The sequence below is a fragment of the Lissotriton vulgaris genome, chromosome 4_1, assembly GCF_964263255.1.
Source record: "Lissotriton vulgaris chromosome 4_1, aLisVul1.2, whole genome shotgun sequence".
Taxonomy (NCBI): domain Eukaryota; kingdom Metazoa; phylum Chordata; class Amphibia; order Caudata; family Salamandridae; genus Lissotriton; species Lissotriton vulgaris.
In genome coordinates, this window is record NC_141691.1 from 748,143,335 (window position 1) to 748,287,513 (window position 144,179).

General features: G+C 44.0%; 1 protein-coding gene across 2 annotated transcripts; it reads left to right on the top strand.

Moving 5' to 3' along the window:
• Positions 1-22,316: 22,316 nt before the first annotated feature.
• On the top strand, positions 22,317-118,661 carry IRF4 (interferon regulatory factor 4). Of its 2 annotated transcripts, XM_086965051.1 has the most exons (9): positions 22,317-22,369; positions 36,815-37,049; positions 57,554-57,740; positions 63,602-63,693; positions 81,278-81,419; positions 81,976-82,083; positions 85,386-85,739; positions 94,298-94,410; positions 116,312-118,661. In XM_086965051.1, exons 2-9 carry the CDS (start codon positions 36,837-36,839, stop codon positions 116,453-116,455), a joined length of 1,353 nt encoding a protein of 450 aa, XP_086821177.1. In that variant the 5' UTR covers positions 22,317-22,369; positions 36,815-36,836; the 3' UTR covers positions 116,456-118,661. The 2 variants fall into 2 exon arrangements, with proteins under 2 accessions (XP_086821177.1, XP_086821178.1); XM_086965052.1 differs by lacking the exon at positions 81,976-82,083 and having other exon boundaries at positions 22,327-22,369; positions 116,312-116,549.
• The last annotated feature ends 25,518 nt before the right edge of the window (positions 118,662-144,179 follow it).

Here is a 144,179-nt window from a genome sequence, read left to right on the forward strand (position 1 = left end):
CGTTGCATATCGGGCCAACTTCTCACAGTCCACAGCACTCTCCGTAACCTCACCGAGCTCTAAATTGAGCCATTTAAATGCAGAGGTCGAGGGCTGGGATCACGTTCAGCACAAAGGAGTCACATTCTGGGCGGCGCCGCGGCGCCCCTGGCTTCTCATCACGGCGCACCGGGGTGCCGCAGCACACACTTTGGGAACCCCAGCCTAACTCCCTGCTATTCCCCTCCCGCCTCCGAGTAATCTCGAAAGACGGCGCCCGATTCTTCGATGCTCCATCGGATGTCTGGGACTGGTTAGAAGAGACAGGTCAATCGATGGGGGCGCGGCCCACGAGCCCAGAAGACGGCGGATGACAGGAGCAGCGTTCGAGGGGATGTCGGAGGAGAGGAGGACGCCGCGGCCCGGGCCCTGCTGCGCCCAGCCCGGAGAAGCGGAGAATGGAAAGACAAGACGCACTTGATGCGGTTGCGACCTTGGGAGTGGTGAATGATGCCGGCCGCATGGACTCCTAGCTGCGCAGAGATCTAGACACCAGCGGCTCCTCATCCCCGTCCACGGTGATGTTCGAAGACATGAACATGCCGGTGGTGACGCCCCAAACAGCTGACCAACTCATGTGACTGGCTAGTAGTCCACAAAGGCCCAGTAGGGGCCCCTGCCCCTGAGTACACTGTCAATGTATCCTTTATACACTGGTGATGTACTTGATGTTGTATCAGACGGGGAGGAGGGGGCTTCCTGGCGCATATGCGCATGCTGTTACAAGCTGACACTTGGCCAGGTACATGTAAGAGTGGCTGCTGGCCAGTAACAGAAAGCGCTAGGCACTTGTGCAGTTCCTGGTCTCTTCCTCCGCTGGCCCTCACAGGCCCTATGCACTTACCCGCACTAGATCCCCGTTTGCGCTTTTTGATAACTCAGGGGTCTGAGACTGGGGCGGGATTTGGTTGGGTTGTTGGCAACACACTCACCCAGACAGCCACTGCGCTGACCTCCCACCTCACTTGAGGGTGGATCTTGCTGAAGTTTGGACGTACGCCCCACTGGGGCATCGCCCTTTTAGTTTCAATGTTCTTTCTAGTTGTTTCCTGTTTAATATGTGGCACATTGACTTCCCCTCCCTCAGATGCTGTACACTGCCCCCCTGTGAGGTGCTCCCCTGGCAACGAGAGGCCCGACTTAAGCAGACACATGACGCACACTAATATACCGACATGGAATATCCACGGTATGCACACACCGTCACGGCGCTATTCAGTCTTCTCCTACCTGCAGTGACATGGGGTGGGGATTGCTCTTCTCCAGGAGACACACATGATGCAGGTCGAACTTGATAAACTCCGCAGGCGCTGGCGGGGACAAATTCATGGCACCACCTTCTCTGCGCACGCGCTCGGCACGTTGATATGGGTGAGGGCAGGTGTCCCATTCATTTGCAAGGACGCGAAATTGGACCCAGAGGGAAGGTATTTCCTACTGCGAGGAAAGTTAAACGGTCAGGAAATCCTGTTAGGATCACTCTATGCCCCAAACTCGGACCAGCCCTCCTTCCTAGCGGCACTGAATCAAGTCCTACACCCATATGCTGGCCTCCCCTGGTTGTTAGGCGGGGACTTTAACATGGTACTGGATGTCGGACTGGACCGCTCTTTCCCCCCGCGACGGTGGCGTCCAATGCGCAAGCGTTTAGAGACTAGCTTGCACACTGGGAGATACAAGATTTATGGTGTGTGCAACACCCCATGGACAAGGTGTACTCATACTACTCCTCAGTGCATGACCTACATGTCCGGTTAGACCGGATAATTGGCACCCAGTCGCTGTTCCCCTTGCTTGCCGACTCAGACTACTTGGGGAGAACACATTCTGATCATAACCCACTACGGCTTAGACTTAGCTGGGAGGCGGACCGCTCACCAGTGCCTACGTGGAGGTTGCAGCCTGCTGCACTTGAGGATCCCGAGTTCCTATCCTCGCTGGGCACTACTGTCCTTGACTACTTTGAGATTAATGAGGGGTCTACAAGTAACGCTGCGATGGAATGGGACACGCACACTGCATTGGAGCCTCGTGGAACATAAGCAAAACACTGTCCACTTCACTCACGCATTTGGAAAATGAGCTCCTACAGTACGAGAGAGAGGGCGAAGGGACCGGGGAACACGCACACATGCTGAGCGACCTGCGCGCTAAACATGCAACACTTATGGAACAGCTGCGGTGTCATAACTATGCGGCACACACAGCTCGAACACACGCCAGGGCGGACAGGGCTGAGATACATCGTGCCTTGGTTAGACACTACACACAATTGTACAGGGCTCGCGGAACCGGTCCCAGACATGAGCTAGAAAACTTTCTAGATTCGGTCACCTTGCCTGTGGTCTCAGAGGAGCACAGGGCGCCCTTAATACACCCCTCAGACTGGAGGAGGTGGGAGATGCGATTCAGGCTCTGGCGACCGGGAAGACACCGGGTCCCGGTGGTCTACCTGCCGAGTACTATAAGGCCTACAGAGAAACCCTGGCGCCCTTACTCCTTTACATGTCTAATGAAGCAATTGATGAGGGCTCGCTCCCCCCCCGTCCATGCAGGAGGCTTTCCTAGTCTCAATGCCTAAGCCGGATAGAGACGGCACTGGGCTCATACAGGCCATTGGCAATGCTCAATGTCGACTACAAAATCCTAGCAAAGCTGCTCGCTGAAAGGCTAGCGCTGGTGGTTCCGCACCTTATACATACTGATCAAAATGGGTTCGTGCCGGCACGGTCCACATCTTTGAATCTTAGGTGGTTCTTTTGAATAGCGGCTGAGGCAACAAAGAAATGGCCCAGAGCAGGATGCCTGGTGCTCGACCTGGAAAAGGCTTTTGACAGCCTGTTATGGGGGTATTTAGCCGAGGTGTTGATGCGCTTTAAGTTTGACGTGGACTTCCTACAAATGGTCGACCTCCTCTACAAAAATCCTGTAGTACGCGTGCGGCTGGGCCCCTACATCTCCGATGCGGTGGCGGTGGGCAGGGGCAATAGGCAAGGTTGTCCCCTGTCGCCCCTACTGCTTGTGCTAGCGATAGAGCCTCTGGCAGCGGCGCTGCGGCAGACCTTGGATGCGGGAATCCCCCTGGGTGACGCAATACATCGGGTTTCGCTTTACGCTGACGACCTGCTGGTATTTGTGCGAGACATGAACTGCATACCGTAACAGCTGGCCCAACTGCTGAGTCAGTTCGCAGAAATCTCGGTACTTTTGGTAAATGTGGCTAAGTCCTGTTTATACGCGTTCGATGGCGGGGTGGAGGACCCGGAGTACTGCCTGGGGGGCACGAGAGTCCAATGGAAGGCTGATACTTTTAAGTATCTGGGGATCCAGATCTATCGTCAACCAGCTGACCTGTTTGATGGAAATCTGGGGCGGGCGGTGGCAGCGCTCAGATCTCAGATAAGCTTTTGGTCCACGCTACCGTTGACAATCACGGGCAGAGTAGCCCTTGCCAAAATGGTCATGCTTCCCAGGCTCCTCTACTACTTTGTCAATTCCCCACTATTTATCCCGTCCCCCTTCTCCTCAAAGCTCAACGCGGTCCTGCGGGACTTCATCTGGCTAGCGCTGACGAAACTGTTTCTGCCAATGGACAAGGGAGGACTAGCTGCCCCTTGTTTTGAGCACTACTACCTGGCTGCGCAGCTACAATGGATTGCCCGCTGGTTGGCAGATAGGGGAAGACACTGCTACGATTGAGTCGCCGTACTCTTTGTGCCGTGTCACCAAGCTCTTTCACCCGCTGACGGCGCCTGAGAAGCCCGCCCCGCTGCTGCTGGCGGTGGCATACAAATGTTTCCGTAAAGCCCTGTTTTACACTCGAAAGGTGCTCCCGTACGTGCCTGCTATACCTTTGGAGGGCTTTCTAGGGGGTGGAGGGGTTATCACGCACTCCATGCTGGAGCAGTGGAGGGAGGCTGATATCCAGACACTGGGCGATCTTTTCAGGGATGTAGCACTAGTGGCCTATGAGACACTGGTATCCGAGGATGGGCTACCTCCTGGGGGGTTCCTGATGCATCGCTCGCTCATAGCACAGATGGCGGCTAGATGGGGCGACATGGCGACAGACCCCGAACAACATTTAACCATACAATACCTGCACGTTATTTGGAGGGGTTTGCCGCGTAGCTAAGAGCTCACACAGAGATCAGTTTGGCTCCGCTCAGAGGCAAGTGGGAACGAGACTTGGATCGGGCACTGACTGATAAGGAATGGGAGATAGTTCTTAAAAGTCCGGTGCGCATCCCCCGAAACATGCGCTTCCGCCAGATACAACTCTTCATCGTCCATAGAGCCTACCTTACACCTGAGCTAATCAATAGGTACTTCCACCACTCGGACGCGTCGTGCCCCAGATGCGAGGAGTTAGACGCTGGACTTGTCCACCCCTCATGGAACTGCCCTAGACTGGGTGATTACTGGAATACGATACGTGGAATGCTTGGGGTGTGCACAGGTCGCACCATTCCCTTTAGCTGGCCTGAGTACGTCTTGCACCACTTCAAGAGGTCGCCCAAAGATAAAGCATCTTCCCGCTTCTTAGATCTGGGGTTGGTGGTGGCGAAGCGCCTCCTTACGAGGCGGTGGAAGGCGCGGGAACCACCTGCTGCGCAGGCATGGGTCTCTTCCCTTCAGGCGTGGGCCCGGGCAGAATGGATAGCCATACGGAGGGAGGAAACGACAGGGCTCCGAAAAGAACCCATGGCTAAACAATGGGAACGCATGCTCAATGCCTTGCAACTGCCGGGGGGAGCTAGTGATTCGTTTGCTGAAGCTACCTAGGTAAATGGCCTGAGGGGTGGGAGCACACTGCGGGTTGCTTTACTGTCCGGATAACCTGTCATACAGTCTTCCAGCCTTTAGACACGAAAGCCTGCGACACAATCTTGCCCACAGATGATACTTGCCCACAGATGTAGTTGCACATGGGGGTGGGTGCCTGGGGGAGGAAGATCGGCACGCACGGATGTATGTGTTCTTCCGCTATTGTTTACGTTTTTTGTATAACTGTTAGATTAATGTAATTTCTAGGCGCAAGTCCTTAGTTAAAGGATCCACCCCATAGATATGCTACTGTGCAAGACTGAACAAAAAGATAGTCATGAACAAATATTTAGGGCGCCGAACCGGGCCCTACCTGTAATAGTCAGATCTGAGTACATATTCTTCATTTACGAGACATTGTCAGCGCGGCTCCATGATTTCACTTTGTATCGATCTGTGATGCTTGAATGCTGAACCGGCATGGCCGGAATGTCATGATATACTGATCGTTCTTTTGTATTGTACCTTGATACCTATAAAATGCTAATAAACAGATTTGACAAAAAAAAATTATGTATTCAAATCATTCCAAAGAACCTTCAAAATTGTTACAATAATTTATATCGCTGTATATCACTTTTCCAGTAATTTTCCAAGTTTTTCATAAATGTCAGGAGATCAGATCTCGTACATTGAACATGCGCTTTTCTCAAAGGATATTCCGCAAAGACTTTGCACTCAGAATCACTTATACTTATTTATTTTTCCTTTTCCGATATCTTTTGGTTTTGTGTCTTTCTATCCACCTTACGTTCATCCACCAACTCCTCAAGCTTCTCATATGCATCACATGTACATCTTGCTGCATCCTTTCTCAATTCTTCTCCAGTAGTTGATAATATTCTTTCTACACCAATAATACCATTAATAATTTCTCCAAATTCAACTTTTAGTCAATGAAAATCAATTAATTTTGTTATTATCTCTCTCAGTACTGGTGTACTAGCAGACATTCTAGATGGCACAGTAGGTCTGGCTTCACTCTCATGGGAACTGGGCTCTCCAGCTCTTGAAGTCTTGTTTCACCTTTATACTGAGGTAGTCTTGAATTCAACAAATCATCTTAAAACCCATTTTCCTCATCAGAATTCTAGAATGTGATCCATCTTCCTCTTTTTCAACTTTCTCTTTGTCATTTCATCTTTGTCAATACTGTATTTTTGTGTCTGTTTTTGTCAATCGCAGGAAATACATGTATACCTTCTACCATGTCTTCTCTCCACGCCTTATTTTGCATACACTATCTTGATTCTGACAAATGACTCACTGAGTTTCTAACCTGAACTTTCATCTTTTTTTTGCGCTCAGTTTTGTTTGACACATAATCTCATTCTTTCAATGCTGTACACAAACCAATGGCAGTGTTGAATCTCAAAGACTGCAATGGTCAATATTCCACATTTTTACTTCTTTGTGCACACTCCCACACTTTTTTTTAAGACATGTTTTATTGCAGTTTCAAAGTACCTCGACTGAATGTATCTAACACATATCAGTTGTGCACAGAAAAATTTACCATTACATAATTTGTGACATCTACCAGGTACATTTGGCAAACAAAACATTCGTAGCAACCGTAACATCATGCAGACTGTCCCCATCCCCCATATAGGCTTACATAATTGATAACCTGTACTCAATAAATAGGAAAGTCGGACAAACTTTCTAAGGATATGACTGTTAACCCCGGGTAATACAGGCTCTTAAGGGGATTGCGAGGGGAGTAGGGGAAATCTATACTCTGGTATGTAGCCCAAATTGACCAAATTTTTCTGTGTTTTTGTGGGCAACCCCATGCCTGAAAGACTGCCATTTCCGCCACCATGCATGTATCGAGCGCCCACGCCACTTTCCCATCGTCGGCGGAGAGGTCCCCCTCCAAAGCTGAGCTATATCGCGCTTGGCAATCGTGAGTGTTAGGAAAAATAAATGTTGCTTATACCTCTTCCCCCCTATGGACTCCCACACTTTGACTGCCAACAAAACGTAATCGACTTTTAAATAACTAACAATAGGAACGGGCAAAAATCGTTTCATAATTTCCACAAACATCCATGGACCAAGATCTGTAAGCACTTGGGGAAAGCAATCTATTGGCTTCTATCATCTGTAGGTTCTGTACACCTGTAAATACCATGCTATTGTAGTAACAGTATTCCACCTTACTTTTATGGGAGTCAGTTCACTCAGTTTGTAAATGATATCCAATAGACACATGTGCACATTTGGTCTGAATATATAAATGAAGAAATGCTTCTCTCTTTTTCCACAGTAAAATATAAATATATTGAGATGGAAAATAATACATACTTGACTGGAATTATAAAACAAATTACTTTTTATGAGTAAAAAACTTTTGTTCCCTTTTTGAAAAAAAATATACCACATTAATATAGTCACCATGGGGGATAATGATATATAATAATAGAGTTGACTGTATATAATTTTAGAGATGTAATCACTTTAGTTAAGTTATTTGGGTCAGTATGGTCACCTTATTGTAGTCATTGAAATAATGTGTGTTTGAATTGATGTGTTGGGAAAATTTGGATTCATAAAATTTATAATATCGAATGTATATACTTTAATACAAAACTAAAAAAAGTTTATACAAATTAGGACAATTTTTTTTAAATGTCTTTATTATATGTTGATTTTTGTATATATAATTCTTAGGTCCTGATGAAGTCCCTTTACTGGGACTAAACACGTTGGCTGGGTCTGTACAAATTGAAAAAAAAGGTTTGAAAATAAAGCCATTTGAAAATTCCAGACATTTGGGGAGCAAATTGACTTTGGTCATGACCATCTGATCACAAGTGATTACAGCTCTTGCTCCATGGATGTTTGCGAAAGGTAGGAAACGGTTGTTGTCCTCCCCTACAGTGAGTTTTTCAATCTTTCAATACCTCGAACGGTGAAAAACTAACCTGGGGCCTCACTTCATATATAGCATCCCTCAAATACTTGATCGTTCTTACATTATAGGTATTGTTCAAAGGAAACTGCATGTTTTCGTCACCAACAGTAATCTTATTCCAATCTCTGGGCCGTAAACCTGTATGAAGTCCAAAATTAAGTCAATACACACAAAAGATGGTGACCAGGTAGACAGAAGGGAAAGCTAACACACCTCAGTTAGGGGAGCTAATAGGACGCAAAAAGTGTTTGCATCCGAATTTACTAGACCCGCAACTAAAAAGTTGCTCAAATACTAACAAACAAAAGGGTATGGAGGGTCAAGGGGAATATTTACCGACCTGTCTGCTCACTCCCCAATAATCAGACTATACACACAAAGGAGCAGAACAGGTCTAGGAGTGGTGTGTGATCACAACAGTAACTAAGGGGCAGGGGGCAGCATATGTGAACCCATGTTGCTGTAGGTTATGGGAAACATTAAGCTAGTACAAAACCCATCAGACCACCCATGTGGTGGAGTTCACGTCACGTGGGAATTGCAGATCAATCCATATCCAAAAGCGGCCATATAGTGCCGGTATGGAAATGGATGTCGGAAAACTAGCAACATGTTTGCCATGTGGTGGACTAGAAAATGTGCAGTGCTCAAAAAAGAGGTGAAAAATAAAATTGACTACCCAGACCCTGAATGAACATTTTAGACAGAAGTCGGTGTGTCAAGGGGTTAAAACTACGCCTGGTGAGACAACTACCATATGGCGCTGCGAGCAGTACGGTCAACATGTTTCTGCCTTAAAGGGGAATTTCTGCCCCAGGCATTCTTCAGGACCTAATATAAATCAGCTACTGCAGACATAACTGTAAAGGTTGTGTACAAAGATGGGATTACTGGTAGAAGGATACATATCTATCAGGACCCTCAGACAAAGATGGGAATACTGGTAGAAGGATACATATCTATCAGGACCCTCAGCATTTGGATGTCCACTTGTGGGAAAGAAGGATATCTTCTTCCTATCAATAAACAAAGAGTTATTGTATAGCAACATAATGTTAAACACACACACACCCCAGCCTCCAGAGAGACTGTATAGACAACACACACATACAAGAATACTTTTATTCTGTATATTAAGGAAGCATAATAGCTTGATCACTGCGAGGCATTTCCTCAAAGTGATACTCACCCAGCATTGTGTGGGTGACGACCTCACCTCACCCGGCGACCGCTCGGGAGAATGAGGCCCCGCTCTGTGGTGTAGAGAAAGGGACACAGTGAACACACAGTACTACAGTGCCCCAGCCAATTGCACTACACACAAACCCAACAGAGGTGTGATAAGTACCCAACCGGCAAACCTAGTCCACACATATAACCCCTACCCAGAAGAGATGGCGTGGTAAAAACCTCTATAGATGGTTAGGAGAGTCTTATAATAGTGTATGAACCCCTCATATAATGAAGTATTAAGAGGACTCCATGAGAACCAGTCAAGAACAAAAGGTACTGGTGACAGGGACAGACCAGGAACCAGCCGGAAACTGGTATCCTGAAGTCAGACCCTTCTCAGTATCTAACAATGTCATAATGTGGCTATTGTCAAAATGAGGCCCTTACAGTCCCATGTAGTTACCCCTAAAGACATCCTAATCACATAATAGGACAGCGCAAATGGACAAGCTCGAACTACCCAATTAAACAAGCTTGGACTGCTCTATACGGATTCATAGAGGGAAAATCTGAAAGAGCAATCACCTGTCCGTCGGTGCCACCGGAAATAAGCCAAGCGGACGTGGAGGCGCTCAGTGGGTCGTTCCCCACCCTTTAAATACTCTCCAATCGTGTGAAAGCTGGCGTGGTGGACGGTGCGCCCTACTGACCAAAACTCGCAAAACAAAACAGAACGCGGCGCGAAATGTAACTATAACGCGCATGCGCATTAGGTGAAATAAGCGCAAATGAGGTTTACTATAACGAACCAGTTAAATTGGCCACAAAAGCATGCTACGGTCCGTTGCTGGTATTACCGGCATCGTACATGTTGCTGGCATTGTTTAACCGCCGGGAAGAGGATCAATGCGAACCACAAACAGACGCGTGAAACGAGACACTGCTCTCTCGCGCATGCGCTATCCCATATCGAAGCGGGGGGCATGTATGCTATGGAACATAAGGAAGACCGCGTCAGTGCTGGTCCTCTCCTGTTGTACAATGTTATACTCTGGAAAAAAATGTACTAGGGTCCGTTCAGTGTCCAGTGTTATGAGCACAGCGGAACAACTCTGTGGATTAGCTACACTGATGTACTAGTGACACTAACCTCAGCTATGCTTCATAGAAACATACCGTGTTGTGTATAGATGACTCAAATGTGTTAATGACCCAAGAACAGTGTCACTAAAGGTTTAAATCACTATGAAAGCGTTATCATAAGATGTATTCTCATCAGAATGTCGTGGGAACAGGGGTTAAGATGGTGACCAGGTAGACAGAAGGGAAAGCTAACACACCTCAGTTAGGGGAGCTAATAGGACGCAAAAAGTGTTTGCATCCGAATTTACTAGACCCGCAACTAAAAAGTTGCTCAAATACTAACAAACAAAAGGGTATGGAGGGTCAAGGGGAATATTTACCGACCTGTCTGCTCACTCCCCAATAATCAGACTATACACACAAAGGAGCAGAACAGGTCTAGGAGTGGTGTGTGATCACAACAGTAACTAAGGGGCAGGGGGCAGCATATGTGAACCCATGTTGCTGTAGGTTATGGTTAGTACATCAGTGTAGCTAATCCACAGAGTTGTTCCGCTGTGCTCATAACACTGGACACTGAACGGACCCTAGTACATTTTTTTCCAGAGTATAACATTGTACAACAGGAGAGGACCAGCACTGACGCGGTCTTCCTTATGTTCCATAGCATACATGCCCCCCGCTTCGATATGGGATAGCGCATGCGCGAGAGAGCAGTGTCTCGTTTCACGCGTCTGTTTGTGGTTCGCATTGATCCTCTTCCCGGCGGTTAAACAATGCCAGCAACATGTACGATGCCGGTAATACCAGCAACGGACCGTAGCATGCTTTTGTGGCCAATTTAACTGGTTCGTTATAGTAAACCTCATTTGCGCTTATTTCACCTAATGCGCATGCGCGTTATAGTTACATTTCGCGCCGCGTTCTGTTTTGTTTTGCGAGTTTTGGTCAGTAGGGCGCACCGTCCACCACGCCAGCTTTCACACGATTGGAGAGTATTTAAAGGGTGGGGAACGACCCACTGAGCGCCTCCACGTCCGCTTGGCTTATTTCCGGTGGCACCGACGGACAGGTGATTGCTCTTTCAGATTTTCCCTCTATGAATCCGTATAGAGCAGTCCAAGCTTGTTTAATTGGGTAGTTCGAGCTTGTCCATTTGCGCTGTCCTATTATGTGATTAGGATGTCTTTAGGGGTAACTACATGGGACTGTAAGGGCCTCATTTTGACAATAGCCACATTATGACATTGTTAGATACTGAGAAAGGTCTGACTTCAGGATACCAGTTTCCGGCTGGTTCCTGGTCTGTCCCTGTCACCAGTACCTTTTGTTCTTGACTGGTTCTCATGGAGTCCTCTTAATACTTCATTATATGAGGGGTTCATACACTATTATAAGACTCTCCTAACCATCTATAGAGGTTTTTACCACGCCATCTCTTCTGGGTAGGGGTTATATGTGTGGACTAGGTTTGCCGGTTGGGTACTTATCACACCTCTGTTGGGTTTGTGTGTAGTGCAATTGGCTGGGGCACTGTAGTACTGTGTGTTCACTGTGTCCCTTTCTCTACACCACAGAGCGGGGCCTCATTCTCCCGAGCGGTCGCCGGGTGAGGTGAGGTCGTCACCCACACAATGCTGGGTGAGTATCACTTTGAGGAAATGCCTCGCAGTGATCAAGCTATTATGCTTCCTTAATATACAGAATAAAAGTATTCTTGTATGTGTGTGTTGTCTATACAGTCTCTCTGGAGGCTGGGGTGTGTGTGTGTTTAACATTATGTTGCTATACAATAACTCTTTGTTTATTGATAGGAAGAAGATATCCTTCTTTCCCACAAGTGGACATCCAAATGCTGAGGGTCCTGATAGATATGTATCCTTCTACCAGTATTCCCATCTTTGTCTGAGGGTCCTGATAGATATGTATCCTTCTACCAGTAATCCCATCTTTGTACACAACCTTTACAGTTATGTCTGCAGTAGCTGATTTATATTAGGTCCTGAAGAATGCCTGGGGCAGAAATTCCCCTTTAAGGCAGAAACATGTTGACCGTACTGCTCGCAGCGCCATATGGTAGTTGTCTCACCAGGCGTAGTTTTAACCCCTTGACACACCGACTTCTGTCTAAAATGTTCATTCAGGGTCTGGGTAGTCAATTTTATTTTTCACCTCTTTTTTGAGCACTGCACATTTTCTAGTCCACCACATGGCAAACATGTTGCTAGTTTTCCGACATCCATTTCCATACCGGCACTATATGGCCGCTTTTGGATATGGATTGATCTGCAATTCCCACGTGACGTGAACTCCACCACATGGGTGGTCTGATGGGTTTTGTACTAGCTTAATGTTTCCCATAACCTACAGCAACATGGGTTCACATATGCTGCCCCCTGCCCCTTAGTTACTGTTGTGATCACACACCACTCCTAGACCTGTTCTGCTCCTTTGTGTGTATAGTCTGATTATTGGGGAGTGAGCAGACAGGTCGGTAAATATTCCCCTTGACCCTCCATACCCTTTTGTTTGTTTGTCCAAAATTAAGTAACATTTCGCGACAGGTCAAGCTTGGGGTGGAATCTTACCTTTTTCACAAACAGGGATTTTAGACTTTTTTAAAGCATAACCTATATTCACTCAAACGTTAGGGTGAACATATACGTATTTTACATTGTATTACGTATATTAGTCTCACTCTAAAAGCCTTCCCAAACTTAGGATGTAGCCTAAGGTCTAGAGCGATGGACCTCGAAGTTGGGGAACCGGGTCCGAGCCTCAGTAGGGACGCTAAACGTTCTGTGATTCTGGGCAAATCATGAAATCTTCCTGTGCCTTTCGAAATGAAGGTGTCCTCTGCAATGTTATGCAACTGGTGCTCATGTAATAGCCCTCTGATACCTTCGGGTCGAGTTTGCGCTATATATAACTTCCAAAAATATAAAATAATGTAACAATCTAACCTACATGCAAGTGGAAATGACATGGCAGTGCCAATCGATAGATGCTTGAAAATATGAGTAGGACACAGTTGCCAACCTTGAATGTTGAAACATCCTGCCTGTATTCTTCCAGCAGCAGGCAGTGAGCTTGTAAGGTGTTACAACAAAAATAAACATCGCCACCAAAAAGGGCACATTTCAACTATTTCATTATATAAATAGAAATCATTGAGGGCATAAACGTGGTGCACAGTACAACTTTTAAAAGGCCGCGTTTTCAATGCAACCAGGCTAGGCCCTATAAATTAGTTTTTCAGCCTACTTATGCCAATTTACGCAACATTATTATGTTAAATACAATTTGGATTTGCACTATTTGCACCCCATTCATGTTAATTAAACTCATAAGTGTACTAATTCTAAATTAGTTTCATCACTATAATTTATATACTCGCAAAGTACGTGTTATTGGTGTCCATTTGCCATTTTAGTAGGTTTTGATGACTTTCCATCGGCCTAGTGCTGACTGAAAAGTTTGCAGAGACAGTTGTGCACGACCCTTAGCTGCAGCCGTGGGTTGTGCAGCGCTATCTTAACAAATAAACCAAAAGCTTCAGATTTTCAAATAGCGACATTTTTCTCTTAAAACCTATCTGCGACTCCGTTTTTAGAGAAAGATTGGCCTAGATGTATCATCGTTCCTATTTGCGATTTCTTAATAGCGATTTTTATCGAATCGCTATTAAGAAATCGCAAAATGGGATGTATGTTTAAAATCGCTATTTTTTTGCGATTCCTTATTATTCCTAATTTGCGAATTCACAAGTTGCGAATTCGCAAATAAGGAATAATTTCCCATTCATTCCTATGGGCCAGGAGGCCCATAGGAATGATTGCGAAATAATTCTCAAATTGCGAATTCGCAATGTGCTAATCGCAATTTGAGAATTATTGCAAGGGTGCAGGGGTGTCTCATGGACACCCTGCTGCACCCCTGAAACTTACATGTGTGTGCATATGGCTCACATACATGCCCTATGGGCATGTATGTGTGTCACATGCCACCTTCAAAATTGCTTAATTGTGAATTTTGAAAGGAATTCGCAAATTAACACCAACCTCAAATTGGTGTTAATTTGCGATTTCTTAACCAACTCCAACTCCAACTCCAAAAATTCTTTATTTCGGCCGCTTGGGCCATAAAAGATGCAGTAAAAATACATACAGATAAAACACAATATATACAGTAAAAACCAGCTGGGCATGCAATGTTGAAAGATACAGGATAGTAGGTATTAGCCAGACATTTTCTTCCTTATTACCCATGCTGCCATCAGAAATTTAGACACCGCAAAGACGATGTGGCCCAGGGTGTTAGTTTTCATAATCCTGTAGGCCTGTAAATAGTTACTGAAGCCCAGGTTCCGGCACAGGGGAGCTATCCAGCGCCTCCTCGGGCTCCGATAGGCAGGGCAACAGAACATTATATGCAGGTCGTCCTCGTCCTTGACTTTGCAGCATGAGCAAAGCTTGTCACCCCCTTTCGACCATTTATAAGTAAAAACTTTAGTAGGGAGCGTACCAAACCTCCATTGCAGGAACAGTTTCCTCGCCAGGAGAGGATAGATAAAATCCATAAAAGGTTCAAAAACGTAGGAATTTTTGGATACTAAAAAACGTTCCGTCAAGGTACCACTGTTGCAAGCATTGTCCATATCAGCAAGGCTTTTGTTCCTGTAAAGCTGTGCGAGTGTTTTACGCGAAATCCTTCTACAGCCCAGGGCTGGATCATCCCATAGATCTGGTAATTTCAGGCTAGACAATTCGGACTTGATAAATGCCAGCCAGGGGATCTTGCCATTTACATCCAGCCTCATTACATTTAGGAGATCCTGCCTGTAGTGATGCAATTCCTCTGTGGACCATAGACGATGCCAGAATTTCACAGGTTTTGACCGCAGGTCCTCAGCAATTGATGGAAGACCCAGATCTAACCTTAGGGGGAGGAGTGGAGTGCCTTGCGGGAGAGCAAGTAAACGTCTAAGGAAACAGTTTTCCACCCCTGCCAAGACCTTCCCGGCTTTGTGGCCCCACAGCTCACTGCCGTAAGAGGCAGCTGCCTTCACCTGGGTCCTATACGTTTCCAGGGCCGGACTAACAGGCTTGAAGGTAGACTTGTTGGACACCCTCAAGAGTGCGCCCGATAGCTGGGAAAGTTTCAACCTGGATTTTGCCACCTGAGAGTCCCATGTCAGATTTTCTTGCAGTGATACCCCCAGATACACAAAGGTTGAAACCCTTTCAAGGCTAGTTTCCCCCAGTTTTGGGTTGGGTCTGGTTTTGGCGGGAGGGTTGAAGATCATGAACTTGGTTTTTTGCGTGTTCACCTCCAACCCATGTTGTTGGCAAAAGTGGCCAAAACCATCCACTATCCTCTGAATCCCCATGGGGGACTTGGACAGGAGGAGGGTATCATCGGCAAACATAATTGCCGGAACCCTCCTTCCTGCCAAAACCGGGGCATCATTGTCCCCAACAGCGTCAAGATGTTGGATGACGCTGTTGATGTACAGACAGAACAATGTCGGGGCCAACACACAGCCCTGTCTAACACCTCGGGAGACCGGGAATTTGCCCGAGGGCTTGCCATCCCTCCCACACCTCACTTGCGCAAAGTTGTTCTCGTGCAGCCTTATGATGATTCTAAGGAGGTGGGGGGGGCTCCTAGCTTCCGCAGAACCTCCCAAAGCTTCCCCCTCGGGACTAGGTCGAAGGCTGACCTCAGGTCCACGAAGACCATGTACAATCGACCTCCCTCTAGCGTGACCGTCTTCCAATAAAGGAGAAGGAGTCGAAAAATTTGGTCCATGGTCGACGTGTTCTTCCTGAAGCCAGCCTGGAGGGGGCTCATGATGTCATTATCCTCGACCCAGTCTAGGAGATGGTCCAAAATGAGGCGTGCAAAGAGCTTTTGGGGCACATCTATGAGGCTTATAGGCCTATAATTGGAAGGGAGCAGAGTAGAACCCTTCTTATGGATGGGTACAATCTCTGCCCCCAACCACGACCCAGGGATCGCCATACCTCCAAGAATGGCATTGAAAAAGATGAGAAAGTATGGACCCCAGATATCCGGGTGGTGCCTAAATAGATCCCCGGGTAACCTGTCCAGACCTGGTGCCTTCCCCACTGCTAGGCGCTCTAGGGCATGCTCCACTTCCCCCAAGGATAATTCCATACCATACTCCTCAGTCCCCAGGGGCAGTTGCAGCTCTGCGGCCGGGTAGGAACTGGTGTCTTGATAAAGAGCCCCAAAGTGGGCCTCCCAGACTGCAGGGGCTATATTGGGCTCAAGCGCTTTACTAAGTTCCCCTGTCCCATTGTTTACTAGGGCCCAGAATTTCCGGGAGTCCCTGACTTTCAGGGCATCATAGAGATCCTGCCAATGATTCCAGTCCCACTCGGTCCTTGCGGTCACCAGCACTGATTTATAGTGCTTCCTAAGGCCACGTACATTGGCCTTGTCTGCCCCCTCCTTTATTGCTGCAATGAGCTCAGATTTAGCTGCCCTGCAGTCTGAGGTGTACCAGGATGGAACAGGGGTCCTTTTCTTTCGGGTTGGAACCTCCGGGTGGAATATCTCGGCCAAATCCCTCACTAAGTCCTGATGAATTTTACCCAGTCTCTCATAGTACTCTGGGGTTCTTTGTTCGTTCAGGAGAGCATCCACCTCCAGGAAGCTTGGCAAAGCCAGCTCATATAGTTTCTTGATGGACTCTTCCGAACTCACCAACTTTCCCCACTTGACCCGGCGCCTGTTTGTGGTAAGGATCAGATCCCCCAGAGCATCCCCTTGGCCAGCTGCGGGTGGGTCCGTCATAGGCAGGGGGCACAAGATGTTTAGGCAGAGGGCATTATGATCGCTGTCTGACCTCTTAATTACCCTGAAGTCAAGCACTTTGGGCCAGAGAGTGATGTCCACCATAATATAGTCTAGCCTCGACTCATGGCCCCTCCTATTGAAAGTACACACCGAGGGAGTGTCGGAAGGGGTACGACCATTACACGCCCTCAGTGCGCAGTTCAAGGTAAGGGACATGAGCTGTAAAGCTAGAGGGGACCATGCTTTAGGGTGGGGAGAAGATGACGGTGGAACCCCCCAATAGTCATCCTCAGCCGTAAGGGCACCATCCAATAGGCCTTCCAGGGGTTCAAAGTGACAGTTGAAGTCTCCTCCAAGCACCACCTTGAGGTCAGCCGGTAGCTGGCCCAGGAAGGTAGCCAGATCATTTAGGGTTGGTGATTCGTTTGGCGGGGCGACTGGACGCGAGTAGACGTTAACAATGGCCCACGGAGTTTTACCAGGCCACGTGAGCCGCACGCACTGGATGTCCTGCGAGCACGTGTAAACCTGCTCCGCCTGGCACCCAGTGTGGCTCGCAATCCAGATAGCCAGGCCACCTGATGGCCTCCCCCTCCCTGCCCATTTGGCAGGGACTTCAAACACTTCAAACCCTTTCCTGGGCTGAGTGGCCCTCGCCCAGGTTTCCTGAAGGAGGAGTATGTCACAACCACCTACCAGGCAATCCCAGTCTGGAGAGCCTTCCTTGTTCGCGATTCCTGCCACATTCCAGGAGAGAATTCTCAGACCTGGGTCAAGTGGCAAGGTGCCCTGGGCTCCAGCCAGAGGTTGTGGAGAGACCATGGGTGGGACAGCGTCTCGGGAACTATTTCCGCTGCCCGCAGTAATGGCAAGCCCGGCCCGCTCCACAGCCCCTGTTTGCAGAGAAAGGGCAGACCCGATGTTGGGTAGAGAACCCAATTGACACAAATTGCCATCTGCAGCAGCCCCTCGCTCGCTAGCGGTGTTCACCCGGGTTGGTTCCAACATGGGGGCCATGCCTAGTCCCACACATCTTTGCACGTCCTCCACCATCTTCCCAGGACCAGGCGAGATTGGCCTGGTTTGTGGTCAATCGACCTGGTCCAAACAGGAGAACCTGTTATGATGTATAAAGTTTGCCTGGACAGTTGGTAGGGGGTGCCTAGGTCTATAGCGAGAGCCATCTATAGCAAAACCCACCCTAGTCCACCCCTTCTCAGACCCTCCCGCCGTGTTGCTACCACTGGGATAGAAGTGTGAAAGGGGTACAAGTTCAATTTTAGACTGATCAGGCCTTACAAGCCAGTTGCAGATGTAATTTGCAACATGAGGGCTCCTAAAACTTAGGATGATACAATCCCCTGGCCTGTTCTTTATAGTAGAGCCTATCCAAGGAATCCTCCTTGCCATCAGGACCTCACCCTTCAAGTTTGGAGGCAGCGGTCTATTAATACTGAGCCAGCTAATAGCCTTATTGCGTAGGGAGTCTTGGGACTCCCTAGCACCGCCCGGTAGCTCAGGAACTCCCACCATAATTGCCGTATATGGAACAGCTTCTGGGGGCAGGTTAACCACCCTGCGCCTATCAGTGGGGGGTACAGGACCATCGCCCGGGGCGTTAGTAAGACCCACTGTCGCCCTAGATTGCAGCACAGAATGTGGCACAGGGGGTAACTTAGATCTCCTGGGGGCCGGAACAGGGGGCCTAGGTGCTGGATTTAACAAGGTGCGCGACTGGGAAGTAGACGCACCATTTGCATTCAGCGATACCCTACTGGAGACCTGGGGCAGTGTAGAAGGGAGTGAACTAATCCCAAGTAGTTCCCCAGAACCTACAGGAGCATTTGAGGCTATACCGGGGCTTTTCCTAGTTTGGGTATTTTCCCGGGCCTGAAGTAGATTTTCTATAACCTCTAGTCTAGCTAGGATGGGGGATAACAGATTCTTAATAATATCTGTGATTGAATTAATTGCTAGGTCCGAACTGTTGGAAGAGGATACCCCACCGAAGATAAATGGACCCGCCGCCACTGGAGATAGCACAGGAGCTGGCGAGGCCATAGAGTCCAACCCAGACCCTGTTGTAATAAGCTCTGGGGAAGCCGATATGTCTGTACTTTCTTCGAGAGATTGATCAGTAACATCAATTTTGTCCTTTTTACCCTCTTTATTTCACTAGGCCTTTTTCTTTTTAGAGGCTGTACCACCCCACCATCTACAGGGTCTGATGACAGGACCGCTTGCCCCGCTTCCAGCGTGTTTGGACCCGTATTATCCAAGATGGCAGAATGGTCGGAAGTCCCCAATGGCCGTGGGGAATCTTGGACCCTCTGCGTTACAGGAGATCTTATCTGCCGAAGAACCGAATCGATGGTCTGATCGATACTGTCCAGTAATGACATATGGGTAGCGTCCATAGTGAAGGGTATGCTAGCGTCATTTGAGGCAGATTCCCCAGGGTCCAGAAACACACTTTCAGGGCCCAACTCAGAGTGAGAGTCCATGGATGAATGGCACTTACTGATTTGGGAACTTGCCTTGGGGAAAAATTTGTCCAAAGTACTTGCGCCATGTTGGACAGACTTGCTCCTTAGGGCTCTGGACGTCATACTAGGGTGGATAATGGGGCAGTTTGGCGGAGTCGTTAGAGAGGGGGCCCGGTCCGGTCTCTCCCGGCCTCTAACGGCCTAGAACGGCCCGCTCTTTGCCCGGTCTTCGCCCCGGTGACCGCCCCGCGCGCGTCCCGCTGCGCGCGTGAGTAGGTACTCCTAAGTATGACAATGGGGCGTGGCACTGGGAGGGGGCGCGAGGCGCGGCGGGAAGAGGAACCAGCTGGCGCTGCCAGATGGACTGCTGGTCCTCGCAGTCCCGCTCGCCTCCGCCTCTCACCTCCGCTGCGGCCGGTCCAGGAGTCAGCAATCCCCCAACTGGTAGTAGCGCCCAGCCACTCCTGTGGCAAAGAAAGCAGGCAACAATCCAACTCCTCTCACGAGCGGCACCCGCGGAGCGGGGGCCGCGAGGAGTAAAGAGCACTCGCAGGCAGGGGGGCGTGGCACTGGGAGGGGGCGCGAGGCGCGGCGGGAAGAGGAACCAGCTGGCGCTGCCAGATGGACTGCTGGTCCTCGCAGTCCCGCTCGCCTCCGCCTCTCACCTCCGCTGCGGCCGGTCCAGGAGTCAGCAATCCCCCAACTGGTAGTAGCGCCCAGCCACTCCTGTGGCAAAGAAAGCAGGCAACAATCCAACTCCTCTCACGAGCGGCACCCGCGGAGCGGGGGCCGCGAGGAGTAAAGAGCACTCGCAGGCAGGGGGGCGTGGCACTGGGAGGGGGCGCGAGGCGCGGCGGGAAGAGGAACCAGCTGGCGCTGCCAGATGGACTGCTGGTCCTCGCAGTCCCGCTCGCCTCCGCCTCTCACCTCCGCTGCGGCCGGTCCAGGAGTCAGCAATCCCCCAACTGGTAGTAGCGCCCAGCCACTCCTGTGGCAAAGAAAGCAGGCAACAATCCAACTCCTCTCACGAGCGGCACCCGCGGAGCGGGGGCCGCGAGGAGTAAAGAGCACTCGCAGGCAGGGGGGCGTGGCACTGGGAGGGGGCGCGAGGCGCGGCGGGAAGAGGAACCAGCTGGCGCTGCCAGATGGACTGCTGGTCCTCGCAGTCCCGCTCGCCTCCGCCTCTCACCTCCGCTGCGGCCGGTCCAGGAGTCAGCAATCCCCCAACTGGTAGTAGCGCCCAGCCACTCCTGGACACCCTGCTGCACCCCTGAAACTTACATGTGTGTGCATATGGCTCACATACATGCCCTATGGGCATGTATGTGTGTCACATGCCACCTTCAAAATTGCTTAATTGTGAATTTTGAAAGGAATTCGCAAATTAACACCAACCTCAAATTGGTGTTAATTTGCGATTTCTTAACCTGAATTCGCAAATTGAAATTGCTTCATACATGGCATTTAAGGAATCGCAAAATTGCGATTCCTTAAATGCTGAAGCAAAATAAGGAATCGCAATTTTTTGCGATTCCTTATTTTGCTAATTTGTCATACATCCCAAAAAATGCAAAATGTCCGTTTGCGATTCGTTATGGCCGAAATTCTGCGAATTTCGGCCTTAACGAATCGCAAAAGGCTTGATACATCTAGGCCATTATGCGTTGTGTCCCGACTTCCTGTTCCTTTGCTCCACTGCGCACTTAAAAAATATACAGAACCATCGTGCGTTCTTCAAATCCAGTTTTCATAGTCGGCCAGACTTGTTTCTTTAAACTCTAGCGCCCCCTCCTGACGGAAGTACGTATTTCATTCGTACTTTTGTACAGCACCTGCACTTTCCTCGCTCTCTGTAACCAAGGAGGTAGGTATGGTATGCGCGTGGCAGCGCTGACTAGAGATCATCGAAAGTAAATCGAACTTTCTTTTACTTGTACTTGTTTTCTCAGTTTGAGCAGAATCCGTTCAGCGATTTCATTATGGCTGAAAAATAAATAAATAAAAGAACGTATAGATCTAGTTAAACCTCGAACAATTAAAATAATGTTTTAAACGTTTACAATGAAGCTTCCCCTGCTGTTTCATTGACTGTATCTTTGTTGGGGTTCCATTGTGGCGTTGGCCGGGGAGCGGCGTGGGGTCACTTTCAAGAAGTCATGCTTCTAGCCGAAAGAAGGGAAGCAGGTCGAATATAAAAAGTAACGCGTAGAACCCCTAAATGGCGGGCGGTGTTTTAAAGTGAGAACAGCATGATGAGAATGCCTTATATTAATGGACTTTCCAATTTAAGTGGAACTCGGGATATCCGAAGTTTTGTAATATATTATAAACCGCTGGTGATTATACCATGCCCATGAATTATACATTTCAATCATGCGCAGTTACCATTTTATTTTAATATTTATCAATATATATATATATATATATATATATATATATATATATATATATATATATATATATATATATATATATATATATATATATATATAAATAAAATTTGGCATAGTAATATGGCAATTCCAGGGACATTACACTATCACACGACTCATTTTCAAACGCTGAAACGGGAGATTTCGCATAATAAAGATTCTTCTGGGGTCGAATGAGTGATAATTTAGAGAGAGAAATTAAAATATCAAAGAAATATATATATATATATATATATATATATATATATATATATATATATATATATATATATATATATATACCAAAAACTTATGGCGTTAACCACCTTTCGCCCTGAGCACCGGGGTGCTGCTTGTTACGGTAAAGTGAGTGCGGGCTCTTGTCGCTGCTGGAGTCGGGGTTCCCCTTCGTGCAGCGGCGTGTGAAAGAGCGGGGGCGGCAGAGAGCTCCTATGGCTTGGCCCCGCCTTGATCCACAGCCCCCCTCCCCCTGCTTGTGCCCAGCCCCCGCCGCCCTTATAAACACAAAGTGCGCGGTCGCCCGCTGCTCAGCGCACGCTTTGGTTCACCTCCTGCAAGTTTGAGGACAGCGGGGCGCAGACAAGGTAAGAAGGATGTATGCGCGTCTGGTGTGGTTCTTCTGTGGCTGCCGTGTGTCTAGACTTGGTCACTGCTAGAGAAAGGCTAATCACGCAGCAGGTGGCACACGTCATCCTAGGGAGAGTACGTGATAATGTGCTACGAAGGGCTAAAGCAGCGCTGGGTATCATGTTGAAGACGATGCCAAAATCACAAATCTGCCTATGTGTTGTTGCTAGGAACCTACCTGATGCTGTATATGCCATTTTAACTTGGCAGCGTCAGAGAAGCATTTGACTCGGAAGTGGTCTCTCCTGTGCCAGTCTGCTGCATACTGCATGCACCCCAGCAGTCCTGGTGCCGGCACGCACGCTTTCCCCCTTTTGGCCGTTTACATACATGCCAACATTTTAGAGCTGGCAAGTGGGAGATGTTTAAAAAATAGTCGGAAGAATGTGTTTTCCCCATTGTTTTAGACTGAAGTAGAGGCAATCTGCCTGAATCTGGTCCAGTGGCATGTATAATGACAGACAATCAGTATTTCATTTTTGGCAGTTTAATAGCAGTGCCAACAAAATCAGATTCTATGTAAAACTGCCACAAATTAAATGTTGAGGCCCGTCAGATCCACTAATCTACCCCCATCCAAAAATTAAGGGCAAAGCGATCTGGCTCAGGATATATATTTCCGAGCTCAAGCTGCCTTCATTCCAGCACATCGTGATTTTGCAATCCGAATCGGGTTTATGCATGTGGGAATCGGGAGGCGGAAGACTAGCCATGTAATCTGTAGTCTCCCGCCTGAATCAGGAGGATTGACATGTATGCGTTTTCCCCCTATGCTAGATCGTTTACACGCTGCGTACGCCCAGGGCCGGACTGGCCATAACCGGCACCGGGCATTTCCCCGGTAGGCCGCTAGGGTGGGGGCCGGTTTTGGGCCCCTGGGGGGCCTTTTTTTGTTACCGGGGTCGGCAATATCACCAGGGCCGGACTGGGAACCAAAACCGGCCCTGGCAAAGTGCTCGGCTGTCCCCCCCCTCCCCACTAGGCACTTGGGGGGGGGGGGGGGGGGGGGTTGGAGGTGCCTCCGAGCGCTTTGCTAGGGTCGTTTTTCCGCCGATTTTGTTGCACGGCCGATTTTGCATCTATGCTGCAAAAAACGGCCCTGTAACAAAATCGGCCCCCAGGGGCTCAAAACCGGCCCCCACCCTTGCGGCGCACCGGGGGATTGCCCGGTGCCCGCTACGGCCAGTCCGGCCCTGAATATCGCTCCCCTGTAACAAAATCGTCCGAAACTGGCCCTCGCAAACTGCTCAGCTGCACTCCTCCTCACCCCAGGGGGGTCCGGCTGAGCAGTTTACTAGGGCCGGTTTCTGTTCCCACTCCGGCCATGCTTACACCCCATCTCTTACCCGTGAATGGTTGTCACAGATTCTGCTTGCACACTACCTCTCCCGTCTGCCAGACTGTCACAAACTCCCCTTATGCCTATCTCACACCCTGTGCCAGGCGGTCACACATTGTACATGCACACCGTCGTTCCCCCGTACGAGATTGTTGCAAAGTGTGAGCAAGCTAGTTCTTTTTTGCAAAAGGTTGTCAGGTGCTCTCTTACCCACCAGCTCTTCCCTGCGGCCAGCCTGTTATGCACAGTGCCCACCTCGCGCTGCATGCCAAGGAGTGTAGCGTAAAAGGATGGGGCCGGGATATGACCCTCAAACTCCAAATGAATGCATTCTTGACTCAGTAGTTGGGTCTGCTATGTCTGTGCTAATTTTTGTCATTGTTCTCCATTCACTATGATATTTTAACTTGTTTATTTTCAGTTCTGGCGTTAGCCAAGACCTGTTGAATTGACTAAAATATTTATAATGTACACACAAATGGGAGCTTTGAGCCATCTCTCTTCATCCATTGGCCTGTTGTTGTGTCATTCACATTTTACTTCTGCCCACTGCAGCAGGCTGCATGGGCAATGGGTCAGCATAATTAAGCCACCGGTTAACTTTACTTTGAGTGAGTGCATTTTGCTCTTTCACAAGGAGCACATCCGCTAGTTCCTTTCAGTGCCAGTATTTTTTTTTAATAATTACTTTAGTGTAACCTTTGTTTGCGGAGCCTATGATAGCAGGAAGCTTCTGATGCAAATTCCATCTCTATCAGATTTCCTGCTAATGCTGTTGTAAATTCCTTTTGGAGTATTTTGCTTTTCAGACTGCTGCTATTTCACATCATTCCATTCATTCATTCATGCATTCAATCCATCCCTCCTTTCCTTTCTATCTCCCTTCCTCCCTCCCTTCCTTCTTTCCTTTCTTCAGTGCCAGGTAGTACTAGGGTAATGTATGGTTTTCGACTGTAGAAAATTATTAGTGTTATTCTTATTTTTAGATTGATGAGTGCTGGTATAATCCCAAACAGTAACGTTTTACAAAAACCATGACAAAACAAGAATTGCCAGAAAGCTGATGGCCAGTGCCAAACCTACTGGTTTTGCCAGAGCTTGTTTGGATTGGGAACCAAAATATAAATAGTGACCAATGTTCCAAAAAATAAATAAATTTGTACCCCTGGAGATACTCCTTGAATCAGTGCAAATTTACTACTTTTTAGAATTACAAACCTTGGCAGTAGTAGGTTTGGACAGCTGCGCCAATCCAAGGTTTCCAGGCATTCTACTGTCAATAAAACATCCAAAAGCCGAAGGGAAAATGCTTTTACATGCTCCAAACATGCCAACATTTTAGAACAGAAAAGGGGGAGATTTTGAAAAAAAAGGGGGAATGGATATATCCATTTAACTTCCATTAAAGCAGAGGCAATTTTAGGCGGGAGACAGCTAAAATAAATCAATTTCTTGCTTCAAAAATTGGGACTCTCCCACCTGCATTGGTTCTGTAGGTATGTATGATAGTCTAACCACTGGCAATCATTCTGAGTAGCATTCCAAGCCATGGTTTTTGCCCACTGTGCCACTCTAGACATAGGCCGACCTAAAGCAATTTAGCACTGACTTTTTTTGTCATGGAAACAGTCCATCCCGAACCTTGGTCATCGCACCCCTCCAACCTGAGGCCCACTGCTTTTTAAGTTGGAAAGTTTGACATAACTATGCCCCTGTGCCAGCCTGTCACTTACTCTGTGGGAACACCACGAGCGCACACCTTCTCTTCCTGTGCCAGGCCAGCTCTGAGTCTCCTTCACACACATCTCCAAGGCTCACTGGCTGTCCTCACTCAGTCTTTGATGGCTGTGTTAGTCCTATTTTAACATGCCCGTTAATGTGATTAGAGATTATCTCACTGCAGTTATTTAACAGCGCAGTAGGAGGCATCAGCCTATAGTGAAATTTTCTTGAGACAAGGCCGGGTGCGTCACATTTAACCCCTTCGCTGCGGCGGCAATTCCGCCGCAGCGATGGGGGGGGTGCGAGCGGCGGCCGCATGCTCGTGACGGAGCCGCTCCGTCACGAGCCGCGGTTGAGCTGTGCTCGTGACGGAGCGGTTCCGTCATGGCCCCACCCGCTAAATAGAACGCGCCGCGCAGGCGCGGCGGCAGGGCCATGACGGAACCGCTCCGTCATGAGCATGGGAGGGGTTAAGCGCCAAACCATCAGCCTCAATCCACACTGAATGTTTGGAGAAAAAACTATTTGTACCATCTATTATGATTATGCAAAAGCACTATGTCCTTGCTGTCATGGTTGAAAGCAATGTAATATGTATGTATGTATTTGGTATTTGTTAGGCGCATGTATCACCCGTAGGTCTCACAGCGCCAGCGAGTGTAGAAGGGTTACAGTGGGAGACTCACTCGTGGCGGAAAAGCCACGTTTTCAGGTGTTTGCGAAAGCTTTTGTGATTACTCTCATCACGTAGCCAGATAGGGAGAAAGTTTCACGTTTCTGGGCCGAGTTTGGAGAATGCTCTGTTCCTAGTTCTGATAGTTCGCACTTTGGGTACAGCTTGAAGTTGCTTGCTAGATGAGCGGAGGGCAATGTAATATGACCCACACTCGCCGCCATAAAGACAGTGTCAGGCGGACAACCCCATAGGACTCAAAGTGCTTCAGCCCCCCCCCATCGTGCGTGTCAGACCGGTCTGAGACAGCTTCCCAGACACACACATACAGACAGTTCTTGAGCTGCTGTGTGTTTGCTGATCTGGCGTCTTATCGCAACTGCACCTGAGCATTATACAGGTCTTTAAAAGACCATTTACTTGATAACAAGGCTTTGTTGTTTTTGATCCTAGAGCCCCTGCATCTCCACTCCGCCTATTCCTTAAAGTTGCAAATTACTTTTGCTGCCACCGTGTGAGAATGCATTTCCTGAAAAGTAACCATAGGCTTTGTTTTTTTGCAGTTTTATACAGCTCGACCTCCACCCCAAGGTATTGAGGCACTTTGCATGAGCACCAGTTACATTATACAAGGACACATCGCTGATAGTATTAGCACCCCTCCTCCCCAAATGTAGCTAGCTCTACATTGCTGGAAGTATTAGCCTCCCCCCTTAATTTGACTCTACATTGCTGGAAGTATTAGCCACCCCCCGAAATTTGACTCTACATTGCTGGAAGTATTAGCCACCCCCTGAAATTTGACTCTACATTGCTGGAAGTATTAGCCACCCCCTGAAATTTGACTCTACATTGCTGGAAGTATTAGACCCCCCCAGAAATTTGGCTCTAGTTGCGCCCCTGCACAGTGTTAACATGTAACGTTTAAGTGTCCTAGGAATGGGTGTCACGCCACCCCTTTTTCAGCTGATGAGTAATTAGTTGTTTTTATGAGTTACTCTTGATAAAGCGTACGCCTTATCCAATGCAGCCCTCCTCTTTCCACCACACTTCACCTCAAGAACATAAACATTTATAGGATCTGTGATGACAATAAAATATGGTTGTTCAATAAAACTGTTGTGTTGCATACAACACAGATAATAGGTAGTCCCATTAATGTACAAATTGCCAATGACACTTCTCAGTGACTCTTTCGACTGATTATATAAATAACACATTTCATACCGTTTCTATTTTTATACAATTGCTTGCAACATGAAAACAAACATTGTATCATCAAATGTGCTTTAGATTTTATGTAAATGATAAATAATAGCATGAAAAAATGCAGATGCTCTCAAGGGTGTTGGTATATATAACAGTTTGACCAGACAAATGAAGGTATGAGGCGAAACCGCAGAGAAAGTTCATTTTACATCAGCAAGCCCAGCGAGGAATGCATGGGATCAAAAAAAGACAATATAACAAATATAATCACATTGGCTGTGGCACAGAATTCCATAAAATACAATATAACTAAGACATTCAAATGGCATGACCATGCGTTAATGGATTGGCATATCTACCTAGACAATATTCAGTTTATTTCACCCCAGCAAAAGAGGTTTGCATTGTTCCCTTTGTGACATATTACATTACATTTCCCTGCTGAGTTGGCCTAACAGCTAGGACGGTCAACCTCGAATCTGGGGAACTGGTTTCGAGTCTCGGCAATGACGCTGAATATCCTGTGATTCTGGGCAAATCACTTAGGGCCATATGCATCATAGTTCCGTTTTGCAATTCCTAAACAGCGATTTTTAAGGAATCGCTATTTAGGAATCGCAAAATGGTATGTATGAAGAAATTCGCTTTTTTTTAGCGATTCCTTAATCTTCCTTAATTGCGAATTCGCATTTTGCGAATTCGCAATTAAGGAATAATTTACAATGCATTCCTATGGGCCTGGAGGCCCATAGGAATGATTGCGAAATAATTCTCAAATTGCGAATTCGCAATTTGCTAATCGCAATTTGAGAATTATTGCAAGAGTGCAGGGGTGTCTCAAGGACACCCTGCTGCACCCCTGTAAATTACATGTGTGTGCATATGGCGCACATACATGCCCAACGGGCATGTATGTGCGTCATATGCCACCCTCACACATGCACAATTGTGCATATTTACAAGAAATCGCAAATTACCACCAACTACAAGTTGGTGGTGATTTGCGATTTCTAAACCTGAAATCGCAAGTCTAAAAAGCTTCATACATAGCATTTAAGGAATCGCAAAATTGTGATTCCTTAAATGCTTAAGCAAAATAAGGAATCGCAATTTTTTTGCGATTCCTTATTTTGCTAATTGTTCATACATTCCAAAATCGGTAAAAAGGCCGTTTGCGATTCGCTAAGGCCGAAATTCTGCGAATTTCGGCCTTAACGATTCGCAAAAGGCTTGATACATATGGCCCCATATCTCCCCGTGCCTAACAAAAATGAATGTGTCATCATGTAATGCAACTGGTGCTATGTAAAGCGCTCTGATACCCGATTCGGGGCAAGTTTGTGCTAAATAAAACTCAGTAAAAAAAACAAAATAAGAATTTTGGGAAGAGTCTAATTTTACATGGCTGTGGAAAGCCTGTTATGCATTCCATCATTCAAAGGTTCATAATAAATGGAGCACTCCCCCTGCATGAATTTAAGAACACATCATGGTTAATGTGTTCTCTAACTATAAAAATGCAATGTCTATAAGTATTTTTAACACTCTGATATGTATATTTTTATTAGACTGGGGTACGGTTGGGTGGGCTACATTTTGGTCCATTTGCAACTGGGTTAATGATCGATTACTGGCTACGCCATGGCGCAGTCTCACGAAATAGCGAGCTCTTCTGGCGTACGGTCAGAACCCCATATCTCATAGAAAGAGATACTCCAAAAATAGAAGTCGCGATCGACGAGAACACCTGGGTCTCTCATTTCGAGGAAATCTTTAGGAATACTCTTCCAACAGAATCCCCTCTTCCCAAGGTAAAATACCCCATTATGGTTCCGTTTGATATCCCAGATCTTATAGTCGCTCTGCAGAACAGCAAAACAGGCAAGGCACCAGGACCCGACGGGGTCCCGGTGGACCTTTTTAAAAGCAATCAAGACCTCTGGGCCCCCATTTTAACCAGAGTATGTATAGCAGCAGCAACAGAGGGAATCCTAACATCTTGGACAAAATCAATAATGGTCCCCATTTTCAAAAAGGGGGACCGACAAGATGTAAAGTGCTACCGGCCCATTTCACTGCTGGACTCGCTCGGGAAAGTAGTGGGGAGAGTGATTCTAGAGCGTCTCCAGCAGTGGACTGAGGATCGGGGCATAATCTCGGATATCCAATTTGGATTCCGAGAAGGATTTGGTACCCTAGAGCAGGTCCTTAATCTTACATTAATAATAGGGAAGTACACACAGGCCATTCCTACTAAGATATACTTGGCCTTTGTAGACCTTTCCGCAGCTTTCGACTGCGTGTCGCACAAGAAGCTGTGGAGGGTCCTAGCCCAATTGGGAATAGACCCACCCCTTTTAGATTTCCTTAAAGAACTCTACTCCGGGGCCACAGCTAGAGTTCGATTTGGCCTCAATGGTGAGTTGACGTCTCCGTTTAGCGTAGGGCGTGGGGTCAGGCAGGGATGTGTCCTGGCCCCCTTCCTCTTCTCACTCTACACCAATGGTTTGGAGGGGGAGATGTTGGGGGGGGCCCAGGACCTCCCACGCATAAATCGCCGCCTGATCCCAGCCCTGCTCTACGCGGATGACGCCGTCATCCTAGCACGAACACCCAAAGAGCTTCAAAAAGCAGTGAATAGATATACGTCCTTTATGGGCAATTTAGATCTCAAGGTGAACGTAAAAAAAACGTTCATTATGACAGTTGGCAGACACCGGAAAAAAACCTACCCCATAGTCCTTAACAACCAAAAGCTTGAATCCACGCCACAATATCCCTATCTGGGAGTAGTGATAGACGATCAACTCTCATGGAAGCAAGCAGTGAACACAAGGGCACTTTTATTTAGGAGATCCATTGCAGCACTAAAAACTTTTTCTCAGAAATTAGGCAAGAGACCGCCAATAGAGTTACTTAAGATTTATAAAGCCAAATGCCAGGCTATAGCGATATATGGTGCAGGAGTCTGGGGGTATGTTGATGTCAGCCCTATTCAAAGAGTGGAAAACACTTTTTTAAGATTCTTGCTATCAACCCCCAAGGGCACCTCAATCTACGCAATGCACCAAGAATTAGCCATACCCCACTTAGAGGATTTAATTAAAATTGAACCTCTGATGTTGTGGAGACGCATCTGGAAATCAACTAAAAATGTTCTGACTCAAACCATTATTACAGATGCAATGCATATGGACAACGCAGCAAAAATAAAGTGGCTCCTATATGTTAGGAACTTTCTTACCGACTTAGGCCTCGAAAGCTACTATTTAGACCCAACAACTATAACGGACATCTCAAAAAATCACTTGAAACGCCACGCAATATCACATCTGGAATCGTTAAGACTTACTTCCAACTCTACAAAAGCGGCAGTGATCCATTCAAATATGATCCAAATAACCACCGTCATTCACCCGTATCTGGAACTTCAAATTCCAATTTACGAGAGAATGCTTATTACAAGATTCAGGCTAAATATGTTTTTTAGAATGGTCACTTTCCCGTCACAAAATTGCTGGGATGCTATACTCCCGCCTTGTCCTTGTGACGGCACTTCAACGCAGTCGAATCTGCACGTGATCCTCCTTTGTAAATATCATCAAGCCCATAGAAAGATCTGGCTTTTACCGATACTGAAATCCTGGGGATTGAGACAGTGCAGACCTGCTCTTTTAAGACTGCAAATGTTGGAAACACCGAATGTCTGTTATTTTGTCAGCAACTTTTTAAAGTGCATTATGAAGCATAGAAAGAATCTTTGAAAAACCTTGCCAGTCTGAGAATAAGCGTACTTTGCACATTTTTTCTGATTAACTTATCTATTTTAACCGTGAAATGAATTTTATCTGAATCATATGTAACATGTTTACTTTTACTGTGCTTTGATATTTTGTGTACTTTTATGGTTTTTTCACTGTGAATAAGCCGAATAAAGATTTATATATATATACTGGCTACGCCGGGTGCATTCCTTGATCTTTCACCACAAGTCTCTTCCTCCCTTTACCCTGTCAACTTCTTCTCAGTTTACCTCACTTGCTCATTGCATTCCTCCAGTTCTCTACAACAGGGCAGATGTTGAAATGTTTTTTCTGAAGCACACATGACTGTTTTGATGGGAATTTCTCAAAGTTTAGTGACAGCACTAGTCAAGGTAGCACTTTGCTTGAGGGACATTGAACTGCATGGCAGGTCAGCCTATAATTGCCCAGCATTTGTCCATGAGGGCCAGATTTTAAAGGCCTCCAGTTTCCAGGAGCATCATGTATCTGTAGCAGCAAACAGTGAGGTAAGTTGGCATAAGATGGCAATAAATGGTGGTGATTACTTTGAAAAGTTAGGATGAACCAGGCCTTCTTGGTTCACCATTGTACACAACTGCTTTAGAGGAACAAAACCATTTTTTTTTACTGAAACGTTAGCTGGGGAATTTGGGGGCCAGGTGACTGATCTGCTGACATTTTTTAGATTTGCCTCAACTGACGGCATGCGATGAGTAAGTAGACCATCGAGACGGCCCTAGTGTAGGCGTACTTCTGCCAGCAGAAACCCACCGAAGAGCACACAGCCTCTATCCGGGACACCAGCACTTCTACTCATGAATCATAAACGACTCACTCACTTCTTGGGGCCGATGTACTCATGCTTGCTTCAATAGAGCACATTTCCTCTGAACTGGCTGCGTTAACGGGAAATGGACTGTGGCGTGTTTCTATCAGTCTTACTCAGTCTTACTCTCCCTTTTTTAATTTCTCGGTCGCTTCAACCCTTGCCTTAAGTCAGAGTAACAGAAACTTTCTTAAGCATCTGTGCCTGTCCCTAATCTGCAATTTGACTCTGCCCCCTTTAGCAGCAGGCAGACTGTATGTACCCTGACCAGTGATCCTTACTAAATTATTGGCCAATCAGACTCTTCTTTTTCCATACCAGTCATAACATGCAAGAAGAGTATTGATCTGGGTGGCCATATTTAGATGCCTTTTGCCAGAACTCAGCAGTATGGCTGATTTGGCCATTTGGACCACAATGTCTAGAAGGAAGACGGTGGTGCTTTAAGAGCTGGCTGCTCAAGAGATCCTCATCCCATTCAGTCCTCAAAGGAGTCCTGGGGGTTGGGTTGCACACAGTTTTATATAGCCAGATATCTGATTTGCTGCTGCAGAGGCATATTGTTCTTGGGAACTGGGCAGACACATAATTATTGGGCTAAATCAGTGGTTTCTCTTCAGAAGTGCCTGGAAAGCATTATGTTTAGAACATTGTATCGTTAAATACAATATTTAGAAAACTCTTGTGGGCTGAAAGCCTCCCCAAATCTCCTTGGAGAGAGTTAGACTTGGTGCAGGCTGGCGGTGAAACACTTTCAAGGTTTGTCCTTACCTCCCAATCCAGACTTTATCATAAAATATGAGTAAAGAACAGATTGATATGGGTGAATTTGGATAACATTACAGAGAAAGGATCCGCAAGTCACAGCAACTAAAAACGAAGTCAAGTGTACGCAAGACAATTCTCTGGAGTTGAACGTCAAGCAAAGATTTCTAGCAAGCTTTATTCAATTTTCCTGGAATTAAATACCGCTCTCTCTAATGTACACTTAAGACATGGTTTGAGTCCCTCTCTGGCCTACAGTGGAATTACCTTTGCTTCAATCATGTCCTCAGAGCGGTTATAACCCAAATGTCTGTGGTATCCCCAAATGGCGACCCATATTCTAAACTACCCACAAGGCTCTCTGTCTTAGGATCTCGGTTACTGAAAAAGTTTCAGTATATTATTTGCTACTGGCTTGGAGTAAGAGTCAACTGTAGTTGTTACAATGCATCTGAAATGCTTTGGTCTCAGACTGTGGGGCTCATTCATCAACATTTCGCGCAGCGCAGTGCTGCAATCCACCTTCCAGCACTGCCTGAAAAGAAAAGGGCAGGAAAGCTCCATATTTAACATCAGATGGCACATTCCTGTCCTCTCCTGTGCTGCCTAGCGCCAACGCGTGCACCTGTGGACGAGTGCCTGCGTTGCAGACAGGTTGTTTTTGTGCAGGTAGGGACACCTTCCTGCACATTCCTCTGAGTCGTTTTCCTCTTTCTAGAAAGAGGGAAAAACAAGGAGAAATAAAGATATTTCTCCTTTTTACGCTGAACCTTGGGAGGCTTAGCATTTCAACGCATTCCCAGGTCGACTGGGAATGCGCCAAAATCCATGGATGGATGAGTGGAAACACCCATGCTCCACCCATAGTACACCTCCGTGGGGCAGAGTATCGCAAGGCAGCGATTTGCACCGCTTAGCATTACTCTAAATTGATCACGCCATGCAGGGCCACGCAAGGTGGCTTTGAGTGGCTGGATAAATGTGACTTAGTAGTTGCGTCACTCTTGCGCGGCGCAACTCATTGATAAATCTGCCTCTGTGTGTACCTGGTAAAATCTTAGGCACCATCAAGGTTTCCCCATGTGACATTCTGAGAAAGCTGCTAGACGTCACACTCACTGCGCTTCTCTGGTCCCCATGTGCAGCGCAATGTGTCGCATTCTTCTTCCTCATTCAGTGCTTTGCTGTGACCGAAGTCCAAAGTGATGCATCGCACGCACATACAACTCCTGTAATTTAAACACATTTATTCTAAGTTTTTGTAAAAATGCAAATAATGTTAACGATACAGATTAGGGTCTGTGGAGCAGCTCATGGTGAAAGTGCTTGCACTTAAGCGGTAAAGTTGTGCTTAGTTGACTGCATGATAAGCTTTGTACGAAGTGCAATGCTGCTGAAGGATAAAATTGAAAGGTCTCTGGCGCATAAAGCTCTCTACCGGACAGGTCCGGTCGGAGTACTTTCGAAAGTTGTTTACCTGCCACACCACCAGGGCGTACACTCAGATCAGGTTCAGCTAAATTAGCTGCCATCCCCAGAATAAATGGGGCAAGATGGGGCGGCAGGAGCTTTTCGCTCTGTGCCTCTAAACTTTGGAACTCGATGCCCTGGATATTGAGATCCCAATCCAATTTGCTTCCCTCTAGGAAAAGACTAAAAACCTGGCTCTTTTCTCAGATCGCCAATTAAAACCATCTGCTGTTTGCAATTGTGTTGGGAATACTAGCTAGCGCCAAGACGCCCTTGGACATTTGAGGGGTATATGAACCGGTTACTTACTTACTTACTTATGTCTAGAATGCACCGGTGAGGGCTGCGTTAGGTAGATCATTGCATAGTATGAATTAATTGTAAAATAGAAAAAAGAAAAGCCTGACTATTCAGCATCCTTCATGTTTCCCCACTTTCAATTTGGTTGAAAGTCTGGCCTGCATCCTGGTGGACAGTCTCACATAAAAAAAAAAAACACAATCATTTGAGGAGCAGGGCTGGATCCAGACCTCAATAGCTTTAAGGCTGAATGCATTCGCTGCACCGTCTGGGTGTATGGGATCGATAGAGATTACGATTTGCCCTCCCCCCTAGTTCAGAGTTGTTTTAAGCCGTGGGCAAAGTAGGCTCTGACCTTGTGCCCCAGCCTTTCTTGGGGGCCCCTGATAGATCCTAGATCCAGCTCTGTTCTCCACACAGTCCTGCCCTGATGATCCTGAATGATTCTTAAACATAGATTGTTTTAAATACTGTTTGCCTTTAAGTTATTTTTAATATGAGTGATGTGTAGGAGTCTATTGCAATCGTGTTGCAGAGAAATTTTATCTGGTTTTCAGCACCATGCAACATCCATAAAACAAGCTCCTTTTAAATCAAAACAGGACCTTTCATATGAGAAATGCCAGTCGTTCGCAGGGATTATTTGCAATAATATGAGTGAGCTGCTGCTGTATTACAATATTGAAAACACACATCATAATCCCTAACTAATAGAAACACATTTAGAATTTGGACCAGTGAGCCGGTGCAGCATTGGTCACCTGGCCAAAGAGCGTATGAAAACGCTGAAATTGGATCATAAAATCAAAGCTGTTCTGAACAGGAACCCCAAAATACGTTGGGCCAAGGACCCCTAAAATCATTAAGAGGTCCCTGCTCCAGTTACTGACAAACTTCACCAGCCCAGCTCCAGGTCTCTTCTTGGATACACTAGCCCTCATTCTGTCACATCCAATCTGAGGCATTATCAATTATTGTATCTTAGAAAGAATGACCTCAATCAAAATGGTTTGGATTGAGGAGAGGCGGGCCCCCTAGGCAGGGATACCTAAAGACAACATACGTATGAACAGGGCAACTGTAATTATGCTGCAGGGGAGGACCACATGTTGCAGAAGGATTGACTAAATTATATTTTAGTGGCTGTATTACTTCACTAATCTGTCATTTTTATTAAACACTAGCTTACCCGTCGCGCGTTGCTGCGATCTCAGAAGAAAGGAAATTTAAGGAAACTTGTTATGATAACATTCAATTTACATTGTGTCATTGTTATTGAAACTTATTCATTTCAATATGGAAAACATTTTAACGTGTTGTTTTAATTCTGTTTATTTATTTGAGTGCTTGTGGGCACATGTTTTTTTTTTCCTTCTGGTGCGTACACGAATAAATCAGAAGGTTTCCCGACGCGTGAGCTGGCCACATACAGTTGTCCATGTGAGAAGCACGGAATCTCCAAATCTAGTCCACACACTTGCAGCGATTGTCCTTGTGCTTTGTTGATGGTCATTGCAAAAGCGAGTCACACCTTAAACTGTAAACGTTCAGTATTGGAAAGATTATGAGGGCCCTGGGGGGCCGGGGGCCGATATTTAACCACATTTTTTTTTTTTGCCAGAAAGCTTCGCGGGAGTGTACTCAACAACTTCCCAAAGTTTCATGGCGATCGGATGAATGGTGTAGTAATGCATAAAGGACAAACAGACATATTTTCGTTTTTATATATATAGATTTTAACGCTATCTTCACAATATAGACATCAGCAACTGAAAGGTGACCAGTACCTTTAGATAGGACCTGCAACTGTAAGGCAAGGTGTGCGGTAGTGGTTTTAGTAACTTTTGGTCCGTTTTAGCTTGAAACAAAGTGTTTTTGTGAAAATCTGCAGATTATTCAGCAGACGATGGATGGTAGGTCAAGTGCAGCACATCAATAATTATTTGGAAAACCCTGTGGCTGCAGAATCGCATAATTTAACTGGACCTGCATCAATATATGGCACAAACATGGGAGCCCCCAAGGCAGTGGTAGAAAAGATACCTGCTGTAGCTATAGGGAAATCTTCCCTTTAGCCAGCTGTTGCAAACCAAATATATCAAGTCAACTCCTTTTTAATAGAAAATAAATAATAGAATGAATAGTCTGAATCTAAGTTCTTCAAAGTAGCTTTTAAAATTTGAGCACTCTCTTTGTGTAGAGAATACATGATACCGTTGCATGTTTTGCGTACCCGGAAAGCCAGGAAGGCATATCCAGGCTTGCACTCTAGTGAGTGGCAATTGATGACTTGTGCTTCTTTCCCCTCTCCAGGCTTCAGCTGTGTCACACTGAGATGCACCAGGAGGTGTCAGGATGTGGGATGCCTTCACCGGTGAGCAGCTGCGGTGGCAATGGTAAGCTGCGCCAGTGGCTCATTGATCAGATCGACTGCGGGAAGTACCCGGGCTTGGTGTGGGAGAACGATGAGAAGAGCATCTTCCGGATACCCTGGAAGCACGCGGGCAAGCAGGACTACAACAGAGACGAAGATGCAGCACTCTTCAAGGTACCAGAGAAAGTGTGGAGGTGGAGCTGAAGGCATACATCTCTCACGCTCCATGCCATTTTATTACGCATCCTTGAAAGTCATCAACTTGGTGTTGTATGGTGGGGTTAAACTAAAGAGTTGGCTTGAATGCAGAGTTCCACAGGAATTTTCTTCCCAATGGCAGGGACAGTGGGCCAGGAGCACTCTTCCTCTTCCGGATGACTAGTACCTAGGTGTGTGTGTGTGTGTGTGTGTGTGTGAGTGTGCATATATGTGTGTGTATATGTAAAAGAAGCACATGCCAATCTATCTAGGTGGTCAGCGCCACAGGAAATCTCTTTTCTGCACACTTAATCATTTCAACCCACTTGGACTGCTTTGCACTCCACGTAGGGGAACAGCCTTATGTGCAATGCTTCAGTCCTTGTATTGAATCTAAAGATACCCCAGAGTCTATCAGAAGAGCGTCTGCACAACCTTATGTTTTTAGGGACACTTTAGATGCAGTACCCAGTCACTTCCTGGAAAACCTGTTGCTAAAGGAGAGGGATTAGTGTAGTCTATGATGGGGGCATTGCCAGAATGTCTTAGGTGAATAACCAACTGAGAGGGGAATCAATGTGCCGGCCTTGAGGATAATGCTGCTTTACCTTGAGTTCAACTGGGAATGCCTTATCAGAAGCATTAGAAGGTCACCTAGATGGCAGGAGCGAGATTGTTCACAATATGAATTTTGAGTAGCTTCAGCACGTTAGTTTAGGCTTGAAGGTAAACTCTGGAGGTTCATAGGTCCTTCTTTTATTATTGGAGGAGCTATTAGTATGAATGTAAAAAGCAATCCCTGACTGTTCCAACTAGGGGGCCAATTAGGATTGCGGTGAATCGGCATCCTCCGGGTCGGCGGAAGCCACCGCCGGCCCGGAAGATGCGGATTCACCGCTGAGGTGTCAGAAAAGACCCCCCGCCAGATTAGGATGGCAGGGGGGTCGGGAAGACCGTCCGCAGCTTTTCCGCCGCGGTCTCGCGGCGGAAAAGCTCTAATATGGTGACGGTGTCTGTCAGACACCTCCAGCCATATTAGGATTAGCCTTGGGACATGCCTTTCAGCGGCGGCAATGCCGCCACGAAAAGGCATACGGTCTTTTCTTTGGGGGCCTGTTGCGGGCCCCCAGGATGAAGGGGGGGTGGGGGTGCACCTATGGTACCCCTACATTTGCTTGCACATAGCGTCAGGCACCGCGCAGTGTTGCGTGCTTATCTAGGTTCCTGATCGATACTGTGACCTTATGCCCCTATTCGGCTATAAATCCATTTATTCCCTATATTGGCATAACCGTTCAAGTGCGATTTTCTGAAAAGTCATCTCTGGCCTCACACGAACAGAGCCACATTCCAGCATGACTCTCTGCTACTTCCTTTGCGACCAATTAGTGCAATGACAGAGCAGCAGTCACTATCTGATATTCCTAGATAACACTCCGAGTTCTTCAACAAGATAAAAACTTAGCAAACCTGGAAATCCCCGCTTGCTATGTTTTGATTAGTAATGGAACTCTAATGAGCAACTGATAACTGTCACTTCCTAGTGACATCTTTAATTGACGTCTTATGTCCAGCAAACTTGCGTCAAACCCGGCACCTGTCAGGTATAAATATTACCAACGTTGCCTTAAGCGAGTTCGTTGCCTGTTGCTGATGCCAGCGGCCTGCATGACCCTGTGTTGGTAAATCTAGCACTCTGTCGCTGCAGCCTGCTATCCTGTGGTGGTAAAGCTGCTGATTACCATTATCGCCGCTACAACGCGAACTATGGTGCAGTACGCTTAAGGAGCTGAACAGCCGTCCTCTGCGAAGACATCCAGCAGATTCCAGCTGCCCGCGGACGCTGTCACCCCTCCTTCCTCGACGAGCTGAAGAGAGCCGCTGCCTTTCTCGTGCAGAGAAATCCAGTCCCGGCGCTTCCGGTTTACCCTCGCGGGTGACTGGGATATCGAGAGAGACCCCTGAAGGAGATACCAATCCTCCATCATTCTATTCAGAGGTATGGTGTTGACTAAACCCTTAGACGAGAATTCTTGAAACAAACCTTGGCAAAACCAACTTAACTTAAAGCTACTTACTTACTCCCCTTCCAGGTGTTAGGCTTAGGTCAGGCACACTGGGGTAGGCTTAGTTAGAAGCACCAGTTGAGTATGTTAGCCTAATGTATATATGACTGTATATATGTTTTATTACTTTTAAACCATTGTATGGCTAAGAAACCATATCAATGCTTTTACAGTTCTATTTCGCAATACTTATCTTACTGTACGTACTTTTTATAATAACAATTATTGCAATTGTGGCAATACATTTCTCTTGTACGAGAAGAAAGACTGTTCAATAAATGTTAACCCTTTATTGACAAACGCCCGTCTCTCTATTCTCTACATCTCGTGAAAGTAAACTGCACTAGACTGACTGAGTGAAATACATGTCTATTGTTTCACACGACCCTAGAGATTGACTCTTGATCTGAGGAGCAAAGTTGTCATGTTGCACGGTTGTTGGAAAACTGAATCCCTTCTTGTCTGTGCCAAGGAAGCTGATCACTTCCTATGCAGAGAAGAAAGTTTCCAGTGACCTCTGAGCTAGTTGGTAACACAACCCAATTAAGTTTAGCATAGTCAGTGGAGGCCTGGAATATCTGCAGTTCCACGTCGATACTACTGTTTATGTTATTCCAATGCGCAGGGCCTAGTGGGAAACTAGGAACTACACTACATGGCGCCCAAACGTTTGGTAAGGCGATAAACTAACGCAAGACAGTTAGAGTAACTCAGTCGTGCATATTTCACACCCCTTTCTCCCGTAAATACTCCAATAGACGTCTGGAGTGGGTGAAAGGTTAAAATCCGCCCGACCTTAGTAGGAAGAGATTCCTATGTAAAGCTCTGGTTTATTCAACGTTGAAGGATACAGTGTTCCAAAATATTGTGCACCTAATCTTTGTCTCCTTGGAGACCTACTCTGCAAAACCTGCATTTATACAATGTCAGTAGAAAATAACGGAACCTCTGGGGCCGCAGCAGATGCGACTCAGCAAGGTTCCGAATACACAGACCCGGATGCAATAATCATCCCGGCACATTTAAGAAAATCTATAACTTCAAAACTTATAAGAAACGGACTGACACCTCAGGGTGGTACAGTAATTTTCGTGATAGAGTCTCACGAGTATCGGCAGACAGAGGTATTCTATTCATGGATAAACTTTCCAGCGGTAAACGCTATAACAAAAGAGTTTCACTATTACAAGATAGAGGAACCTCCGGAAGAGTACGCTCCTTTCGAGGAGATTGAAATTCCACTTAAATTTCAAGAGCACCTGCTCTGGTTTAATGGCGCCCTAAAACATAATGATCACATAACTAGGCTCGGTCCACTAGGTAGACCAGGAGCCACGTGGCCGGTTCTAGCCAGCTACACACCACATCCTGACATTGCAAAAATGTCTAGAGAAGAGCTGTTAGTACAGCTAAACACATTAATAAAAATACATAGGCAATTAGTCCAATATGTAATGCGGACTGCAACAGTCCAGCCAGCTGTTAATACACCACAGCTGACCCCTCATCAGGGGAACACAAATAAAATTACACCACAGAACATACAGTCATGTCTTGGTAAAACACCCGTAAAACGGGAACAAATTCCTTTCTGGTTAGCACAGAAGATCACTCAAATAGAGGCAGTATTTCCTGATACTACCCCTATTGAGAAACACAGAATCTTGACCATCTGCCTTCCTATGGGAATCGCACCACACGTGGAGGACTGTGACACTTGGGGTACAGTCTTTGCTTCCATTTACACAAAAACACATGGTGTTCCGTCTATGGCGGTAATACCAGAAGTGCTAAAACAGATTCAAAATGAATTCGGTCCAGAGCCCGCTTTAAATCTAGGTATGAAATTACTGAAAGACTTCAAGCAGGTCACGGCTATATTATTAGCCAACATTAGAGGAGAAGCAGCATCTGTGGCGATTCGCCAGAAGTTGAAGGAAACAGATATAAAAGATCCTGTTGAGCTTGCAAAAATCATAGAAAAATGCTATGAAGAATTAGGTAGAGACAGCTTGGGTGGAAAACCAGTTAAGCCCCAACTGCTCGAAAATCCTGAAAAATTATTTATTAAAAATAATTCAAACACTCCTAAAAAGAGCTGGGATGGAAATAAACAATCCACTCCCAAGGAAAAAGTTTTCCAGTCCAGAGGAAGGTCTCCTCGACGGAGGGAAAGAACTCCGACTCGAGAACGCCAGTCTCCCCAAAGGGAGCCCTCTGAGAAAAGATATAACCTTAGGAATAGGGATAATCTGAAAAAACCTGATAGATATCAAAGTATTGATACACGTCCCTCTCGATCTCTTCCACAGAATTCGGAAAGAAGAGGACGGTCAGACCCAGGAGAGCACACCAAGTCCAAAGACAAGGAACCTGCTCAAAATAAGAAATCTCAATTTCAGAAAAAGAAGGTAGCCAGTATTAGAGTAATCAACCATGCCGAGAATACTGAGGACACAGTTGAAAAACGGGGAGTGGGCATTGACAATGTTGGACAGTGCAGCAGAAATCAGTATAGCGCGCAAGATCTTGATGAGTCATCTGGAGACAGTGGACACGAATGAATACATTCAAGTTGAAACTGCCGACGCCAGGCTTAGCGAGCCCCATAAAATATACGAAATAACATTGCGTATAGAGGGTGATAAGACTAGGAAAATTAAGGGTCTGTTTTGGGATAAGCTCTCAAAAGGCTATGATATTCTGTTAGCTGAAAAAGATTGGCCCCCAGAGTTTGTCAGGGAGTGCCCTCGTGGCGAAGAAGTGATTATGCCTGCCTTCTCGAATCACATTCCGATTCACAAAAAATATACATATGCAAGGAAATGGGCAGTAGCCCAGGCACCTGCATTATATAAAAATCATGTAGGATGGGATGAGGATTCACCGCCTCACAAAATCCAATTAAAAAGTGAACCAACTGCCCAACGGCAGTATCCCATAAAGCAAGAAGCTAAAAAACAGGTCAGGGAGATCTTAGATCAACTTGAGTACCAGGGGGTGATTGAAACATGCACCTCTCAAATGAACAATCCTTTGTTTCCTGTCTCCAAGCCAGACAATTCATATCGTCTAGTTTTGGACTACAGACATCTTAATACATGTTGCAAAACTTTTGCAGTACAAAACTCGCATAGTGCAGCCCTAATGAATAACATAGTTAGGAAAAAATATAAAACGACATTAGACATTTCTAATGGCTTCTTTTGTCAAAACATTGCACCAGAAAGCAGATATTTGACTGCTTTCTCCGCATTTGGGTCACAGAAAAAATTCTGTCGACTCCCACAGGGGTTCAAGAACAGCCCAGGACTATTCTCAGCTAGGGTAACAGAGTTACTACAAATCTATGATGATGAAGCATTGTCTTACGTAGATGATATTTATCTCACAGACGACGACTTGGATACTCACTTGAAAAGAGTGAACACCATTATACTTGGGTTCGCAGCAGAGGGTTACAAATTCAACTTTAAAAAGTCCAGAATTGCCCATCTGACAGTACTGTTTTTAGGGTACGAATTATCAAGTGAAGGAAAAAGCCTAGCGGACAACTTCTTAGAGAAGTGCGCTGTACTCCAAGCTCCAAAAACGCTGAAGAATTTACAATCAATACTAGGTTTTCTGAATTTCGGGAGAACTTACATTCTAAATTACGCAGAGAGGGTTAAACCTCTCTACGAACTAATTAAACCTGATTTAAAACAAATCAATTGGACTCAAAAACACACAGAAATTTTGAGATCACTGCAAACAGACATGTTAGCAAAAACTAAATTAGATACACGTGACAACACGATCGACCTTGTAATCCGAGTCATCCCAGGAAGATGCGGATTCACGTACCTAACCTCTAATGAGGGAGGAAAGGTACCCATTTCAATTAAATCTCACTTGTACACACAAGCAGAAAAAGCATTCAGTCACACAGAAAGAACTGTGAACGCAGTGCAAATCGCATTAGCAAATGAACGAGAACTAGCACACGGCAAACGGATTAATATCCTTACAGCGGAATCCGCCTTCGAGGCGCTATTCAGCCCAGTAAACTTGCCTACAGTGTCACTGGATCCGAAATGGATACAGTGCATAGATTCTCTAGGAGCAGAAGACGTGAAATACTATTTCGCCCCGCAATTTGAAGAACTGAATGATTTAGAGTATGAAGAAGAATATCCTCTGCCAATCGAAATTCTGCCTCTCCCACAATACACCTGTATAATCTATACAGATAGCTTTGTACAGCATTTCAACGTAGAGAGAAAATCCTACAATGCAGCGTGTGCGATCATTAAAGGTTGTTGGCTGTGCATTAAATTCAGACCGAAAGTAACAAAAACTGAATCTGTAAGAAACTGTTCGGTTCAGAGAACTGAAATCAGATCTTTAAAGATGGCGCTCGAAAATGCAGAACGCGAATTCCCGACACTTATAGTGTGCGATTCTCATTTTTGCGTCAACTCTTACAACAATAAACTGCAGAGTTGGATCGAAAACGACTACAAAGATGACACAGGTGCCACAATAAAGCATAAATTGCTCTGGAACGAGGTAGCTCTTTTAAGCAAAGAACTACAAAAGACTCACGTGATTCACGCAGAGTCTTCAACGTGATGGCGTTCACGTTGCAGGGAATTCATTGGCTAATACAGCCACCGCGGAAGCAACTAAACCGGCTTCCGTAGCCACAGAAAAGCGTACAGATAAATACATAGACGGGGAAACCATGCTAGCAGTAAAAACGACCGTAAAAGGCGACTGTGCAGCACTACCCGTAAACTATCCACTCAATTATGCATACATACTCGATGCAAACTCCGTTCCTTTTGCTCGAATCCCTGGAGTGGGGGACAGAGTAATTCCAAACATGAACAGGAGAATATTTTTAATAGCAGACGCACACATGGGTTTGGGTCTAAGGCACGGAGAGATCAAGGAATCACTGACTGAATTACAATCAGTATTCTGGTGGCCGGGAATGAGTGTAGAACACCAAATATATGCAAACAACTGTGAAAACTGCAATAGGGATCGCAGTAGCGAACCTTGCTACCGGCTACCAGTCAGAAAGAGCGTAACGCTGCCTACACCCCATCCTGCGTCCTATTAACAGTTAAGACGAAAAGCACTTAAAAAAATGAGGCCTCCAGCGCTCGGCTGACGCTAGAACGGTTATAAAAGATTTGCGAGTCAATATCGGCATATACGCAATTACCACGTTCCATTCTGATCAGGGTCCTGCTTTCAGCTCTCGAGCTTATAAGGAGGCCATGGCCAGCATGGGAATTGGGTTGCGGTATTCTTGTCCGTCGCACCCCGAAGGGAATAGTGTGGTAGAAAGAAAAAACCGTGACATAAAGCAATCTATAACAGCGAAGGTATTAGGTTCAGGCGCTGGGTGGGTCAAACATTTAATAAGTGTCCAAACTAGTCTTAACAACATGCCAAGAAATTCTCTAAAAGGTTTCAGCCCATACGAACTATTGTTCGGAATTAGAATGCACGTTCAGGACCTCGATAGTCAGATGTCAGTGGTACAAGAAGAAACAACGCACAAAATTGTTTGGAACTCCTTAGCACACGTTTGGGGAATGTAACCCCCGACTTTCTCAAGGCTATTCTGTTGCAACATATACGGAGCAGACGGGACTTATTATCTCCCGCTCAAGAACACGGCAACAAGCTCATCCGAGATTGAACCAACATCTTGGTCAACGCTGGAAAGAAAATTCTTTTGTATTTTCCTCATCTTTACAAGAACCCCACTGAGGGTTGGAACTATCACCTCAAATTATATCTACGGAAAGAGTGGAGAATAGCCTTGAGAAAGTCGGGGGTTACATTCCCCAAACCGACGAAACACGTGTTGGCTGTGACGTCTCCTGAAAATAAAGCTACAAACCTGAACAAAAGGATTGAGAATTCAATTTTATGTGAACTGTATGGTGAAAACACATGTATAAGATTGAATATAATTTACTTAACGTGTGCTAAGGAGTTCCAAACAATTTTGTGGCTTTGCCTAAACCAGAAGAGGGTAGTGGTTCTCTTCTCCTTGTAGCACCGTATAACCATTACAATTGAGTATCAAAATCTTGGACAGGTGCACATCCCCTATTGGCGCCAATACCTAGTAAACTACCACTATTCCAGGAATTAAAGAAACAACGCACTTTGATGTAAAAGACCGTTTGGCTGTTTTACAGGAACTGAATGAAACAAGAAAATCATTAAGCAACATAAAGTTAAAGCAACAGACAAATGTACCACTGACGAGGCACCACCCGCAACAGCCCCAGCAAGGCCTGTCTGGATTCCAAAGATTGGGGATCTAGTCAGAGAAAAGATCGCGGTTAAGAAGGAATTTGGGCCTTCTTACAGAAAAGCAGTACCTGTCTTGGCAGTCACCGGAACAAGATCAGTTGTGCTACCGCCCCTTGCTGGTAAAAAGGAGAACAGAGTCGTGTCTATCGATCTGGTAAAACCACAAGCATGTGGCCTATAATCAACAGTAGGCCCAGTGGACTCCCAAGAAACAACAGAATACCCAAACTTGCAACAATCCAAGAGGTTCAAACTGAAAGACTAATCACATTCGATCCGCCTGCAGTGCACAATGAAGGACTATGCAATAATGCCATGGAACTCGTGCCTCTTGAAACACAGATTGAAACAGTTCGTCAAGAAACAACACCAGTCTACACTAATGTGGCATCAGAAAGTGCTACCGAAAGACAGATTGAAAGAACAATCCCTTCAATTGACAGAACTGCCTCTGGTTATTTCATCAACTTCGACAACTTCTCTGAAGATTTAAATGACCCCGAAGTGATGCCAGAAACTAAAAAGTATTCTAAAGAAAAAAGAACAGGACTCCTTCAACAAATCAAAGAACTATATCTGGATTCACCGTTGATTGAGCATTGGATTATCTCAGGGGTATTCATACTCCTACTATGCCTAATTTTAGTTTTAATTTTAGGGAAGTTCATTACAATTGAATGGACACAGCAAGTCAGAACATCAACCTAGTCCTGAAACCACACAGATCATCCCACGTGAAGAAAAGAGAACTGTCAACAGTAAATGTCACAGCAATTCCAATACCTGGTGGGGTAGTATGGGAGAAAACAGACTATGAGATATATGGTCCGGTCGAAATCCTGAAGTATCCACATCAACTAAAGGTTTCCTTAAGTGACTTTGTGACACCAAGTACATTCTCTGATGATTGGGACTTTAACAGTATTAATGACATGATGTCTGATTTAGTAATGTCAGCTAGATTCACAGATCATGATTATTTACAAGGTTCATCTAGTTATGAGCAGTTATTCTGTTACACCCACTATGGGGATCATTACTTGCATAAATCTGCACAGCCTAGAAATGTTTTTATGTATAATCAATGGGAACATTGTGCTACACCACCTAAAAGCAGTTCTAAAGCATTTTTTGAGAAATTCAAATACTTCTCAGGGTTTAACACCAGTGATGCAGAAACGTTTTATTACAAACTGTTAGATAAAACAGGAATGAAAACAATGCTGACAAATTCTAAATTGATATATTCAGAAGCATTTTATGACAAAATGATGACATTTGGTTTTGATTATTGGAAAAATAATATTGAAACGAAAACAATTTGGGGTACAAAAGATTGGCAGGTGCAAGGCATAGAAGCACTATTTAGAACCTGCATGATACCAGAACAAATGTTATTTTTAAATGACACAATACACCAAACATCTTGTCTTGGCTTAGCTAAAATCAAAGACCTTAAAACACTGTCTATACCAAAGCCAATACCTGAAAATGCAACCACAGATATTGAGTTAGACGTGTCACAAATTTTACATTTCAACAGAACACATCCTGATTGGAAAAAGTGGTTAATCTGGCCTAGAGACACAAATAGCTGTCAAGATAGATTCCTGAATAAAACGCAGGGGTTAAAAATGACCAGATTAGACCCTAGATATTCCCAGAGACAACATCCAGGGATTATAACAACATACAGTGTAGGGAAACTCTGCCTTGAATGGCTAACCTCGTCCACACTGGCTGAAATTAAGCAACACTTGTCTTTACTAAAAGATGGTGCTGATTTGCGCGATTTCATTCTTGGACCACGCAAACAGCGTCAAAAGCGTTTCATAGCGACCAGTATCTATGCTGCTTACAACGAGGCTTGGAAAGTAAAGCAAATTGAAACTGCTGAAAAAATACGAGAAATTGATCGTATTAATTTGGAGAAATCACTTTCTGTGGTAGACAATGGGTTAACGACTCTGTCTTCCGGAATACATTCTTTGGACAATATTGTATCCTCTGCCTTTGATGTGATAGACAGAGATTTGCTAATGTTACAACATGGCCAGTCTCAATTACGCTCTATTATAGAATTAGGCTGGACGCTGCAAAATCTTCGTTCAGGCTATGTGCCTTGGCGTTTAATCAACACGACGTCATTATTTTCCAGTTTTAACCTTACTGATAAACAGATCAGTTTGGCACAGAAAGGAGCAGACTATACAATTCTGAGCATCGAAAAACTCGAGAGATTACCATTGACAATGTCAGAGAGTCCTGTCATTGAATGGATAATACACGGAATTATCACAATTCCGATAACAACTTTCCGATTTAAAAAGTGCCTTGAGTACATACCTGCTGGCCAATATGAACAATTGGGTAAAGGATATGTAAAATCCGAATGGAAATTACCATACACTCATTCTTGCTATAGTGACAGTGACAAAAATGTATTTCTTAGTGGTGACAACTGTAAACACTCACTAAGCGGTATACTTTTGTGTCAGGGTATTAATTTACACGGAGCATGTGATGGAAATTCAAACAACCTTTCATGCCACCAGCTAGTCACACCTGCAACTCAGATAGAGCCCTTCTTTATGCAACTCGCAAACGGGAGTTACATTCTTAGAACGGATCACAGATGTTGTGGCCTGACGCCAGGGAAAAGTTATCTAATACAAGTTACGTCCATGGTCAAATGTTGTATGCAAGCATTGTTCCCGAGCGGGCCTCCAGACATAGTGACTCCCCTCTGGCCTCGTCTGAATCTCTATTCTATACGAATTGATACATTAAGCAAAATGAAATCTGTACTTTTACAGACAACAGTGCCTATAACGTCATCTAAAGAGACGTATGATCTTCTAGTCGCAAGGACGGCTACTGAGGTTCATGACCTTTTATCAACAAATTGCCCTGTGCATTTCGTAGAAATGTTCAGCCAACTCCTTAACATGTCTAGTGCAACAAGCATCCCAGGCATATTTAAGACAGTCTTTACGGGACTGCTAACACCCTTCCAGGCAATTTTGGGAATCTTTCCTAATTTTGTGCACTCCATTTTTGGCGGCATACCACTATTTTTGGGACTCGTTGCAGGGATTCTATTTTTGACCCTCCTGCTACGTTATGGCAAGCCTCGGCTCAGACATAGCTCCCATGGGAATGGAAGAGACAATCCTAGCAATGCGCTACCGGGACAGGATAACTAACGTCCTCGGATTGGCCAGGCTGAGAGATCTAAACATGACCTGGTTCCTTTCATTCAGACCGATATGGCAAAATTGCATTTTACCTGTGCTACGGTGTATGCTTTGCGGCGATGAATGCGTGTTGGACATCTGTCTTTCACTTCCATCAGCAGTACCAATGGACGTCGATACTTTGCTCAGTCCAATAACGGCTCACGCATTGTGTTGTCCCCAGCGGCTACCAATCCTGATGATGGCATTTGTGGAGACTCCTGTACTACAGCCAAGTGGTAACAGTGGAGCGAGTGACAAAAGCAACATCATCCAGGTACAACGTTCTGTGAGCATTGCTGGTCCTGCCTTCGATGACAGCAATCATTCTCACACCTGCCAAGTTACAGCGCTATCTAATTTGGTTGAACTATCACCTGAATTTGTAGACCAATTCTTTGAGAGCCTGTCTGATACGATGTTCTCACCCACAGAGAAACAATAACTTTTTGAGAAGCTTTCCGACACACAGCGTTCCCATGAACTCTGAATTCGGCCTTCAGTTTTGATCAACAAAAACTGCCAGGAGCTTTGGAAAATCTATTTTCTTTGAATTGAACAATTTTTCTAATATTGACCTTTTTTGGCACGAACAATTCTTTGCTTAACGTAAAAACTATTCTTAGAGAACAGAAGCTTCACACTTCTATTTCTAAACATATCTAGAGACATAACAACATTACACCAGCCTCTAGCACACATGTTATTACAATGCATTTTTATGTGATGATTTATCTCGCCTTTCTTCTGTCAGAGATACTTCATGTGTAATTCTTTTTGCATAATCGTTCATTGATCTCATATGCAATACTTTTTGAATGATTACTATGCTTTTAAAAAACATACAGTACCTAAATTCCATGTATTACAAGTACGCCTATTTCGAATGCATTTATGTATTTTGGGGTGGGCAATGTTACACATGCATCTTATTGCTTAGTTTTAGTAATTTTGATGGACATGAAAACGTGGAGTGGGTGTTGCGTGCTTATCTAGGTTCCTGATCGATACTGTGACCTTATGCCCCTATTCGGCTATAAATCCATTTATTCCCTATATTGGCATAACCGTTCAAGTGCGATTTTCTGAAAAGTCATCTCTGGCCTCACACGAACAGACCCACATTCCAGCATGACTCTCTGCTACTTCCTTTGCGACCAATTAGTGCAATGACAGAGCAGCAGTCACTATCTGATATTCCTAGATAACACTCCGAGTTCTTCAACAAGATAAAAACTTAGCAAACCTGGAAATCCCCGCTTGCTATGTTTTGATTAGTAATGGAACTCTAATGAGCAACTGATAACTGTCACTTCCTAGTGACATCTTTAATTGACGTCTTATGTCCAGCAAATTTGCGTCAAACCCGGCACCTGTCAGGTATAAATATTACCAACGTTGCCTTAAGCGAGTTTGTTGCCTGTTGCTGATGCCAGCTGCCTGCATGACCCTGTGTTGGTAAATCTAGCACTCTGTCGCTGCAGCCTGCTATCCTGTGGTGGTGAAGCTGCTGATTACCATTATCGCCGCTACAGCGCGAACTATGGTGCAGTACGCTTAAGGAGCTGAACAGCCGTCCTCTGCGAAGACATCCAGCAGATTCCAGCTGCCCGCGGACGCTGTCACCCCTCCTTCCTCGACGCGCTGAAGAGAGCCGCTGCCTTTCTCGTGCAGAGAAATCCAGTCCCAGCGCTTCCGGTTTACCCTCGCGGGTGACTGGGATATCGAGAGAGACCCCTGAAGGAGATACCAATCCTCCATCATTCTATTCAGAGGTATGGTGTTGACTAAACCCTTAGACGAGAATTCTTGAAACAAACCTTGGCAAAACCAACTTAACTTAAAGCTACTTACTTACTCCCCTTCCACGTGTTAGGCTTAGGTCAGGCACACTGGGGTAGGCTTAGTTAGAAGCACCAGTTGAGTATGTTAGCCTAATGTATATATGACTGTATATATGTTTTATTACTTTTAAACCATTGTATGGCTAAGAAACCATATCAATGCTTTTACAGTTCTATTTCGCAATACTTATCTTACTGTACGTACTTTTTATAATAACAATTATTGCAATTGTGGCAATACATTTCTCTTGTACGAGAAGAAAGACTGTTCAATAAATGTTAACCCTTTATTGACAAACGCCCGTCTCTCTATTCTCTACATCTCGTGAAAGTAAACTGCACTAGACTGACTGAGTGAAATACATGTCTATTGTTTCACACGACCCTAGAGATTGACTCTTGATCTGAGGAGCAAAGTTGTCATGTTGCACGGTTGTTGGAAAACTGAATCCCTTCTTGTCTGTGCCAAGGAAGCTGATCACTTCCTATGCAGAGAAGAAAGTTTCCAGTGACCTCTGAGCTAGTTGGTAACACAACCCAATTAAGTTTAGCATAGTCAGTGGAGGCCTGGAATATCTGCAGTTCCACGTCAATACTACTGTTTATGTTATTCCAATGCGCAGGGCCTAGTGGGAAACTAGGAACTACACTACAGCAGTGCCTGCCGCTTTGTGCATGCAAATGCACTGCATGCAGTTTTAACATTGCGGTGGGTGTGCGGCGGGTGCTGCTTTAAGCAGCACCCGCAGCAATGTTAAAAATACAGGATGTGACCGTCAGGGTGGCGGTAACATCCTAATTCGCACGGAGGGACCGCCGCTGCCCCTGCGGATGGGCCCTCCACCTCTGAGGTGGCGGACGGACGCAGGTCCGTCCGCCATCATAATGACCCCTTTGGTTAGGAGGTACATTTCAGGAGATAACACAATTCCAGTTTGGCAGAGGGGGCGAGGAGTAATACATTTGCCTTGTAACCAGCCATGTTCATAGTTCCTTGCTCATTCTGGGTAAATTCCAGTGATTTCAGGTACACTTGAAATTGTTGGCCCATACGGGCTAAAGTCAGTGATGAGACCAATTTGACTGGATGGCTAAAGACCACGTCAGTGAATTGTCTGATAAACTATCCATCATGGTTGAGGAGGGGGCTGGATATACAATTATTACTGTAAGCATAACCTTACGGGAGGTAAGACATTCGGACCAGAAAGTACTGGTCGGAAATAAAATTAGAGAATCAGTAGGGCAGATGTAGTTTTTCTATGATCACTAGTACAATTTTCCATGCCACACATTGAGAGCCCTTTCCAGGCGAAGAGGTTTGGTTTGTAGCCAGTGGTCTTGCTTCAATTATGTCAGGACCAGAATGATCTCTTAGTTTGCATGTGTCCAGAAAGTCCAAATGCATGTGTAGGTACTGTGCATGCAGTAGATAGCATGCCTTTTAATTTGAGCAGGGTTGGGTGATGGTGCATGGAAATCTGCTTTGGGTGATGGACCATGAGGCATAACAAGTTGTAAATTAACTTTAAGAAGGTCTATTTCCTCTCTGGATAAAGTTGAGTATGACGGCTGAGATACAAGTGTGGATTTTAAATCATAAGAGATAGTGAAGAGAGCAGGTGAACGTTCCTATAAATACTGTCCAGCCACCGGTGCTTGGGCTAGAACTGAGCCCAGACAAGGACAGACGAGCTTGCAAGGTACTTCTATAAACCTCTGTGTGTTACAATATAGGACGAGGAAAAGACTGGGAGTCTGCCCTTGCTATATTGATGAAGGAGAGCTTTCCATTCATAGCTACTACATGGAGTTCCAGTGGGTAAGAAAGTGTACCCATGGCCAAATAGGGTTGATCAAAAGAGTAACTCGGCTAAAGCACACACGACAACTCCCCACTGTGTTCACCACTGCACCTTACTCCATCCCTGAAAGGAGCATTTAAGTTTTCCCATGACGAAAATGTCAATTTTTGGGAATGGTTTAAGAGCATACTTTCAAAACAGGGTAGCCATCGCGCTATATAAATTGTCTTTTCATTTCATTTCATACATTTCAATATGGTGTTGCCACCTGTTTAGGATTGCAGTGGGCAATGCTTTGTGAAACCACGGTGAGCAAAGCACAAACGTCTGGGTTCTGTGTTAGAATACAATTTCCTTAAAGAAACCCCTCTGCACTGTGCACATCTGGTTGAGTGAAGCTGCACCCATGCCAGGCACTGACCGGGCTCTACGATGAAACAATAGTTCCACAAAGGTTCAGTTAGCTAGGTTCAAACATTGCTAGACTAAATGTATTTATAGTTAATGTGAGAACAGATACAAGCAGCATAACTAATCAATCAATCAAACATATTTTTGTAAGAAAAAGTAATAATACAGAAATAAAGTGCTGGGTGCTCGTGGTGACCTCACAAAAGTACAACATGTCATAGCTGTGTGTATAGAAAAAGTTCACTTGACCAAGAGACAACACATTACCAGTTATTATCACAGTACATCCAAAGATGCATAATATGTCCTTGGTCTAAATACACAAGCCTATGTTCCAATTTAGTATTAATTTGTAGAGAGTTAATCCGGATGCAACGATTAACAATCCAAGGGCACCAGCTCTGAAAAATGCTCTGACGTTATAGTATGGAATGAATACTGGGGAATGGCTCAGAAAGCTGTTTCGTTTGAGAGTTGATGGGCTGCAATACCTGGCTGAACAGCGGGGAAAGGTGATTATTTCGTTTTTGCCCAAGGTTTTCCAAATTCCCTTGTTCATCTATAATTTCTTAAACTAGGTACACATCTAGGGCCAGATGTAGGTAAATCTCATTTACCGATTCATAAATACCGAATTTTACCGATTCGGTATTTATGAATCGGTAAATGAGATGTAGGTTAAAATTCGGTATTTTTTACCGAATCGGTAAGATTCGGTATTCACCGATTCGGTAAATACCGAATCGGTATTTGCTATTGAATCCTATGGGCCTTGAAGCCCATAGGATTCAATAGCAAATACTGATTCGGTATTTACCGAATTGGTAAAAATACCGAATTGCTAAGGGGGACAGGGTGTCACTTTGACACCCTGTTGCACCCCTGTAACTGGCTTTGCACCATGTGGCACACATACATGCCCTTAGGGCATGTCTGTGTGCCACATGGCACAGGTGTACATGCACAGATGTGCATGTACACAAGAATTCGTAATTTACCATGCAATTGTATTGCATGGTAAATACCGAATTCTAAAGGCCCTGTAGCACTGTTAGAAGTGCTACCTACATCACAAAATACATTTTCGGTATTTTTACCGAATGGTACATTTACCGAATCGGTAAAATGTACAGAATCGGTAAATTTACCGATTCTGTAATTTTACCGATTCGGTAAAATTACCGACTCGGTAAAATTACCGAAAAAGTACAGTTATTTTTGCCCCTACATCTCCATAGCCCTTTACTGGTCGGAAACGGCCGAAAATCAGTATTTTCGGCCGTTTCCGACCTGTAAAGGGCTACCTACATCTGGCCCCTAATATCTTGTCTCATTAGTGGTAGAAGATAGATAGGCACAGTGGTAAATGCGCTTTTTCCAGATGTCTGGGACACCTTTAGTCCAGTGCTGACTCAGGCAGTACTGGTGCAGATGGGATGATAGAACCATCTACTTTCGAGGGATTGTCCTTTTTTAGGTTTTATTGTAACAATATGTGTATGCATTTAGTAAAATATAATGTAATTGTGTCTGTTTCAATTTCTGTTTGGAAATGTTTCTTTTCTGAAACTATGATTGCCTAGTTCCTGATTTTGGTGGTCTATATACATATAATATATTATTTGATGTTTTTGTATTCTCAAGTTGCCCTCACACTTCTTTACCTTTGACACTGCAAGGCATAGCATAAGAGCGGCACCCGCAGCCTGGGCATTATAGGCTTTACTGAACCAGCGTAGGCATATTTGGTAGTTATAGCAACACCGCAATGCATTGGAAGGGCATTGCCAGAGTGTGAAAGAATTCAGTGCTATAGAGGGAACAGCTGCACTACAGACTCCATATTACATCAGGATTCCTTTAGCAGACTCCAGACAAGAGTTAGGAATGGAAACAATCCCAAAAGATATCTGATCAGCTTGCTTATTTATGCTTTCTGTGTAGCAGTGGTTACCACATCAGTACCCGCATGTGCCGGGTCCTTCTTGTCCATGCGACCGGGACGCGTGGCTAGAGGGTGACTCAAGCCTTATACCTCCTTCTGAAGCTCTCTCAGTCTCCTACGCCTTGGAGTTGAATGTTTTCTTTGAAGCCAAGGACTTGTAATTCTTTGCTAATAACAGGATCAGCAAACTACAAGTACAATAATGCAAAACCATGAAACCACTTTCCTTGCTTTTCTGTCCCGGGTGGTGATAAACAAAGTGGCACACGTGTTCTGGAGGACCCCTTTGCGGCCAGGTGACACTGTGATTGACGCCTGCTAGCATTGTGTGATGTGTAGAGCTACTTTGTACGCACTTGTGTTTAGTGAATTAATTTGTGGGGCTAAAAACACTCTGCACTCTTTGACTATCCACTATATGCATAGGGACTATAAGAAACGGCACTGAGGTGAATTATATTCCTCTTTCTGCCTCAAATACGTATCTCTTAAATTTGTCCACAAAAGGGGTAATTTCAGCACTTTGCTTAGTCACATAAGACTAAGGAATGACTACCCTGGGGTAGATCCAAGTCTCGTCCAACCTTTCTTATACTTTCTGGCTGGCATCAGACAAGCCAATAGACCCTCTGATGAGAAAACTAAAAACCCCAGAACATGAATATTACCTGGCATCAGATGGTTGTTGCGTAGGTTTTTCATCTTGTCTGCTCCTTGTTTAATCCCTTTCTTCAATGACTCATTATCAAAAGGGACTGTACCAACACCGCTGAAAAAAACCCAGTTAAAACCCTTTTGAACGACCCCACTGTCTACCCTGCACATCCAAGTAACCAGAAGCCATTGCTGACCTTCCAGATGCCTGCAAACTCTTGGAGAATGAAATGGACGATCAGCTGTGAAAACATTTTGCGATTAAAAAAATATCCTTAATCACAAACCTGCAAATCTAGAGTAAGACCTAGTACGGGAGGTGTAATGCTGAATGCACTTGACAACCTGACACAGGGAGTGTACAATCAGTAATTCAGAGGGAACCCTCTGCAACATTTGATACTGTGGACCACACTTTACTAAGCCACACAGTTAAAGATTCTAGCAGGAGCTTCAGGGTGCTTTTGTTCTTTTCCTTTGAACAGGCATCAGCATGGACAAACATAGGGCCAGTTCTTCTTCCATCCACAGAGATTGCAAAGCTCTCTGCCATCTTTAGTTTCCAGCCAAGACTCTGGATGGATCTTATTAGGAAACACCACTCATTTTTTCAGTCATATGCAGGTCATACTGAGGTGATGATCTAAGTGGAAGAATCAAACAGTGTACTGAGAGCTACTTATGTTCAAGGAAACGCATTGAGAGCTACTAATATTATTAGTGTTGTATAATCCCCATTCATTTAACCCCTTCCATGCTGGTGACGAACCCCAGCCGTCATGCACTACAGTGCTCGTGTGCTGATGACGGCTGGGGTTCGTCATGGCCCGCCCGTGTTCGGCCGGCGGCCGCACACGGGAAAAATCGCGGCCGCACGGAAGGGGTTAATATGAATATTAATTCAACCAAGCAAAAGCTTTCTAATTTAATTGGCTCGGGTGCACACAGGTGAGGTACTCAGAATTAGCTGGAGAGCTACAGTAGCTCACTGGCTACTGGTTGGAGACCCTATTGAAAATGAAGGCTGTGTTTAGGAGAACTCAAAAGAAACACAAATGAAGGACGGAATGCAGAATAAATCAAAACATTCACTCCCCAGTCAAGAGATCTGGGTTAAATCCATAGTTCTTTTACACACCATACCACTCCAGTTAAGACACAGCCATATGCAAATCAATCTTGACCCTGTGCCTCATGGGAACAGTCAAAACCGAACTGCCACACCAAATCCTCCCTTGACCTGAATCAAGCAACCTAAGACTGTTTTCAGGATTTCACCCCTCATCAGCCAGGCTAGCTTGAATACAGTGGCACAGTGAGCCCGGATCCCACATCTGGGTATACCCTGCTCACTTAGGGGGAGAAAGCAAAAGACACACATATGATGGATGGAATGCAGAACAAATCAAAACATTCACCCCCCTCCAGTCAAGAGATCTGAGTTAAATCCATCTTTATTTTGCTCACCATGCCACCCCACTTTATATCCAGCCATATGCAAATCAGACTTGACCCTGTGACTCATGGGAACAGTCCAAACCGAACTGCCAAGCCAGGTCCTCCCTGGACCAGAAACAAGCATCCTGGGACCAGTTTTGGGGCATCACCCGTCATCAGCCAGGCTAGCTTGAATCCAGTGGTGCAGTGAGCCTATGACCCACGTTTGGGCCTACCTGGCACACTTAGGGTGAGAAAGCAAAAGACACACAGCTGATGGATGGAATGCAGAACAAATCAAAACATTTACCCCCCAGTCAAGAGATCTGTGTTAAACCCATCGCTCTTTTACTCACCATGCCAATCCAGTTTAGACTCAGCCATATGCAAATCAGTCTTGACCCTGTTCCTCATGGGAACTGTTCTGCCCGAACTGCCAAGCCAGGTCCTTCCTGGACCGTACACAAGCAACCTAGGAACAGTTTCAGGGTATCACCCTTCATCAGCCAGGCCAGCTTCAATCCAGTGGCACAGTGAGCCAAGGACCCACGTCTGGGCATACCAGGCGCAGTTAGGGTGAGAACAGGGTTCATCTTAACAGCAGTGAAAGGGAAATCATCTTGAGTGGAAGCACTGATATTGTTCTGAAGGTTTTGATTGAAAATCCAATCAGCAGAGATTATTGTATGCAAAATCAAAATATGTTAGTTTGCATTTATGCAAAATAATGCTGAGTTTTATTTATCAATTCCTTTCAGGCTTGGGCTCTCTTCAAAGGAAAATTCAGAGAAGGCATTGATAAACCAGACCCCCCAACGTGGAAAACCAGGTTGCGCTGTGCTTTGAACAAGAGCAACGACTTTGAAGAACTGGTCGAGAGGAGCCAGCTCGATATCTCTGATCCATACAAGGTGTACAGAATAATACCAGAGGGCTCAAAAAAAGGTAGGTAACTGAGTGATAATCCCCACAGCGGACCTCTTTTTTTTCTATTTGATGTCAGTGTGAAAATGTTAGTTTGCAGAAGTTCAAATCTAGAATAGATTCATATTCCACAAAGCTTCATTTCAGAAAAGAATTTGGTGCTCGGTGATATTCTGGTAAAGCATCTCACACTTTAGATGCCGAAGAGTTGCCCCCAACATACAGAGTGAACTCATCAACAACTTGAAACACACATGTAAGCCAAATGTTACAGAAAGACAGGGGATTTACAGCCTGATTCATCATTGTTAAATCCGGTCGCAAAGGGCCAGATTCTGAGAATCTGGCCCTTTGCGAGCGGTATTTTTGCATTTGGGATTCATCATCCCAAATGCAAAAATCGATATTTAAGAATTCGCATATTTGCGTGGAACAGCATTTAAGGAATCTCTATTAGAGATTCCTTAAATGCTATTCTTGAATCATTTTTAAATTGCGAATTCGCTAAAATTTCCCGCTATTTACCGGGAGGTCAAACCTCGTGGTAAATAGCGGAAACTTAGAAAAATGCATTTAAATGCATTTTTCTAAGTTTCATTTTATACACACACATGTCCTTGGGACATGTGTGTGCGCAACACCAATGTAGCATACATTTCAGGGGTGCTACAGGGTGTCCTTTGGACACCCCTGCACCCTTGAAATCGCAATTTCAATATGCGAATCGCTAATTGTGATTCGCACATTGAAATGTCTTCCTATTCATTCCTATGGGCCTTTGGGCCCATAGGAATGAATGGGGAGATATTCCTTAATTGCGATTAGCAATTTGCTAATCGCAATTAAGGAATAATTAGAAATCGCAATTTATTTAGCGATTTCTTGGTGAATAGCATTTTGCTATTCCTTAATAGCGATTCCTTAATAATCGCTATTAAGGAATAGCAAATACTCACCTTGATGAATCAGGCTGTTAGTTCGACATCCTGTTTCAGTGCAAAGACAAACCCTGAAATGGGCAACTTTTTTCTGTGGAGTTTAATATAGCACGAACTAGACCCGAAGGTGTCAGAGTTCTTTACATGAATACAAATGACGTTACAGATGGACACATACATTTTTGTTAGGCACGGGGAGATTACGTGATTTACCCAGAATCACCGAATGTTGAGTGTCCCTGCTGAGACTCGAACCCGGTTCCTCAGCTCCGAGGTCGACCGCCCTAGCCGTTTGACCACATTCTTTCCCCATACTTGCATCCATCAAGAATGGCCACAGATGACAGGTACATGTGGCTCAAAGGATTTTGTTTGAAAGACTTGCTCATCAGCCCATGGTAATGTGTTGTACTGGAAAGGTTACCACAGCTAATTCATTTTTTCTAACATTGTGGGTTTGAAAATACAGCAGAAGATTGAGTTAGACCTTCTGATAGCAGAGGAGCACAAAGAGCTGCAGCCCCGCAAAGTGATTTGAAACAGAAAAGCCCATGGAGGATGAGGTCCTTGAGCACTGCAGTGAGGAGTGTGGACTAAAGAGGGTGGGCAGGCAAAGAAGACTGCTCCTGCCATGTCCTTGCTGATGTTGCTTCCAATGAACGTGACCAGAAGCAGTTTTAGGAAGCGATTATTCACTGCCCACATTTAGACTTAGAGCTGTCTGCAATAAACCTAGGCTTTTCCCATCATGCTAGCTCCTGCACCAAATGCCAAGGGTGCTTCATAAACAGCCTCCTCAAGTTCAATGCCAGGTTAACCAAAAAGAACACTGTTTGCTTCTGATTTTCCCTTCTCTGCAAATTAAGGCTGTAAGCTTGGTAAATAACTACCCGGCCACCTTCCAAACCCTCGACATGTCTCCTTTTACAAGTCTCCATGATGTTCCTCAAAGAAATGCCACAGGAAGCCAAACATCTTGTAAAAGATAGCATCTTTATTACCCCATAATTCTCTCTTGACTGGGTTTCCTTTCCAGCTTGCATCCTCTTCTATTGCTCCTGCATTATCCACATGGCATTGATGACAAACTACTACCGTATTATACCTATAAGCTCACTATCCCCTCGCTTGGAAACTAGATTGTTCCCCCAAGTCTTTTCTGTCAGTTCCTAAGATTCTGGAATGGTACCGAACTCCTAAAAGACTTGCGTTTATCCCTTCGGCAACACTATAAGGAACTTAAGATGCACCTTTTTTGGCACCATCTAGGCCATTGCCAGGCAATAGTGTAGTTGAGGTTTTTTTTTTAATAAAGGGTACTTTTCTAAACCTTTGGCCGCAAAGACTTTGTCTTAACAGTGAAGAAGGTCTGCAGTGTGAGCCTCTGGAATGAGCACCACAAGGTTGGAGTCCTGTGACTCCAAGATGTGCTATGTACAACCCATGACTGAGAATGGCTTAATAACAAGATTTGCAAGCGCTGGGGATGAAGTGTCGGTGTCAAACAAGACTGCGGGGTATCAAATGGGTAGGGGACGTGTTGACAAAAGGTAAGGTAGAGTGCCAAAGAGGTGGAGGATGCAAGGACAGAGTATGTGGTTCCAGCATACACATTGAAAATCTCTGGCTACACCACTGAGACCAAACAGGCTGATACCCATCTGAACTGAAGAGTTTTCAAGCTCCTAAGCCCACCCTTGGAAGGAGTGCTATCCCCCTCCTCATAAACAATAAGCCTCACCTTACCCCGCCTGTCTTCTTTGTAATGCACATTTTCTGTTAGCACTTTCTGAATGCACTGCTCTGCCGCTTGTATATATCCCAAACAAAATAAGAGACCAAATAAATAATATTGTCTGGATGAGAGTAATAAGGTTCTTTCCAGGCCTCACTTGGACCACCTTATTATCAATTCTAGGAACCTTTCTTCGTTGTCCTGGCCATTTCCGATATCCCTTGCCCACACATCGATATGATGATGCTTCAAGCTTCCAAGAGTCCTTATGAAATAAATTCTTTCTTTCACATCACCATAATGTTGCCTGTCTGGCCACTACTTTTCACTATTTTGTTCCAGTCTCAACTATTTATCACAGTCTGCTGATTCTCAATTTCTTCTTTTCCATGTAATGGGTTGCAGAGGCTTCCAGAGAGATTACAACATTTTGGCCAATGTGTGTCCTGTTTTGCTAAATGTGCAAATCTGCCTGTCACCCACTTAAACCCTTCCTGGTCTGTATGTTTCGCGTGAAATCTGATGCCATTTGTTGTCTGGAGGTGCATGTTGCAGCATCTCTATGTGATTGTCACCATATGTGTGCCTGTGTTCGACTGACTTTATCTTATTGGTGAAAACTGTGCTGATTATCTGACATCAGGATGACAATTATTGGAAATCGGTCGGGGGGGGGGCAACCTTTATTTTTTTTTCATTTATCTGCATTTTTCTTTCAGATGACTAATGTTGTGTAAATCACAACAGTAAACTCTGGTTTCTTAATTCCAAGTTTGCATCCAATTACTGATACATTATGACATTTGTGATATGCAGCATTTTAGTTTATTCATAAGTCCAATTCAGAGCACCTTCACTTTCTCGGAAATATTGAGCAATTTTACCAGCATAAAAAACTTCCAAAACATCAGTGTTTGCCTTTCGGTTATCTGAAAGAAAGGTTGCTATTTTCATCAGCCACCCAGGGCCGGACTGGCTACCGGGCAGTTTGGAATGCTGGTGAGCTGGGGGCTGATTTCGTTCATGGAGACCTGTGTGTGCTAAACGAAATTCGTTTTCCTTTAATTATTTCGAAGCACAAGTGGTTCTCCATGAACGAAATCAGCCCCCACCGCAGTGAAATCAGCCCACAGCTTGGCAGCATTCCAAACTGCCCGGTAGTCCGTCCGGCCCTGCAGCCACCTGTGCTTCAGGAGTGATCTCTGAACCTGTTGGTCGTCAGTTGAAGGGCTGGTCGTAGGCACCATCTTTGTTCAATTTATGAATGAATGAATTCTTTATTAGTGTGGTTACTTAAAACCATTACAAAAAAATACAATTTATATAAAGACGGTATAAAATCTAAAAATAATTAAAAAGCAAGTGTATGTACAATACAATGTTAAGATTCTCTTTGCTTTGTTGGGTAAAAACAGCCAAGTGTTGATCAGTCTTTTGTATTAAATCAGTCTATTTTGAGAAGGGGGCCGAACTGCAGTCCCGGCAGGGCCTGCCTAGCGGCCTAGGGCGAGGTGTCCATCAGTTTTAAGCGAGTGAGGTGGACAAATCTACCAAAGTTGGCCATGTGCTTCACTGTGTCCAACGTGTAAAGGCAAAGGACTGCCCCCTGTGCCGTGCGAGTGCCCAGTTGGAGGAGAATTGGATTTAAGGTAAAGTCTGCGGGCTAGACACAGGGCCTGGCAGCAGAGTAAAATGTGGCCCAAAGACTCGCATTTGTAGTTGCAAAGGCGGCACTCCGTAATGGCTGACCTTACTTTCCCGGTTGGATACAGATCTTTAAGAGGGAGGGGATGTAATCTCACAGCTAGAATTATGTTTAAGGCTTGTCTCCCCACCGCCTGTTCAATTCATGCACGAGCACAACTAGCCGTACATTTGAGACAGGATCTTGGGTGTCCTGGCTCAAATGTAGGTTTACAAGGTAAAAAGCTTAGAATATGGACGCTGGACAAGGTGGTTTAGGTGAGACCAAAGTGTTCTGGCTGGTAATGTAGGTTTTTGGTAGGATATAGTGAGTCCATGTCTGCCAGATAAAAAGGAGATATTCTGCAGTCCACTTTGATTTACTACTGTCGGTAGTTTGTGAAGAACCCACTTTTTTTAAAATTTATTTTTTATTAACAACATGAGTGAGTGCAGTCTCAACTGGATGAAGGGCATGCAAGGAGACATCTTCGTTTGAGGCAAGCGTTCAGCAGCCCATCTTCTTCTGGGAGACATTCTCAGTAACCAGAGATGCCAAAAACCTTGCACTGATGTTGGCACACACTAGTGTGAAAGTCTTGAGCCCGCTTGTTTCTAGCAGTCCTTAATAGTTTCTGATGGCCTACTTGTGTGCGTCTCCTAGGACTGTCTTTCCTGTTTCTGCTTTATCTGACTTTCTCTCAACTTTGCCTCTAGTTAACTGCGGTGCCACCGTCTCTCAGCTCGTAGTTTCCTGCCATCTGGCCTCTTAGCACTCAATTCATCTTTTGAGTTACTTTTACTATTTAATTGAAGTGTGTTATACATCCTGCTGTCATTGTGGTCTGCTGGTATGTGGCAGGGCGTTGTTTGTGCAGAACTACTTTCTTCAGGCTTTGTGGTTATCAAAAAAAGAGAAATCTAGCAAAAAATAGTGTTATCTGGCAGTCACTGCAGTCAGTGTTACTCATGTTCAAGAAGCAACAGTAACACTGACAACATGAACTCCTGAAAGCTCCCTGCTTCCTTGTCTGTGACAGGAAACATGTCTCAAATTGTTTACAAAATTGTATCGGGCAAACCTCCTTACTGGTTTAATGAGCCCCTTTCAGAAACACATATATCTGTAACCACTCGTCACATTTTGAATCTGACGGCAGAACCTTAAGAGCCTTCCATCCTTCTGAGGTTGATACAGTAGGTACCACTGGTCATTTACACAACACCTTCCACAAGACAGGAATATGCTTATGGTGCTGGCATATGAAGTATTAGCTCATTTCTTAGTTATCCACATTTTATCCACAACAGAAAGATGAAATGCAGAGGCAGCCTTGCTAGGATTTAAACCAAATGACCTATAATATACCCAGGTCTCTGCAGCAGCCACTTATTCAACTTAGCTATCCTACCTTTTAGTTAAGTAGCGCAACAGTTGATTTTGCGGCACTTCTGAATTAATTGCGTTATAAAAAGAAGTTATTTTGCTGTTATCTCCTTATTTCGTACTGCTTTTTTATTTACAGGAGGAAAACAACCCAGCACGGACGAGCCGCATCTAATTATGAACCACCCGTACACGGTGCCGTCATCTCCTTACACTTCTCTGCAGCCTCCGGTGAGTTCCCGCGCTTTTCTGCACTCTGCTTCGCTTGAATGAGACCCTGCGCGTGCACGGCTGCTTCCTGTTCTGTGGCTAGAGCTGCTACGAGGTGATGCACCTTAAAGAGGAAGGTGTTTAGTCTCTTTCAAGTGAATACCACAGCAGTGTCATCTCCCCCACTTCTCCAGTCAAACGCAGCCCTCTTGTAATCATTCTGGAAGGATCTAGCGTGAAAACACGGCCGGTTCTTATAGCGTACATACAGTGGCATTACAGACCCCCCAGGATATAGCGGCATGGATTAGCAAATTTAGCGGCACAAAAATGGAAATTTAGCGGCACAAATATTGAAATTTAGCGGCATTTTTGCGGCACTTTATTTTACAAATAATCATTCATTTTCAGCCTTAAATCAATGGAAACTGTTTTAGCAGAGTATTCCACTTTGAAATAGGCCTGTTTAAAGTGTCTGCAGCTCTACGGAAGCACAGCTCCAGTCCTAACCTTGTGGGAGGGAGCTGTATTTCTCTCTGGGATGTTCTAGTGCCCACGTGTGCACCCGCAGGGGTAACAAGCGCCAGTGGCGGCTGGTGACATTTGAAAGTGGTGGGGCGGAAAGTGATAATCATACTGCACCGTAGCGAGCGAGCGTAGCGAGCGAGCCCGAACCCCTTAAGGAGGGTTCGGGGGGATTTCCCCCCGAGAAAATTTTGAAAAAATAGTGGAAAAATGGAGCATTTTCAAGCAAATTTGAGAAAGCAGGAAGGTTAATAAAGCAATTGTGAAAGTGCAGGTATTTATTAAAGAGCTGTCATATAACATAGGTAGCTGCTTATTCAGTATAACCACAGAGCTTCATAACAGACTCCTGCAGCGCTTAGGAGAAAAACATCCCGGGGCGCTGGTCTGTGACCGAATCAGGGAGGGTGCGGGCCCGGGGCTTGAGACACACTCGTGAGAAGGGGGGTGCGCACTCGCAGTCCTTCAGGAAGAAGGACCATCAGGCAAGAAGAGGGTGCGAATGCATGGGTGAAATATGTGAGAGCATGTCTCCTGCCCCGGGACTATATATATGAGACAGCATGAACCCATACAGTATATGAGACAGCATGAACCCGCCCTACACCCCAAGACCAGGGCTGTTCTGAAGGGATCAGGGCAATGCAACTAAGGGCCAATAGATGTTGAGAACTATTCCTAGTTCGTGGCAGAATGTTAATTTGCACCAACTGCCTGAACAGTTAGTGGGAAACTGAGAATACAATGCAGGTCTCTTAATGAGGCTGATTGCTTTTCTACAGGTTTAACGGTAACCTTCCTTCCTGTCGATGCCCTGCAGTTAAAAGGCTGTGCAGTAAAAAGTAACAAAATATTTTAACTATTAATTATTCATCCAAGGTTCAGGAGAATCCCCAGTTGGCAGCACTGGCATAGGCACAAATAAATATCTAGCCAACACTCAATGCACTGCAGACTTGTAGCCTAGCGAAAAGCAACAGACATGCAGGTTGTTACATAGTAGGGCTCCCGGTTTTATGGTATTTATTTTTTTGCCATTTCCGTCTGTATTTATCCATATTTATTTTTCGGCGATTTTTTCTGTATTTATCCACATTTATTTTTGCCACAAGCAAAAGATGACGCTACAGCTAGTATTTTTCCACATTTATTTAAATTGACAATGCAACGCGAGGAGCTTGTAAATAAACCCCAATCTGTGATCTCTGTCGAAGGCCTGGAGGCAGGCACAACACAGGTCATGTTGGGTCATTAGATTCCTGCTTGGGGAGAAAGGAAGATTGCTTTTGGGTAGAACTTAACCCCCACTCTTTGTTTCTGTTTAAAAGATTTAAGCCTATTGGCTTGAATTCCCATGATACAAACGTGCAGAGCTGAGTTCAGTGAATAACCACAGCGTCCGTTGAGATTGATGCAGACCCAGCGCGCGTTCATTAGCCCTGGGTCTGTGTGTCACTGGACGGCCGTGCTGCGCCTGGGACTACTCACTGGACTGACGCAAGCCTAGAGGGATCCTATCACTGATACGCCTTGACAAACCCCCGAATTATGGTAGCCTACGGTGGCTCGCAGCTGAATTCATGAGCTTGCAGCCACTGCCTTGCAGAGAGATGCTGCTTTAGTAATTAATGGAGCCGTCCTCGCCACACTACAAGTTGGGACTCTGCTTCCGGCCCCGGCCCAAGTAAGTACCAGCTTCTGTAAGCTTCCCTTCCTCCCATTCACTCACTCCCCTCCCTCACTCCCCTTCTCTCCCTCCCCTCCCCTCACTCCCCTTCCCTCACTCCCTCCGTCACTCCCCTTCTCTCACTCCCTCCCTCACCTTGCCTCACTCCTTCCCTCACTCCCCTTCCCTCACTCCCCTCCCCTCACTCCCTTTCCCTCTGTCTCCCTCCCTCTACCTCCCTCTGTTATCTCACCCTGCCTGTGTGTCAGCCCAGGCTGCTTCCCAGCATGCACACACAGCCGCCCGAGCACTTCACAGGTCTTTAAAAGACCATTTGCATGTTAATGGGGCTTTTGTATTACACCTCTTCTTTGGCCCCCACAGAGCAGCAGAGTCTCCCAGAGTCGCGCTCCGCTCTGGTTGCAGACAGTCTTTAAAAAAAAATGTTCAGCTCCATCCTGACATTGTTAGAATCCATTAATAACCTTTGACAGGGCAAAATGTTCTGTGTGACACCCGATCTTATTTGTAAGGTGTAAGGTAGACATAAAGTTGCCTTATGCACAAGATGATGGTGAATTATTTTAGCTGACAGTGTATGGTTGACTAAACGTTGCAATTCATAAACTGTTTTCACAGTTAGACAGTTCTTGTGGGCTCGTTATGAAACTGCGATGTCGATGTTGATCAATGGCTATGGGGACAGGTTAGAGGTCTCTGCAAAGCAATGTGGAAAATGTATTTGAAAACTTCTGTTCGAGAAATCAACGCATGGCTGTATATAGAACAATCCCTTTTAACCAATCCCAAATGCAGTTAACTCCATATTCATATGTCAGTCTTTAATTTATTTTTTTTAAACACTGGTGCGATGACTGGAAGGTCCCCGGGCCGCCAGGGAAGGCTTGCCAGGCCGTACTATGAGTACCCGTGTTCTAGAGGAACCGGGCCGTCCCGCCGACCTTAACAGTACGGTAAGGTTACAAGGGAAGTGCCCTTCAATTTCTGGTGCTCTGCTGCAATTTTAAAATCTTCTTTTTCTAGTTGCTTAAATGGATGTAAATTCTGATACTTATATCCTGTCTCCCTATTATGCGTTGCTTTATTTTGCTTGTGAAAGTATCAGTCATGGTAGTTGAAATGTCACTCTTATTTACATAGCAATCTGAAACCTTGGCAGCTATGAAGTCCGTCCTAATCTGACTCTGGCAGGGGCTCTAAAAGGGGTGAAATAACCAAGCAGCCTCATTAACAAATAAATGGTCTTTCAAAGACCTGTGAAGTACTTGGGTGCGGCTGGCAGCTCTGTGTGCACACGGGAAGCTGGGGAAGCTGTCACCTCTTAAGCCTCTAAGGAAGGTGAGACACCAGACGGCAGCACAGCAAAATATACTAGTATTTTCCCGTTTTTTTACATATAAATACAGATAAAGGAAAACTTGTTTTCCGTCTGTATTTATATGTAAAAATCCGTAAAAACGGAAAACCGGGAGCCCTATTACATAGGTAGTGTTTTCAAGTAGGCACACTACTCAGAAAATTCCCAACCTAAAGCGCAGGAACGAAACTGTTTGCAAGATTTCCTGTCCCGTCTAGTATAGATGGACAAGATACAGAGATTAAAGGCGAGCTCTTGTAAACCGTTCAAAAAACATTTCTAAAGACTCGGATAAGCAAAGAAACAAATCTTAATACCAACTCTGCATATTAACACGTTAACAGTCCCTTCCAGACTTAAATCTAGCCAGGATGGGCAAGGGGAAAAGGAGGAGCTGGGCAGATAAATCTGCAACCTTCTAAGTGTAAAAATCAGTCTTCCTGAAGTGAAACCAGTTTTAGTGCAGACCTCAACATTGCCCAGTGCTACCTACAAGTGCTACAAGTTGCCTTTTTAAGATTGGAAAAATCCTTTGAACTCAATGATAACCAGCACCCTCACCCCCACAAACAACCAGAGAAATCTAGTCTCCCTAACCCTATTTCAAAACCAAGACAAACACATCCACTTCCACTTCCACGTTCGCATGTTGAGTTGAAGATGAAAGAGCTGTAGATACTGGAAGCCGCACGTATCACCAGTGAGTGAAATGTCCTTTGAGAAAGCGAAGAAACAGGCATGTGAGAGTCTTCGTGAACGAAGAGACCCTCAAAAAGACCAATAAGGAGAGCACCACCATCTCACCACAGAATTCATCACGGCAAACTTTAATAGAGCCCTTGTATGGTAGGTAGACTGTACAATGGGGGTAGGGGTGTATATAATTTTCTTTCTGTTTTAATTCAACTGCAATGCCCTTTATTTTCTCCTGTGTATTTAGGAAAACTGTCAACGTCACAATGATGTATGTTTGTTGATGCTGCGGGTCACCGAGCTCCGCCCTTTACGTGTGTTTAAAAATAACTTTAATAGAGCCGGGTTGCACATAAATGGAGGCCATTATCAAACAGAGCTTCATAGGAACCTGCCGTACATTATAACCTGTTCTCATCCATGTACGTGGGACTGGTGGAATACGAAAGGAGAACATTCGGGCCACTACCTGCAGGCGAGGTCTTCCAAAACACCGTGTGGGAGAGATGCTCCCAGAATCTGCAATGCATGTCTGTGATGTTCTCAAATATGCCCTGCCCCTGCCCTGATCTGAGAGGATCTGAACTCTGACCTCCAGTCCATCCATGGTAACCACAGCCTCAAATCCATTCTCGGACTGCCGACCGACCTGCCAGACACACCCAGGACCTAATCTATCCATTCTAGTGCTCCCCGACCCCGTGCCACCCTCGGACTCACTTCTGTCCCCAGACCTCAGTCTCAGACCGCATAGGAAACCAAAGTAGGGAGTCATGCCTGACATATATGCTTGACTCGGACTCGGGCCAGCCCCAAAACGCCTATAGCCCAGTCGATGTACGTGACGCACGATGCATTTGGAAATAGATCAGCCCACCTCTGTCCCTAAGTGCGTAGACTGTAGACACGGCGGCCCCCTCGGCCATGCCATTCCTTACTGCCTTCAAGAGCTCATTACGATTTTTAGAACCATTTAATGCAGAACAGTTAACCAACCGGTCCCAGGCCCAACGCTAAACCTAAATATCCACCTCTGTACGCACTCACAGTCAGGAAGTTCACTTACAAATTCCAAAGCCGCTTTTAGGTGAAGCTGCTTGGAACCAGAAGCAAGCAACTTAAGTGCGAAAAACTTACGTGGACGCAAAAGCAGCACACAAGGAGGGGGCATGTCTGAGGACCCTACTCCGTCAAGACAGCGGAGAGGACAGCAACAAATATGTATGTGGTGTCTAAAAAATAGAGACGAGCTGCATGACGCCATCAGTAATGCTGCCAATGGTCCTGGTGCAAGCAAGGGAAACTACCCATTTGGCTGCAAGTGGGCAGTAAAAGTGAAGAACTATCAGGGCATAGGCCGCTCAAGCCCATGGGCACCCCTGTCACTACACCAAAGGCAGCTATGCCCATGGTCCCCCTAAAAAGCCTGTGATGCAATGTATAATAAGGGCCACTGGAATTATGCGGCAGGGAAGGACCACATTTTGCGGCAAGAAAACGCAAATGATGTGGTTTAATGTGGCACATTTTACGATCGTATTACTGCATGTTTTTGTCATCTTTGCACTTGTTAACACTTCCTGGGCATTGCTTGACCCTCATTAGCCCCGGTTTAACACAAAACTATAGCAATAAGCAACAGAATGGTGACCAATCAAGCTTTACAGAGGGCCTTCCACTGAGGGGCAGCACGTGTTGCTGGGTCTTTAGTAACTTTTGAACCCTTTGAGATAGAAATGAACCTTTTTTTTATTACAATCAGAAGATTATGCAGAAGACGATGGATTATGTGGCAGATGCGGCAAATGCATACTTAAGCGAAAAAAAACACGCGGCCGCATAATTACATGATAGCAGTGGCCCTGTATAATGCTGCTCTTGACGATTCAGTTGCTGTTTGCCGGGTTCTTACTCTGTGTATACCGATGAATCTTTGTAGACTTTCAGGCCCAAGGAGCATTTTATATTGCAATGATGCCCGCCCGGTCCGATCAAAAGGTTTTGTATTATTAGCCCCTGCTCCAAAATGCAGCATGCTGTTCTCTGAGGCCAGAGTTCGCTGATGTGTGGAATGATTAAAATAAAGATTCACACCCACGGAGGAATGAAATCCACTAAATGCAGAAAGAATGCGAGTCCTATAACCGGTCGCCAGGAGTACCCCACTTACCTCGCTTTTGTTACCATAGTGGCCTTCCTTCAGGTTCAGCTGCAAACCATCTTTCCTTGTGTGAGTGCGCAGCGCTGCTCCTAGCTGATATGAAACTCGATTTGTATTCCCCTGTTGAATAACTCAGCCGATTTTTATACAGATTACACTGTGACCAGAACCACTCTGAGTTAGCTAACAGTTTTGGTGGATATGCAGTGGAGTAACACAAAATGATGCGGGAGTCCTTGCAGAATGTGACGATCCCCCCTCCCACGGAGTCTCCCGATATCTCACAGATATGGGCTTATGTTGATGGGGTCCGCCGCAGGGACTGTAGGGGACTAGGTTACCCACAGTAGATTTGTGAATTAAAACCACGAGATGTTCAAAGCCATTTACTCAGGATCACACATTTAGGCAAATAAGGAAATGGAGGCGGGATATCCCCTTCCTGCCACCAGAGTCTATAACTTAGAGGCTAGTTCATTATAGGGGCAGCAGAAGCTCTTCTGTACAAATGTTTCCAAGTAGATCATTATTTTAAAGCGCTCGCCCTACAAACCGAAGATTCATGAAGGTGAATTTTTCTATATTCCTGACGAACACTGGAAGTCCTCATTGTAAATACAGTTCCTGTACTAGAACTGCTCCACCAGAGATAGACTGGCAAGGAAGGGCACATTGATGATTCCGAATTACATTTCACTAAAAGGGCAATTCCTGAAGGTGTTACTTTAAAGTGTCCCATTTGTTTTTTGCAGTTTTATATAGCAAAAAGCTCGACTCAAAGGCATTGAAGCGCTTTCAATAAGCACTAGTAACGTTACATTGGTATAAAGTAATTTTTTGGTAGGCACGGGAAGATTGTCATTTGCCCAGAATCACAGAATGTTGAGCCCACGCCCAAAACTCCATCCAACCTGGTTCCCCAGTACCAAAGTCGGCAAGTAATAACAGCCGCAGACATAAAGCTCTGATCGCGTTACAGATGAGGCACACAATGTGAGACGGAGGCAACACATTATGTGTGCCCACACAGCCCACCTCTGGCGCTGACCAAGCCAACACATTCAGAAAACACAGCGCTCTGCGCACAAAGCCATTTCCGGAGCCGGCGGTTGTGATGTGCTGTGTTATTTACAATTAGCATTGCATTCTTGCCACCAATAATAAATACACTTCTAAAAAAACGCGCATCATGGAGTAAACAAATGTCACCCCGAAAGAGTGCTGGCTTTTAAAACAATAACGCTTTCCATGCTTCGACTTTAGGTCATTCTTTTCGCAGAAAATGTCAAGTTCCAGAATGCAAAGTGCTGTGGGTTAAAAAAAACAAAGACTGACTGAACTGGCATACATGAGGTAGACAACTGTGAATTATTTAAACAAAATATGACATATAACTTGTTTGAACTTAAATCTAATGAATCTCTAAGGAGAAGACACATTTTTAGTTTCTACAAATGAATCCTGCAATTTAGCTTGCTCATTGGATCTGCCGGTAGCTCAGTGATGTCATCATTGCTAACTGTTCCAAGGATGCAGGTTAGCTTAGCCACGTGTTGTCAGGATAACTTGCCACCTCCAAAGACTGTACAGAAAAGTTAAGTTACTTACAGGTAGACTGAATCCGGGAGGCACCGAGTGAGGAGTACATCTGCTAGGATGAGTTGCGTGAATCACTGACTCCGGAATCTTGGTTTAAGACACACACAAGGACGAACTGGCCACACGTCTACTCTTCGTGACTCTCCCTTTCTCTGACTACTAATTCCACTTTCACTTTACTTGTTGTGCCCAGTGCCAGCAGTGCGCCATGCGTGGTGACGTCCCGACAGCCTAGGAAATGGCCAATCACCGCAACATGGCTGGATATAGCCATATGGTGATTGGCCATCCCTCAGCAGCCAGCCAACACCCACGCACAGCACCATCCTGCTGCAGCAGCCAATCCTGGCGCAGCGTTAACAGCAACACTGCGCCAGGATTGGCTCCAGGCCGGATACTATTCTGCCCATTATGAGGCCGGGGCCCCGGGTCTCTGCCTGTTCTCTGAGTGCTATGGAGGGAGGGGGGGGATGTCTACCCCACTGTGCGCATGCGCGGGCCCGTCAAATTGTTGACTACTCCTGGATTCCACCTGCGCATTGTGCAGTACTCCGCTATTCTGCTCTGCCTGCTGCCACTCTTTGCCGAAGCCCCGCCCCCCATGACCCACTTCCTATGTGATGCCCGGTACCGTCGGGCTTCTCCCGGAGCCGGTAGCGCGCAGTGCGCTCCGATTTTTAATCATCAGATTTGTTTTTTTTTTAATGCATGTGACAGTGTTGGCAGGCAATGCGGTCGTCCATGGCGAGTGGGGCAACGCCCCAACGCCCCCAATGGACGCACCGCCACTGACAAGCGCTATATAATTGCAAACCTTTTTTCCTCTTCTATCCCTCCGCTATGCTTCTGAATCCAAATAACTGTCTAACCTATCCACCACTCAATTTATTTTCATATTTCACTATACTAATTCAACACTAATCCTTCTTGGGTTCCAGAGTAGCGTGCTACGCGCCAAAAAAGTGCTTTGACGCCTCGTTCGGGGTAGTAAGTGGTATATAAATGCAATTACAATACTATGAACTCCCTTGCATAAGGTTTTGGGAGACAGGTCACCCTGGCAACCCATTACGGGGAACACTATGCAACTTTTTCTGTAGGATAGGGCAGTTTTTTGCCGCTCTGACACAAAAACTGACCATTGTGCTCCGGGTGTGGGTAGAAAGCCATTGTCTGCATTCCTGAATGTATGTTAATGAGCTGAAGTGGATCCAGAGCGCAGGGAGTCAGCATTCCCCCAAGCCCCATAGGTCATCAAACCATTATTAATTAGCCCTATCACCTTATGGAAAGTGTCATTTCTGTCTGGGTGGCGTCGCATCTGGGGGATTGGCAAGGGATTTAAAAACCTATGCTGTCTCCCAGGTAATCCTCTTTTGTCCTCTTCAACTCTGGATCAGAAAAAAAACAAAAAGGTAGAGGATACGCAGGTCTCCACTTATGGTTACTGGTTCTGTAACTATACAAACTCTGCATTCAACTGCAGGTTTATGTGCTTTTCTGAGTATATATAATGGAAATGTTTCCTGGTGGTGGGAATCTAACTCGTGTGGGAGGAGGGGTGCAAATATTGTACATTGGTGAAATGCTGTCATCATTATGTGCATCGTCACGATATGTAACGTGTTTCAGTATACGTATTTGCATACAATCTGCATCATTCATAAACCTGCGACTTTATAAATTTGGAAGTCAATCTGAGCTACGGTCTACTGTTGAATACGCAAACTTGTCAAGTGTACTTCTTTCTTAATTGGTAGTGTGAAGGTTGGAGCACATATGTGCACACTGAAGACCGTAATGGTTTTACGTGGTTTGAATTATAGTGTGTTTGCACATGTGCCTGTCCTGCATCTGAATGTTTTCATGTGTGTGCATAAATGTGGGTTTGTGTTCCTACGTGTGTACCTTTATGTGTTTGTCTTTCTGTATTTGATTGTTTTGTGCGTTTGCATTTATTTACATGCGTGACTGCGTTTCTCTCTCTGAATGTGTTCTCACGCGTGTCTGTGTGCGTTTCTCGCCTTCTGCATCTGAATGTTTCATATTTCATATGTTGCATAAATGAGCGTTTGTGTGCCTACCTGTGTATCTGTGTACGTTTCTCTTTTTGTATCTTATTATTTTGTGTATATGCGGTTGTGTACATGTGTGACTCCGTTTCTCTCTCTCTCAATGTGTTCACATGAGTGTCTGTGTGCATGTTTCTCTCTGTATCTGAATGTTTGTTAGTTTACACGTGTGACTGTTTACTTTTCTCTGTCTGTGTATGAATGGGTCTGTGTTTGAATGTTTGTGTATGTGTGTTTACACGTGTGACGGTGTGCATTCCTCAACCCTGTATCTGATTGTTTCTGTTTGCATGTGCGACTGTGTGTTTCTCTTTCTGTATATGAATGTTTGTGTGTTTTTTAGTTTACACATCGTCCTCACAGGCAGGGATGCCTGCACACAAGGTCACAGGCAGGCACCTCTGCCCGGCGGCTTATCCTAATTGCAGCCGCGCCAACACCCGCAGAAACCAGGCGGCCTTACCCCCCAAGGAGGAGGAATGCCCTTTGATCCGCCCAGAGTGGAGAGACGGTTACTGACAGCTCGGGTGGGGGTTGAGTGGGGAGAGACTGACTGCCCCTGGGCCCCAAGGCTAGAGGCTGGGACCCACGAGGAATAACCTGGCCACTCTCTCTCCGCTATTGGGCAGGAGATGTGTTTCTAAAACCCGCTCCCACACTGAGCATACCGTGTGATCGTGAGCGAATAGTAGGGGGAGGGGGGGGGGGGGGGTACTGCGGGAGACCGCGTCCAAGCTTTCGGGATTACAGAGACCCGTGTGACAGGCTGGACGCCACTATAGTACCGCGCATGTTGTTCAGTGGCACAGCCAGCCAGTGTATGTTTGGAAAGACCCATTTTATTCAGACCTGGTACAACTTCTCGGAAGTTTTACACAGTCCACCTTCCTCTCAGCAGTTTTTGTTCTTCCCCGAATGTCGGCCTGCAGCAACTCTTGCTCACTTCGCTGCCTCTTAACCCGTTCATACCACTCTCACCTCACTGCAAACCCTGCAACCCTGCACCTTCCCAGCCCATCACTGTTCGATTTAAACATCCACTGACTTTTCCAAATTTCGCGGGCAGTTTTGTAAAAATCACGGCATTTTTACAAAACTGCCGATTTCGCGATTTTTTTGCAAATCGTGAAATCGCGAAATCCTGGAGGGTCTGATTAAGCAAAGCTGTCACACCGCCTCCTGCCATTCTTAATCAGGGTTTTAACCCCGTGATAGACATACAGCCTCACTGAGGAACCCACAGTCCTGCCAAGTGTCACGCATCCGGTGGCTGTGCTAAATATCCAACTCAGCATTTTCCTTTGACCAACTCAATGTCAAAGGCGCCGGGAAACCCTTGTTGGGTAGCTGAGCGCCATACAAATGTAAAAAATAAATAAATAAAAAATAAAATACGCCAAGCATTTCAGTGTGGTGTTCCCGCATCACCGCACTACAAAGCTTCAGGGAATGTTACAGGTTTTTAGAGATGTCAAGACTCTTCACATTAAGCGAGCAACTTGAGTGTCACACACACACATTGCTGGCATCCAGCCATTTTTTTTTATTACCAAACACATATTTGTGGTGAACTATTTCAGTAAATAAATATGATTGCCTTTATCAAGAGTCTATGATTTTGTTTCATTTCCCCCAAAACGTTTATATAAATGTGAGCTGCGCAGAGTTTGTGTAAAAGCACATGGGCTGTGTTCAAGCTCTCGCCTACATCAGTGCATGTGCTGTTTGTTACAAGACATTTTGTTAGCTTGCAGTGGGCTTAGAGCCTGCCCGCTCATGGCTTAGTATTAGTTGGCTATATTGTCACTCTTGCTTGCTTGCTTCTTATTCGATAGCTTCTGTGAGCCTTATTACTTCTTCAGAGGTGCCACAAAAAAAGAGGGAAAGTTGGAATAGAATGCACGAGAAAACGAGCATTTGTAATGCAATAGGTCTCGCATTTGTTAAAGTTAGAGCTGTAAGCATTCAAAATGTCAATGTTTCTTACTTTTGCTTGTTTACATGCACTGGTGTGATTGTATTTGCATAGCGCTGTTGCCATTGGTATGACCTGTCGGCGCTAGAGAACGAGTCAATGGGAAATAGGTTATGAGGGAGGGAAGATAAGAGTCATAGGCTTTGCTGAAAAAAAAAGTAACAACATTCTGGAAAAAGCAAACACTCAAACACCTATAGGAATGTAGGATCAAGTAAAGCATGTGAAACATAAGCAAGAACAACATGGTTACAGCGGGGCTTGCAGACTGCAGTGACGTACCGCTGACAATGGAAATACACAGGGAGATGCAGCTCCGAAGTCCCAACTAAAATATGAAGCGCCAAGTCCCTGGGCCCTGATGGGCTCATAATCTAGTTTTACAAAAGTTTTTGACTAAATCACAGCGGGCAAATCACCAGGCCCGGATGGGATACCCTTGGATCTCTTTAAATCTGATCCCAATTTCTGGGCCCCGATTATTGTGGCGGTTATCAACGCAGCCGCAATGGTGGGATGCCCGCCATCATGGGGGCTCTCCACCATTGTGCCCATATTTAAAAAGGGGGATAGGGATAGTCCCCTCTGTTATGGGCCTATCTCACTGATTAATTCCATGGCAAAACTTGTGGGGAGAATTGTATTGCGGCGACTTTCTGATTGGACACGGGACAACGATATTATGTCCATCGCCCAATATGGTTTTTGTAATGGCCGCTCGACCACAACTCAATGTTTGAACCTCTTTCTAATACTAAGTAAATATACCATTGTCCAAAAGGGCACAGTCCACTTGGCCTTCATGGACCTATCCTCAGCTTTCGACTGTGTCAACAGGGGGAAGCTGTGGAGGTCCATGAGGGACAAGGGAGTGGACAATGGCATTATAAACTTTCTGGTTGACCTCCATAACAATACTAGTGCAAATATAAGGTACTGCCAAGACCTGTCAGTAACCGATGATTTTAGAACTGGGAAGGGGGTACGGCAAGGCTGCATACTAGCCCCTTTCCTTTTTAATTTTTATATAAATGAGTTGGATGGTGTTTTACGGGAGGTGAAATCAGATAGTCCCAGAGTGGGGAATAGAAGCATCCCCGTTCTGCTATACGCAGATGATGCAGTGTTGTTAGCAAGAACCGAAAAAGGCCTCCAATTGCTACTTAATGCATTCAAAAAATTCATGGAAGATAGAGATCTGTTAGTTAACAACTCCAAATCTTTCATTATGCAGGTGGGGAAACAACCAAAGAGACAATACACCTTCAAACTAGATAAGGCAGCTATACCATTTTCTAGTACATTCTCCTATCTAGGAGTACTCTTTGAGTCCAAATTATCTTGGGCCCCGCAACTTGCTAAAAAAAAAGTGATGTGTCTAAGGTCAATGCCTCCATTTTTAACTTCGCGTCAAAGCTTGGTAAAAAACCTACGGCTGCTATGATTAAACTATATGACGCAAAATATGTAGCAACCGCAGCTAATGGGAGTGAGCTCTGGGGCTATATGGTGGGGGAACAACTTCAGAACACAGAAAATTTGTTTTACAAACGGCTCTTGTGTGTTCCGGCCTCCACTTCCAACTTCATGGTACATGAGGAACTAGGAGTGGGGTATTTGAGCGATATCCTGTCCCTATGACCTCTGTTATGTTGGTTGAAAATATGGTTATGTGAAGAAATTCCCCTAACACACTTAATTGTTAATGACTTCATGGCTCTTGAGAAAGCGTCAGGCACTCCCTGGCTGAAATACTTAAAAACATGTTTTACTGAGTTGGGCCGCCCTGATCTGTTTGAACATCCATCAGGAATTGGGAAGGCGGACATTGATCTAGTCAAGCAGGTGTTTTTTCAGCGTAAGAAGGCAGAGAGGGAGGGTGTTGAGCTACAAAAAGTTAGTGTGAGGAAATTTATCATGGTTAAAACATGTTTGACAACAGAGCCTTATTTACTCAGCACTTTCAGCACTCACGACAAGTTCTTGCTTACAAGATTTAGATTTAACCAGTTTCAACATCTGCCTATTAGACCTAAAAAGGAGAGCTTCTGTAAAAATCCTTCGTCCTGTGGCTGCGACGGAAAGTCTCCACAGGACATGATGCACTTTATGTTTCTATGTAAATATTATGAATTCCCTCGTAAACGCATTTTAATTGCCCTTTTAAAAGAAATGAATTTTAAACAGATACGACCAGCCTTTTTATATTTACAACTGCTATACAGTAATAGTGTCCTTCAAGTTCTTGAATTTTTTAAATTGGCTCTTAAACTGCGACTTTGTCTGGACCAATGAATGAACTATTATATGTAATGTATACAGCTCTTTTATCATCTGGATTAATAATGAAATTTGATGTATGTACTGTGTGTTTTAATGCACTTTTATGGTTGAAATATACCGAATAAAGTCTCTTTGAATTGAAATTGAATTGACTAAATTTGTGTTAATTTTGGAGCCCTAGTTTAATTCCTTTGCGGCTAAAAGGGCGACATTGGAGATGATGACAGAAGCTGGCGCACCCAGACAAATGAGACTATATTGAAGGTCATACAATTAGCGATAACACCAAACAAGTGGTCTATCCCATAAACGCTACTCTTAGACTTGGGGGGAATGTGTTGCTTCTCTTACTCGATGCCAAAAGGCACTTCATCAACTGGAGTGGGGTTTCTGTACAGGACTATGAAAGCGTTTGGTTTTTGCCCCAGACACATAAAGATGATATTGGCATGCTATACGGGCTCTGAAGTCAGAATAAAGTAGTTAATATAAAGATGAGGGAGAGGAAGGGTTTCCACCTCTCCCCCTCTACTGTTTTCACTGGGATTGAAAGCCCAGGTGTAAAGAAAAAGTAATAACCTCATTATCAATGGGATGTGACTAGGACCAGATCATTTTAAATGGACTATAAGCATAAAATCAGCTGGGAATTATTTAGTTTTAGTAATATTGCACGAAAGAATTTACCAGGTGGCACACCCTACAAACATCATGGCGTGGATGTATAGCTTCAGTGAAGAGGACACTTTTGCTTGAGGCACTTTTTTAAGGCAGCACTCAAAAACAGAAAATAAGTAACATGCATGCTGTTCACTGGAAGAGGCAAAAAGCTTAGGGTAGTTTACTTTAAATGTTCCAACATCCTACTTGAGCTGGGGTGGGAGTACCGGATCTTTTGACATAATGTAAGCTACACAACTGAGATATATGTGAGACTGGTGAAAAGAGGAAACAATGATGGCACATAGACCACATTATGGCAGGTGCGCTCACTGTGGAAATTGACATGGATGAAAAGAATGTACAGAGATAAAGCAGCTATAACAGCATTAGCCATGAGGGTAACCAGGAGCGTCTGGGATGAGGTGGGGAGGACCCAAAAAACGTAGCAACAATCCAGGGCCTTTTATGCTCTTATTCGGGAACTCAGATTTTCACACTATCTTCTTCAGTGGGCTGGGAAAAAGCAATTTTAAGTCAACGCCCAGTGCGCGCACCTTTTGCGGTAGATGCAGGCAGTGGCTGCCTGCCTATGCTGGCCTGCAATCTGTTCTTACGGGGAAAGGAGCAAAGGTAGCTGACTAACTTTTATTCTGGACTTACTACCTGTTGTACCAATGGTGAATTGAAAGCTGGTTATTAGGGCAGTAGAAATAAAACAAGATTGTTTATATAGTGCTTCCAAGTAGTAATTACAAAGTTAAGCATGAACTGAGAATAGCAAAAACGTTAAGGGTAAAATATGTTTGGGGATCTAAAAGCACTACGCTCATCTAGTGAATCTGGAAATCACAGGGAAGAGGAACACTGCAAAGAACAGTGAAGCCTATACTGATGACCGGGACCAATGCGCGGTGCTCAGTGTCTACAGGACTTTCGCAAGCCTCCTGCTATAGTGCATACAGGCGCGCCATCTCTGATGTCCCCCCTATAGAAAAGCCGTATGCATTAAATCTACCAACTTATGTATATTTTTGGGGCAAAACAAGAGACCCTGCGCATGAACGTGTGTTGTATCCATTTTTTTTAAATTATATGATGTTGCCTGTGTGAAGCAGCGACGGGCAGGAGATGATGCTGTATGTGTGCAGAAGGAGGGCCAAGCCAGGAATGGTTGAAGTAACACGAGGGCGGGGACAGAAGCACAGCAACACAGCTCTCCTCTCCCCAAACACTAAGCAAGGCCTAGTGCCTCTGCCACAGCTCACGTAAAGAGCACACTTACCAGACAACACACTGACAAATGAAGAGCCGGGGAGCTAGTTGCCGTGTGATCACAAGCACTGAAGCCTACTGTGATGATGGAGACCTTTGAGTGGCGCACAATGTCTAAAGGACTTACGCGAGCCTCCCAATATTGTGCACACAGCCGCCATCTTTGATGTTCCCATTATAGACAGCTGTATGCTTTAAATCTACCCACCTATTTTCATTTTTGGGGCAATGCATGAGACCCTGGGCATGAACGCGTGTTATAAACATTTTTTTATCACAATTACAGGATACGGCCCGTGTGAAGCAGCGACAGGCAGGAGTTGATTCTGTGTGTGTGCGCAGAGAGGGCCAAGCCAGGAGGGGTTGAAGCAACATGAGGGCGGGGACAGCAGTACAGCAACACAGGCTCTCCTCTCCCCAAACACTGAACAAAGCCCAGTGCCTCTGCCACAGCTCATGTAAAGCGCACACTTACCGGGCAGCAAATTGACAATATGAGGAGCCGGGGAGCCAGCTGACACATGTGCTGTCAATGTGCGTAACATTCAAGCTTGGAAAAAACATAGAGGGCCCGATTCACAGAGCTAACTTAAGACAAAATCCTAAACTTACTACTTTTGGTATTCACAGAAGTTAGGATTTTGTCTTAAGTCTGTCTTAAGTCTGTCTTGTCTTAAGACAAACTTGAGACAAAATCCTAACTTCTGTGAATACCAAAAGTAGTAAGTTTAGGATTGTGTCTTAAGTTAGTTCTGTGAATCGGCCCCATTGAACTGAGCATGTCCACCCCCATGTAAACGACAGTATTAAGTGGCTATGCAATACATCAGGAATCACCTGCACCGTTGAAAAGCTGCGTTTGTGTCAAAGGGTAGTGGGAGGGTGGAAGCAGCAACGGGCGTAAAACAACTACTTTAAAGAAAAAGTGAGATAAAACACAGATAAGTAATGTTAGAGTAAGGAGACTCTGATCGACCATTGCTTCTCAGTCATGACCGGAAGTAACGTATCGGCTGAGTGAACGACTTAGGGGCCAGCAAAAAAAGAGTGACTCAGCAGTGAACCAATGGTAAGTAGCAGGCGGGAATAAAGTAGTTTGGTTGAATACAACAGGTCTTGCAGACACTGCATGCACGCTGCCTAGGCTCAACCTAAAATGAGACAGTATGAAGTGCAGATGGGGAGGAGAATGTGTGAAGATGAAAGATGAGGAAAAAATAACAAATAAGAGAAAAATAAGCCCCTACATTACTTAAATAAACATTTTGTACCAAATCAGAAAATATCTATATAACTCTTCTGCTTACATTTTGAACAGGTGTCCAACTATATGCTGTCGCATGAGCGTCCATGGCGAGACTATGCTCCGGAGCAGCCCCACCCTGACCTACCTTACCAGTGTGCAGGTGTCCCATATCCTGCGCGTGCGCATCACTGGCAGGGATCCGCTTGTGATCCAGGTAGGCAAATGTTGACAATTTTGATCACGTTGCTTAAATGTATCTGCGATATCTTGCAAAATCCTGCACTTCAAACTTTGTGAAAATGTATGCCCAATAACACTCCACCGTTGTTGTAAATGTACTGGGTTACATGTCTTCTGAATAGAGAAAGGCTTCTCCTAAAGATTAAGAATCTCTGGGCCTTTTGAAAACATTAGTTGGCTACCTTCTGTCTGAATATTTGAATTGTGGGTACATTTGCACAAAATGGACCACAGTTTGAGTACTAACAGTTGTATTTACTGGAAATCGAAATTCACCCAATACATTGATCATAACTTTTGGTAATCATGCTGGCCTATGTGTTAATGGCTTCTAAAGTATACACAAGAAAACTCCACTGAAAAAAAAGAAAAAAGAATTGATTATGGGACCTTGCTGCTGTGCAAGTAACAGTATAGAATTGTCAATGTAGTTTACCAGCTTGTTTCAAATACTGGATCTTGATAGAAAATGCCTGTTTCTACCACAAGTACACAGACAGATTGTGTTTGCCTTTTGTTTGTGAATTCAGGTTACCAGGTGACTGGATCCTTTTATGCTTGTGCACCCTCTGAGGCACAGAGTCCTGGACTCCCAGTAGAGCCAAGCATAAGGTCTGGTGAGGCCATAGCACTGTCTGGTAAGTACATTTCACTATGCGTTTGATGGTAAAACATCAGGGTCGGACTAGGACAGAAAACAGGCCCGGACACCAAAATAAAAGCGGTCCCCATTAGTGAATCACATAGCAAAATAATTGCCCCACATTTGAAAAAAGGGCAGTTTTTGTACTTGTAAAGGCATGTTGTGTAGGTGTTTTGCAAGATATGGGTAACTGGGTGTGTGTGTGAGCTTCCTACAGACTATGTTTGTTGTAACATCAGGGAAAGCATCAGTAAAAACTGGCCCATCAAGCCATAAAACAGGCCCACAAACCTCCCAAAAACCGACCCAGACACTGACCTATCTATCATACCAGCCTGTCAGGTACTGCCTGATTGCCCTAAAGGCCTGTCTGACCCTGTAACACATACACAAGAGCTTAACCAGCACACAGTGAATTCTACAAGAGGCCTACATTGCTCTTGGTCAGACACTGCACCAGCGTAGAAAACACATGCTAAACTTCAGGTTCCTTGGAGGGGCTATTCCTTTTCCAGACTTGCACGCTGGCAGCTGCTTATAGTGTGGAAGGCACAACTTGGCTAATATTGAGAAACTTCCATTTGCATATGGCTGGGACGTGATGCGTGTAAAATTGACCACATACAAACTCTGAAAAGGGTTGCACAATGCAAGTGCTAAGTGGAAGCAGTTAACTTAAGTGCCAGGTAGTCCTGAAGCTGAACCCCCTGAAATCTCTGTCAGTAAATCATGCTTATATACTGAAGTGTATTTAATTGAACAAAATAATCGAAGCATTGACACAGGGCCGGCTCTCGGCTCATGGTGGCCCTGGGCAGGGAGCGTAGGTAGGGGGCCCGGATGAGGGGGTCCGGGCGGGGCAGAGCGCGCAGGCCAGTAAAGAGGGGAGGGGGTCAGGGTGTTTAGTAGTGGAACAGAGCCGGAGGCCGCCAAATCCCTGCCAGGGGCCACCACGCAAATATGTATCCATCCTCAGAGGATTAATATGTTAAGGATATATATTGGCGTGGTGGCCCCTGGGGTTTGGTGGCCCTGTGCAGGTGCACAGCTTGCACATGCCTAGAGCCGGCCCTGATTGACATTTGATGGATTCCCATATCTATTTTTAAACTTCCCTTTAGCTGCCCAAAAAACTGAAATGTCTGGTCACAGAAAAAAAGCAATTCAACATTCCCTGGTGTTCCTTCTGCTTCACCTTCTCATTCTTTCTACTCCAGCCCGCTCTCCCTGGGCTTTCCACATTTCCCATGCCCGCTTGGCAGGGGACACAAAGGGATGGCCGAAAAAAAGGCACATGGTTAGCATATGAAATAACTCAAATAAGGCAATGTTGTAATATTTTGTTCAGTGAGCTACTGATTTCCTTGTGTTTTTTATCCTGTTTTCTCAACGCTATGTCAGTACACTTCTGTTCAAAATACTTTTGATGTTAGTACTTAAATTTAATAATTTATACGTTTTGTTTTTGAGATTAAAAACTGTTTAACATTTAATTGTTGGTATTTTAAATTTGACTTAAAAAAATAATAATACTGCCCTACCAAAGTAAACATGAACAGAATCAGGGTTCGGTTTACTTCCTTACATCACAGCATTCATGCTGTAATTTCTCGAACTAAAGGATACTATGAGAATAAATACAAAATCCACGATAAAGCCATTACTGTTTTTAGACTGTAAAGTCAGACCCCACACCAGAATGATAAAGCTTAAAAAGTATTTTTACGTTTTTCTCTCAATTGGTGATTGACATCATCTTTAGAATTTGTATAGTTAAATGGAAAATATATCCAAGTGAGATGGTGGCGCTATATACACACTGTGAAAGTGTGTTGAAAAGAAGAGGTGTTGAAATCAGGGAGCTTGGCAGAGACGGTGTGAAGCATTTTGTTGACTGTTTCCCAACCTAATTGCTTTTTTTTGGTGGAGTGTTTTGTAGTGTAGCACGGTTCATATGAAAGTGGGCTGAGGTTGAACTTTTATGAAGTTAAATTATGATGGGGAATTGTGATCAAGCGCTTTTGTGTTAATTATCTTGTTGATGAGCAGTGGACAAACCAGGGGGGGACAGGACTGTCTATGGTGACAAATCATTCAAAGACCAAACAACAATATGTTTAGCATGTTACTTACATGCTTCTAGCCTAATTGGTTCCACTCGACCTTCCTTAAACACCTAGATTTTGGTGTATTGTTCTCTCCCTAATTGACTTGTTGTTTGATGTATTGCACCCAGTGATGAGTGCCAGTAATCAAGAGTTTGTATTTGTTTTCCTTGATTTTGGGTGGTTAACTGGGTTAAGGAAGTAATGGGACATATCACTAGAGTGTGAAGAGAGAACCAAGTTCTAATTTCTTCAAGCACACTGTTGTTTTTCTTATTCCCCAGGCTATCTTTAGTGGTCACATGACTAGTCAAAGTGTGGAATTTATTAGAGCCAAACAGGTGTGGTGAGACAGGAGGATCAAGAACTACCAATTTGATATCCTTTCTTCAGACCTTTCTGAAGGCTGAGAGGAGGTGATTTCTTTTTGGTTGGGGGTGGGGGGACGGGCTGCAGAGTTGGGGAAGCAGGATGCTCCTGATGACATTTCATGGTCAGAGGAAGAGTGCTCTGTTGGTCTCCAAGTCTAGATGGGCTTTGGTAGGGGAACATCCTCTGGTGAGTAGGTAGAGGGTGAAAGTGGTCATGGAAACATGTCATAGGATCCCAGATGTAGTGGTGGGGTGGCAGAACTTATCCCATCCAGCTGTCCTGTTCCTTTTTTATTTTATCTTCTTCCTTTCTTGACCAGCTAGCCAATCACTCTGCAGTGTTCCTGTAGTGAGGCCCAAAGAGGTGGGAGTAGGATGATAGCAGGTGCCTTAGCCCAGCTTCCGGGAGCCGATCCAGCCATCCTCCTGTGGCTGGTTGGAAGAGCAAACTAGGAATGGGTGAAGGTGCCTTAGAATGTCCTCTTGGTTCACGATGTCCTCATCAAGGGCTGATGGATAACATTACAAAATGACACACAACTGTGAAAATGGAAGCTTAGAAACACCAATTGGCTCTCTTTCTGTTTGTAAGAGAGCGAGCAGTTTTATCACACTTTTTTCTTAGGAATGAACCTCTTATACATTTCCACTATTACGATGAAGAGTTGTGTCTCACGCCAGGCTTGACTGTTGATAAAATTGTTCAAGTTTAGAAACACTGCTATTACGCTGTCCACCGTTCCAGTTTGCTGTTTTGCAACCTACTGCACATATCAAAATGTCTGCATAGTGAAATGCCTAATAATCTTATTTTTCCACAGATTGTCGACTACACGTTTGCTTGTATTACCAGGCAACGCTCGTTGAAGAGGTGACAACCTCAAGCCCCGATGGTTGCCGGATTGAACATGGCCAAAGTTACGAGATTGGTCGCATGGACCAAGTGAACTTCCCATACCCAGAGGATAACAGCCTGCGAAAAAACATTGAAAAATTACTGAGCCACTTGGAACGAGGGGTGCTTCTCTGGATGGCACCTGATGGGCTGTATGCCAAAAGACTTTGCCAGAGCCGGATTTATTGGGAGGGACCTTTATCTGCCTACAGTGACCAGCCGAACAAACTGGAAAGGGATCAGGCTTGCAAACTTTTTGATACGGAACAGTTCTTGGCAGGTAAATACACCACAGGTCCTTTCATTTAAATACTCATTTTGCAACGCAAAATGTGTTTATCTATTAAGCAGATAGATTAATAATGTAGTTTTCCTATTCACTGCATTATAGTTAGGCCTGAGAGGGAGACTTTAGTAATTTATGTGTCCTTGAAATAACTCGGTTTGTGGACGAATCCCACAATTCTAAAACGTTTTCCTTAAATTCTAGAGCACATTTACAAAACACTCCTTCCAATAATTTGAGTATATTTTTTGTCGGGTCTTTAAAGAGCATACATCTAGCCTGGATGGGCAACAGAGCTGGGTGTTACAAAGAAACTTATACGGGTAACACTAAGAGACATATACAAGATACATAAAAGGGTAGAAGTTAAATATATCAGGCATAACTATGAACAGGTTGCTAAAGTAAATGGCTGGGAAACAGTTTGCATGGCAGCAGTTGTATGAGATAGGTCAAAATTCAGATGTATGTTAGAGGGGAGTCCCTTGTCTGAGAGTGAGAGATTCTTGTTCCAAAGCTTGGGTGCATACACCTAGAAGGGTGAACAGCCATTACAATGCGGGCATAACAACGCACTACCATTACAACTAAACTTTTACCGCGCATAATCCATTACAACGCATGCCATTACAACACATGCCATTACAAAGTAAGTATGGGTAAGTATTTTGGTATTTTTTAATTATATATTTTTTAAATTAATATAAAAATTAATATTAATTAAAAACATTAATTATATTTAATTTAATTTAGTGTATAATTTAATTAATAGTAATTTTAAGCCCTACACTATCCAACAGTTACCCTACTATTACACCTCCCTGGAGTTAGAATAGTAATTTTAACCCCTACACTATCCAACACTTACCCTACTATTACACCCCCCTGGAGTTAGAATAGTAATTGTAACCCCTACACTATCCAACACTTACCCTACTTTTACAACCCCCTGGAGTTAGAATAGTAACTTTAACCCCTACACTATCCAACACTTACCCTACTATTACACCCCCCTGGAGTTAGAATAGTAATTTTAACCCCTACACTATCCAACACTTACCCTACTATTACATCCCCCTGGAGTTAGAATAGTATTTTTAACCCCTACACTATCCAACACTTACCCTACTATTACACCCCCCTGGAGTTAGAATAGTAATTTAAACCTCTACACGATCCAATACTTCCCCTACTATTACACCTACTATTACACCCCCTGGAGTTAGAATAGTAATTTTAACCCCTACACCATCCAACACTTACCCTAATATTACAACCCACTATTAAATTTAATTAATATTATTTTATTTAAAATGTAATTTAATTACAATTATTAAATTAATTCTATTGAATTTTATTTTATTTTCATGTAAAATATTTAAAAAGAATTTAATTTAATTAAAATATATATTTTTAAATTTAAACCCATAAGCTTACTTAAATTTAAAAAAAAATACTTACCAATACTTACGTTGTAATGGCATGCATTGTAATAGCACCTGCGTTGTAATGGCATGCGTTGTAATAGCATGCGTTGTAATGGATTTGGCGTAGTAAAAGTTTTGTTGTAATGGTGGGCCCGATTCACAGAATGAACTTAAGACTCAATCCTAAATTTACTACTATTTTGGTATTCACAGAATGCACTTACTACTTTTGGCATTCACAGAAGGCACTTACTACTTTTGGCATTCACAGAATGAACTTACTACTTTTGGTATTCACAGAAGTTAGGATTTTGTCTTAAGTTTGTCTTAAGACAGACTTAAGACAGACTTAAGACAAACTTAAGACAGACTTAAGACAGACTTAAGACAAAATCCTAACTTCTGTGAATACCAAAAGTAGTAAGTTCATTCTGTGAATACCAAAAGTAGTAAGTGGATTCTGTGAATGCCAAAAGTAGTAAGTGCATTCTGTGAATACCAAAATAGTAGTAAGTTTAGGATTGAGTCTTAAGTTCATTCTGTGAATCGGGCCCGGTATGCGTTGTGAATGTATGCGTTGTAACGTCATACATCCAGAAGGGTGAACAGCCATTACAACATTTCCTAGAAGGCTTGCTTGCGGAGTCTTCTTTATAGTAAATTCTTTCATTTGATGTTGTGAAGGTTTTGTCTTCAGTAGGCTTGGCTGCCGTCCGAGATGGCAAATTTGGAGGCTAGATATTCAGGCTTTTTAAAGGTAACTTTGCATACGAGGCACTTGGCTATCAATATGACATGGGTTTGGCTGTTAGTGAGGCAGGCAGAACCCCATGATTTCTGTCAGGGGATTTAGGTTGGTGCCAGGGCGACCAGTAACTAGACCCTTTTACCCGTTGATACGTAAACCGTTGTTTGGAAGTTGGAAGCAAGAGGGATGATATGATCTTCTTGCGGTGGGAGAGCTCATATCGGGCCTTTCTTGAAGGGTTGAAGGGATTTTTTATGGAGAACTGAATTTATAAGTGTGCTTCAGAATCACCAAGCAAAATCTCCTATTACATAGTAATTAAGGGTGGAATGTGAATTTTTGCTGCATAATGTATTAGTTCTATGCGAACCGTGTCCTGCATAGTTAATAAGCTATTGTTACTTACGTAGATCCCATGTTCATTGCTGTGGAACTTGGAGAACCTTAAAGGTAACAAAACAGTTGTATTTAATTTCAGGTTAAAAGCAAAGGCACTATCATTAATTGCAGATGTGACCTTGGAGCAGGTGGAGGTTGACAAAAAGCCTCCCTAAGGTGTTTTGTCCTGGTATGCTGAGGATGCACAGTATTTTATAATTGCAAAAGGTTGAAGACCAGGAATGGACTTTTGCCCCTATGCCCCTGCGTAAGGCGGCAATCTCGAATGGATTTTGATTAATACAGTTCAAATATCTATATCGAATATATCTTCCCCCTTAGGGATTGTGGTGCTTTGAACGAGTCCCCATCCCGTAAGGTCTTAAATGTCGGATAGAGGTGGGGGACTTTATTTATAAAACCTGGTCCTGTTCAGTCCTTATGTTCTTTTACGAGGGGATATGCCACACATTACAAGCAGTATTGAAGTGACCCGAATCCAAAAATTACCCGACTAAATATACTTGAAGATGAGGGCTTTCCAAGTGCTGAGAAGTCCCTGCTTAGGCTGGGTCTAGCACTGGGGAAAATACATTACTCAGAACTGGAGGAAGTCCACATCCCCAAGTACTACCAGGTGGAAACATGGTATGGACTTGTGTTTTATACTTGAGTTCTTGAAATATGAGGCATGGGGTTGTCTCCCAAAACACTGTAAGACTAGGGAAAATGTTGAGTGTTACTGAGCAGAAGAGGTAGATGATTGACATCAGCGTTTTCCATTCCCGGAACAACAAAGACTACGTGGTGGCCAACTTGGAAATATCTGAAACTGATTCGCACCCGCGCCTTGGGTAAATGAACTTAGACATATAAGATGTATGGCAGTATTGATCTGAGAACCTTTATTCATGTGATAAATGTGCTCTATGTTGATTTATGCTGTTTTAAGGTAAATATAAAATACAAAGTAGAGATTAAAAAATGGTTGCAAAAGGGCACCCTATCCCAAATTCGGAATTCTGTTTCTAGAGTACACTCTATGAGAATGCCTCACGTTTGACCGAAACATTTCTTTGACATTTTACTGAAACAAAGTGTGTTTTCTTTTTAACAAGTTATTTTCAAAAGTAGTGAAATTATACAGATTTTTACTTTAAATATTATGTGAACTTGCCTCTAATTTTGGGACTGCAACTTTTATGTTGGATCAAAATGGAACGTAATCGTGTTAAATAATATGCTTCAAAATCCTCTTTGCAGTGCTTCCCAATCTTTAACAAACTTTCGGGTCTCACCTAGCTTTAATAAACATGAGGCGGCGATTTTTCCGGTTTCAGTGAATATGTGTCATTTGTGCTTCACTAAGTAAAGGATCTTGATTTGTTTTGATCTTATTAACATCTTTGCTTAAATCACACATCTGAATTACAAAACAAATCTGCTTCATATTTTTTTTGCTTTCCTAACTGCTGAACATGTACAGTTGATTTACTGGTATTTGCATTTTTTTGTGTGTTGTAAAAATGACATTCACAGGCCTTCCATTCCCAATCTCTTGTACCCAGGAAGATTAGATTTTACCCAGATCTGTGACTGGCAGTGAATGTTTAAAAATGTTCAGCATTCCGTCCATCATCTTTTTGAGTTGCTATAGTCGCCCTAAGTGGGAAGGGTGTGCCCAGACTTAGGTCCCGTGCTCACTGTGTCACTGGATCCAAGCTAGACTGGCGGATGAGGAGTGATACCCCGACACCGGTCCCAGGATGCTTGTTTCCGGTCCAGGGACGAAATGCCCTAGCAGTTCGGAAGGAATTATTCCTATGGGGAGCTGGGTCAAGACTGATTTGCATATGGTGGTTCCAAACTGGGGTGGCATGGTGAGCAAAAAAACGATGGATTCAACCCAGATCAGTTACTGGTGATGAATGTTTGACAATGTTCAGCATTCTGTCCCATCATCTTTTTGTGTTGCTATAGTTGCCCAAAGTGGGAAGGGTATGCCCAGACATAGGTCCAGTGCTAACTGTGCCACTGGATTCAAGCTAGTCTGGCGGATGAGGGGTGATACCCCAAACCTGATCCCAGGATGCATGTTTCTGGCCCAGAAAGGACCGCATGGCAGTTCTGTCCGGGCGTTTCCCCTGTGGAGCATGGTCAAAACTGATTAGCATATGGCTGGGTCCAAACTGGGGTGACATAGTGATCAAAAAACAATAGATATAACCCAGATCTGTGAAAGCGGGTGAATGTTTGACAATGTTCAGCATTCCCTCCATTTTTTTTGTTTAAAATTTGTTTATTGGGATTTTACATTACATGTCATATATTGACATCTTACATTGTTATAATGCATTGATGCATAACGGCAATTGGGAGCAGAGTGATTGTAAGTAAAAGCATACACATTTTTACTGCATCACAGCCATTTTAAAAAACCAGACGCTAGAGGAATTGTCTGGGAGGAACCCTCCTGTTGGTTTGTGCTTTTTAGCGATAGCGTTGTACATTCTGGCCGGACGTGCCTCTGATGGGCATGCATCAATATTCCACTCTTATGTTTTCTTTCCCAGTGTTGTCATATCTAATCTTGTCTGAATGTATTCCCATCTAACTGTCATCGGAGCCGTAGCTGCCGATGTGAAACAGCGAACTGTCAACTATGGGGTGAAACTGAAGGGGGCGTTAGGGAGCTTTCGGACTGTGTGTCGAGAAGATTGATAGTGCGGGCGGTGTTGTTGCCATTTTGCGGTGTAGTGACATGGAGGTGTGATGGTACGTATGTGAGGGGGGGTTGAAGCCCTCATACCGGGGTATCTTAGTGTAGAAGAGGAAGGCTCAAGGTACAACTTTTGCATAGCGTTGGAGTTAGGCTGGTGGGCCCTGTCGTGGGACTACTGCTGCTGACCCTACCGGGGATAGAGGTGGGGTCTGGGATTGGGAGTCAGCTGGTGCTTCCGCCGGGGTTGTTCAGCACTCCCTCCATCATCTTTTTGTGTTGCCCCATGAAGATTTTCACAAAATCCACTTTGCTTTTCTAATTTGTCAACATGTGAAAAGATAAATATAGAACGTAAAGGCATCTTTATTTATTGCTTGGAGTTTCGTGACAGATCAAAAATCGACCCGTGACCCATCAATGAGTTGCAATCCAAAGTGTTTTGGAAAACACTCTTATAACGCTTTCTAGAATACTGAGTATTCTAGATGTACCTCATACATCTTTAAATATTTTGTTAATAATTACATTTTTGGACTCTTGTTTTGCTACCCTATTCGACAACAAAATAACGATTATCTTTCACAACTTGAAATAGTTCCAGAACTCTGACTTGTGCAGTTAGAATTCCTTGACTAGGTCTTTGCACTGAATTACTTTGTTCACTTAGGTGACATGCTGCAACCCCAATATACATATTTCATTCAAGTTACACTCAGTCTTTCATCTCCTAGGACAGATACTTGCCTTTTTATTCTAAATGAGAGCACAACTTGTGTTGTTTATGCCAATGTTGCTCTCTATATGAACCTCTCTAAACCTTCTCCTTGGTATTATTACCTTTTTAGATTTTACCTAAAATGTATGTCTTTGTTGATTCAATTAGAAACTCTGCATTTCATTCCACTGTGACATCCCTTTCCAGTTCTGCCCATCTGGGTGTTTTGTGCTTGGCATCACTAAGAACAAAACTGGTATACAGAAGAGTCTGTCTTTTCCAGTAACTCTTTTTATTGGATTCCCCAAACCCTTGATTAGGAATCTGTATAGTTTCTTTAGTGAAAAGATGAGTTTATTTTGGTTTCATTGTAATGAGCCGCCTCATTTAGTTCCTCTTTCTATGTTAAACCCTTTCAGTACTGGTCATTTTATTAAGTTTTTTGCCATAGAAGTATTTCAACCCAGTTCCAAGATGATCCCCCAATATTTTTCTTAGGACAGTAAAAAAGTGTTCCCAGGTCACATTATCAAAAGCCCATCCCAGGTCAAAGCTAATAATTGAACTTAGTGCTGAAACGATCATTTGGATTAAATCTGTTTGGGGATTTGTATTTTCCTGTGATTTGTACCTTTTATTGGAACACAATTGCTCTCTGCTGATCAGGTGTCCAGGCTAGAGGTACACAATTTTGTGAGCACTTTACATCATTGTTGATAAGGGTTTAAGGCAATAACTTGAGCACTGTGTCAGGGCATCATCTGGTTTGAATGTGACCGTTATAATCAATTCTTTCGGCTCCCTTCTGAATAGATTGGATTCAACACAAGTGTTCTACAAAATTGGTAAAATAGACAATAATTTGGACTTAACGGTATCCTAAAACTCTACTTGAAATCCATCTATTTGCTGCATTCGCCTATTTGCCATATCCTTTGCTCACCTTTTTAATCGTTTTAGAAACTTCAAAATCTTGGATACCCATGGACTAGCAGAACCAGAGCCCAAGTGGGTGATTCCATTGAGTTGGATAACACATGTTACCAAAATATGCTTCTAGAATAGCTACAGTAACATCCCTAATGACTGCCACAGCAAAAGTGCATTGGATGTCATAATGATGAGGCATAGCGTACTTATGCAGAAAACCTTGGTAGGACAAAAAGGGAGGCTTTGCCATTACCAGGGAGCACATCCAAAGACTTAAAACAGTTTGATCACATATCACTTTTAATGAAACTTTGTAAAAGATATCAGCCAACAGGACATTGTTGTACTGCTGTTAATTAAGAACCAAGATTATGATCTGACATGGGCGCAGGTGAAGTTATCAGATCACTAAAATTGAGTAATCATACGGAGATTGCTATCCATTCACTTAAATCTGACCTGAGTCCATGAAATACTAAAACAAAATTCAATAGCGTGCAGTTACGGCCCAGTGTGGTTGCCTTTATATGGCTTGGTTTTTGGAAAAGGAGCTCCATGCAATAATCCTGTATAACACGATGCTACATTTGCCATCCTCTGTTAGCTTATTGAAGGATGTCATCTATTCTTCACTGGAAGACATATTTTACCTTAATAATGGTAGACCAAATCGAATAGGATTTTCACAATTCAGCGTTGATGTTTGTTTATATTAAAATTACATTTTAGAGCTATGTTTTGAGCATCAAGTATGAGGTCACTGTGAGAATGTTTTGCTGGGGTCCCGATATAGGGTAGAATCGAAGAGATTTGATGGAGATGAGGTTATCACTATTCAACCCATTACATGGAGATTTTTGTTAATTGTACTGTATTTACTTTCCCATATGTATGGATTTGCTCTGTTTTTTTTAGTTGAAATCATTTTCAGCTATGGCTTTAACTCACTAAAAATTATTTAAATCATATTAGCCTTCAGGGACATGGTATTGTTTGGTTATGAACGCGGTAGGCATATCAATAAGCACGTAAAGGAAAAGAGACAGGAGTATCTCCACCGTGGCTTTAGTCTCAGTTGTTGATTGGAGCTGTCTTTTTTAAACACCTGGGCTTTACTGTTCTTTCCACCCTCAAAGCAGGCACGTTCATCCAACCAGTCGTGGTGAAGTCTTTGTGCTGATTGAGGAACAAGAGGGTGTCCTCACTGTAGTTCTTTTAAGCATGGCATATTTTCAGAGTAATACCATGAGAGAACACCTGCTTATGTGAACATGCTTTTGTGACTATCCACTAACATTATTTGTGGGTGTTTTTTTTTATTATTGGATGTTGTCCTAACCAAAACTATCTTCCCTTCAACCCTCTACCCTAACCATGAACTAACTGCATTTCTCCACGTCAGGGTGTGCAATTTCCATTTGGAAAAATATGATTTTTTTCACCAAAGTTCAACTGAGGTGCCAAAATCTATTGTTATGTTGTAACTAGCATGATTATCTACCCACATAATTATTAGTGGTTGGTCTGACTAATTATTTCCATGCAACTTTAATATGAATGAACATTATCTATAACATCGCTCTACAAAACACTAACCTACTAACCAAGATTACAAATGGTTTCTTTGTTCAGAACTCCAAGCGTATGCTCTTCACGGGCGCCCGGTGCCGAGGTTCCAGGTGGTGTTGTGCTTTGGGGAGGAGTTTCCAGATCCACAAAGGCAAAGAAAGCTAATAACAGCCCACGTAAGTTTTGTCTCACTTATTACTCCACTCAGGTCCTGATGTGAGAGGTCACTAAGAAATCGTGCCAGAGTTGGCAATTATTGGGGAAGTAAATGATGGTTGTCACTTTTGCTTTGCAGGCCACCTTTTGGTACCACTGATATTTTAAACTTCGACACTAATTAAAATGTTCTACTTTTGAAAAAATAAATTAAGACATGCCAACATATAAACATTAAGTCTACATGTCATTTTGAGATATTAATTTTGCTCTTAATATTTATTTACAACTTTTCATTCCCTGGTAATGGATTAAAAGCAACATATTACAAAAATGTTTTTTGTCAGGTGTTGTGAAAGTTTCTGGTGGGTTTTTGCTCAACTTAGTCTTTTTTATGATAGGAATTTGATTGACTCCTCATGCTGTTTTAATGGTGGAATCTTGGCAAAAAAATGAAGACATTGTGAGGATTGCCAGACTCTCCAAGACGTGTTGGATACATCTACAATACTATTTAAATAATTACACCTTTAAGAACGGAACAGAAAGCTATTTATAAAGTGTTTTGGTTTTAATAGCATCTTGACCATCTAGTGAGTTAACTCCTTTAAATATGCTGTTTATTAGTTAGAACAAATGGAACTCCTTTTTCTTATAAAAAAGTTTTGAAAATCTATACTTCCATCTCCTAGTAAACTTGTATAATCACCGCATATTCCACATTGTACATTCACCACTCCATTTCTATAATTCCACAAGCTATGTAGAACCTGCAAATGCATCTTACTTCTTAGAATGCAATGAGTCCTGTTTTACTAATGTGGTAGTTAGGCAAGCACACATCACTAAAATCTAGATTTTGCCTGAGAAAGATATATATCTGACATGAATCAGAAAGCGAAATTTGCAACCACTTTGTTGGCACCACTGGAGACTCGGGAGGCTTCCAGAGAGTTATGGAGGTGTTGACCATTGAAAATTGTTTGAGATCTACTCTGTCCAGGTCAATGGTATGCCTTTGGATCTGGCTTGCTCCAGAGCTGTAGGTCTGACACTGCTTAATCTGCCTGGAATTGCTCCAAATCGGATTCCAATTTAGAACGAAGAACAGCTCTGTTTTCAATAATGAACAATAGTTCCTGTTGTAACCTAGTTCTGGTTTCCCCCCTAGCCTTGGGCAAGTAGTATGTACCAGCTTTCCTGCGCGAGAGCACTCATTGTTTCCCTCGTTCCCCATTGGTTCCCCTACATTCCACACTGTCCCGGTCCCCTCTCCAACTGCCCAACTGTTATTGATTGATTCGGCAACTGACCTACGCACCGCCTGAGGTGTGGGGCTGTAAGTAATAAACCTTGATCTACTATCATTACTTGACTGCGGCCTTGCTTTCAACAAGTGGCGACGAGGACCCCAGCCCCTCACCGCGGACCCACCGCTTTCCAGCTTTAAAAAAAAGAAGTAACTTCTAAAATGACACGGCGCTGCAGCTGAGCAGTGGAAGAACTGGCTTCCTACCTCGATTCATCCTGGTGCGCCTTCGCCGATCCCTGCTGATTCTACAGGTTCAACATCCAACTGGCGTGTATGCTGTTCAGCTTAATAAGAAAAAAAAGAAACGTGAGCCCTGCGCTGCCTGCTTCATTTAATCGTCTCGGCGAGCCTGCGTTGGTGCCTGCCGAAGAAGACAGAAGGTAACGATCTGCGGCGTTTAGTTTCTTCTCCTGTGGCTTGGGAGGCTCTGCGCTGTTCCAGCAAAGGAAATCCTGTCAGGGGATTTTCGCGCCACTAACGCCTTACTGTCTGCGCATGTCAGTCAAACGCAGCTACGTCAGTGAAACGCAGCGTTAGGCGCCATCTTGGAATTCAGTGCGGTGTGTGGAATTGGTGTCGGGAGTTCGAATCCCGTTTGAGCATCTCACCGTGATGTGCACAAAAATGAAATAACTCCATTTGATTAAAAAAAAAAATTTAATAACAAGAAAACACATTGCAAACAAGCATTTTCTTCTACGCAACAGAAAAAACTATGGTTTAATCAAAATAAAACTAAACCCATTCAGCATTCTACAGCATTCCCGTGTGTGATCTGGAAGAAAATACTGGTTGATTTCTGAACTTTACAAACAGTCTTTCTTGCACCATATGGTCGTGTTCAATCAAATTTGACACATGAAAAGTAATTAATGGTGTTTACCATCACTGCTTTACTCTATTATAGCTACGCAGATCAGCACCTTAGCAAGCACGGCTCACTGTTGACGTAAATCTTCTTCATTAATTTTTTGCAATGTGTGCTCTTAGTTCACTAAATCTTACGCAACCCCAAGCGTTCTTACCTATCAAAGGGGCTCCTTGCATGCCTTGGAAGGAGTGGAAAGAGTACTTTACTAATTATATCGAAACGGTGGAAGATGAGGACTTCACTGCTGAGAAGAAAAAGAAAGTTCTGTTGTACTGTCTAGGTCCTGGTGGTGTCAAGACTTACAACAATATTGAAAAAAAGACGAGAGAAGGTGATGATGTCTATCAGCATGCGTTGGATGATCTTGATGCTCACTTCTCCCCTATAGTTTGTGTAGCTGTTGACCGTTACAAATTTTCTAGAAGAAAGCAGGATAAAGAGGAGAGCATTGATGATTATGTTGCTGCTTTGAATAATTTGGCATTGACTTGCAGATTTGGTCAACTACAAGAAGAGTTTGTTCGAGATCAAATTATCATGCATGCTAGCAACCCTAATATCCAGGACAAACTCTGGGTTAATGGCGAAGCTTCTTTAAAGGAAGTTGTCGCTTTGGTTAAAAAAGCTGAACTTACTGGCAGATGTGCTAAGGCCGTACTAGATGAACCGGTAGTAGTCAAAGCAATTAAAGCTTCAAATGCTGGCAAGCTAAGACTGAATGCGAACATGAGAGATGTTGAACATGACCATCATAAGAAAAGTGAACATCAAGGATCCAAATATAGCAAAGAAAAACGTCGCAGCACAAGAAACAACGATTTCGCTGAACTTAAATGCTATCGATGTGGGTCTCCCACCCACCTAGCTGATTCAAAAAAGTGTCCTGCAAGATATCAAAAATGCACATCTTGTGGTTTGACAGGTCACATTGCTAAAGCTTGTAAGAGAAGATCGTCAAAACAGAGTAAACATGTCAAACAAATTCAAGAAGAAAGTGACTCAGATGAAGAAAATTCAGAGTATTCTGATTCTGACAGCATCAGCTATGTTTTCTCAATTGAATATGATGTTCTGGAGCTTACACCCGCAAGGAAAAAAAAACCCATGTGTGATGTGAAACTAGGTGGTGTCACAGTGAATCTCATGGCTGATTCAGGGTCTCCTTTCACGATCATTAATGAGAATGTGTGGAAACAATTCAAAGAGAAAATTGGCTTTAAATTGGAGAAATCAAAAGTGATTGCTAGAAGTTACACTGGAAACAACATAGAATTCTTAGGGACACGAGACCTAGAATTTGAATTCAAAAACAGAAAAGCAATTTGCAGGCTTTTTGTGGCTAAGAAGGGTCCATCGGTCCTTGGTTGGAGCGACCAAGCTGATCTGGGCATTATCCTCAACCCAAATATCGATGATCCTGTTCTGTCTGTTGATGAGTCCTGCAAACGCACCCTCCAAAATGACTTTCCTGAAGTGTTCTCTGGTAAGGTTGGTCTTCTCAACAGTTTTCAACATAAAATTGAACTTAAAGACTCTGCCATCCCATGCATTCACAAGGTAAGACATTTACCAGTGTCAGTAAGAAGTGATGTTCAAGTCGAACTGAATAGACTTATCAAAGGTGGAATAATAGAAGAAGTTGAGTCCGCGGAGTGGGTTTCTCCTTTGGTGGTGGTCAAACGTCCCAACGGAAAAATTAGACTCTGCATCGATCTCAGGGACCTGAATAAGAATATTATTGTTGATCAATATCCCCTGCCACGCATATGTGAAATGTTTAATGCCACCAATGGTATGTGTATATTTTCTATAATTGATTTAAAATCCGCATACCACCAGATTCCCCTACATGCAGACAGCAAAAAATTCACCACATTTATCACCCCATTTGGTTGTTATCGATTCACCAGGGTACCGTTCGGCTTAGCCTCGGCCGCGGCGCTTTTTCAAAGGGTCATGACTAGGCCTGGGCGGAGTTCGCGGAGTGGGGCTTCGCGGAGCTACGCGAAGTGGGCGAGAAACTACGCCCACCTCCGCACTCCGCGTAGCCCCACTCCGCAAAACCACTGGCCGGCAGCCCCGCAACCCGCCTCCCTCCCGCCCTCCCTAAATACTTTAAAATAAAAGAACGCAATAATTTTAAAAGCACTTACCTTGCCGCCGCTGGCCGCCGCGTTCCCCGGGGCTCGTTCCCTTCCGTCTTCCGTATTTTGCAGTAATGCGCATGCGCGGGCGGCCGCGCATGCGCATTTTCTCGTGAAAATGCGCATGCGCGGCCGTCCGCGCATGCGCATTACTGCAAAATACGGAAGGCGGAAGAGAACGAGCCCCGGGGAACGCGGCGGCCAGCGGCGGCAAGGTAAGTGCTTTTAAAATTATTGCGTTCTTTTATTTTAAAGTATTTAGGGAGGGCGGGAGGGAGGCGGGTGGCGGCCAGCTACGCTCCGTCTGCGGAGCGTGCGTAGTGCCGCCTGGCTCCGCCAGCTCCGCAAAATGCGGAGTAGGCGGAACTACGCACACTCCGCAGACGGAGCGTAGCTGGCCGCCCACGGTTAGTCATGACTACCATTTTTGAAGGCGTCAACGGTATCAGGTTTTTTCAAGATGATATCCTGATCATGGGTAGCAACCAATCTGAACACGACACACACCTTAGGCAAGTTTTTAATAAACTCAAAATGCATGGTCTGACTGTTGAATTGGACAAGTGTAAAATATCACAAGACAAAGTGGTATACTTAGGGCACACCATCAGCAAAGAGGGCATCAAACCCAAACAAGGTTTAGTGGACGCCATTCTCAATGCTCCTTGCCCATCGAGCAAAGATGATGTCAGAGCTTTCCTTGGTCTTACCGAGTATTACTCGAAATTCATAAAAAACTTTTCTGAGAAAACATACAGCATTAGACAGTTATTGAAAAATAAGACAAAATTTGAATGGTCCATGGATTGCCAAAACACCTTTGAAACAATTAAAAAAGAAATAAGCAATGCTCCTTTTCTCAAAGGATTTGATCCAAAAGCAGAAATCTTCGTGACCACCGATGCTAGTAACAAAGGAATTGGTGCAGTGCTAGCACAGAAGGATTCATCAAAGCAAGAATGGGTTGTAGCATTTGCATCAAGGTCACTCACCCCTGCTGAGGAGAAATACTCAGTAATCGAGCGCGAAATGCTGGCCTTTTCATGGGCGCTCAATTACTTCAGAGCATATATTTGGGGTTACAACATTCATCTTCGCACAGACCACAAACCCCTAATCAAAATTCTGTCTGCAACCGGTTTGCAGAATGCTTCCCCACGACTTAGCAAAATGTCAATCAAGTTACTGGAATATTGCTACTCCGCTGAATATTGGCCAGGAGTTAAGAATAAAATCGCCGATTTCCTCAGCAGACTACCACTCCCACACAGTAATGAGTGCACCGACACTTCAGAGGATGACGAAAAAGTGGCTCTACTCTTCAATACAGAGTTGGACGGAATATCTGCGGGAGAATGGGAACAACACATGGCTCGTGATTCAACCCTCCAAGATGTGTGCAAATGCGTGAACACTAAGTGGCCAGAGAAACGCCATCTTAGTGACAAGGTAAAGACTTACTGGGAAATAAGAAATGAACTCAGTTTGGAAAATGGAGTGTTATACAGAATTGGTAAAGCAATAGCTCCCATCACACTCAGAGACAGAATACTTAAACTCTGCCACATTGGTCACCTGGGCATCTCAAAAACCAAGCAAAGAGTCAGAACCAGTTATTGGTGGCCAGGCATTGACAAGCAAATTGAAACACTCATAAGGAACTGTGTGGAGTGCAGTGATTCAGATAAAACCCTCAAGACATCTAAAGTCTCTCTCTCTCCACTCCAACCCCCCCTGATGGCCTGGGAGAAAATTGGTGTTGACATCGCGGGACCCATCGAAGGACATGACGGAGAGATCAAGTATATTCTAGTGGCCATAGATCATTTCTCCAAGTGGCCAGAAATAAGGATTGTTACGGAAATAGATAGCTCCACAATTATATCGTTCTTGGACAAACTGTTCATTAGCGAAGGATTACCAAAATTTGTGCTCACTGACAACGGTCCACAATTTTGTTCGGAAGCGTTCAAATCATTCCTAAAGAGAAACTGCATCACTCATCATACCACTTCACTGTACCATCCTGAAGGTAATGGCCTCACCGAACGTTTCAACCGTGTCCTGAAAGGACACATACAGCTGTCAAGAAACGCAAATCTGAACTGGGAGGAAGAAGTGTTTAAACTCATTTGGGCTTTCAGAATATCTCCCTGTGCCAGCACCCATGAGGCACCCTTTGTGCTCATGAGAAGCAGACAGCCCCTGAGTATTGACCTTGGATGGATGCCAAATTCCAAACAAGTTGCATGGTCACCTGATGTAATCAGGAATAACATAATAAAAGCCCAAAAATATTACAAAGAATGGTATGATTCCAAACATGGTACAAAAGAACATTCATTTAAAATTGGTGACCTTGTTAAAGTTCGTTTAGAGAAAAAAGTGAGGAAAGGAGAAAGCAGATTCACTGCTCCATTGCAAATAGATGAACTGTTCAACAACGCAGCCAGACTCAGCGATGGTAATGTCTGGCACATGAGTAGATTGGCTAGATACCATCAGGGAGCCAATGTTTCCAACCAACTGCAACATGGTTCACATTGCAAAGACTTGTGGGTTGATGTTGATAGATCCTGTGTAGGACAAGGTTCCTCGCTCAGAAATGCCAGTTCACATGGTCTCCCACCTGCCACTGACTCAGCTGACTGTCAATCATCAGACCAGTATGTGGGTGTCAATCCTCACACTCCGATCTCCAATCGGAGCTGTTATGGTGACTCCCACTCTGACTCTGAAGCCACGTCTGGCGGTCACAGCTTCAGCGGTAGGTTTGGTAGAACCAGCAATGATTCTCACTCTGACACAGAAAGTGTTCCCGATGCTCTTGTTGCCAAGGGAAGATTCGGGAGAACCATCCACAAACCTAAACGTTATGAAGACTTTGTTTGTGACTAAAGCTGACCTGTTAACTTAACTCCAAAGTTTCTCTTTGCCATACTCTGTGGCTCATCTGTTAAAACTCGCAAGAGAGGAAGATGTGTTGTAACCTAGTTCTGGTTTCCCCCCTAGCCTTGGGCAAGTAGTATGTACCAGCTTTCCTGCGCGAGAGCACTCATTGTTTCCCTCGTTCCCCATTGGTTCCCCTACATTCCACACTGTCCCGGTCCCCTCTCCAACTGCCCAACTGTTATTGATTGATTCGGCAACTGACCTACGCACCGCCTGAGGTGTGGGGCTGTAAGTAATAAACCTTGATCTACTATCATTACTTGACTGCGACCTTGCTTTCAACAGTTCCATTTCCTTTCCTTCATGCCACAAAAGGCCCTGGCTGTAGTAGAAGGAAGCTCACCCAGGCCTCTGAAACATATCTTCAGGAGAGGTGCAGTATTTCCACAACCTCTAGGCCAAGAGTTCTCCTGGACTGTTAGATCCTTTGTACATTCTGATGGCTTCTGTGGTGAAGGCCTACCAATGTGCAATTGAAAGTGACTCATTGTACTATAACTTACATTTTAGCCCATACTCTAATAACACATGTTCACACCTTCTAGTACAGGCCAAAGGTTCTCCTGTCTGCAACATCCTTTGTGTATTCTAATGACTTTCTTGGCGAAGGCCTAACCAGTGGCTTCTTTTACGCTCATTTTCATTTTACTCCAACGTCTTGGTACCAATTTTCCGTTCTGGTACTGGTCAATAGTTTCCCTAGTTTGCTAGATACTTTTTGTATTTGGATGGCTTATGTGGCAAAGACTTAACGAGATGGGATTGAAAGTCACTCCTTGTACAATCATTTCAAAATTGGGTGGCAGAGTCTTTGCCTGTGCACACAGACTCCAGTTGCTGTTTGTTTGTTTTGTCTGATTTTCTTCAAGCATAATGCTCAGCAACAATGCAGGAATAGCTACTCCAATGTACCCCACTGAAGAACGAATCACACAGCCATTTTCTATGAGTACGAGCATTTGCACACACAGTCCCAGCTAAAGTCTGGCATAAATGAATCTTCTGTATTGATACATGCTCTAATGCTGGATACACAGCTGACTGTAGCCAACACATGTTTCGCCTAGGAACATAAGATCTTGACTTCTTCAGGGCTATCTTGGACTAATCCATAAAGGTTTCTTCAACGGTGGGGTGCCTAAAATACCTGTTGCCATTTCTGTCTCTTAGTCTTGTCTGGGCTCATAAGTCTCATAAGTCTGGGGCATGTGTGTATATAGTAACGTTATGATCATAGTAGACTCAGGCGTCTTGATAGTTGCCATGTAATCCGGATATATATCTTTGCAGTCGGTAAAGCTTTGTCTTCAGCTGTTCATAGTAAACGTTGCAGTTAGCAATTACATGCTGGCATGTCTGCTTATCTCAATCTCTAATAGATTTGAAATGAATGGCACTGTCCTCATTTTTATTGGTACGCTATAGTGTTTCTTTCTGCTAGTATTTGATATGGTAGGGACTAGTATTCGGCTTTCGTAGTGCTGAGGCGCTGATATTGGAGTCTCAGAGTGGCATGCACCTCCACCCTATGACAATAGTAACATAATTCAACCTGCTGCTGATCCAGCAGAGGCAGAAGACTGTGTGCATCTAAATGGAAGGTCTTACTTTTAATGTCTGTGACCGAGCAAAGTTCAGTTCTCCCTGTTGTGGGGGTTTCCAAGAAGAGACCCATCTGGCTCAAGGAACCTATAGTAACTTGATTTCTTTGAATGTACAATCGTTCGTGGAATGAACTGCTCTAATGCAGACATTCAGTCAGAATGTAACATGCCTTATTATTTATTTAATTGCATTCTATTTGCATATTTATATATTCGTTAATGTTTTAGTAGTATGGACATTTTCTCCAGAAGGAGCAAGGGTCCATCTGATTCACATTAGTAAATAAACCTTGACAAAGCCAGTAGGTCTGGCTTTAATGTGCTAACACATGTAATTAATGGTATTCACAAATGCAATTAACATACATTGCATGCATAAAGTCTATTTATTATTTAAAGCCTGCCCTATGGCTTTGCCAATGCTGGGAAAAAGTAGCCAAAAAGTATTACTCTACTTCTACAAGGCACATAGGAGGTAAAGAATTGATTGTAACAAACCGCGTTATGATTGTACTTTTCCGATGTAAAGTAGTCTGTTGTGCATCACAATGGATTATTTAACAACAAGGGGTGGTGATGGACAGAGTTTCTGAATGAAGCAGAATACTCTCACCCAGTCAAGAGATCAGGGCTAGATCCAACACCGTTTTTTAGCTCACTGCACCATCCCAGTTCAGAACCTGGCTATATGCAAATTAGTCTGTTCCTGTCCCAGTGCATGATGGGAACAGGGCAAACCAAACTACCAAGCCAATTCTTACACTGGGAAGGAAAAAAGCTTCCGGGGACCGGTTTCTGGCATTTCAGCCGTCGTCGGCCCGGCTTGCTTGAATCCTGATGGTGCAATGAGCAAGGGACTCACATCTGAGTATACCCTTCCACGCTTAGGGTGGACAAAATATTTAACAACAAGGGGTGGTGATGGACAGAGTTTCTGAATTAAGCAGAATACTCTCACCCAGTCAAGAGATCAGGGCTAGATCCAACACCGTTTTTTAGCTCACTGCACCATCCCAGTTCAGAACCTGGCTATGTGCAAATTAGTCTGTTCCTGTCCCAGTGCATGATGGGAACAGGACAAGCCAAACTACCAAGCCAATTCTTACACTGGGAAGGAAACAAGCTTCCGGGGACCGGTTTCTGGCATTTCAGTCGTCGTCGGCCAAGCTTGCTTAAATCCTGATGGTGCAATGAGCAAGGGACTCACATCTGAGTATACCCTTCCACGCTAACTAATTTGCAATGTAGCCAGGTTCTGAGCTGGGACGGTGCATTGAGCTAAAAAACGGTGATGGATCAAGCCCTGATCTTTGGACTGGGTAAGAGTGGTCTGCTTAATTCAGACACTCTGTTCATCACCACCCCCTTTTCTGAATCGTTTTTGGCCACTATAGGTGTAGCAGGGTATACTCAGACATGAGTCCCTTGCTCACTGCACCATCAGGATTCAAGCAAGCCGGGCCGACAACGGCTGAAATGCCAGAAACCGGTCCCCGGAAGCTTGTCTCCTTTCCAGTGAAGAATTGGCTTGGTAGTCTGGTCTGCCCTGTTCCCATGATGCACTGGGCCAGGGACAGACTAATTTGCATGCAGCCAGGTTCTGAGCTGGGATGGTGCAGTGAGCTAAAAAACGGTGATGGATCAAGCCCTGATCTTTGGACTGGGTAAGAGTGGTCTGCTTAATTCAGACACTCTGTTCATCACCACCCCCTTTTCTGAATCGTTTTTGGCCACTATAGGTATGGCGGGGTATACTCAGACATGAGTCCCTTGCTCACTGCACCATCAGGATTCAAGCAAGCCGGGCCGACGACGGCTGAAATGCCAGAAACCGGTCCCCGGAAGCTTGTCTCCTTTCCAGTGAAGAATTGGCTTGGTAGTCTGGTCTGCCCTGTTCCCATGATGCACTGGGCCAGGGACAGACTAATTTGCATGCAGCCAGGTTCTGAGCTGGGATGGTGCAGTGAGCTAAAAAACGGTGATGGATCAAGCCCTGATCTTTGGACTGGGTAAGAGTGGTCTGCTTAATTCAGACACTCTGTTCATCACCACCCCCTTTTCTGAATCGTTTTTGGCCACTATAGGTGTGGCAGGGTATACTCAGACATGAGTCCCTTGCTCACTGCACCATCAGGATTCAAGCAAGCCGGGCCGACGACGGCTGAAATGCCAGAAACCGGTCCCCGGAAGCTTGTCTCCTTTCCAGTGAAGAATTGGCTTGGTAGTCTGGTCTGCCCTGTTCCCATGATGCACTGGGCCAGGGACAGACTAATTTGCATGGAGCCAGGTTCTGAGCTGGGATGGTGCAGTGAGCTAAAAAACGGTGATGGATCAAGCCCTGATCTTTGGACTGGGTAAGAGTGGTCTGCTTAATTCAGACACTCTGTTCATCACCACCCCCTTCTCTGAATCGTTTTTGGCCACTATAGGTGTGGCAGGGTATACTCAGACATGAGTCCCTTGCTCACTGCACCATCAGGATTCAAGCAAGCCGGGCCGACGACGGCTGAAATGCCAGAAACCGGTCCCCAGAAGCTTGTCTCCTTTCCAGTGTAGAATTGGCTTGGTAGTCTGCTCTGCCCTATTCCCATGATGCACTGGGCCAGGGACAGACTAATTTGCATGTAGCCAGGTTCTGAGCTGGGATGGTGCAGTGAGCTAAAAAATGCTGATGGATCAAGCCCTGATCTTTGGACTGGGTAAGAGTGGTCTGCTTAATTCAGACACTCTGTTCATCACCACCCCCTTTTCTGAATCGTTTTTGGCCACTATAGGTGTGGCAGGGTATACTCAGACATGAGTCCCTTGCTCACTGCACCATCAGGATTCAAGCAAGCCGGGCCGACGACGGCTGAAATGCCAGAAACCGGTCCCCGGAAGCTTGTCTCCTTTCCAGTGAAGAATTGGCTTGGTAGTCTGGTCTGCCCTGTTCCCATGATGCACTGGGCCAGGGACAGACTAATTTGCATGGAGCCAGGTTCTGAGCTGGGATGGTGCAGTGAGCTAAAAAACGGTGATGGATCAAGCCCTGATCTTTGGACTGGGTAAGAGTGGTCTGCTTAATTCAGACACTCTGTTCATCACCACCCCCTTCTCTGAATCGTTTTTGGCCACTATAGGTGTGGCAGGGTATACTCAGACATGAGTCCCTTGCTCACTGCACCATCAGGATTCAAGCAAGCCGGGCCGACGACGGCTGAAATGCCAGAAACCGGTCCCCAGAAGCTTGTCTCCTTTCCAGTGTAGAATTGGCTTGGTAGTCTGCTCTGCCCTATTCCCATGATGCACTGGGCCAGGGACAGACTAATTTGCATGTAGCCAGGTTCTGAGCTGGGATGGTGCAGTGAGCTAAAAAATGCTGATGGATCAAGCCCTGATCTTTGGACTCGGTAAGAGTGGTCTGCTTAATTCAGACATCTGTTCATTACCACCCCCTTTTCTGAATCGGTTTTGTCCACTATAGGTGTGGCAGGGTATACTCAGACATGAGTCCCTTGCTCACTGCATCATCAGGATTCAAGCAAGCCGGGCCGACGACGGCTGAAATGCCAGAAACCGGTCCCCGGAAGCTTGTCTCCTTTCCAGTGAAGAATTGGCTTGGTAGTCTGGTCTGCCCTGTTTCCATGATGCACTGGGCCAGGGACAGACTAATTTGCATGTAGCCAGGTTCTGAGCTGGGATGGTGCAGTGAGCTAAAAAACGGTGATGGATCAAGCCCTGATCTTTGGACTGGGTAAGAGTGATCTGCCTAATTCAGACACTCTGTTCATCACCACCCCCTTTTCTGAATCACAATAGAAGCACTTCCTTCAAAATGCAATGATACACCAAATAGAATGAATTGAGAGAGTATTACTACCAGGGTGGAGCTTAAGCCCACTGTAAGAAATTGGCTAGTATTTGAGGGGAGTAAGCGCCCATCCTCAAGTAATAATCCCAATACTTTTCAGGGGGGAACCACTGAAATCACTAATTAAACCTGAGCGTATCCCCTTGGTAGTAATGGCACAAAGCTGACAGACAAATTAGAAAAATTGAGTAAAATCGACACCAAAATGACAAAACTCGAATAAGCAGAATCACATATATGAATTTTTAGGGTTTTAATTAGAAATAGCACCAAGAATCACAATGTGCCAATGATAGTTAATGGTCTTGTTAGAATAGGACCTAGGTGCAGTTTGCCACTGACTGTAATGGAGGGTGGGTTCGATACACTAACCAGGTTCGTTCTGATCAAATATGTTACCTTCTGACTTCAGTACTTTAAGTCTCCACCACAGGAGTACACTTGTAAAGCCCCCCAGAATCTTAGGGGAAGCACTTAGAGACTCACAGGGTGGCAGGCAGTTGCCACTGTTTAGTTGCATGAAAATGCCTCTTTTAGCTTGTTGTGTCTCTGTAGCTTTAACAGGGGGTCAGCCTTATGACCCTTGGAGTACACTTCTGTTTCCTGGGTACAAGAAGGCTAGGAGGTTCATTCCTTTAGAGCTCGTCTTATCCAGCAGATTTAGTCTTCTTCTGATCTTCCACTGGTGCAGGAGAGTTCTGAAGAGGGTCCCTGGAGATGCTACATTTATGCCTGGTACAATTTGTGGGGGGAAGTGACTCCTGGGGACACCCTAACCAATGGGGTAAAGTTCCTGGAGCTGACACTAAGACTTTGGCATTTTCGAGATGGCTGAAATCTTCGGTAACACTGAGCTCTTACGGCAGAAAATGTGTGTGGAGAGTGTACTATGGTAATCCTACTGTCCTCCCAAATATATTTTTATTGGCATTTGAATGTTACGGTTAAGTGAACATTTACTGTCCTCCCACTCCTAACACCAAAATCCAGTTTTAGGCAGTCCCTGTATGCCCAACAAACTCAGGGACAGAAGTCTAGTAGAGCAAAGCAACCAGACAAACAGAATTCTGTTCCCCTCCTTTGAAGTGCACCCCAAATGACATATGAAAAATGACAGCAGACCTCTCATGGAGGTCTTGGCCCGCCAGAAGAATCTGACAATGTGATGTCAACAAGAGCCAGTGTGATGGAAGCTGGTCTGGCAAGGGCAGAAAAAGAGGGGTGCAGGCCTGTGTGTTAACTACATCTGCTTGTGATGTGGTAAGCCTATTGAAGTTATTCGAGTCCTTGGGCCTAACCCACAGGTCATACTGTCAAGGGCACAACAATCCACCAAACCCAAGGATTTTGAAATGTCCTGGGAGCAATTTCATGTTTTATTCACGCCTATTTAAAAGCGACTGCCTGGCAGAAACTGAATTGTAAAATGCACATTTAGCTTCCAAGGAGTTCAATCAGGGCAAAGGTAACTTTCTAAATGTTACTTTTCAGTAACATCTAGAAACAATCTGAATTCACAATGCTATTGATTTGTAATAACTTTGAAAAATTGTTGTTTAATTATTTTACTAGCTAGCCCCATTCCCGAGATACAGTATATAAGTATTTAATAGTTCATCCCAGTGCTTTCCTATGAAATGGTCAAACCTGGTACGGTAAAAAAAAGCTTTTACAGTTTAGTCACTGTAAGGACTTGTGGAACATTAAACTTTTACATGTCTTACTTTTAAATACCATGCACCTGGACTTTATGGGCACTAAGGCCTACCTTTGGGATGACTAATTTATATTTAAAAGGGCGGTGTCGGCCTCTCAACAGCGTTTATTTTGATAAGTCGAATTGGCAGTTTAGAAACTGCTCAGTCAGGCTACAGTGATAGGCCTGGGGTACAGTTTGTTGTGTCACTGCATTAGGTGGCACAATTTGTGCTGCAGCCCACTGGTGACATTTACCTTTAAACGTTTTTAAAATATAATAGTGATTTAAAGGCAAGTTAAACGTGCCAATCAGATGTATACCAATGGGGAGCGCTAGTGCTTTACCACTGGTTAGCAGGGACAAGGTGTATAGCGTTCTAGGGCCAACAAAAACAGTCAAGGCAAAATTCTGGGGGAAAACTATGCAAAAGATGTTCACTTCCACTGGCCACTTTATGCATAATAACAACATATCTTACAGACAGTTCCGCACTAAAGCAAGCCCTATAAAACAATAAAGGAGAGGTCGGTGTTGGGAGGAAGGCAAATAATAACTGCTAAGTGATGGCAGGAAAATGTTACAAAACTACATCAGCTGAAGAGGCTGTGTGCTGATAAATTGCTGCGTTTCCTAGGTAGATGCTAGCACCTACAACTTTTTAGTGTGTTACTCCTTGAATCACATTTTTGAAATAGTGCAAAGCAAAATGAAAGATTGAGTTACTTTGAGTTGGGTATATGCTAGTGAATATTCCAACCAGTTTAAACCCTCAATTTGGCTGGTTAGCAATGTCTACTTGTCACAATAGGACATTCAAAAGATGTGACTGCACTGGTCACAAATCCCATGTAACATATCACAGGATTCTAGAGGTGACGTGAAAAAGTGTCTCCTACCATTTGTAGGTATTTATCTTTTATTGCTGTCTCGAGGGCTGTTTAAGACCCAGAGCATGAAAGTGTCTGTCAGTTAGAGCTTCAGAGATTGCTCATTTTAGTGGAAACAGGGCACACCCCTCCTAACCACCCCTAACCCCCAAACAAAGAAAGCGATCTCTCTCAAATACTTTTCTCATAAGATATGTTGATCGGTCGTCGCTGTGTAAAACTGTAGTTGAGAAGAGAACTTCATTGTGTGGGGTTGGAAATGGTTCAATTGGGTCAGAAATTGATTTCTTTGACACATGGCATGCCACCAGGAATAGCAAAAGGTTTTCCTTGCAATATTATCCCTTTTGGCAGTCTGGTTTCTTCAATTGTGCCTTACATGCTCCCAAAGAACATTCATTAAGGTATAGTGAGCTTGTAGCACATATATTCTTACACAGTATGTTAAGGTTAGTTAGGAGAATTAGTCAAAGGCGAAAGGGGGTTTTCTTGCTGTAGATGAATCCTAGAGTTTATGACCATAGCCCGCCTGTCAATCAATAAAGAAAAGCGAAACTTTATCCCTGTTGCAATTCTCAGAATGGGACAAGTTCAACCATTCCCTACTTCATAGTAGATGTCGTTCCTAAGCTGCTAGCGTCAACCTGCTACAGACAGTTTCCCGGTATGTGCCATGAAAATAGTGTTTGTGGTTGCGCAGGATGTTTGGTCTTGTAGCATCCAGTATCTCAACAGTGCTATGTACCTCAAGTAAATGAAACCTATTAAAATATCTTTTATTTTCCAAAGGTGCCATTAACAAACACCAAGTATAGATCAAATCCCTGCAAGTGTAATAGGAGGGCCTGATTCAGAAAGCCATTTCTGCTCCTAAGTTGACCTTGGATGCACAAAATGCTTGATTTACAAGTGTAAATTCAGACTTGATTTTCAAAAATGGTAAATTTACGCACACAAGTTCATTTGCACATACATAACATTACTCCAGGATGTTTTCATATTACTTGCGGGGGTACATCTCCTTACACAGGCTGGGGGAGGTATTTTTACAGAAGGGGTGCCTTGAAAAGTTGGCGAATATCTTAAAAGTGGGAGTTTGCAGGCATTCAGAAACTTCTGAGGCAACTTTTTTGTACCCCAGATACAGGATTAAATCTGAATCTTCGTAAAAATGGCATGGACACAGTCCCAAAGTTGGTAGGGCTGTTAGGAAAGGGGCTTCTTCAGGAGAAAAAAAAATTAAAACATTTTGACGTGCAAATGCACTTTAATATGTAAGGACACATCTGGAAATTTACTCAGGAGGAAATGCTTAGGCTCCTTAAAATATGCAACAATCACAAATTCTCAGGTGTTTTTGAAAATCAAAAACAAATGCAAATTGACTCTAAATTTAGATAATCTACAAGTCTAAAATTCAGAAAGACACAAAGGCACTCATACGTAGAGGCGCAAACAAAAATTGAAACGTATATATGGGAAAACACAAAGAGGCTTCCGTGCGCTGAGAAACAGGCACCTATGCGCCCATTAACAGGCACAATCCATCGAATTCCACTGCCACCAAATCCACTGGCTATGCTGTGATGACTGAAGCTGGCTTAGAGATCAGAGGAAGTCCCCTCCCCCCAGGATTTTGTGGTTTTGGGTGGCGAATGTCTCGGCGAAAAAACCCCAGAATTTTCTGTCCAAAACCTAAACATTTGTGATATTTTTGCGGTGTGTGGCGGGAGGGGTGGAGCGGGGAAGGGGTGAGGTGGGTGGCGGTAGAGAAGGTTGAGGGTATGTTAAAAAAAAATAGGAGACATGAGGGAGCCGAGGGAGAGAAGTGCAATGGAGGGTGGGGGGCAGGAGGGCCGTTCAATGGCTTGAGCGTCCATAGTGGGCACACAAACAACGAGTTCAGGAGGGGGCTAGGTGCATTTCAAAGGCAGGGGACAGAGGAATTTAACACATCTGCTGCCTGCCTGTTGCTCAACCTCTCTTTACTAGCTCAGTGGCAGCACAGAGCCAGTAAAGGGAGGGTGAAAGACAGTTTTATTTGAATATTGATTCCACTGAACTACCTCCATGCCTCAGAATCCGATACCGTGGGGTGCCTTATGTTATGTTATGTTATGCGAATGCTCCCCTTGTTACATACAAACCCACCTCTCCAATGATTTTTACAGAGACAACTTCAAAGTCTTCGGAAGTCTTCAAGTGAGAAACACTTAGTTGATTGAGGTTACTTGGATCAGTATCTGGGTGAGAAATCCCTTGACGCAAGGCTGCACAAGCTTGTTTGGTCATTTGATAACATGTAAGACTAAGGCCCACCACACTACTTCCAGTAATCATAAACAGGCAAACAGAGGATGTACATGCACTGCCAGAGGATGTGTCTCAGTAAGTGGGTACCCTAATGTCTTGTGTGGATTTCACCAATTCATAAACATGTTAGAGGAATTTAAGGCAAACCCTCACCCACCAACCTACGTGGCATGCTTAATCCGTGGGTTTTCCTCATCTGTCTGTGGGTGAGCTATCTCTTATATAATCTATATGACAATTGCACACAATTTGAAGGGTCAGGAAGGGTATTGGCCATTACAGGATGTTGATGTGTCCCTGGAGGCAAGATTCAAAACAACATTTCAAAATAAAGTCAACAAGAATAGACTGACTCAAAAACAGGAGTTCGAGATCAGAAATGTAGAAAAAAATGAAGGTTAATTAAAAAATTAAGTGTATTACAGATAATAGAAAAATGCATCAGCAATCACATTGAATCAGTCATAGAACATAGATATCAATTGCCATGAAGGATATGAGTTGCAGAAATAATGCAATAATATGCAAAATCAGGAGAAAATAGACTAAGGGGTTAACTCCTTGGTCGCAGCGGTAATTCCGCCGCGGCGCTGGGGGGGAGAGGGGGCCGCGCAGCGCCACCATGCTCGTGACGGAACCACTCCGTCACGAGCCACGGGCGCGCTGTGCTTGTGACGGAGTGGTTCCGTCACGGCCCTGCCCGCTCAATAGAACGCGCTGCGCAGGTGCAAAATCACTGCAGCGCAGGCGCGGCGGCTGGGCTGTGACAGAACCACTCCGTCACCAGCACAGCGCGTCTGTGGCTGGTGACGGAGTGGTTCCGTCACCAGCATGGATGTGGTTAATTACAAGTTGGTTGATGTATTCCAACCCATTCGTAAACCTGTGTTTACGCACGGGTCAGAATTACGAGTTTGGTTTCATTTAACGTATCTAGTAATTATCAGGTACATTAAATAACTCAAGCTTCGTTAAATTTCGGCAGGTCATACCTGTTGAAATTTAACAGGGGAAAAGCATACATTATTTGCCATATCATGCAGCTTTTGGTGCGTTAAACATCAAAATCCGGATGTTATTCCCCAATAACTCATAAGAGGTGGTATTTATCGCACTCGATAAATAACATACCGCGTGATATTGTTATTTATCATGTGGGATAAATACCACCTATGTCGTAATCAGTCCCTTAGTCTCAAACGTGCAGCAAATGAATTGAACATAGGACAGGATTCCTGATAGAAACCCAAAAGTCTCAAAATGTCTCTCTGGCTCACCCCAAAATGCAGGGTTTATGTACCCAATTTCACAACAGAAAATAATAAACAGCAGAGTCAGCGTGGTGCGAGCAAAAGTATAATTATTTCAGCAAATTTATTTATTTATTTTATTTGTGGGTTTGTACCGCGCTTGACATATGGAGATATAGAGCTAGGCCTAAGTGGGAAACTAATACTGAAACAGAAAAGTTTTGAGCCTTTTCCTGAACGTTAAGTGGTCTGTACACTGCCTAAGAAAAATAGGGAGGTTGTTCCATAGTCTTGGGCCAATGGAAAACAGGGCTTTGCCCCCCTGTCTCACCTTTTTTACCAAAGGGACTTGCAAAAGAAACTGGTTGCTGGAACGAAGGGTGCGCGCTAGGTTATTAGGGACACATTTTTCGGCCAGATACGAGGGACCCAGCACATGCAAACCCTTATGGACCACGCAACAATATGGATCACCGTACAATATTTGAAAACGTCATCTAAATATACTATCTGAACAGTAACTCATGTCATGATTATTGATTCACTCCTTCTGACCCATGTCATCGGAAGTGGCAGAATTCTTTTTTTTACAATAAACACTAGCAATACCCATGAATGAATGCAGTACAGTACGCCTGCAAGAAGAGCCATGAAAAGTAGGAAAAAGTCTTCCCCCAAGGTATCTTTGAGAACAATATGTAATCTAAAATAAACAGTGCGCATTTTGCTGGGTGTCAAGTGAGAAATATACACACACAGTGAACATTATCAAAAGAGCAGTCATATTTATAAAGATGGAGTCAATGCCTAAATAAGGCCCAGTTCAGTCTAAGCCAGAAAACACATCACAACACATCATAATGATTATGTTTTAATTGAAGTAGCTCCACAGTAATACCCAGATATAATTCAAATATAGAATACCTTCCACATGTCTGACCATCTTAGAGAGTTGGATGGGCTTCTTGGATTAGCAAGGAGTGTTTTCATTTAAGGTGAATATACCTCTTTTTGTTTTTAGTGGGACCCCAATGTGAGACATTTACAATTCCTATAGATGATCCAAAATAACTTGTTTTAAGGGATTCATTGTAACTGTTCTTCATTCTTCAGCAAGACTTGCATCTGCCAATAGAAACTTTGTCTGTATTTCCGCCATTCAGAGAAAACCGCACAGACTCCTTACCTGTGTGCCTCTCCTAAGTCATATGGTCCAAATAGGAATCATAAAAGCCATCGCAACTCAACCCTGGAAATAACAATAGTTAGAACCCAAAAAGCCACATATGAAGCAATCTCTGGAGGATCACCCTCTCCCACTCCCAGTTTATTTGAGATGCATGAAAATCCTTATGTTTTTTAAACAAAACAGCGATACCTTGATTGAACATACAACTCACTGCACCCTGCCCCCTTTCTTCCCTTGACTGTTCCTCTCTCCCATAAACATATCTCTTGCTCTTTTTCCCCCAAATCTCACCTACTTCTGCACTCTAATTTCCCCTCCAGTATCTCTCTACAACTATCTTTTTCCATACGCTAATTGCGGCTGGTGTTGGGGCTACGTGGCGGGGTGAGAGGTGCGACAAAACATAAAAACAAAAATATACCTGAATCCCGCCGCATCCCTGCTCTTCTGGATCCACTGCAGGCACAGGCTCCCAGACTGCCCTGCGGCCAATCCTGCAAGAGAGCAGCATCAGGATTGACCTGAGCTCCCTTGATTTGCACTTCCAGGGAGTCTGGGCCTGCCGTCTCCATCCCACAATGCAGCTCGGGTTGGCCGGCCTGAAAAGGCCAGAGAAAGCGGCCCGAGAGGGAGAAAAGACAGAGTAAAGAGAGAATGGGTGGATGGAAAGAGAGAGACTGCATTAGGAGATGAAGGGAGCGGGTCTTGTTTGAGCCAGTGCTGCGTTTGGTACGTCAGTGCCGCCCTGCTGACCAATAAATGTTCTTTGTCTTCCTTCCTTTGGGTGTGCTCAATAAGAAAGTAAAATAAAAATATTATTGATAGAACAACGGCATCCGCTGTTTACTCCAAGAGACTCTCGGAGTGACCACGCGCCCAATGGCTCTTCCTATCTTCAGATAAGCCATTTGTTATGCCTCCAGTGAAGTCCTTACAACGATGAAGAGGCCATCCATAAACATTTACAGCTGCCTAGAACTGGAATAGATGCTAGGAGGTCTAGGTTGATTATTAAAAGGGAAACAAAAACTAGCAGTTCATTGTATGTATAAGCAAGTACAGCATTTAATTGCAGAAATAAAATCTTCGCCAGTTGACAAATCCTTTACTTTAGCAATCTTGTAGTTTAGTGAGTATGAAGTTCACCCATTTGCATACTGCAAATGCTGTACACAGACAGCGGTGGCTACTCTGCTATGTCGGATGAGTGCCCCCCCCCCCCCCGCCAGCAGCCTAAAAACGTGAAAAATAAAACAATAATAAAACTTGTAAGTTTTTCAAGTTCTAAGGCTGAGTCTTGAGGGCGGGGCCATTGGGAAGGCAGTCTCGAAGGGGGAGTGGTGGGCACTGCCATCAGTGCGCATGTGGGTTTGGCCATCCATCTTAGGACAGCCTAACTGACAGTGCAGTGAGATGTCTCTAACCAGAGCTGCTTTGCTTGGTTGGAGACAGCAGGCACAGGCTCCCGGTCTCTCTGGGAGTGCAATTCCAAGGTACTCAGATCAATCCTGATGCTTCTCTTATGCTGTCACCAGCATGAGAGCAATGTCTGGATTCGCCGCAGGGAAGTCTGGGAGCCTGTACTGCAGTGGGGCCAGAGAGGAGCAAAAGGGCGGTGATGCGGCGAGCGGCAGGGCAGGTAAGTTCTTTTTGTACATTTTTATTTTCTCATCATCTGCCCACCCCGCTACTCTTCCCTGACACCAACCGCTACAGTAGACAGACTACTAATGTGCAAAGTAAAAAAACAGTCTCAAGAAGACAGGTAGATTATTATTCAAAATATGCGTACATTTGGTTGTTTTAAACTGGCTTGATGCATTTAGAATTGTTCATTTCTTTTTTTTCAGATTGAGCCCATGTTTGCAAGACAGCTCATTTACTTTGCTCAGCAGAACAGCGGACATTTTCTAAGGGGTTATGGTTTCTCAGAGCATGTCGGTGGTCCAGACGACTATCATAGGGCAATAAGGCTCTCCTCCATCACTGAATAAACTGAACCGGAAGTGAGGTATTTCAGTGCTCCTTAATGATGATGTGCAGAGGGATGACAGTAATTTCTACTCAGATTCCATCAGTACTGACAAGTGGGGGTATTCAAGAGAAAACTGACAGTGGACTGGTACTGCTTGCCCTGTTACAAAACTGATGGGCCTCCGAACTTTATGAAGCCCATGTGCCTTGCGAGAATCCCGCCATCTGAAAGACAAACCATCACACGGGACAAAGGGATTGCGGATGCTGCTGACTGACATTCACCACAGAAATGATGATCTTTCCAGAACGTTTTCTTACTCAGGGTGTGCACTCAAGTGCAGTGTGGTGACCTATCCAAAGCTATTTATTTGCACTCTCAAGGCAGGTCTCGTTTCATGTTTTAAGAGACTCTATGGACATACATTGGTCTTTGATTTTGTGCCTTGCCTTACTGACAACAAGGTTACAGTGACGGGCTTACATGTTCCAGTTGAATCTCTTCCAATTGTAGTAAAAGTTCAACAGTGTGTATTAGATTTATTTTTATATGAGTTTTACTGTATTTTTATAGGGATAAAAGTACTCAGGAGCGCTATTTCTGCATTTATATACATTGCCTTGCTTTTTAATTTGTTTACTCTTCTAGGACCTATTTGTGGTGCCATTGCTGTACCACTATTTTTTAACCCATATTTTGCAGACTTGTGTCAACAGTTAGTTTTCCCCCAGATTAGTGTTACTAAATGGCCATTGGAACCTTCCCTTACTTTGTCACTGTTATGGCTTAATGTGAAATTCAACAACTTGCTCCTCAATTGGCCCGATAACTGCACCAGCTTCGTTTCACAAATAGGGCTACAGTACTAGATAGCAAGGACTGAGGACCGTGATGGAAACGAGCTGGTGCAATTTAGGAACCACAGATATGCCGCTTGTTACATAATAGAATGGAGTCTGCATTAACCAGGCTTGTTTTAAAGTTCTCATTTGAAAATAGAAGTCAACGCAGGCCCTGGTTGAGAACTGGGGTTAAATTCCAATATCTGTGAAAAACACAATTTGGACAAGGATCAGGATTCCCCTGAACATTTTTGGCTGGTCATGCCTACTAAATTTTAGCTGGGAAGAGGACCTAAAGAAAAGGCAACTTGTGTGCAATGTCATATGTTAGCTGCTGCATGTTCTTCCTCATTTCCAAGTGCAAACTTGGATTAGGTGATAGCTACTCAACCCGGTAAATACCTACCCGGGCTAATGTTACTTTCCGAGAGTGGTAAATACCTCAACCTTTCCCAACCAACTCAAATTTGGGACCAAGATGATTTTATTCAGCTGTAGGGAGGGGTAAATCCACAAAGCCACTATAGTGATTGCTTCACTGAGACAGCAAGCACACCTTTATGTATTTTTTTTCAGGGGATTTGGTTAAAATTAAGAACTAATATTTCTTAAGGCTGAATATGGTTTCAAGACCACAGACGTTGCTTGTTTTTGGAAAAGCATCATTTTATAGGAATTCAAAGTTTTTTTGGCTTGTTCGGCAATATTCCGATTGTGAACTTTCTATTGTGGAAACTGGACAAAATATAAAAATCCCCACTAAGACTAAAGCACTCTCTGGTATATTAAGTCTTTAGAGGGTCTGAGAAATAAAATAAACATTGAGAGACAGACAAATTGGCTCTGAATGAAGGTCATTGCTCAAATACAAGTAAGATACCACATAAGGCTCTGAATAGTGTTTCGGAGAAGGTTTGTTGGTCGACATCACTCCCTGGGAGCTAGTTGATTATGGATCTTCCAGACCAGCAGTTTGCACTTATGGAAACAAACTTTGAACTCCATTGTGATAGGCACACAATCACTTGTATAACTGTGCATTACTTATGCCATTTAAAAAAGATGCAGTGCTATAATGGAGTCAAGGTCATAGAACCAGAAATGTCAGGCACCGAGAAAGCCATGTGTATCAAATTCAGTCAAATCTGATGTACCAATGAAGGTGTTAGGTACTTTCAGTATGCAAAGTTAATGCTGAATACTATATAGGCACTGTGTGCCATGTGTAAACAGAATGTGAGATTGCTGGATGTCCCATATGATCCACAATTTCGATTAAACTTTGTATTTCTGACAACTGTGTGAACAAACTCAGAGTTATGGACTTTTGCATGATTTCCTCATGGCACTTGAAGAGGAGACAAAATATATGCTAAACCTAAACATACCTTAAAAAATGTTGTTTCACTTATTTGCAGTTTGGGTACCAAAGCTTTTTATTGCATTGAACTGTTAAAAGGGCATTTTGAAACTGCAGTGGAGTTATCTGGCTTGAATCTTCTGTGAAGACTATAATAGCCATTCAAAGTTCCCAGAACTTTTTTTTCAATTACCAATACTGGACAAATCTCTTGTGGAGATGCTCAAAGTCCCAGGTCCATGATATCTTGATGATAGTCTATGTGATCAGAGAGGAGCGAAAGGACCCACATACCCGAGCTTTGACAGACACCCTTTACCCATCTGGTCAGGTCCTTTTCAGCAACCCAGTAATAATTGTAACCTTCGTCTGGGCAAAGGAATATACACCAAGAAACAAATGAAACTCCTCCACAAGTTGAAAAGAGTTGTATTCTCCCTGCAGGCACAGGCCATGAAAATGTGAGGTTCTTGAATAAACAAGACACAGGCTTCCTCAGCATACTCCTGTACCTAACCATGTGCAGCAGAGAAAATTGTTAAAAATGTATCTGGCCATATGCCTACTTATAGAGAATGTATGGAAAAAATATTCAAAGTTAATCATAGAAATGTAGTGGCAGTGATATGAAAAGGTTTGACTTAGAATCATAAGGCTTACTACTTTATTATGTAAATCAGGGCTAGCCAAGATTGATCCATTAAGTCTGGTGCCATACCAGATTTTTAGGATAGCCGCATGGGAAACATTTACATATTATGATTCTCAAAAGAACCAGTTACATATTCTTAGTGTGTGCTAGAAATATGTCATGGATTGGCCTTGGTGGACCAATCTTAGAAATCTATGATGTGAATGGTGTACACCCTCTACAATGTATGAGGTTGTTTCCTCTGTTGTCCTAATGAAGGCCCTTTTACAAATAATCATGTGGGTATAAACATTGACGTAGTAACGTGTTGTCTGTTATTGTAGTGAATTTTTGTAACTTTAATTCAGAGTAATTTTTACTTAATTTAACTCTACTCAGTCGAGATTGTTTATGTATTGTTTTGGTAAATAACACCAGTGCACTTCTATTCACACGTGTCACGCATCATCTTCGCTGTGCAGTCCTTTGGAGCACTTACTGTAAGGATTCTATCTATACGACGATGCTATGCAATAATTAAAAGATGTCTATCTATATGTGGTCACCTACAAAATTATTTTACCAAAGAAATTTAGGCTGAAAGCTTCTTTTGAGGGAACCATTGTTCTTTTTCTAAATATTCTGGCAGTCGTGTTTCTGTGGGCTATCAGGTCATCAAACAGGATTTTAAAAGATTAATTACATTAATTTCAAAAACCAGATACATCCTAGACTGGACATTCAGTATAGCCTTTCTTCTGTACCAGGGTTTTTCAAACATTTCAATGATGGATTCCTAGGAACAACATTGTATTGATCCAACTACACTCACTTGTACATTATCAATTGAATAGGATTTATAATTGTTAGGGCACTAATAACAAGGTGATGTAAGGATTGCTTGAATGAATTCCAGGCACTTGCAATCACACGGTGGATCATTCCAGGCCATTTTTTTGTTCACTGTGCCATTCTAGACAGAGACCTCCTTATGTAACTCAGTATTTGTCCTGTTCCACTATGACTGGGCGAGTTCAAGCTTCCAGGCTGGTCCCTTCCAGCTGAGAACACAAGCAACTGGTTTTGACCTACTGAGGTCTTTTCAGTGAGGTACAGCTTAAGTCCTATGGCGCAGTGAATTCGAGACCCATGTCAGGGAATAAGCATCTACGGCAACAACAACAAGGTGATTCCTGAAGTAATCTCAGCTGAGGCCTCATCTCAGACCATCCTTTTGGTCCTATGTTGTTAGAGACTCACCAGAAGGACCATGACAGAATTTTTACCCTGCCAGGGTCCTGACCCGTGGTTTAACATAGCTTTGTTTGCACCACACTCTATTTAAAAGTATGGTCTAAATGTGAATCGTGTTACTGATGTGGCCCCAGCCGAATTATTGCTAGAAAAAAGTATGGTAGTGATTGCTTGAAAATTGTATATATGGGAAATGCACTATAACTCTGCTTATCTGCAATTAATAGGAGAGCAGGTGAAACAACAGTAACACTTTTATTGCATTTTTAAATAAATATCAAAATGGTGAAGTTTTCAAATAGTTGGTGTGTAGGTCCAAAAGAATGTATTATTTCTTTATTTTAAATTAATTTTTATGTTCCAGAATCCCCTCTATCTATTTCCCGTTGATTTCTCAACTTATTAAAATAACTTTCTGCAGTAAATATTATGTACCTGAGTCACAAAGAATTTGATGTGACTTACTCATGGCTTTCTCCTGAGATTCATGAGGAAGTCAAGAGGACTAACACAATAAGTTCACTTACTCATACACCAGTCTTTCTGAACGAGGCCTCTATTTATAGTGGCAGTGAAACTGTATCTGCATCTCAAGGATGCAAAAATAATGTGGGATATAATATCCCTTTGCCGCTTGCTCCTGATGCCGTCACATTACTTCACAATGGATTTTGTAAATGACTTTGCTTTTAATCTGAAATATTGTTTCTTGTTTACAAAAATGTTTTATGGAATAAAATTATTTTCTTCTGACTTGCAGTTTTTTTTTGCCCTAGTGCAGAAAGGTAGTTTCTCAGTGATGCACAACTCTATGTGTAAAGTTTATGATAATCATGAACAATTTTGTTGAGTCAAAAGAGGAGGGAGACACTCTCCCACCATTCCCTGGTTGTATGAATCAACTGCATGGTGTCAGGTTGTAGAGTTGATTCTTGGAATTACTATCAAAGGTTGATTCATTTACACCTATGCACACATCCAGTTGACCTGTCGCTTCCTAACCGCTTTATGTTATTTTAGGGTGCTGGGACATTGATATCACCGTTGAGCATCAATGTACGTTTTCTTGTTATACTTGAAATGCTATATCACTGATACATTCTAAAACTTAAGATTTCTTTTCTTTTAAAACAATGTGTCTAAAACCTCTCTTTTCATTTGAACCTGTTGACATTCAAGGTAACTTGTAAGCTAATGTGGGCAAAGTGTGAAACAGAACCTCTTTGAGGTTTAGGAACATTATATTTGACGTGATACTGAAAGTAGACACAATAGTTTTCTTCAGCAAGGCGAAAAGTAGACAAATAAATGTGATTCAAAATCAATTATCGCAATGACTCAAAAGAGATTGAATTAGTTAATTATTTTTTTTATATGAATTAGTTAATTATTAAATCTGTTTTGTGTTGGGTCTGATGTGCGAACTAATGCTATGATTAACAGATACCACCGTCATCAGGGATACCAAGATATCATTCTTGGTTTTCCTTCTAGAACCCATTGTTCTCTATTGCTTTCGTGCAACTGTGATGATTTAGGACCTTGACTCTCAGGCTTATGGAGTTGCTTAAAGAAAGGTCAGGACTACAACATCATGTCACTGATGATTTAGTGTCTTCTGATGTCCAGAGTTAATAAAAGCATTAAGAGAATCCCCAATAAAAAAACATCCTGCTCCTTTAATATACCTTGAACCTTGACATTAATTGTTTAGAAGGCATGGGAGTGTGAGGATGATACAGAATCTATAAATCTCTCTCCCCTTTGGGGAGTCACTCCTTTCTCATATTTTTAGGTACAGTAGATAGGATTAAACGTAGGTTTAGTCCTGCCTTTGTCATTGAAACAAAAATGTTAGTCCCAAATCATTCCAAAATAATAGTAGTAGAGAATATAATATCTACTTGATTCTCATCCACTCCATTGACCAACTTGGGGTCTCCAAACAACGCTCCTGAATGCAAAAGAGGATTTTGTGGTTCAACTTTTCATATTGAGGGTAGACCTCGAAAATTAATACGGCTAGAGGCATGTTTAGACACCGCTTATACTTCTAAAAAAGGGTACAAATGGTGCTTGTTTCAGTTTTAGCACACTTGTAGTTCATACAGGCTGCCTAATAATCCACTTTACTGCTTTATTTTCTTATACTGATATGACAAAATGGTTAATGTTCATATCCATCACCCAGTAGTGTGTTAGCCCACAGCAATAAACCATCCATCACTATCTGAACATGTGTGGAATAACTGAAGAGATCTGCCACACACCGCTAGCCAACAGAGGACTCTAATTTAGTCCAACACTGCAGGTCCCAACTAACTACGTACTACAGCCCCTTCTTGGCATCGCACACTGACAATCAGATTTAGGAAGATATTCACATAGTCCATCCCAGCAGATCTCTCCACCACTTCTCCCTCTAGCCTATGCCTGCACAGGACCATAAACTTGAAATATAATATCTCAGAATGGACAACCCAGAGCAGTAACCAGCTAATTGGACTGTAGACATAGGACATACAAAAAAGGAACCTGCACAGCTGCTCATAGCTGCCACCTTACCAAAAACTATAAACTGTGTGCCTATCTCTCACAGTTCTTCATCCATCACTTCTTAGCGGTGCGTCCCATAACACAATAAACGCATCTCAGTGGTCCTCAACCACAGTTTGGAAATACTTCCCACATAGGATCAAAACAAAGACAAAATCCTTCCAACCACACGGTGTAGCGTGCTAACAATTTAGTGACCCACATGGGATAGTAAGCACTATATAAATGTTGCAGTAAAATACATTACTTCCCCATTTACAGCAGGGTTAAAATTGTGCTTGTAGTCTGTGCTCATATTTGCCACACTGTTCTACCTGGTGTCAGTTGTGAGTACAAATCTGAAAAATGCAGAAATCATGCATGCAAGATGGGCACAAATACTGTTTGTTCATGTCGTTCTCCATTTTTGCACTGATGTGAAACGGGTGCAAAACCCAGAAAACACCTGACACAAATACACAGGGATGTTTTTGCACCAGATTCCAAACGAGACCCCACGGATCTGCTTAAAGAATTAGGGCCTCTCTTAAACCCTTAGGCCCAGATTTATCATGCTTTCATGCAGCGCAACACAGTAAGCCACCTTGCTGCACTGCATGAAAGGGAAAGAGCAGGAATATTCTGGGGCAGATTTACAAGCCCCTTGTGGCCCTTTTACGCCGCCGTTGCGTCACTTTTGTGATGCAGCAGTGGCGCAAAATATGCGCCATGGTGCGGGGTACTTACAACGTGACGCATCTGGGAGATGCGTCACGTTGATTTCACTCAGTCACTTTTGGGCCCACTCTGCGTCAAAACCCTGCGCCTACTTAAAGCAGGTGTATGGATTGACTCAGCTGTGCGAGAATAGGGCCCCCAAAGCCTTGCTGGAGCTGCGTCGCACTTGCTACGCAACTCCAGCAATGCGCCGCTTTTACAACACAGATGCGTGACGCATTTGTGCCATTTTTGGCCCATGGTGCGCCGCATTGTAAATGTGGCGCATCCATGGTGGCGTAGGCATGGCGCACAATAAGTGGCGCATCCCTGCTGATATGCAGGGATGCGCCACTTATTGTAAATCTGCCCCACTGTATTTAACATCATACAGCGCATTCCTGTCCTTTCGTTATATTGGTGGAGTTTGGGCTGCCTAGCGCCAATGTAGGCATTCTTGCACCATACTGCAAGGGTGCCTGTGTTGTAAGCAAGATTTTTTTTCTGCAGGAACGGACACCTTCCTGCACAAAAACAATTCTGAGAGTCATTTTCCTCTTTCTACGTGTAGAATGTAGAATGCAGCACGCGTAGAAAGAGGCAAAAACAAGGAGAAATGAAGATATTTCTCCTTGTAGCTTTTTGACACATTCTTAGGTCTACCACTAATGGTAAATCTGGGAACGTGCCAAACTCCATGGATGAATGCGTGGAAAACCCACGCTCCACCCTTGGAATGCCTCCCTGGGGCTGAGTAATGCAAAGCAGCGATTTGCGCTGCCTTGCATCAGTCCAGATTTATCAAGCCATGCAGGGCCACTCAAGGCATAGCTTAATAAATCTGACTTTAGTGTTGCGTCGTCCTTACGCCCCCTTGCGTGCTACAATGGCGATGCAACACTATGAGAAATATGGGCCTTAATATAAAGAGTCAAAATGGGCACAAATGTGATTTGTACACATCAATACTTACATAGCTGTAGAGCTGAAAGCTAATCGTGTTCAGTTGGCACTTTTAGATGATGGCAAATGCAAGCATGAAAATGAAAAGATGCATAAGTAACGTTCATTGAACAGGTGAAAATTCCATTTGAGCACATTGGTTTACATTTCTTTGCACTGATGCATAATAAATCTTGCAGGGCGGCGGTGATAAGATGCCTAAGCGGTTCTTGGATAGAACTATCATGCAAAACCTTAACATTTTTTAACCTTGCCGCCATAGAGCTGGAAAAAAAGGGCACCATCTGAAGAGGTTCCTGGACAATAGGTCAGGCTTTGGCAGACCACAGACTCTTCCTCCCTTCTTTCCAATGGTTGCTTTTACGCAGCACGAGTTAATGATAACGAGCCTCTTGTTTGAATAACCATTATTCTTTTATACTTTTTTTTCTCTTCTTAGACCTTTTTTTTTTTTTTCTGCTACTTTTTCAGAGCATGTTATTAATTTTCAACTCGACTCAAAATTTATTCTGTGTTGTTTTTATGATGTAAATATCTCTTGCATGGTGGTAAGTCCACCCTTTTATGATTTGTTTTAAATCAAATAAAGAATTATTATTATTATTAATAAATCAGACACACAACTCCATGCTCAAAGCACCAGGCACATATCATATGTGTACTGGGTAAATGTTGCCCTCAGAATGTGCACCTCTTTCATCTAGCTCCTGAGCCTCATTGCTCAATTATAATTAGGAGCTGCTCTGTGGGCCCATTGAAAACATGGAGCCTAAATACATATTTCTTGTTAAGCAGCTGCTTAGGAGACGAGCAACATGTCAGCTTGACAGCGGCCATCTTGACATGGGCCATCTTCGTTCTGCACGGAGGCGCATGTGGTGATTCTCATTGGAGCTTCATGGAGATGCTCACGTGCAAACAAATCACGGAGGTTTTCTCTAATGCAGCTTCTGGGTGCTCCACTCATTTCCAGATCTGCTCTTTCGAATCTTAGTCAAAATGGCTGGTATAAATCTGAGATGCTCATGAGCGCTTCCGAATTTCTCCCACTGAAAATCTTTCTGAATCAGTTTGAACTCTGAAGGTGAATGTTGAATGATTTAATCATACAGAGGTGAGGCATTCTTGCAAATGAATCTAACTAGCTAGAGGAACCTGCAGTCAGCTCTACTTACATTTATATGGGGAGGCAAGCAAGCATGATGCTGCTGGGATCTCCTAGTGCAACCGTTCGACAGGGGAGGCTTTGAAGCCCCGGATATCCGCTTGTATTACCTTTGTGCACAGGCGCATTTTGCGCATTACTGGCATTTCCCGCAGCGCTTCCAGCCACATGTGGCGATTGAAACGGACGCGGTTCGCCCTATCCATGTACAAGCTATGGTTCTGTCGGGCGGGTCGGGTGGGCCTCGCCAGGAAATTAGCCCTGCCTGGTGTACGTCCTGGGTGTGGAAGACTCTGGCTGCTAGGGTTCCGCTGTCATATCTTTATGCCCCCCTCCTGCCTTTGGCTTCGCACCCGGGAATCTCGGCTGCGAGAGAGCCCCCTGCCTTGAAGGAGCTCTCGGCTGCCGGTATAGTTCGGATGGGTGATCTATACGCTGGAGGTCGTTTCAAAACTTTGGAGGTAGCCCAACAAGGTGTCAATCGACCCTTTATGTTTAGATTTATGTTTATCTGCGTTCGGCAGGCAATGCTGGAGGTTTACCCGGGCTTTCCGGAGGAACCTGTAACCCTCAGGGCCTTGCAGGTGATGCTGACGGGTACGAGCCGTAAGGGGCTCATAACTCGCCTCTACCATGCATCTCAAAGAGAAACAGAGTTTGATGACCATCCGTCGCGTCAACGATGGCAAACGGCGCTGGGCTCCCCGCTCCCGATGGAAACATGGTCGGCTTGTTGTCAACTCACAGGGCGCTTGACTGCCAATTGTAATCTCAGGATTATCCACTTTAAGTTTCTCCTTCAAATATATTATACCCCACTACAACTCCATAGGTATGGTCTGCATGAGCCTGCACCGTGTGTGAGATGTGGAGTTGAGGATGCGGATTTTCTCCACGTGGCTTGGCTGTGTGGGAAAGTGTCGGAGTTCTGGACTGCGGTGGCTCGCATATTATCAGAGGTGGTACTGGAGTGAGTTGAGTGTACCCCTGAATTGTGCCTGTTAGGCTATGTCAATGGCCTTAAGCCCGCTAACCGCCGCCTCGTGGCGATTGCCACTTTGCTGGCAAAATGTGCTGTGGCAAAGAGGTGGGGAGCATGCTCGGCTCCCACAGTCAAACTGTGGCTTACTGATCTGTCATACTGTAGAGACCAGTTGCTGGCTTACGGGGAGGAGATACCCGAGGCTTACCACCCAAAGGACTTCTGGAGCCCCTTGACGACATACATGCTTGCACACCCTGACCAGCTTGGGGGGAGCGGCTCGACGCATAGGTCGCTGTGCACACTGTTCTGGCTATATCACGGATTAAAGTCATTCTACATTGTAAGCTCTGTGTGCTATACCGTGTTGGCATTAGGATACTACTCACCGTCCACTCTTTCTAATGAAAAGCGCATGCATTGACGGAACTGCCTTGAGGAGAAGGCTTTGCAGTGTTGGTACAACCTGGTAGATGGGATGGGGGTGGGAGGGGTGGGGGGAGAGTTGGGTGTTTTCTCTGCAATTTAGTAAAGCCTGTATATGCTACGAATTGACTAACTGTGCCTCTACAATGTACGGATTTACAATGTATTGTGGAAATGATAGGCATACGTTTTTGTAGCTGTATGCTGTATGTTGTACTCTTGAGTTGCTAATAAACTTTATAAATAAAAAAATAAAAAATAAAAAAGTTTCACTACTACACAAACTTTGTACTGCAAAAAAAAAAAAACTAGCTAGAGGAACGTGTTTTCTATGAATTTCTCCCACCCAATCCAAATAAGGCTTTACCATATTTCTCGTACAAATCACACCCAGGCTTCGACAGGCAGACCAACTGCCCTTTACCCACACCCATTGCCTATCACGACACACTAATTATACCCCGGTGCCCCTTGTCTTCATCCCATTCATTACAAAGTGACATAATCTTTCTCTCAAACAGAAAAAAGAAAGGAGAAATACTGGAATACCCTGCCCCACCCCTCCTACTGAGAGTACTTAAGCAGTACTTACCCAACATTTCTTCTGTTCTTTTTAGGTCGAGACTAGCGTAGGCTGCGCATGCGCAGTCTCGCTTCGAGACTTCATGTCTCAGAGTAGTGAGGGTAAACCCTGCCCCTCTTCTCCATTGGCTGGCCTCCAAAACGGCGGCCAGCCATTGGAGAAGAGGTCTCTGTGACATCATTGTCTGCTGTAAGCCCCGTCCTTTTCGAATTGAGGGGCGTGTTTTTTTCGTTTCTTTCTCTCCTCGAAAAACACGCCCCTCAATCCGAAAAGGACGGAGCTTACAGAAAATAATATGAACATGGCGTCCCCGATGTCTCTGAGCATCCTGCACTACCTTTTAAGCTGGCAGGATTTTCAGAAAGGGCTTGCGGGAGAATGTAAGGTGACTTCAGAGACAAAGAGAGAGAGAGCTGGAGACTCAGAGATGGAAATGTTTGCGGTGGACAGGATGAGCCATGGCAGAGCGAGAGGCAGTGTCTCTTAAGCTATTAAGGACCCGGTTTCAATTGAGTTTAGAGGGTATACTTCACAACGACTCACACGTTCCCTCTCTTCAAGCTAGATTGCAAAGTCACTTCAATTTGCAAAAAAAAAGAACAAAGTTTCCTGATGCCGCCGCTTTCTACCCCCGAGCTCCGAAAGAGCTCTTACGCTCAGCTGTTCCTCCTATCAGTCTTGTCCAGACAGAGAGTGGACGTGTCTGACCTCTTCAAGATCAAACGCCCTTTCACCCCTCTAATGTCGGCCGTCAAGGAAAGACCAGTTATGGACGCTTGATGCTGAGAACAGAGTCAGTCCAGCCCCAGCTCCCTTACTGCAACTTTGTCTATGCTAAGGCACCAGAGAAAGTCATTCAGAGGCTCTGAAGGTTACAGAAAGTGGGCCAATCTGTTCGACAATAATGAAATGAGATCACATGACCTTGACTTTGAAAGCATTCCACTGGCTCCCATGGGGTACAAGGGATTGCATTCAAGCTACAGTGTAATATCTACAAAACCTGCAAGAGAAAAGTTCCAAAATACACCAAGAAGGTTCACTCCTCTCTCCTATCTCACGTCAAGAAACTCTGAACTGATTTGTGAAGCCACATCCAATCGAAAAGGGTACCGAGTTGGAAACATAGGACTTCTGGACCTTTCACTGTGGAGTGATTGGACCCGCACTTTATGAAACGAACCCAGTCGTGCAGCCTGTCAGAAAACTACAAAGATACGACAACTTAAATGAAGCTTTATCCAGCCTTTAAACCACTTCTGGAGCCAGTTCTCCTGCAAGAAGGGCTCGCTCCCCCTCAAATTGTAACCCAAGATGTAAGGTGCTAATGCCTATACAGCAGCTACAACGTGGATTATTTTTAGTAATATTTTAAATTTAGAATTTTTTTTTATTTAATACATACATTTAGGTAGGGCTTTAAGTTGGATGAAAAATCTGGGGGGCCTCAAAGGGGCATGGCCAATGTAAATAAGGGCGTGGCTTAAAAACACGCTAAAAATCTGTGCTTAGCATAGTGTGCCGCTCGACTTGTATTTTTCTATTTTTGTTATTGCATCCAGATATATGATACAACAAGTGACATCATACCTATAACAAGTCAAGACTAGTGGCTTTGTCAATGGTTGTTAGTTGCATAAGATTGATAAGCAGCAACTATGGCTTGTGTATAATATTGAAAAAGCTTCTGCTTACAGCCCTGGTGACACCACAACAATGTTGCTGCTCCTGAGTTTAAAAACGAGAAGGGAAACCCAAAGAGAAAATGACTCTCTTTAAAGGATTTCCATCCCATACAACGCTCATCTGGCATGACGTATAGATAAGTGAGCAGTGTGAGCAGCGCACATCGATGTGCCTACTGTCACTGCATTCAGGAAAAAAACGGACCGCCAGGGCACAAAACAGAGCCCGACAGAGACCCTTTTCGAGGCCTCCTTTTAAAAACCGCCGGTGATCAGCACCGGTGAGACCCAGCCCACTTAAAGCCCTGCATATATGCCATATTTGTATTAGGATGGAATTACAATTGTAACCCGGGATAGAGCGATATGCATAGAATAAATGAACACAAACATAATTATCATGTTTATTTTGGTGCAGTTACAGTACTAAAACTAGCGAAAGGGAATTAGAAGAAAGCACGCACATAAATGAGATGAGATATGATGAAGCATAAGGCTGCAAACTTACCACTTAAGTCTAGCCGAAGACCCTGTTCCTTCTGCCCACAGACTGCCCCATACCTCAGTTTTATGTCACTATCAACCGGGTCAATGCTGTACTCTTGTAAGGCAATATAGACACCATAGGACATTACACAAAGCAGACTCTTGTCTTATATCAAAGAGGGACAGTAAAATAGTTCAACTCTATCAAACGAGTGACCAGTTGCTACTGCATCACCAAGTGCATGGAATCGATATCGACTAAATGACTGGAAACATGCCTGACTACGAATTAACCCCTGAACATTACCATGTCAAGACTCTACAATTGAAAGGCTCTGTGTGGGACTTCTCAAATAAATAAACTGCAACTTGTCCCAAACCAGGCAAACCATTATAAAATACAAGTACCGGTGAAATAGAAGAAGGATAGTTTACTTTATCAGGCAGGACATAAAACAGATTAATGTCGGAGGAAGGCTAATGGCAAAAGCAAACAAAGACTTTAAAAGCAGTGAAGTACCACAAGTGGATCTAAAATGAAGGATACAGCAGAAGACTTTTGGCAGCCAAAATTGTTACATCTCCTGCACTAGATTCTTGCAGATGAAAATATCCTGGCAAAAGAAATGGGTATTATGGGCAGTGTGAGAAGAACTCCTGCTCGGAGTCAAGTAACAAATGTTTAGACTTACAAGCAGGTATAAATTAAGACCAATGGAAGTTTGCACAGGATGGTGGGTTTCTGGACTGGGAAATCACACGTGTATGGAGGGTTGTGGTTCCTCCTGGCTCTGTGAAATAGGAAGTAGCAAGAGACGGGTTCCTTGCTAAATTGAGACAATAGGCTTGCAAGAGGAACATATGGCCTGATTTTCATAGGTAGCCTGGCCTGTTCTGGCCCACGTGGACGTTGGAGTGCTAGCCAGGGCTTGATCAACAGATCAGTAAGGGTTAATTTACAATGGAACACCTATCCACAATGGGCGGTGGTGTAAACTCTTCTTGATCAGCTGCCAATGAACCATTGCAAGCACAATGACTCAAAGAAGATTCATTTTGTTTGGGGTCTTTGGTCTCTTGGTAGCCTCTCTTTCAGGACTGAAGTGGCAACCGTTGATAAGTTTGCAATATTAGTTAACATTCCTCAAAAATGTATCAAACAAGTTGAATGTCCTATAAGAGTGGTTAAGATGGAGGTTTTGGAGGAATTCAAAGCAAGTAGTGCGTTTAATAGATTTTCGAAATATATTCGGGAATGAGTAGGGGTGGCCACCGTTTTATTTGTGCTTGAAGCATGGTCGAGCTCCCTGCTTTGGATTTTCGCGTGATATATTCTTTTTAATGAGCTGTAGGATGTAATTTTTTTTTACAATTCCCTTTAAGTCCACGTGTTAGGATGCCACCTGTCACCTTAATGTCACTGATATATTTTCAATTAAACCGAAGTTGTTTGGGTAGGCATTAAAGAGTTCTAGTGAAAGTGTCATTCTTGCCAAATAAAATGCACGCTCGCCTGCCTGTGTGTGTGGCTTTCTGTGTGTGTGTGTCTCTCTGTGTGTGTGACTGTGTGTGTGTGTTGGGCTCTGTGTGTGTGTGTGTGCGGAGGGCTCTCTGTGTGTGTGTGGCTCTGTGTGTGTGTGTGGCTCTGTGTGTGTGTGGCTCTCTGTGTGTGTGTGGGGGGGCTCTGTGTGTGTGTGTGTGTGTCTCTCTCTCTGTGTGTGTGGCTCTGTGTGTGTATGTGTGTGCGTGTGGCTCTGTGTGTGTGGCTCTGTGTGTGTGTGGCTCTGTATGTGTGGTTCTGTGTGTGTGTGTGGCTCTGTGTGTGTGTGTGGCTCTGTGTGTGTGTGCCTCTGTGTGTGTGTGCCTCTGTGTGTGGCTCTCTGTGTGTGTGTGGCTCTGTGTGTGTGTGTGTGCGTGTGGCTCTGTGTGTGTATGTGTGTGGCTCTGTGTGTGTGTGGCTCTGTATGTGTGGCTCTGTGTGTGTGTGTGTGGCTCTGTGTGTGTGTGTGGCTCTGTGTGTGCGTGCCTCGGTGTGTGTGTGCCTCTGTGTATGGCTCTGTGTGTGTGTGTGGCTCTGTGTGTGGCTCTGTGTGTGTGTGTGTGGCTCTGTGTGTTTGTGTGTGGCTTTGTGTGTGTGTGTGTGTGTGGCTCTGTGTGTGTGTGTGGCTCTGTGTGTGTGTGTGTGGCTCTGTGTGTGTGTGTGTGTGTGGCTCTCTGTGTGTGGGTGTTGGTGCAAATGCAATAGGTCTCGTATTTGCGAGAGATTAAGCTATTGGGATAGTAAATGACAATGCCATTTATTTATCTGTTTTCAAAACTAACACACAAATAAAAAGTTTGTAATTTACAATGTCAATAGCTCTAACTTTTCCGAAGGCGAGACCATTGCATTGGAAATGCTTGTTTCTGTCTGCCGACAGGATAGATGGATGACGACCTGGGTGGCTCCTGCGGTGCGAAAACACTCATTGGAAGGACTTCACCGACCGAAACGATAGCATGGGGTTGGGGAGCGGGGGTGGCGGCTGGCCAGTGTGTGTGTCCCCCAGTCTGCTGGGCAGGCAGGGAGATGCTCTGGAGTTCGGGCAATATTTATTTGGAGGCCAGGAATCTTGAATATGTATGGCGTCAGCCTACCTTACTCCGGCGTGGACCGCCTGACTTCCTGATTTTCCCTAATGGTTTTCTACACATGCGTGCCGCACGAGGAGTGCGGACATGAACAAGCTGGCATCAGCTATTAGGGGGCATTTTGTTTTCTGGCCAAAGAGAAGCTTTAAATGCTGGCTGCCGAGTACAGCAAAGCGGCTTTGGTGAATTGATGGTGGATTATTGAATTTGGTGATATTCTGTTTCCTTAATCTTGAATGTTTGGTAGCAAAATGGGAAAGCATGCAAAGAAACAGAGGCATGAGGGGATATCCTCATACTCAGAGTCTCCCTCCTCTCCCCCTCGGACAAAGAAACCCAGGTAGAGTGATCTTGCACAGATTAAAAGGCTTATTAAGGAGACTTTGTGGGAGATGGGGTCTGACAAGCCTAAGATTAAAGAAGCTCTGCGTTTGGAGTCATTTCAGTCCTCATGGTTGAAGGATGAGATGCCAGGTTCAGGGGACCATAAGGACAAGTACATTTCTAAGGACATGTTGCCTGATTTGATTAGACAGATAAGGAATTTCCTGAGACTTCAGTAGGGTTTCTACTACGCAAATTTCAAAGTACAGCTCCTCTTGATGTACCTGTGCATCTGTACATTAATGAGGTCCTTAAAAGAGAATGGAAGGACCTGTATAAGATTTTTATTCCTAGATTCATGGTCAAATTGTATCAGTTACAAGATATGCAGAAAGATTTTCCAGATACTGTCACTATTGATTCTTTTGTGACCATTTTGGTGGGGAGAAAATCCTTGGCTGAGGATGCGGTATTTGAGGATTCCGTGGATATGAAAGTTGATGCTTCCCTACGTAAAGTATATTCAGGCTCACATCTGGCTCTGCGGGCTGGGATATATGGTATTTATGTGGCCCAGTCTCTGATCTCTGACATTAAGACATTGTACCGATCTACGGATGATGCAGATGATTGTTAAGGTCTGTTGGAGCACATTGAATATCAGGTGGAATACTTGCCTGTTGTCTCTTTTGCCTTGTTTGGAGGGGTGTGTATGGGGGCACGCTATAACCTGGTACTCAAAGACTGGCATACTGACTCTGCCCGGAAGACATCTGCTTTCAGGCTGCCTTTCCACTGTAATCAGTTGTTTGTGGCGGAATTGGGTGATAAACTTCACAAGTTGTTTAAGGAGAAGAAGCATTCGTCCTCCTTGAAACTTGCTTCATCTGAGAAGCAGTCGATGAACAATAAATCCCCCTTCTGTCAGCATTCTCAGAGGCAATATCCACATTCTCAAGGGAGGTTTCAGGCTGGTGGGAGTTGAGGCAAGAAAGCCAAGTCTCCTCCAAAACCTTGTTTCTGACTATATGGTAGAGCTTCAGTAGTGTGTGGTTGAAGGTCGGATCCAGTGGTTTCTCCAGGCCTGGGAGGCATCTACCTCAGACACCTGGGTGTTAGACATCCTGAGGGAGGGTTACAAGATAGAGTTAGTGGTGATTCCCCAATCTTCAGGAGTCTGTCCGACTCCATGGCCTTTCCGGATGGAGAAGAGATTGGCTGTGGCTCAAGGCATCTGCGTTCTTCTGCAGAAGACAGTGATTCTGGTAGTCCCTCGGAAGGAGAGGGGCAGGGGTTTCTATTCTATCATATTTCTTGTGGCAACGTCCACGGGAGGTTTTAGACTTTTGCTGGATTTGAAGGTGCTCAACAAGATTCTTCAGTCCCTGCCCTTCAAGATGGAAAGCCTGCAGAGAGTGATTCCATTTGTGATCAAGGGACATCTGATGTGCACTCTGGATCTTCATTATGCATACCTCCATGGTTCGATTCACCCTCAGTTCCAGTAGTAGCTGAGGTTTTGCATCAGGATACCCATTATCAGTTCAGGGTGCTGCCGTTCAGCCACAGGTTAGCACTGAGTGTCTTCACGAAGGTGGTGGCTCCCATGGGTATCATTTCATCTACTGGGCATCCACCTACATTCTTACCTGGATGATTGGCTTCACCATGCCCCGTCAGAGAAGCAGCTCCTGCACGATCTGACCTTGGTGTACTCTGTGATCAAGGCTCTTGGGTTTCTGCTAATTCAAGGGCAATGCCAGTTGGTTCCAACCAGGGATCTGGCATTCATGGGGCTCATACTTTTCCCAGAGCTGAGTTACTGAGGTCTCTGGCTTTGAGGGCAATGAGCCGCACCTCTCTTCCAGTCCATCAATGGTTGCAACTGTTGGGTCACATGGAGGCCGCTGTGTTTATGGGTCCTTGGGCCTCGCTTCATCTTCCTCCTTTGTGTGTGCATCAGGAGACTTCGACTGTGTGGTGCCAGTAACTGCAGGGGTCATCTTGGACCTGAGTTGGTGGACTGTGCAGGACAATCTTTCCAAAGGTGTCCCTTTACATCCTGAGCCTCTGTAGGTTCTCGCAACAGATACCAGTGCCTTCGGGTGGGCGAAGACGCTAGGAAACAGGTCTCTGCAGGAGGGAAGGAACTCTTCCAATTGTCGAGGACTAATGGCAGTCTGCAGGGCAGTGATGAGGTTCAGTTACCTCCTGGTAGGTCATAATGTGCTGGTACGGTCGAACAATCAGGTGATGGTGACCTATCTGAATCATCATGGCGGAATCGGCTTCAGTGACCTGAATGCTGTGGCTAACCATCTTTTTCGGTGAGGTGAGGGTTATCTGCTGTATCTGATAGCGGTCCACATCAGAGGAGTGGACAATGGGATGGCAGATTCCCTGAGTTGGTTCTTTCCTCCCTCCCAGGATATTTCTCTAACAAGAGAGGTCTTTCTTCAGTTGTGCCGGAGGTTTGGTGTTTTTTTCCTGCACCTCTTTGCTTACTGCCTCAATGCACAAGTTCCCAGGTTTTGTATCTACAGTCCAAAGGAGAGGGCGTGGGGGTTCGATACATTGAACCGCCCATGGGCAAATCAGCTGTTACATGCTTTCCCTCCTATCCCTCTCATCCCCAAGTTTCTGGCTCGGCTTTTGGGGGAAGCAGTGTTGGGGTGATGGTGGTTCCGTTTTGGCCCCTGTGCTCTTGGATAATTCCATGCTCCCTGTCTCCTCTATGGTCGACTTCGTTCCTGACTCTTCCGAGACTGCATCTCTTGGTTTGGAAGTTGAGAGGAGGGGATTGCAGAATAGGGGACCATCCCGGCATTTAGCTATGGCTATACAGCTCTCTACTTTGATGTCATACGAGAGGCAGTTTTCGGCATTGGTGTGGTCCTCTCTGGTTGTCCCCCCTCAACCGCAATCTCAATGAAGTTCTGCAGTTTTTGTGGGTGGATATTGAGATGCATTTAGCTGCTTCTACTCTGAGAGTCCAATGGGCTTGTATTAAGGCCTTCAGGTCACCCTTGGGAGAATTTGGCTGATGTGGAGGAGTTGGTGGCTCAGTTGTTACATCGCTTTTCTTTTTCTCGCCCTTTAGCGAAGCCTTTGTTTACTTTGTGGGATTTGCCTTTGGTTGTGATAGCCCTGATCTTGGCTCCCTTGGAGCTTTGGAGTAGGTTGATATAATGGTTGTCATTTTCAAAGTGGTGTTTCTGGGGGTGATTACCTCTGCTGGAAGAATTGGGGAAATGGGTGCCGTGATGGCTGGAGAACCTTTTTTGTCCTTTTCAGATGTTTTTCAGTTGGATTCCTCTCATGTGCTGAAGGTGGCCTCTCAGTTTCATATGAATCAGGAGGTGATTCTCCTTGCTTTGAGGTGTGATTTTGGTTCTTCTGAGGGGGACCAGTGGTCATTGTTGCACGGGAAGCAGGCATTGTTGGTCTATCTGGAACATACAATATCTTTCTGAAAGACTGACTCCTTGTTTGTTTCTTTTGGGGCTTCTTTCAAGGGAGACAAGTCTTTGTTTTTGTCCATTAATAGGTGGATCACACAAGTGTTTTCTCTTGCTTACTTTGTGTCAGGGTCTCCTCCTAATGGGGGGGGGGGGTTCATGGGAGGTCAACCAGAGGGTTGGCTACTAACTGGGCGGCATTGAAGGGGGTGTCCATTTCTGAGATTTACAGGGCAGCTACATGGGCACCCTCTAATACCTTTGTGAAGCATTACAGGCTGCAGAATGTTTTGTGTGATAACAATTTTGGTTTATGTGTTTTACATTCTGTCTTGTCATACCTGGACCTGTTGCCTATAAGAATACATCACTCTGGGATGCTGCAATTATGGTGTTGGTATCCTTGTGTGGGGAATATTGTTTCTCCAATGAATTCCAGATTGCTCTGCTTGGGTGTTCTCACTTTGTAATGAACGGGACGAGGACAGGTACTGTCCTGTTAACTTACTGGTAATGTTCATCACTCCTGGTCCTGTTGTCTTCGTCCCATTCATTTTGCCCCTCCTAGACAGCCGACCTTCACATTAGGGGGCTTCGTAGTTCAGGAGGAATGCTGGGTAAGTGCTGCTTAAGTACCCCCAGTGAGTGGGGATGGGGCAGGGTATTCCAGTAATCCTCTGTTCTTTTTTCTGTCTGAGATAGATTACCTCACTTTGTAATTAACGGGACGAGGACAACAGGACCAAGAGTAATGTAGACTACCAGAAATTGATAGGACATTAACTATTGCAACAGACATATTGTCCATCACAAAAGACCCATTGACCATAGGGGTAGAACATCACCCGCCGTTCCAGCCTGTCCTGAGTGTGACATGCCTTGATACATTACAACACATTGAATGGTAGCAAAAAGGAATAGAGGGCTTCTCAAACACCTTAAAATAAACATTAAGGACAGCACTATTTGTTCTAGCTGTTCAGTTTTGAATATCGTGGAGGCAGCCTTGCATTAGCATATCTGTTTTGAGGTTCTGCCTTGAAATAATTGTAAGATGACAAACTCTGTGCACCAGTAAAAGGGGTACATGGTGTGATCAAGACCAGACTGGCCATACCGAACACCGGGGTTTCCCCGGGAGGCTGGAAGGGTGGGGGGATGGTTTTATTAGTGGGGGGCGGTTTTGTAGCAGTGCAGCAGTTTTAAAAACACTGCAAAGTTTCATGTGTATCTAGCAGTTTTTGGGCAACAATAAAAGTGTCAAGATAACGCTGATGACTAATGTACCTGCGAGAGTGAGATAGGAGTTTTGTCTAGTGGCAGTTTTGACTCATAGCGCAGAGGTTTAATATGCCTGCTGCAAAGAAAATGTACCATGCATATCAAAGATTAGTATTGTATGTGCTTAGCTCAGTAGGTTACTGATTTGTCACAGGGATTCTTGTTACTGTGCAGTTCATGAGTTACTATCGTAATTTAGCACAATGAGCTGTGAACTGCCATCAAAGAGCTGCAGGCAAACTGCATGGTACAGGTTAGGAAGTTAGGTTTTTTTCTAGTCTTTCATTATTCTGAAGTTTCTAAAAAAAGGTTTGAGTAGGTAGAAATAAAGGTAGACAGTCAAAATATCGAGTTGGAAATATCGACTTACCATAATATCGAGTCTGTAATATCGAAGGAGCATAATATCGAAGGCAAGAATATCGTAGGACAGAATATCGACCCAAGGTAAGTAATATCGAAATACTTAATATCGATGTAAGTAATATCGAAGTTAGTAATATCGATAGCATATATATCGATGTTAATAATTTCGATGACACTAATATCGATATTTGTATTATTTTATAGTTTTTTATTATGTATGTGTTATATGTTTAATTTAAGTATTTAAAATAATTACTATTATATGTGTATACATTTTCTATAATAATATAGAAATTTATAAGGAAATTTGATGTTTTAGTACCGAGCGGGTTGTGGGTTTATAGGGGAATAGGGTGGGAAGTAATTTAATTATGGTAAGTTGATTAATAATTAGTAGGATTAATTAATTAATTATAATTATTTGCTAATTAATATTGATTAATTGGGAAATAATTAATTGATTAATTGATATATATATTCTGTAGCGGGATGTGGGTTTATAGGGGAATAGGGTGGGGAGTAATTTAATGATAATCAATTAATTAATATATGTTTTTAAATATTTATAACTAATTATTTGGCAAATAATTAATATTAATTAGTTAATTAATTAATATAATTTGGTACATATTTTAAATTAGTAATTAATTGGTAATTAAATAATATTAGTTAGTTAATTACATTATTAGAGTAATTTATTTATATATATAATTTTTAGTTACTGTTAATTAATTAATTGGGGAAAATGATATTAATTATTAAATTATATTAATTACAGCTTATGTGCTAATATATTTATTTTATTGTTATTGTTAATTAATTATTAATTGCTAATTAAATAATATTATTTACCTTTGGGTTAAGGAGTATTTTTAGGGTTCAGGGTCATTTTTGGGTTTTTGGGTAAAGGGGTATTTTTAGGGTTCAGGGTCAGTTTTCTGTTTTTGGGTAAAGGGGTATTTTTAGTGTTCAGGGTCAGTTTTCAGTTCATGGGGAAAGGGGTATTTTTAGGGTTCAGGGTCAGTTTTCAGTTCATGGGTAAAGGGGTATTTTTAGGGTTCAGGGTCAGTTTTAATTTTTTGGGTAAAGGGGTATTTTTAGGGTTCAGGGTTAGTTTTCAGTTCATGGGTAAAGGGGTATTTTTAGGGTTCAGGGTCAGTTTTCAGTTCATGGGTAAAGGGGTATTTTTAGGGTTCAGGGTCAGTTTTCAGTTCATGGGGAAAGGGGTATTTTTAGGGTTCAGGGTCAGTTTTCAGTTCATGGGTAAAGGGGTATTTTTAGGGTTCAGGGTCAGTTTTCAGTTCATGGGGAAAGGGGTATTTTTAGGGTTCAGGGTCAGTTTTCAGTTCATGGGTAAAGGGGTATTTTTAGGGTTCAGGGTCAGTTTTCAGTTCATGGGGAAAGGGGTATTTTTAGGGTTCAGGGTCAGTTTTCAGTTCATGGGTAAAGGGGTATTTTTAGGGTTCAGGGTCAGTTTTCAGTTCATGGGGAAAGGGGTATTTTTAGGGTTCAGGGTCAGTTTTCAGTTCATGGGTAAAGGGGTATTTTTAGGGTTCAGGGTCAGTTTTCAGTTTTTGGGTAAAGGGGTATTTTTAGGGTTCAGGGTCAGTTTTCAGTTCTTGGGTAAAGGGGTATTTTTAGGGTTCAGGGTCAGTTTTCAGTTCTTGGGTAATGGGGTATTTTTAGTAAATTAATTATTAATACTTATTGTTCAGTACATATATATTATATCTTTACTGTATATATTTTTATTTATTAATTTTAAACATTATTAGATACTTTTAAATATGTATATTTTATTTATTAGTGTTATATACTTACTTTTACATTTATATATATTAAAAAAAAAATCGATATTTTTAACATCGATATTTTTTACAACGATATTATTTTTTCGATATTTTTGTACTTACCATGTTGTAGATAGGATGTCGATATTTTTGCCCTCGATATTGTTGACTCGATATTCTTGTAGGTCGATATTTTTGTAGTCGATATTCTGTCATAGATCCAGAAATAAATTCTTATTATTAAAGTCAAGCCTAACCACTGTGTTATGTTCTGAATCCTGAGTTTATGCATCTCCAGACCAAGCACTCTTAAAAAATGCATACCAGCGTGGGTGATGTGTGAATCCTACACTTCCCCTTTACCTTATGTAACATTTTCTATACACTGATTTACACGTGTATGAATCATTGTCTCTGTATGTGTGTGTGTGTGTGTGATGTAAAGTGCTCTGACACTCTACACTGGTATGAGAGGTGCTATAAAACAAAGGAAATACATATGACAGAGGGGCTATGGAGAGAGGAGAGGCACTGTTGGAGAGTGATAGTGGGGGAATCATTGAAGAGCGATTGTCATATCCTGGTGCACATTAAGGTAATCATTTACTATGCTTTGAAAGCTAATACAATTGAATATATAATGCCAAATGTTTGGTAGAATGCACAATTTTTACCAACTTTACTTGGGGTGAGAACCCCCCTCCAAACCTCTCTTGAAGTGGTCAGGCTCACTGGCTATGCACCGTACGGGGCTGGTCTGACAACATTTTCCAGGGCTGCTTTGGTTTCACAGTCCGGCCCTGGGTGTGATGCTTTTGGAGAAATGTGCTCTGCCTACTTTAATGTCATCATAGTAAAACTTTGCATTTTGCCCATAATTGAGGGGTGCTTTCATGATGGGAATTAAAACTAGAGGAGGCTGAAAGAGATCATAAACTTGAAAATGTAGACTCCAAATTAATTCACACAGGAAGGACGTTGTCAAAACGCATTAGAAAAATGCTGTAGTAATTGCATTACTAGAGCAAAATATGATTCTATCTGAAGCTTTTCATACCTATATTTCCTTTTCCACTAATCTTCCTTTATAGATTCGTGTTTGCGTTTGTTTAGGGATAACAGATGGCTTCATATCACCAGGACCACCTTTTTCCAATCCTTTGCCTTCCTTTTTGCAGTTTATTGGTATCAGAAGCATTAGTCCAGAGTTCTTAAACAGGAGCCCAGATAGCATTGATTTTCCTAAATGAAATTCAACCATGGTGTCTCGGGCCATCTGATGAACCTGTTGGTTGGACCGAGAGCTCTTGTTTAGATCAATTAGTGAAAGCAAGACTGCGTTACCATGTTTCATGTGCAGAGCAGCCATTTTATGTCTGGTTACTACTAGTTGACCTCAACTCTCCAAGAAGGAACTGCGCCCCCACACCACAGCCTCCCCACAGTGGTTTGTAAAGTGTCACCTCATGTGCAGTGTGATTCTAACACATCACCAAAACCTGCCTTGGCAAATGTGTGGAAGTCAGCCCCACCTTAAACCATGTGCGTGAGCCTAGTGGGGCGGGTCACACCCAACCTCTCAAATAGGATGCAGAGGAGAATGGAAGGGTCTTCCCCAATGAATGAATGAATAATTTATTGTGTGATACTTAAAATCATTACAATATAAGATAAAAAACATATGTCGTAAATTAAAACCTGGTCATACTTTAAAATCATAGCAGCTGGAGGGTGTGTAGCCAGCTGGTGCTAACCGTATGTTTGACATATACATTTAAATATCACCATAGTTCATTCTTACAGTCCCTGGGGAAAGTAATCTTTGCTGAGTAGACATTTGTTATGGAAGAGCATATCTAACTGTTAATCGTTCTCTCTGTGTGGCATTTTTTCTCCCAGATGTGAGCGTGCTTGGTAGATGAATTTTGCCGAAGTTGGCCATGTTCTTCACTGTGTCCAGGGTGTAGAGCTGGCAGATGGCATCCTTTGCAGTATGTGTGGCCGGGGAAAGAAGGTTATTCCCCAATGACATCTTCAGAAAAACATTGCAAAAGAATGCAAACATTTTCAAACCGATTTGCCGCAAAAGCAGCAGCTAGTCGGCAACGGCACAGCACTCCAATGTCCATCCGCCCCTGGACGCTGTTGCAAGGAAATGTCACCACAAAATGGAAGCCAGGTCTGTAAGCGTCTGGTGCTGACGGGAGCACTTACTCCTGTAGTACATGCTGCAGGGTGCACCTGATCAGTTTTTTTTAAACATTGCTTCCTTCCTGTTGGACAGTTGCCAGTGTTATCTTGTTAGCAAATCTACGCCTCACAGAACAGTGTGCTTCAGAGACGTTTCAAGGCATGGGCAAAGTGGGCTCTGGCCCAAGGCCCCAGTTTTTCAGGGGGGCGTCCTGATAGAGCCATCTCTGTTATGCAGAGTTTTGCCCTGATGACCTTGAATCATTTTTAAACAGATAGTTGGAAATAGCGTTTTTCTATCATTTATTTTTAATGTGTGAAAGTATATTACAGACATTTTCCAGACAAAATGTATTTTTGATTCATGCAAAATGCATATTAAAATATTCTTTTAGATCAATACAGGAAATGGTAGGGAGGTCACAGATATTATTTGGAGTAATATTAGTGAGCTGCTGCGGTGTTACAATACTGAAAACCCACATAACTATCCTTGAATATCAGATGTACGCACATTTAGAATTTGACGAAAGAGAGCAAGAAAGAGCCCAAACTGGATCATAAAATCGAAGCTGTTCTGAACAGGGGCCCCAACATTCTTCGGCCCAAAGCCCCCAAAATCCTTAAAACCTCCCTGGGGTGCTTATGTTCATTCCAGCATGCAAGTGAGTCTGTCAGAGCTCTTCAGGTTGTAAAAGTTATTTGGCTCGCCATTAAAACACCTTGGCTGCTCAGGATATTTCTCTGCTGCGCTGGGCCATAATGATAATGGGTGTGGTCATGAGCACATGAGCACCGTGCCTCATGACGAGCTGAGCTCGTCATGAGCACCGAAGGGGTTAACACTATGCAGCGCACAGAGAAGTGTGCATGTTGTAAACCGTGAGCTGCTCACATTCGTTCCTCTTTTAACCTCCCCTCCTTTGTGCCGTTGAGTGGTCACGGCCATGGTCACGGTCTAACTGAATATAAATGCACTCCCTGCACAGGAAGGAGCCACTGTTGAAAAACACTGGCCCAATTCACAACTCTTTTGTGTCCACATTTTGCTCACGTCGTTAATCGGAAATGACCATTCGAAGCCAGGCACGTCTGATCCTGATTCTCAGGACCATTGGGTGTTGATGGCAGCGAGTGTAATTGAAAACTATGGAAAAACTACAAGTATTGGTGATGACGCAAGCGAATTGTTTAATCTGGCAGATAGGTTTATTTTGCCCCGCCCCACGCATCTAAAAGGTGGACCAACCAGCATCATCACATTCTGCAGGGGGTCGCGTCGTATTGCGCCATGTCACTAACTCAGCCAACCCCCTCAAGTCAGCTAACACAGAGTGAGATAGATTTATACATGACGTTATTTTATTACACCTCAAACTAGTACTAAATAGATTTAGCTGAATTGAAAAAATCAGGAATCGGTTGGAAGTAGAAAATGTATAAAATTAATTCAGACAGAAGAATCTGAGCATTTTATTGGTTAGAATATAATTTTTCTAGTGAGCAAGAAAATCTGCATTAAGAGAGAAAAGTACAGAATCCACATACCTGAACCGCGGCTGGATACAGCCTAAATTGACACCCCATGTATCATTCCAGACTCTCTCTGAAGAAGAGGGCAACTGTCCTTGAAGATGTCGTGTCTGGTTTGGTCAGTTTTCTCTGGCAGAAGAATTTGTGTCCTGTTTGTATGGGTCCCTACAAGGTATATGAAAAGGTGTTCTGGCGATCATGACTTGTGAGAACAGGTGTGTGACAAATGGCTCCGAGGCTATACCCACATATAGGCCTTTTTAATTCATATCATAAACAATATCGTAAAAATGGCAACAGTGAGCATCATTCATATACATGTATGTAACATGTACATTACACATTGGCAAAACTGTTGTAAGAATTTATGTTCAAAATAAAATACAGCAATAATATTGAAATAATATTTATTAGTCCTGTAAAGTAAATGTTATACGTCTGAGGTTTGAGGGCCATAGATTAGAGGTCAGAGAGTCCGAGACAAAAGGAAATACGATGTGACGATGACAGTTATATATTAGGGAACAGCAGATGTTCCTAG

Bases quoted from the DNA above. Each gene is read 5' to 3' on its own strand.
- IRF4 (XM_086965051.1), top strand. From the start codon at position 36,837: ATGCACCAGGAGGTGTCAGGATGTGGGATGCCTTCACCGGTGAGCAGC. The intron at 37,050-57,553 runs GTACCAGAGAAA...AATTCCTTTCAG, and splicing joins AAGATGCAGCACTCTTCAAG to GCTTGGGCTCTCTTCAAAGG. The intron at 81,420-81,975 runs GTAGGCAAATGT...TTGTGAATTCAG, and splicing joins GGGATCCGCTTGTGATCCAG to GTTACCAGGTGACTGGATCC.